This window comes from Malus sylvestris, chromosome 16 (assembly GCF_916048215.2).
Source record: "Malus sylvestris chromosome 16, drMalSylv7.2, whole genome shotgun sequence".
Lineage (NCBI taxonomy): Eukaryota > Viridiplantae > Streptophyta > Magnoliopsida > Rosales > Rosaceae > Malus > Malus sylvestris.
The window spans coordinates 37,264,589-37,408,767 of NC_062275.1; the positions used below are offsets into that span (position 1 = coordinate 37,264,589).

A 144,179-nucleotide genomic window follows, 5' to 3' on the forward strand; every position below is an offset into this window, starting at 1 on the left:
TCTTAGTGTTCAGTGTGCAGGTTCTGTGTCTAATATGGCCCAACGCCTATTTGCTAGAACCCGCTAAGTTGAATCATTGGCTGCTGAAGTGATGAGTCTCAAACAGGAGATTAGAGGGCTCAAGCATGAGAATAAGCAGTTGCACCGGTTCGCCCATGACTATGCTACAAACATGAAGAGGAAGCTTGACCAGATGAAGGAATCTGATGGTAAGGTTTTACTTGATCATCAGCGGTTTGTGGGTTTGTTCCAAAGGCATTTATTGCCTTCGTCCTCTAGGGTTGTACCTGGTAATGAAGCTTCAAATGATGAACCTCCAATGCCTCATCCTTCTGGGGTTTTGTCAAGTACTGAGGCTCCGGATAACCACCCTCCGGTGCTTTCTCTTTCTGGGGCTCTACCGACTGCTGAGACTTCCCCTAAGCAAACTTTGTGAAGGCTCCCTTTTGTTTGTTTATTTTGACTCATGTATATGTACATATTTGTGGCTTATCGAAAATATTAATAAATAAGCTTTGCTTCATTTCAACATATTGTGTTAAATACACCAAAGCCTTCTTCATAAAGTTCTTTGAATTTTTGCTTTTGTTGAAACCTGTATTGTTGAAGCTTTGTGAGTGAAGCATGTAGTTTGAGGTAGTGTTCCCTTAATTTCCCGAGTGAGGAAAACTTCTCGGTTGGAGACTTGAAAAATCCAAGTCACTGAGTGGTTGTGAGACTGCCGAGTATCAAGGTGCAGTAGCATATGGTGGGAGTCCCCCAAGTCTTCAGGCGAAGAGAGTTGCCGAATGAGGTGTCTCGCGTGTTACTAATTTGTCAAAGTAACGAATCCTTGTTTCGATGTCACACATTCGTATATGCTTTATCTAAAAATATTTCCAACTTTTGTGTGTTTGATGCTGCATGCTATTGACTAGACAAGATCAAGTGCAATTAGTAGCTTTTCTCTCTTTTTCATCTTTTCTTTGGTGGAATTGCTTTTCGTTTCCACTAATCAGCCTGAGTGGATGCAAGATAACACCTTTCTCTATAGCTCAGATTGCAAAGTCGTCTTCATGAAAGTTTTTCCTTATCTTGTGAACTACAACATATCCAAATTTGAGATCCATCGGAGTAGTACAACTTCAGAAATTCAAGTATGATGAGTAACTGTTCATCAATGTTCTGTTAATCCGTCAGACTTGTTGTGAGCTTCGAAACTCCATTTTCTCTTGTTCAGATCAACATACTTTCTTCATCGAAGTTGTTCCTTAACTTGTGAACTACAACATATCCAAATTTGAGGTCCCTCGGAGCAGTATAACTCCAGAAATCCAGGTATGATGAGTGACTGTTTATCATTTGTCTGTCAACCCGTCAGATTTGTTGTGAGCTTTGAAACTCTATTTTCTATTGCTCAGATCAGCATGCTTTCTTCATTGAAGTTGTTCCTCAGCTTGTGAACTACAACATATCCAAATTTGAGATCCCGCGGAGCAGTATAACTCCAGAAATCCATGTATGATGAATGACTGGTTATTATTTTTCTGTCAACCCGTCAGATTTGTTGTGAGCTTTGAAACTCCATTTTCACTTGTTCAGATCGGTATGCTTTCTTCATTGAAGTTGTTCCTCATCGACTCTTTCATAACATATCAAAAATTCAGGATGAACTAACGGTTAAATATTTCCAGAGCTTCGAAACATCACAACAGCTTCGAAATCTGCAAGAAGCCGACTATCATGTTTGGAGCTTCAACACTGTAATTTCCGTCCCTCAAACAGAAATGGTTCCTTCTTGAAAGTTGTTCATATGCTCAAGAACTATAGGGTGTCTAAAATTCAGCTCCATTGGAGAAGAGCAGAGGTTGCAGAAATTTGATAGATGAAAGGAGGCGGAAGAGGGAGAGAGAGAAAAAGTCTCTTGGGTTGGATTTCTATTTTGGGGCAGATTCCAATTTTTGTAGCACCTTCATTATTGATGAATTGCTTGTACTTTTGTCCATTATGAAACTTGGGACTTTGGCTTGTTGTTGGATCTATTATAATATGTTTGGGAACATATATAAGTGAATAAATAAGAAGGAAAATTTTGGGCCCTTGTGGGTGTAAAACAAAAAATGTTTATGTTTACCCAAGTGTTTTTGTACAAGTTCAAGGGCATCTTGGGTTTTGTGAACAAAATTTGTTTATTTGGAGCAAGGTTTTGTGTTGAAGCTTTGTAGGTGAAGCTTTGGTGTTGAAGCTTTCTAGGTGAAGCTTTGATGGTGAAGCTTTGTAGATGAAGCTTTGTAGATGAAGCTTTCTAGGTGAAGCTTTGATGGTGAAGCTTTGATGGTGAAAGTATGTAGAGGGAGCTTTCTAGGTGAAGCTTTTTTAGGTGAAGCTTTTTTAGGTGAAGCTTTGTAGGTGAAGCTTTTTTAAGTGAAGCTTTTCGGGTGAAGTTTTTTTTTTGGGTGAAGCTTTGTGGGTGAAGCTTTTTAGGTGAAGCTTTGTGGGTGAAGCTTTGGAGGTGAAGCTTTTCGGGTGAAGCTTTTTGGGTGAAGCTTTTTAGGTGAAGCTTTGTGGGTGAAGCTTTGGAGGTGAAGCTTTGGAGGTGAAGCTTTTCGGGTGAAGCTTTTTGGATGAAGCTGTTTTTTTTTTTTTTTTTTTTTTTTTTTTTGGCGCTTGACACGGTCTTCATTTGCTTGTTTTGTAGTGACTGTGGAAGACAGATTGCTTTCTGATTGAGAAGGGTTCCGGCATCGCTTGCTATGAATGTAAAAGAGTGAGGGCTGAGTTGGCTAAATTACCTCTTTATTGAATTCATTGCCAAATGGCCTTCATTACATAGGATGCCGAACGGCTATAGCTCAACACTTGTACATTGTGAGTCTATTTGTAGTAGTACTTCAAGTGATCAGCGTTCCATGGATGGCCAAGGGTCTTGCCATCGGAGCTTCTAAGTGTGTAAGAGCCAGGGCGACTGATGTCAATGACTTCATACGGTCCATCCCAGTTTGGACTAAGTGTGCCTTCACTCGGGACTCTGTCGCAGAGTAATCTTTTCTTTAAGACCCAGTCTCCTATTTTGAAAGAACGAGGCTTGACCCTAGAGTCATAATAGTTGGAGATGCGCTGCTTGTAGGCGACATTCCTCAAGTGAGCTTGGTTTCTGTGTTCCTCGACTAAATCCAAGTTGAGGGTGAGTTGTTTGTCATTTTCACTTTGAATGTAGTTCTGGACTCGGAATGTTGCTTGCTCGAGCTCAACAGGGACAACCGCCTCTGTGCCAAAGGCAAGTGAGAATGGAGTTTCTCCTGTTGAAGTCCGATATGAAGTGCGATATGACCAAAGAACTTGGGGTACAAATTCTGGCCAACAGCCTTTAGCTTTGTCCACGCTGGTTTTCAAAGTGCGCTTGATTATTTTGTTGATGGCCTCAACTTGTCCATTAGACTGGGGATGAGCTGGAGAGGCAAAGCATAAGTTGATGTTGAACTTAGAGCAGAACAACCTGAACTTCTTGTTGTCGAACTGTCGCCCATTGTCAGTGACTATCGTATTGGGAATGCCGAATCTACAAAGGATGTTCTTCCACACGAAGTCTTCTATCTTTGCCTCAGTAATGGTTGCCAAGGGTTCTACTTCGGCCCACTTTGTGAAGTAGTCCACTGCAACGACTGCGTAACAGACTTTGCCCTTCCCTGCCGGCATTGGGCCGATCAAATCAAGTCCCCACTGGGCGAAGGGCCAAGGGCTGATCATAGGAGTAAGAGGCTCTGGAGGGGAATGAGGAATAGCCGCATATCGTTGACATTTGTCACATGAGCGGGATACTTTGATGGCATCCTGGTGGAGTGTTGGCCAGTAATATCCTTGGCAAAAAGTCTTGTGTGCTAGGGACCGAGATCCAGCATGATCTCCACAGACTCCCTCATGTATTTCCCGAATGACGATTTCCGCCTCGGCAGGCGTAAGACACCTTAAGTATGGCAGGCTAAAACCTCGCTTCTAGAGTTGATCATTGATGATCAGGTAGCGGGTAGACTTGTATCGAATTTGCTTAGCCTGGACTTTATCATTTGGGAGGGTGCCATGAGCAAGGAAATTATAGATCGGGGTGATCCAACTATCCCCCTGTTGTAAGTTGCATACTTCTGCGGCCATGGTGCTTGGTGTTGCCAACAGTTCGACATGAATTTTTCTTCCAATCTTGTCTTCCACAGCCGAGGCGAGGCGAGCCAGGGCGTCTGCATGACTGTTTGCCGCTCGAGGAACTTGGGTGATCTGGTAGTGGAAGTGCTTGAGCAAAAGTTGTGTTTGCGCAAGATATGCTGCCATGGAGCTGTCCTTAGCATCAAAGTTGTTGGTAACCTGGTTGACCACCAATTGGGAGTCACTGAAAATATCAATTTGTTTAACCCCGAGGTGTTTGGCCAAACGTAATCCTGCTAGAAGGGCTTCATACTCGGCCTCATTATTTGATGCCTTGAATTTGAAACGAAGAGCATACTCCATTGCTACTTTGTCGGGTGTAGTCAAGACTAGTCCCGCTCCACAGCCCTGTTGGTTGGATGAGCCATCAACATACAGACTCCATGCTGGGGTTGTTGGTTCTATCTTCTGAGCTTCCGGGGGTAATGAAGCCACTGCTTCAGGTGTAGAAGCAATGTCAACCGGATATGTGAAGTCGGCAATGAAGTCTGCCACTGCTTGGCCCTTCTCAGCTGGCTTTGGTTGGTAGGAGATGTCAAACTCACCCAACGCTATTGCCCATTTGATCATTCGCCCTGAAGTGTCAGGACTTTGGAGTATCTGTCGAAGAGGATAATTGGTAAGCACGATGATGGAGTGCGCTTGGAAGTAAGGGCGGAGTTTTCGAGCAGACATGACCAATGCCAGAGCCAATTTCTCAATGTTAGAGTACCGTGTCTCCGCATCTTGTAAGGCTTTGCTAGCGTAGTAGACAGGTCGCTCAATATTCCCATCCTTTCGAATGAGAACGGAACTTACGGCTGAAGCTGATACCGATAGGTAGATAATGAGAATGTCTCCTACCTCGGGCTTGGAGAGTAGAGGGGCTTTACTCATGTACTCCTTGAGGTTTTTGAATGCCTCGGCACATTCATCAGTCCATGTAATGTACTTCCTACTTCCCTTAAGTGCTTTAAAAAAGGGAGCACATTTGTCTGTGGCCTTAGAAATGAACCTGGTTAAAGCTGCCACCTTGCCAGTAAGGCTCTGGATGTCCTTTGAAGTTACCGGTTCCTTCATGTCGAGGATTGCTTTGATCTTCTCGGGATTAGCTTCAATGCCTCGTTGGCTAATCATGAAACCTAAGAATTTGCCAGAGCCTACGAAGGCACATTTGTTGGGGTTTAACCTCATTCGATACCTCTTCAAAATAGTGAAAGTTTCAGATAGGTTGGTGATGTGTTGGTCAGCATGTTTGCTCTTGACTAACATATCATCAACGTAAACTTCCATGCTCTTCCCAATCTGCTCGGCGAACATTGAGTTGACTAGTCTCTGATAAGTCGCTCCTGCATTCTTTAGGCCGAAAGGCATGACTTTATAGCAGTATAGTCCTCTGTCGGTAGTGAAGGCTGTGTGTTCTTGATCCGAAGGGTTCATGAGGATTTGGTTGTATCCTGAGTAAGCATCCATGAAGCTCAGGAGTTCACACCCGGCCGTAGAGTCTATAAGTCTGTCAATAAGAGGAAGAGGGAAGCTATCTTTCGGACACCCTTTGTTTAGGTCGGTGTAGTCAACACACATTCTCCACAAGACCTTTTGAAGCAAAAGACTTTCTTTGGTCGGATTTTTCTTAACAAGGACCACATTTGCTACCCATGTCGGGTAATTGACTTCGCGGACAAAACCTATGCCTTTGAGTTTTTCAACTTCTGCTTTCATTGCCTCGTATCATTCAGCGTCATAAGATCTTCGCTTCTGTCTCACCGGCTTGATCTTGGGGTCAATACTCAAACGATGACAGATGACATCGGGAGAGATGCCTGGCATGTCCTCGTATGACCAGGCGAAGACTTCAGTGTTCTCTTTCAAAAAAGATATCAATGCTAACCGAATGGGTGGTGACAATGTGGTGCCAATCTTCACCATGCGATCTGGATAATCTCTTGAGATAGGTACCTTCTCCAACTCTTCAGCAGGTTGGGCTTGCTGGGTGAAAGAGTCATCTCGAGGATCATCGGGTTGATTGTTGCTATCAGGAAGATCCAAGTTCGCTTCATCTAGGCTGGTCTTTGTGACTTGGTCATGTACAGACATGGTTTCCTTGGGTCCGGGCAAGTGTTGTTGCTTAACTGAAGTGTTGTAACATGATCGTGCACTAAGCTGATCTCCTCTGATGTAGCCGTTGCCATGGGGGGTTGGAAATTTCATCAACAGCATATGCGTGGATACCATAGCCTTGAGATCATTGATGCCTGTGCGCCCAAAGATGACATTGTATGCCGTTGGGCAGTCAACCACTAGGAAGTTAGTGGTAATGGTAGCCGTGTAAGGGCCTGTACCAATAGTAAAGGGTAAATGTATGCTCCCTAAGGGTTGCACGATATCACTGGAGAAGCTTATCAGAGGAGAAATCGAGCGATCGAGCAAGTGTTCAGCTACACTGAGTGCCCTGAAAGCTTCGGCAAACATGATATTGACCGAAGCCCCTGTGTCTACGAGGATTCGTCGAACATCAAAGTTGGCTATGTGAGCCTCCACGATCAATGGGTCGTTATGAGGGTAGATGATGCCTCTTTCTTCCTCAGGGTAGAAACATATCGGATCCCAGTTAGGCTTTTGATACTTCCCTCCCCTGATGTCTTCCACGTGAAACACTTGGTGACCAGGCCTCAGAATTCGTTCACTGTTTTTCATGGCCCTATTGGAAGATTCAGATATGGGTGTGCCGCCGCTTATGGAATATATGACATTCACCTGGCGTTGGTTACGGTTATCCCTTTAAGGGTGAAGGAGGAATTGATCAATTTTTCCTTCTCATGCCAAAGCTTCAATACGATCACGGAGGATGATACATTTCTCGCTATCATGGCCGTTATGCTCATGGTAGCAACAAAACATGCCCGCGTTATTCGGGGGCGTGTAATCTGGGTGTCTCGGCTTTGGCTTTGGTATCAGGTGAGCTATGCTGGGGTAAATGGCCGCGCATGTGGCATTCAATGGCGTGTATGTCTCATACCTTGGGGTAGGGGGTATCTTGACGCGGGTTTGACCCACTGCATTGACTGCCTGGGGGCGAGCGTTATTGTGGCGATACCCTTGGTTATCGGGATAGTGTCCCTTACTCTTTTTACTGAAATGAGAGTGGTGAGGATGGAAATCCTTCCTCTTGCCTTGAAATTGATATGTCTGTTGATTCGGCGAAGCATTATGCAAGGCATGGGGAGGTGCCACTGCTGTTTGGAAAGTCGAGGTCTTCTCATTTAGGTGAGTCTGGCTTCCACCTCCCACTTGTTGATAAAGGATGGTTGTAGGGGGTTTCTCCTGATATGTCTTTGCCTCGGCGGAGGCATGGTTATAAGCCTGCGCCATCACCTCAGAGTAAGTCTTCCAAGTATTGGCATTGATCATGTATTTAAAGAAACAATCACGTAGGCCTGCCGTGAAGGCTTTGAGGGCAGTCTTGTCGTCTGCCTCGGCACACCGGGAGTATTCATGGCTGAAGCGGCCAGCATACATACGTAATGACTCGTCTGGCTTCTGGCGGATAGTGTACAGGTCATCTGCAGAGTGCAAGCAATCGGTTTGGAAAATGTGTTGGGAAACAAATAGTTTCCTCAATTCCTCAAATGAGTCTACCGTCTTAGGTGTAAGACGACAATACCAATTTAGAGCTCCGCCAGAGAGGGTGGAGGGGAAGAGAAGACATCGCTCTTCGTCGGTGTGCATCCGGTATGCCATGGTGGACTCAAAGAGGTTAAGGTGCTCAATCGGGTCCTCTTTTCCAGTATAAAGTTGCAAGCCAAGCTTTTGCTTTGTCTTTGCTTGAAGGGGGGTGTTGAAGATCCTCCTTGTAAGAGGGCCAGGCCTGGGTTGGTTCCAGTCAGGTATTTCAGCCTGACGTTCAGCCTTCAACTTGTTTACTTCCTCAAGAAGTTGTAGGACAAGGGGGTCCTGAGCGGAGTTATGTGCCACTGGAGCTTTCTTTCGTAAATCTCCATCTCCTCTTGGAATTAGGAAGGTTTGATCAAGGGCATGTGATTTTTCCCTGGACTCGTTGTACTGGCTTCCAGGGTATGTCTGTCGGAACACCTCTGAGTCCCCTGTACCCTCATGTCTCTCTAGGACTTGTTGCCCCTTCCCCAAATTGGTGGCCGGCTCGGGCCGTGGCAGGGGACCGAGTCTCTCAGAAATCCTTGGGTCATTGATCTTTGAGCTTATATGGATGGAATTCTCTCGACGTTGCTTCAGGAAATCCTGACAATCGCGAAAGACGGCTTTCGATCCTTCTGCCCCTTCAGCAAAGAGGTGTCTCCCTCCACTTCTCATGGTTCGGGTCGAAGCAACTGGGTTAAGAGAAGCCTCATGTTGATTATCAAGTCGAGGGGTAATCTGTTCCTTATCAGGGATATCTATGTCGAATGCATGTGACCCTCCATGTTGGAGGGCACCCAGTTGATGGTTGACTTCCACGGGGGCAACAAGCTCGCGTGTCTGAGCTTGCCTAGCTTCGTGGAGTGTCTCGAAGAGCTTCTCATATTGCTCCTGGAGGACCTCATTCCTCATTGCTATCTTGTTGTTCTGAGCTTCCAACTCATCGACTTTAGCTTGAAGAAGAACTCGTTTTCCTTCCTTCTTTCGTTGTTTCGCACTATGTGCAAGGGGGGTGTCATTCTGTGTGCTGTGGCTTCCTTCGTTTCCCATGTTGGAGAGGGATGCCTGATCAAAAGAAAGTGTACGAATGATAGAAACCAGCTTGACACAGCTGAAGAGAGTAGGAATAAGTGTCGTTTCCCACAGACGGCGCCAAATGTTGATGCACAAAATCAGCGAAGACTTTGGTACAACAGAAAGTGTCAGGTTTTGTGACCTTCGCTTGGTTGCTTCGGTCACTAGTGAGGATAAGTACGTAAATGAATAGAGACAGAGAAGCAAACACAGGATGTACGTGGTTCACCCAGATTGGCTACGTCCGCGGAGTAGAGGAGTTCTTATTAGTAGTGAAGGGCTTACACAAGTACAAAGGATCAAGCTCTCAATTTAGTGAGTTCTTGTGAATGATTTTAACACAAATGGCATTAGGCCATATTGTGGGGGAATGACCCCTATTTATAGAAAAACTTGTAGCTTTGTCACATTGACATGTGTCATGTTATGATTGGTTCTTGATGTCGACACGTGCTGCGCTCTGATTGGCTTCTAATCTTGACACGTGTCGAGTAGTGATTGGCCTCCTGGTCGGAGGGGAACTCTTCTGGGTCCTTGACAGTATAGCGTTGGCCGGTGCTCGGTAGTTTCGGGATTGGTCAAGTATGGTACAAACACACTTCATACATTGCATGGTAAGATACATGAGTGATATAGTACCACATAGAGTTCCTATCAAGGTCTAAAATATCGATGATATCGGAAATATCGGTAGTCTAAAAATACGGAAATTTCGATAAAATTATCGGGATAATATCGATATTTTAAACCTTGGGAGTGAGTGATATGAGGCGTGAGAAATAATGGGAGAGGATGAGTGAAGTGTTAATAGGATGAATCTGATGGACTGTGTATATGACATGGGTTAATGTGGAATAGAGAGTGTGAGAGTAATATTGAGTGAACAGGTGGAGAGAGAGATGATGTCACGTGAGAGAGAGTAGTGGCAAATGGTGTCCGGTGGATTTGATGGGTTATAAGAATGGGCGGCAAATGGTGTCCGGTGGATTTGATGGGTTATAAGAATGGGCGGCAAATGGTGTCCGGTGGATTTGATGGGTTATAAGAATGGGCTTCTAATAGAGAATTTTAACAAAAAGTTTTCGATACTGTTTATTTAAACGAAAAATTACATTTTTATACTAAAAAATCAATTATGATACTATTCACTTTATCCTTTATTTTGTCCTTATAGTTAAGGGGTGTGATATCCACACACTCTATTTTACTTCTTACACACTTTTTTAATTTTCGACCGTCAAATCGGATGAATTGAAGAAGACCAACAAACATAAATTATCAAGAGGTGTGTGAGAAGTAAAATGGAGTGTGTGAATAGCACATCCCTATCGTTAAAACTAAAAATTTTCAAACTATTTTCATTAGTTTTTTTTTTTAAATTCAATTAAAACAATATTAAATGGTCCCCTTGTTTCTCAAATAAAACCATTTCAGAACATTGTTCTGTTCGAAGCCTTTTTAAGGCTATTCTAGGTTTCCTATGCAGCACAACCCACAAGACCAATCAGAAAATTGAACCAAAGCAGTGGCGTGCACTGCACAAGTAACATTTTGAATGTAAGTCAGTCCATATAAACTTCATAGTTTTAAGCACAATTATAACTCCGAATTGAATTCTTTCTGCGCCACGTGTTCGTATAAATGAGTGCTATTTGGAAATAGTAAAATAAGAGTGAAAAAAGTTAAAGGAAAATTGAGATCCACGTGGAAGGCCTATGTGGCATCTCATGGGCATTTTAATAATTTCACTACTATTGAGAATAAAATATAATAAATTCGGTCCAAGACGTCACACTGTGTTAACAAATGTGTTGTAAAATAATTCTCAAGCAGGGTGAGAGAGGGACGACAGAGAGATAGTGTCAAAACCCGTCCCGAATTATTTTTATCGGTGGTGTGAAAAGACTAAAGTACCCTTGAACGTTTATGGTGTTGTGTGGTTTAGGTTTTGGTTGTGGACCAATTAAAATTTTTCCTAAGTGTTTGGACCCAATTAGAAAAAAGATTTTTGTTTGTTTTGGTTGGTAGCCCAAACTGGACCACACACACACACACCCAAACTCCCGTTGACCTTTCTCTCTCTCATTCTCTAGGATTTTTTCTGAAAGTTCGTACAGCTATACGAACAAACCTCAACCAGACCATTTCTTAACGGATCGACGTCGAGGAGCCTGTTTTCGTGTTCCTTGTGAGCTTAGGAGTCGAATGGTGGTGGTGGTTGGACGTGAAAACCCCGGAAACTTGAGAACCCAGAATTCCCAATTTGGGTCACACTATTCATGTGATCGTGATCATGGACTTTTCAGTGAGTTCTAAGGTTCTAGGAAGCTTTATGACGTCTTCATAAAGCTTGGGGAAGAAAGTTGGAGTGTTTTGGACATCAGGAAGCTTAGTTTGACGAGTTTCAATTTTGGCCGGATTATCGAGGTTTCTCATGCAAGATTTCGTGGATTTTAAGGCTTGAAATTGGTAAGGTTTTGTTCTACTCATTGTAAGCTTCATTTTGGTACAAATTTCATGAATTTTGGTTGAGAAATGAAGAAGATATGAAGTTTTAAAGTTTTTCTAGAAACCGTCAATAGCAGCGACACCGACGACGATCTCCGGTGAACCAAGGAAGATGAAGGGGAATATTCCGCCAAGTTTGACAGAATATTCTAACTGGATTACTTATGGCATTTCATTGAGATACTTGGGCATGGTATATTTCTATGGATTTTCATCTTGAGCATAATTTTTGTTTTAGCATATGTTGATGCACAAAATCAGTGAGGACTTTGGTACAACTGAAAGTGTTAAGTTTGTGACCTTCGCTAGATTGCTCTGGTCATTAGTGTGGATAAGTATGTAAATGGATAGAGACAGAGAAGCAAACACAAGATGTACGTGGTTCACCCAAATTGGTTACGTCCACGGAGTTGAGGAGTTCTCATTAATTGTGAAAGGTTTACACAAGTACATAGGTTCAAGCTCTCCTTTTGTGAGTACTAGTGAATAATTTAGTACAAATAACATTAGGAAATATTGTGAGAGAATGATCTCTATTTGTAGAAGAGAGTTTCTAGTTTCATTCTGACATTGACGCGTGTCGTGTTGTGATTGGCTTCTAATGTTGACACGTGTCGTGCTATGATTGGCTTCTGATGTCGACACGTGTCGCGCTGTGATTGGCCTCCTGGTTGGAGGGAAACTCTTCTGGGTCCTTGACGGTACAACGTTGACTGGTGCTCAGTAGTTTCGGGATTGAGTGCTCCCCTAAGTTTCCGAATGAGAGAAGCTCATCGGTTGAGGACTTGTAAGATCCAAGCCATTGAGTAATCACGAAACTTCTAACTACCGAAGTGTGTTATCATTTTCACTTGCCTTATCTGTCTCATACGTAGATGTGGCATCTTCTCTGGAAGTACTTTTCCTCCATCCAGGGTTGGTATCTTTAATTGATGAAGATACATAAGGTAATGTATCAATTTCACTTGAAGCTTACTTGTAGTTTCAGGCTTGGTCAAGTGCAATACAAAACCCTATAGTAGGAGTCCCCCAAGTCGCCAAGCTAGGAGATTTGTCGAAAGAGGTAACAGACAAGGTAAGCAATCAAACTTCCAAGCAAGCAACCTGGATCGGAGGTTCAACTTCGGCTTCTGGTTGATTGTTCTCATTCTCCTTGTGTCGTAAACAGCAACAAGGATAATGAGAAGCAAATGGAGAAAATATTATATGACATACTTTTGCTTTTGAAGAAGTAACTTTCCACAAGCTTATTCTTGAACTGGGCTGGAGGGTTTTCTGGTTTCCTCCAAAGTATAAGGCCGACTCAAGAATTTGAGGGTCAAAACAAGTCCATCAAATCAAAAGTGCGTTCGACCTTGATGATATGGGATACTTTTGTTGTTGACGAAGTAATAGATAAATCGGCACTTGTTCTAGGCAAGGGGTTCCAGGCAGTCAGTTCCTGACTGTAAGCTTGATTCCAAGTGCTGACTCATTGCTCTCTTTCTCCCTGTCTTATAAATAAGAACAAGGCCAAAGGAAAAGACAGGGAAAAAGCATGATATGGGATACCCTTGCTTTTAACCCTGATGATATGAGATACTCTTGCTCTGGTGTGGCTTGTTTGCAGAGGTATTATCGGGGGGAAAAGAAGCTGAGTATTTCGAAAGACTCTGCTGAGAGTGCCCTTTCGGATGTGAAGAAAAGTTTAGCATTTTTTTTATTTGCAGATCTACCTGGCTGTGAAGGATGGAGGTTGACATATATAGAAGTCCACCTAACAACAAGTAGTAGTGCTATTCCTTTACCTTCTTGGTCATAGCAATGTAGTAGGAGCTGCAAGCTTCACGTGTTTTAACTTTGTCAGAGCACTTTGAAAAAGTGGTATGTGGTATCTGGAAAGCTAATGTTGTGTGTGAAGATTGCAAACAAGCTTTATCCAAGGAAATCTGGCTCTTGAAGTTTGGAGAACGGTGCCTCTTCGGTTTTCGAACAAGCAATCCTGTCGGGGATCTGGCTCTCGAGATTCAGAGAACGGTGCCTCTTTGATTTTTAAGAAAGCAATCCTGTTGGGAGTTTGACTCTTGAGATTCGGAGAGCAGTGTCTCTTCTATTTTTTAGAAAGTAATCCTGATGGGAGTCTGGCTCTCGAGATTCGAAGGGCGATGCCTTTCGATTTTTGAGCACGTAATCCTGTTGGGAGTCTGGCTCTCAAGATTCGAATGGCGGTGCTTCGTCGATTTTTGAGCAAGCAATCTTGTTGGGAGTGTTTTCTCGAATGTGAGTAAAGGTTGGGTATTTTTGCCAGTCTGCCTTGCCATGGAGCATGGAGGTTGACACACATTGGGACTTTCTAGTTATCAAGCAGTGGTGCTGTTCCTTTACCCCTATGGGTAATAGTAGGGTAGTTGGACCTTCAAAATTTATGTGTTTAAACTTTGTCAGAGATCTTTGGCAAAGTTAACTGTGGTACCCGAGTAGCTGATGTTGCATGTGAAAAGTGGTGCCTCTTCGATTTTTAAACCAACGACCATGTTGCCCTTTCTTTTATAAGGGCACCAATTCTGTGCAAGAAGTACATTCAGAAAGTTATTGCTTGTAGGAATTTTCCCCTTACTTCAGAGATTTATTGCACCTCATTTTTCCTTCATCATTTCTAAGAATGTCTGGCCCATCCGACCATCGTTTTAACTTGAACTTTGGTGAAGAGGCAGCCATGCCTTCTCAAGACAACATATGGCGCCCATCCTTCTTATCCCCTACTGGTCTTCTTACCGTTGGGGACTCTGTGATGAAGAATGATATGAACGCTGCGGTGGTGGCCAAGAATCTTCTCACTCCCAAAGATAACAGACTACTTTCCAAACGGTCTGATGAGTTGGCTATTAAAGATTCTCTAGCTCTCAATGTTCAATGTGCAGGTTCTGTGTCTAATATGGCCCAACGCCTATTTGCTCGAACCCACCAAGTTGAATCATTGGTTGTTGAAGTGATAAGTCTCAAACAGGAGATCAGAGGGCTCAAGCATAAGAATAAACAGTTGCACAGGCTCGCACATGACTATGCTACAAACATGAAGAGGAAGCTCGACCAGCTGCAGGAATCTGATGGTCAGATTTTATTTGATCATCAAAAGTTTGTGAGTTTGTTCCAAAGGCATTTATTGCCTTCGTCTTCTGTGGCTGTACCGCGTAATGAAGCTCTAAATGATCAACCTTCGGTGCCTCCTCCTTCTGTGGTTCTGCCTAGTACTGAGGCTTTGAATAATCACCATCTGGTGCCTCCTCTTTCTAGGGTTTTGCCGACTACTGAGACTTCTCCTGAGGAACCATTGTGAAGGCTCCCTCTTGTTTATTTATTTTGATTTATGTATATGTACATATTTGTAACTTATCGGAGATATCAATAAACAAGCTTTGCTTCATTTCAACGTATTGTGTTAAATACACCAAGGCCTTCTTCACTAAGTTCTTTGATTTTTTTCCTTTTGTTGAAGCTTGTATGTTGAAGCTTTGTGAGTGAAGCATGTAGGTTGAGGTAGTGCTCCCTTAATTTCCTGAGTGAAGAAAACTTCTCGATTGGAGACTTGAAAAAATCCAAGTCACTAAGTGGTCGTGAGACTTCCGAGTATCAAGGTACAGTAGCATATGGTAACAGTTCCCCAAGTCTCCGGTAGAGGGAGTTGACGAAGGAGGTGTCTTGCTAGTAGCCAGTTTCCAAAGTAACAAAACTTCACCATTTTCCTTTCTATGTGGTAGCCCAAAACTCCTCCTTTATATATATTTGTTATGAAAGTTGTTAGGATCAAATAAGATGAGGCCTAGGCAATTTTTTTTTTCGATTTTTTTTAAATTTTTTTTTTTCGAAATTTCAAATTTTTGAATTTTCGAAAATATATATATATATATATATTTAAAGCTTTGTAGGTGAAGATTTAAGGTTGAAGCTTTGTTAGGCACCATGAATTGATTTTGCTCCACACTATCTTGATCAAGATAGTGTGAAGCTTTTGTAGGTGAAGCTTTTGTGTTGAAGCTTTTGTGGGCGAAGCTTTTGTAGGTGAAGCTTTTGTGGGTCAAGCTTTTGTAGGTGAAGCTTTTGTGGGCGAAGCTTTTGTAGGTCAAGCTTTGGTAGGTAGGTCAAGCTTTTGTGGGTTAAGCTTTTGTAGGTGAAGCTTTTGTGGATGAAGCTTTTGTGTTGAAGCTTTTGTGGGTCAAGCTTTTGTGTTGAAGCTTTTATACGTGAAGCTTTGGAGTTGAAGCTTTGTAGGTGAAGCTTTCGAGTTGAAGCTTTTGTCGGGTACCATGAATTGATTTTGCTTCACACTATCATGATTAAGATAATGTGAAGCTTTTGAGAATTTGTAGTTGTCCTCCATTGATGATGCTTTTGTTGGTGATGCTTTTGTGTTGAAGCTTTTGTTGGGTACCATGAATTGATTTTGCATCACACTATCTTGATCAAGATATTGTGAAGCTTTTGAGAATTTGTAGTTGTCCTCCATTGATGAAGCTTTTGTTGGCACCATAAATTAGTTTTGTTTCACACTGTCTTGATCAAGAGTGTGTGAAGCTTTTGAGAGTTGTGGTTGCCCTCCATTGATAAAGCTCTTGTTGGCACCATAAATTGGTTTTGCTTCACACTGTCTTGATCAAGAGTGTGTGAAGCTTTTGAGAGTTGTGGTTGCCCTCCATTGATGAAGCTCTTGTTGGCACCATAAATTGGTTTTAGAATTGTAGTTGCCCTTCATTGATGAAGCTTTTGTTGGCACCATAAATTGGTTTTGCTTCACACTGTCTTGATCAAGAGTGTGTGAAGCTTTTGAGAGTTGTGGTTGAACTCATTTGATGAAGCTCTTATTAGCACCATAAATTGGTTTTGCTTCACACTGTCTTGATCAAGAGTGTGTGAAGCTTTTGAGAATTATGGTTGCCCTCCATTGATGAAGCTCTTGTTGGCACCATAAATTGGTTTTGCTTCACATTGTCTTGATCAAGAGTGTGTGAAACTTTTGAGAATTGTGGTTGAACTCCTTTGATGAAGCTCTTGTTGGCACCATAAATTGGTTTTGCTTCACACTGTCTTGATCAAAAGTGTGTGAAGCTTTTGAGAATTATGGTTGCCTTCCATTGATGAAGCTCTTGTTGGCACCATAAATTGGTTTTGCTTCACACTGTCTTGATCAAGAATGTGTGAAGCTTTTGAGAATTGTGGTTGAACTCCTTTGATGAAGCTCTTGTTGACACTATAAATTGGTTTTGCTTCACACTGTCTTGATCAAGAGTATGTGAAGCTTTTGAGAATTATGGTTGAACTCCTTTGTTGAAACTCTTGCTGGCACCATAAATTGATAAAGCTAATGTGTTTACCTCCTCGCCCTTTTTTTTTTCCGATTTTTTTTTTTTTTTGAGAGGGAGAGGGGGTGCTGCAAGATCCAAGCCATTGAGTAATCACGAAACTTCTAAGTACCAAAGTGTGGTATCATTTTCACTTGCCTTATCTGTCTCATATGTAGATGTGGCATCTTCTCTGGAAGTAGTTTTCTTCCATCCAGGGGTGGTATCTTTAACCGATGAAGATGCACAAGGTAATGTATCAATTTCCCTTGAAGCTTACTTGTAGTTTCGGGCATGCACAAGGTAATGTATCAATTTCACTTGAAGCTTACTTGTAGTTTCGGGCATGCACAAGGTAATGTATCAATTTCACTTGAAACTTACTTGTAGTTTCGGGCTCAGTTAAGTGTGATACAAACCCTATAGTAGAAGTCCCCCAAGTCGCCGAGCTAGGAGGTTTACCGAATGAGGTAATAGACAAGGTAAGCAATTAGACTTCCAAGTAAGCAACCTGGATCGAAGGTTCGACTTCAACTTCCAGTTGATTGTTCTCTTTCTCCTTGTGTCGTAAACAGCAACAAGGATAAGGAGAAGCAAATGGAGAAGAGATGATATGAGATACTTTTGCTTTTGAAGAAGTAACTTTCCACAAGCTTATTCTTAAACTGGGCTGGAGGGCTTTCTGGTTTCCTCCAGAGACAAGGCCGACTCAAGTATTTGAGGGTTAAAACAAGTCCATCAAATCTAGGTACATTCGACCTTGATGATATGGGATACTTCTACTGTTGACAAAGTAGTGGATGTATTGGCACGTGTTCTGTTACGCTTGTCTCCACATGCTTCCTTGTATCCTTCTCACTTGCCCTATCTGTTCCTCAGACAGATGTCGTATCTTCTCTGGAAGCATAAGATGCTGAAGATGAGTACTCGAGAGCAATGCCAGGTAAGTAATCAGGTAAGGGGTTCCAGGCAGTCAGTTCTTGACTGGAAGCTTGATTCCAAGTGCTGACTAATTGCTCTCTTTCTCCTTGTCTTGCAAGTAAGAACAAGGCCAAAGGAAAAGACAGGGAAAAAGCATGATATGGGATACTCTTGCTTTTAACCCTAATGATATGAGATACTCTTGCTCTGGTGTGGCTTGTTTGCAGAGATATTATCGGGAGGAAAAGAAGCTAATTATTTCGAAAGACTCCGCTGAGAGTGCCCTCTCGAATGTGAAGAAAAGTTGAGCATTTTTTTTATTTGCAGGTCTGTTTGGCTGTGGAGGACGGAGGTCGATACATATAGGAGTCTCCCTAATAACAAGTAGTAGTGTTATTCCTTTACCCTTCTTGGTCATAGCAATGTAGTGGGAGCTGTAAGCTTCACGTGCTTTAACTTTGTCAGAGCACTTTGAAAAAGTGGTCTATGGTATCTAGAAAGCTGATGTTGAGTGTAAAAATTGTAGACAAGCTTTATCCAAGGCAATCTTGCTCTCAAAGTTCGGAGAGTGATGCCTCTTCGGTTTTCGAACAAGCAATCCTGTCGGGGATCTGGCTTTCGAAATTCAGAGAACGGTGCCTCTTCAATTTTGATAAAGTAATCATGTTGGGAGTCTGACTCATGAGATTCGGAGAGCAGTATCTCTTCGATTTTTTAGAAAGTAATCCTATTGGGAGTCTGGCTCTCGAGATTCGGAGGGTGGTGCCTCTTCGATTTTTGAGCACGTAATCCTGTTGAGAGTCTAGCTCTTGAGATTCGGAGAGCGGTGCCTTTTCGATTTTTGAGAAAGCAATCATGTTGGGAGTCTGACTCTTGAGATTCGGAGAGCAGTGTTTCTTTGATTTTTTGAAAAAGTAATCATGTTGGGAGTCTGGCTCTCGAGATTCGAAGAGCGGTGCCTCTTTGATTTTTGAGAAGGAAATCCTGTTAGGAGTCTGACTCTTGAGATTCGAAGAGCAGTGTCTCTTCGATTTTTTAGAAAGTAATCATGTTGGGAGTCTGGCTCTCGAGATTCAGAGGGCAATGCCTCTTCGATTTTTGAGCACGTAATCATGTTGGGAGTCTGGCTCTCTAGGTTTGGAAAGCCATGCCTCTCCGATTTTTGAGCAAGCAATCTTGTTGGGAGTGTTTTCTCGAATGTGAGTAAAGGTTGGGCATTTTTGCCAGTTTGCCTTGCCATAGAGCACGGAGGTTGACACACATTGGGACTTTCTAGTTATCAAGCAGTGGTGCTGTTCTTTTACCCTGTGGGTAATAGAATGGCAGCTGGACCTTCAAAATTTATGTGTCTAAACTTTGTCAGAGATCTTAGGCAAAGTTATATGTGGTACCCGAGGAGCTGATGTTGCGTATGAAGAGTGGTGCCTCTTCGAAATCCGAAGAGTTGTGCCTCTTCAATTTTTGAACCAACGGCCTTGTTACCCTTTCTTTTATAAGGGCACCAATTGTGTGCAAAAAGTACCTTCAGAAAGTTATTGCTTGTAAGAATTTTCCCCTTATTTTTGTACTTAAGAGATTTATTGCACCTCATTTCTCCTTCATCATTTCTGAGAATGTCTGGCCCATCCGATCGTCGTTTTGACTTGAACTTTGGTGAAGAGGCAACCATGCCTTCTCAAGACAACATATGGCGCCCATCCTTCTTATCCCTTACTGGTTCTCTTACCGTTGGGGACTCTGTGATGAAGAATGATATGACCGCTGCGGTGGTGGCCAAGAACCTTCTCACTCCTAAAGATAACAGACTACTTTCCAAATGGTATAATGAGTTGGCTATTAAGGATTCTCTAGCTCTTAGTGTTCAGTGTGTAGGTTCTGTGTCTAATATGGCCCAACGCCTATTTGCTCGAACCTGCCAAGTTGAATCATTGGTGGCTGAAGTGATAAGTCTCAAACATGAGATCAGAAGGCTCAAGCATGAGAATAAACAGTTGCACAGGCTCGCACATGACTATGCTACAACCATGAAGAGGAAGCTCGACCAGCTGCAGGAATCTGATGGTCAGATTTTACTTGATCATCAAAGGTTTGTGGGTTTGTTCCAAAGGCATTTATTGTCTTCGTCTTCTGGGGCTGTATTGTGTAATGAAGCTCCAAATGATCAACCTTCAGTGCCTCTTCCTTCTGGGATTCTGCCTAGTACTAAGGCTCCGAATAATCACCCTCTAATGCCTCCTCTTTCTGGGGCTCTGCCGACTGCTGAGACTTCTCCTTAGCAACCTTTGTGAAGGCTCCCTCTTGTTTGTTTATTTTGATTCATGTATATGTACATATTTGTAACTTATCGGAGATATCAATAAACAAGCTTTGCTTCATTTTAACGTATTGTGTTAAATACACCAAGGCCTTCTTCACTAAGTTCTTTGAATTTTTTCTTTTGTTAAAGCTTGTATGTTGAAGCTTTGAGAGTGAAGCATGTATGTTGAGGTTGTGCTCCCTTAATTTCTCGAGTGAGGAAAACTTCTCGGTTGGAGACTTGAAAAATCCAAGTCACTGAGTGGTCGTGAGACTTCTGAGTATCAAGGTGCAGTAGCATATAATAAGAGCCCCCCAAGTCTCTGGTCGAGGGAGTTGACGAATAAGGCATTTCCTTTCTAAGTGGTAGCCCAAAACTCCTCCTTCATATATATCTGTTATGTAAGTTGTTAGGCCCAAAGAAGATGAGGCCTAGGCAATTTTTTTTTGAATTTTCGAACCTTTTTTTTTTTAATTTTCAAAACTTCGAATTTTCAAATTTTCAAATTTCCGAAAATATATATATATATATATATATATATATATATATTTTAAGCTTTGGTGTTGAAGCTTTGTAGGTGAAGCTTTGAGGTTGAAGCTTTGTTGGGCACCAAGAATTGATTTTGCTTCACACTATCTTGATCAAGATAGTGTGAAGCTTTTGTAGGTGAAGCTTTTGTAGGTGAAATTTTTGTGGTGAAGCTTTTGTTGGTGAAGTTTTTGTGGGTCAAGCTTTTGTAGGTGAAGCTTTTGTGGGTCAAACTTTTGTAGGTGGAGCTTTTGTGGAAGTTTTTGTTGGTGAAGCTTTTGTGGGTGAAGCTTTTGTGGGTGAAGCTTTTGTGGTGGGGGAAGCTTTTATGGGTGAAGCTTTTGTTGGTGAAGCTTTTGTTGGTGAAGCTTTTATGGGTGAAGCTTTTGTGTTGAAGCTTTTGTAGGTGAAGCTTTTGTTTTGAAGCTTTTGTTTTGAAGCTTTTGTGGGTGAAACTTTTGTGTTGAAGCTTTGGAGTTGAAGCTTTGGTAGGTAAAGCTTTGGAGTTGAAGCTTTGTAGGTGAAACTTTGGAGTTGAAGCTTTTGTTGGGTACCATGAATTGATTTTGCTTCACACTATCTTGATCAAGATAGTATGAAGCTTTTGAGAATTTGTAGTTGTCCTCGATTGATGAAACTTTTGTTGGTGAGGCTTTTGTAGTAAAGCTTTGTTGGGTACCACAAATTGATTTTGCTTCACACTATCTTGATCAAGATAGTGTGAAGCTTTTGAGAATTTATAGTTGTCCTCCATTGATGAAGCCTTGTTTAATTTCCTTTTTTTTTTCTTTTTTTTTTTTGGGAAACTAGAAATTTGAAAATGTGGAAGAGACAACATATACAAATTTTGCTTCCATACTGTTGAGCAAGAGATTATGATGCAAGCCACACCGTGTAGCAGTCGAAGGTTTGGATAAACCATATAAATTGAATTTGCTTCGAACAGTCTTGAATTTGTTTCAAAGGTTTGAGAAATGTAGTTGCCCTTAGTTTATGAAGCTTTCGTTGGCACCATAAATTGGTTTTACTTCACACTATCTTGATCAAGAGTGTGTGAAGCTTTTGAGAATTGTGGTTGCCCTCCATTGATGAAGCTCTGGTTAACACCATAAATTGGTTTTGCTTCACACTGTCTTGATCAAGAGTGTGTGAAGCTTTTGAGAATTGTGGTTGAACTCCTTTGATGAAGCTTTTGTTGGCACCATAAATTGGTTTTGCTTCACACTGTCTTGATCAAGAGTGTGTGAAGCTTTTGAGAATTGTGGTTGCCCTCCATTGATGAAGCTCTTGTTGGCACCATAAATTGGTTTTGCTTCACACTGTCTTGATCAAGAGTGTGTGAAGCTTTTGAGAATTGTGGTTACCCTCCATTGATGAAGCTCTTGTTGGCACCATAAATTGGCTTTGCTTCACAAAGTTTTGATCAAGAGTGTGTGAAGCTTTCTACGAGTTGTAGTGTTTGCATTGTTACAGAGGAGAAATGTCTTAAGCAGATTCAAGAGGGCTGAATAGCTTAATCTTCGTATGCCATGCACTGAAGTTGTTGTGGGCTTGCAATAAGACTTTGTTGGTGACTATAACTTTTATTGGGCATAAGTGCTCCCCTAGTTGAGTTGTCAAGCTTGAGGGTTTTTTATTATTTGTGAATGCTAAGAGTTCACATGTAAAAGTTGTACCACTCATCTTCTGGTAGGTGGAATGAATGGTGAGTTGCTTTCATCACTTGGTTGGTGGTACGAATGTGAGTTCCTTCATCACCTTTCATCACATTTCATCACCTGGTTGGTGGCACGAGGATGAGTTCCTTCTTCACCTAGTTGGTGGCATGAATGGCAAGTTGCCAAATGATATTAGAGTACGGGTTGTACATTTCATCACCTGGTTGGTGGCATGAAGGAGAGTACGGGTTGTACATTTCATCACCTGGTTGGTGGCATGAAGATTTCTTCACCTAGTTGGTGGCATGAGTGGCAAGTTTCCAAATGATATTAGAGTACTGGTTGTACATTTCATCACCTAGTTGGTGGCATGAAGGAGAGTACGGGTTGTACATTTCATCACCTAGTTTGTGGCATGAAGATGAGTTCCTTCTTCACCTGGTTGGTGGCATGAATGGCAAGTTGCTAAATGATATTAGAGTACAGGTTGTACATTTCATCACCTGGTTGGTGGCATGAAGGAAAGTACAGGTTGTACATTTTATCACCTAGTTGGTGGCACGAAGATGAGTTACTTCTTCACCTGGTTGGTGGCATGAGTGACAAGTTAGCAAATGATATTAGAGTACGGGTTGTACATTTCATCACCTGGTTGGTGGCATGAAGGAAAGTACAGGTTGTACATTTCATCACCTGGTTGGTGAGAATAAAGGCAAGGTGTTGAGGCACATTGTAGCAAGTGTCGAAGACACAAAGTATGTTGAACCATTTCAAAGCACAGTTGGCTTATGTATGGATGTGTTGGAATGTATGATGTTTATGTATGAATGTGTTGGAATGTATAATGATTATGTTGATTGATATGAGTGATGCTTATGAATGTTTTGTTATGCATGAAGGGATCCATGCTTTTGATATGTGAACCATGTTGGTTGTAACACTTAGTATCACATACTTTGTGTCAAAGTACGCATGTTGAAGCTCTGTAGTTCTAGTATAAAGGTAGGTTAATGTAGACCAAGTGTTCCAGTGCTAGGAATGCAAAAGACTCAGAAGAAGTTGTCTGAATTCCCTCTTCTTTAATATTTACCGAATAGCTTGTGTGACAAAAGATCTCAAGCGGTTAAGAGTCAAAACATTTGTAATGTGTATGCTATCTTATAATAGCATTTCCTTCAGTACCTAGTCCTCCACTTTGAAAGAGTGAGGCTTGGCCCCATAGTCATAATAGTCGACGGTACATTCACCCTTGGTTGGCTTGATACGAACTTTTATCCCTCTTGTTGTAATGGGCTTGCTGAGAGTAAAAATCATTCCTTTTACCAAGAGACAGATACGTTTGGTGACTTAACGAGTAGCTAAATGAGGCAGAAGATGATGCAATGGGTGTCTGAATGGCCAATATCTCCTCACTTGGTAGAACTTGACTTCCACTTCCCATTTGTTGATAGGGGTTAACCATATGGGGGTTCCCTTGGTATGTCCTTGTTTCGGCGAATGCGTGGTTGTAAACCTATGCCATCACCTCAGAGTAAGTTTTCCAAGTGTTGGCATTGATCATGTACTTGAAAAAACAATGACGTAGGCCTGCCGTGAAGGCCTTAAGGGCGGTCTTGTCATCTGCCTCAGTGCAACGAGAATACTCATGGCTGAAGCGTCCGGCATACTCTCGTAGTGACTCGTCGGGCTTCTGGCAAATAGTGTACAAGTCATCTGCAGAATGCAAGTGATCGGTCTAGAAGATGTGTTGAGAGAGAAACAGTTTCCTCAATTCCTCAAATGAGTTTACTGTCTCAGGTAGAAGACGGCAATATCAGTTTAGAGCTCCGCCAGAGAGGGTGGAGGGGAAGAGAAGACATTGCTCTTCGTCGTTGTGCATCTGATATGCCATGGTGGACTCAAAGAGGTTAAAGTGTTCAATTGGGTCCTCCCTTCTAATATAGAGTTGTAAACTAAGCTTTTGTTTTGTCTTCGCTTGAAGAGGGTTATCGATGATTCTTCTTGTGAGAGGGCCAGGCCTGGGTTGGTTCCAGTCAGGTATCTCGGCCTGACGTTCAGCCTTCAACTTGTTTACTTCCTTAATGAGTTGTAGGAGAAGAGGGTCATGAGTGAAGTCATGTACTACTGGAATTTTCTTTCGTAAGTCTCCATCACCTCTTGGAAGTAGGAAAGTTTGAGCAAGGGTGTGTGGTTTTTTTTGGACTCGCCGTACTGACTTTTAGGGCGAGTCTGTCGGAATACCTCAAAGTCCCCCGTACCTTTATGTTCCTCTGGGACATATCGTTCCTTCCCTAGATTGGCAGCTGGCCTGGATCATGGGAGGGGACTGAGTCTTTCAGAAACCCTTGGGTCATTGATCTTCGAGCATATGTGGAGGGGATTCTCTCGACGTTGCTTTAAGAAGTCTCGGCAGTCACGATAAACGACTTTCGATCCTTCCAAGATTTCTACAATAAGATGTCTTCCTCCACTTCTTCTACTTCGGGTGGAAGCATCTGGGTTAAGAGAAGTCTCATGTTAATAAATGTTTTGATGATTAGCTCGCTTCTCATCAGGGATACCTATATCGAAGGAATGTGACCTTCCGTGTTGGAGGGCACCCAGATGATGGTTAACGTCCACAGGGGCAACGAGCTCGCGTGTTTGAGTATGCCTAGTTTCGTGGAACGTCTCAAAGAGCTTCTCATACTGCTCCTGGATGACCTCATTTTTCATTGCTATCTTGTTGTTCTGAGCTTCTAGCTCATCGACTTTAGCTTGAAGAGCAACCCTCTTTCCTTCCTTCTTTCGTTGCTTCGCATTAGGTGCAAAAGGGGTGTCATTCTATGTGTTGTGGCTTCTTTCGCTCCCTATGTTGGAGAGGGATGCCTGGTCAAAAGAGAGTGTACGAATGGTGGAAACCAGCTTGGCAAAGCTGAAGAGAGTGGGAATAAGTGTCGTTCCCACAGAAGATGCCAAATGTTGATGCACAAAATCAGCGAAGACTTTGGTATAACAGAAAGTGTTAAGTTTGTGACCTTCGCTAGATTGCTCCGGTCTTTAGTGTGGATAAATATGTAAATGGATAGGGAAGCAAACACAAGATGTACGTCGTTCACCCAGATTGGCTACGTCCACGGAGTAGAGAAGTTCTCATTAATTGTGAAGGGTTTACACAAGTACATAGGTTCAAGCTCTACTTTAGTGAGTACTAGTGAATGATTTAGTACAAATAACGTTAGGAAATATTGTGAGAGAATGATCTCTATTTATAGAAGAGAGTTTCTAGTTTCATTCTGACATGTGTCGTGTTGTGATTGGCTTCTAATGTTGACATATGTCGCGCTATGATTGGCTTCTGATGTCGACATGTGTAGCGCTGTGATAGGCCTCCTGGTTGGAGGGAAACTCTTATGGGTTCTTGACGATATAACGTTGATCGGTGCTCAGTAGTTTCGGGATTGGTCAAGTATGGTACAAACAAATTTAAAGCAGAACATCATGAACTTATTGTTGTCGAACTGTCACCCGTTGTCAGTGACTATTGCATTGGGAATGCCGAATTTGCAAAGGATGTTCTTCCATACGAAGTCTTTTATTTTTGCCTCAGTAATGGTTGTCAAGGGTTTTACTTCGGCCCACTTTATGAAGTAGTCGACTGCGACGATTGCATAGCGGACCTTGCCCTTCCCTGCAGGCATTGGGTCGATCAAATCAAGTCCTCATTGGGCGAAGGGCTAATGGCTGATCATAGGAGTGAGCGGCTAGGGAGGGGAGTGAGGAATAGTTGCGTAGCGTTGACACTTATCACATGAGCGGGATATTCTGATGGCATCTTGGTGAAGTGTTGGCCAATAATATCCTTGACGAAAAGCCTTGTGTGCTAGGGATCGAGATCTAGCATGATCTCCGCAAACTCCTTGATGTATTTCCCGAATAACAGTTTTCGCCTCTGCGGGCATAAGGCATCTTAGGTATGGTAGGTTAAACCCCGTTTGTAGAGTTGGTCATTAATGATCAAGTAACGAGTAACCTTTGAGGTTCTTAAATGCCTCAGCACATTCATCAGTCCATGTAATATACTTCTTACTTCCCTTAAGTGCTTTAAAAAAAAGAAGCACATTTGTCTGTGGCCTTAGAGATGAACCTAGTTAAGGCTGCCACCTTGCCAGTAAGGCTCTAGATGTCTTTTGAAGTTACCGGTTCCTTCATGTCGATAATTGCTTTGATCTTCTCGGGATTAGCCTCAATGTCTCGTTGGCTTATCATGAAGCCTAAGAATTTGCCAGAGCCTACGCCAAAGGCACATTTGTTGAGGTTCAACCTTATTCGATACCTCTTCAGAATGGTGAAAGTTTCAGATAGGTTGATGATATGTTAGTCAGCATGTTTGTTCTTGACTAGCATATCATCAACGTAAACTTCCATGCTCTTCCCAATCTGTTCGGCGAACATTGAATTGACCAGTCTCTGATAAGTTGCTCCTGCATTCTTTAGGCGAAGGGCATAACTTTATAGCAATATAGTCCCTTGTCAGTAGTGAAGGCTGTGCGTTCTTGGTTTGGAGGGTTCATGAAGATTTGGTTGTATCCTGAGTAAGCATCTATGAAGCTCAAAAGTTCACACTCTGCTGTAGAATCTATAAGTCTGTCTATGAGAGGAAGAGGAAAGCTATCATTCGGGCATCCTTTGTTTAGGTCAGTGTAATCGACACACATTCTCGAGAAGACCTTTTAGAGCAAGAGACATTCCTTAGTCGGATTCTTCTTAACTAGGACAACATTTGCTACCCACGTTGGATAATTGACTTCGTGGACGAAGCTTATGCCTTTGAGTTTTTCAACTTCTGCCTTCATTGCCTCGTACCATTCAGCGTCATAAAATCTTCGCTTTTGTCTCACTGGCTTGGTCTTGGGATCAATACTTAAGTGATGACAAATGATATCGGGAGAGATGTCTGGCATGTCCTCGTATGACCAGGCGAAGACCTCAGTGTTCTCTTTCAAAAAAGAGATCAATGTTAACTGAATGAGTGGTGACAAGGTGGTGTCAATCTTCACCATGCGATCCAGATAATCTTTTGAGATAGAGACCTTTTCCAACTCTTCAGTGGGTTGTGCGTGCTAGGTGAAAGAGTCATCTCGAGGATCGTCGGGTTGACTGTTGCCACAGTGAAGATCCAAGTTGGCTTCATCTGGGCTGGTCTTTATGACTTGGTCATGTATAGAAAGGGTTTCCTTGGGCACATGCAGGTGTTGTTGCTTGGCCGAAGTGTTGTAACATGATCGTGCACTAAGTTGATTTCCTCTGATGTAACCATTGCCATAGGGGGTTGGAAATTTCATCAATAACATATATGTGGATACCATGGCCTTGAGATCATTGATGCATGTGCGTCCAAATATGACATTGTATATCGTTGGGCAATCAACCACCAGGAAGTTAGTGGTAATGGTAGTTGTGTAAGAGCCTGCACCAATGGTGAAAGTTAAGTGTATGCTCCTCAAAGGTTGCACGATATCACCATAGAAGCTTATCAGAAGGGAAATCGAGCGATCGAGCAAGTGTTCAGCTACATTAAATGCCTTGAAAGCTTCAGAAAACATGATATTGACCGAAGCCCCCATGTTTACCAGGATTCGTCATACTTCAAAGTTGGCTATGTGAGCTTCCACGATCAGTGGGTCGTTGTGAGGGTAGATGCTACCTCTTTCTTCCTCAAGGTAGAAACATATTGGATCCCAGTTCGGCTTTTGATACTTACCTCCCTTGATGTCTTCCATGTGAAACACTTGGTGGCCAGACCTTAAAGCTCGTTCACTATTTTTCATGGCCCTGTTGGAAGATTTAGATACAGGTGTACCACCGCTTATGGAATATATCACATTCACCTGGCGTTGGTTACGGTTACCCTTTAGAGGGTGAATGAGGAATTGATCAATTTTTCCTTCAGTGCCAAAGCTTTAATATGATCACGAAGGGTGATACACTTCTCGCCGCCATGGCCATTATGCTCGTGGTAGCAGTAAAACGTGCCCGTGTTCTTCGTGGGCTTGTAATCCGGGTGGCTTCGGTATCAGGTGTGCTAAGCTAGGGTAAATGGCCACGCATGTGGCATTCAAAAGTGTGTATACCTTATACCTCGAGGTAGGGGCCATCCTGACACGTGTTTGACCCACTATGTTGATTGCCTGGGGTCGGGGATTATCATGGCGATACCCTTGGTTATCGCGGTAGTGTCCCTTACTCATTTTACTAAAATGAGACTGGTGAGGATAGAAATCTTTCCTTTTGCTCTGAGATTGATATGTCTGTTGACTTGGCAAAGTATTACGTAAGGTAGAGTAAGGCACCACTGCCATTTGGAAGGTCGAGGTCTTCTCATTTGGTTGGATCTGGGTTCCACTCCCTACTTGCTGATAAGGGGTGGTTGTGGGGGGTTTCCCTTGATATGTCTTTGCCTCGGCGAAGGCATGGTTGTAAGCCTCTGCCATCACATTAGAGTAAGTCTTCTAAGTGTTGGCACTGATTATGTACTTGAAGAAACAATCACGTAGGCCTGCCGTGAAGGCCTTGAGGGCGGTCTTGTCATCTGCCTCAACGCAGCGAGAATACTCTTAGCTGAAACGACCAGCATACTCTCGTAGTGACTCGGCCGGCTTCTGGCGAATAGTGTACAAGTCATCTGCAGAATGCAAGCGATCGGTCTGGAAGATATGTTGAAAGACAAACAGGTTCTTCAGTTCCTTAAATAAGCCTACTGTCTTAGGTGGAAGACGGCAATACCAGTTTAGAGCTCCACCAGAGAGGGTGGAGGGGAAGAGAAGACATCGCTCTTCGTCGGTGTGCATCCGATATGCCATGGTGGACTCAAAGAGGTTAAGATGTTCAATTGGGTCCTCCCTTCCAGTATAGAGTTGTAAACCAAGCTTTTGTTTTGTTTTGGCTTGAAGGGGGTGTCGAGGATCCTCATTGTGAGAGGGTCAGGCCTGGGTTGGTTCCAGTCAGGTATCTCAGCCTGACGTTCGGCCTTCAACTTGTTTACTTCCTCAAGGAGTTGTAGGACAATGGGGTCCTAAGTAGAGTCATGTACCACTGGGATTTTCTTTTGTAAGTCTTCATCGCCTCTTGGAAGTAGGAAAGTTTGAGCAAAGGCGTGTGATTTTTCCTGGGACTCGCCGTACTGACTTCTAGGGCGATTCTGTCGGCATACCTCAGAGTCATCTGTACCTTTATGTTCCTCTGGGACCTGTCATTCCTTCCCTAGATTGGCAGCTGACTTAGGTCGTGAGAGGGGACCGAGTTTTTCAGAAACCCTTGGATCATTGATCTTCGAGCATATGTGGAGGGGATTCTCTCGACGTTACTTTAGGAAGTCTCAGCATTCATGATAAATAGTTTTCGATCCTTCCAACCCTTATGCAAGAAGGTGTTTTCCTCCACTTCTCCTGCTTCAGGTCAAAATAGTTAGGTTGAGAGAAGTCTCATGTTGATCAATGTTTTGATGATTAGCTCGCTCTTCATCAGGGATACCCATATCGAAAAAAGGTGACCCTCCGTGTTGGGAGGCACCCAGATACTGGTTGATGTCCACAGGGGCAATGAGCTCGCGTGTTTGAGTACGCCTAGTTTCATGGAGCGTCTCAAAGAGCTTCTCATACTGCTCCTAGAGGACCTCATCCTTCATTGCTATCTTGTTGTTCTGAGCTTTTAGCTCATCAATTTTAGTTTGCAGAGCAACCCTCTTTCCTTCCTTCTTTTGTTGCTTTGCACTAGGTGCAAGATAGGTGTCATTCTATGTGTTATGGCTTCCTTCGCTCCCCATGTTGGAGAGGGATGCCTAGTCAAAAGAGAGTGTACAAATAGTGGAAACCAGCTTGACAAAGCTAAAGAGAGTGGGAATAAGTGTCGTTCCCACAGATGGCGCCAAATGTTGATGCACAAAATCAGTGAGGACTTTGGTACAACAGAAAGTGTTAAGTTTGTGACCTTCACTAGATTGCTCTAGTCACTAGTGTGGATAAGTATGTAAATGGATAGAGACAGGGAAGCAAACACAAGATGTACGTGGTTCACCCAGATTGGCTACGTCGACGGAGTAGATGAGTTCTCATTAATTGTGAAAGGTTTACACAAATACATAGGTTCAAGCTCTCCTTTTGTGAGTACTAGTGAATGATTTAGTACAAATGACATTAGGAAATATTGTGAGAGAATGATCTTTATTTATAGAAGAGAATTTCTAGTTTCATTTTGACATTGACACGTGTCATGTTGTGATTGGCTTCTGATGTTGACACGTGTCGCGCTATGATTGGCTTCTGATGTCGACACATGTCGCGCTGTGATTGGCCTCCTGGTTAGAGGGAAACTCTTCTGGGTCCTTGACGGTATAACGTTAACCGGTACTCAGTAGTTTCGGGACTGGTCAAGTGTGGTACAAACAACATATATTATTTTTTGGGAAATTATACAGGTTTTACGGCGAAGGGTTAGAACTTTTGAGAAATGAAATGATTTTGAAAAGCTTTGTTTTTGCCCATTCACACTTTTTGTTTTACGCCCTTCCATGTTTTAGGTAGAAGTGCTTTGGTGGCTCACGATGATTTCGACGGTGGTTCTGACAGAACATCATAAATGTAGGATCACCTTTGGGTGTTGTATAATTAATACTTGTCCAGTCGGATTGTACTTAGGCTACTTATGCTCTAATTGTGTATTTCACACTTAATCTCGCACTAACACCTTATCTTAGCTAGTACTTTTAGTAGTTTGGTTTTTATTCACTCGTATTTCTTCATATCATTATTGCTTCCACACTGTGCACATGGTTACGTCACTCTCACGTGACGGCCAGCATGCCTCGATTTTGGTTGGGGTGTGTCAGATAAAATGGCTCATGTGTTTGTGAAATTGCGTTTTCATCCCCTAATGTTGTGCCTTTATTTGTACTAATCATGATGGGCTTTACTTGTCTTACAAGTAATACAAGTTGTAAAGGATTTGATCTCCCAAATCCGATGGAATTCCGATTTCTAGTTTACACAATCACATTTCTAAATGAACACTAACTATAAAAAAAATTCATAATAAATTGTTGCATTTTTTATTTATTTATGAATATTGATTCACGTTGATATGAGGGTATATTTTAGCTAAATGTTAGAGAATTTTTCTTTGGTTAATTGGGGCTTGAAAACTTTGATTTTTAACTATAAGGACAAAATAAAGGGTAAAGTGAATGGTATCATAATTAACTTTTTAGTGTAAAAATGTGGTTTTTCGTTGAAGTGAACAGTACCGTGAGCTTTTCGTTAAAGTTCCCTTAATTGTTAGGGATTGTTTTTTAGTTGATAAATCAAATACACATCAAGCTATAATGCTATGTTTCAAATTTTGAAAATTAGTCATGGAAACTTTTAGTTTGCAATTTTGATTTTACCATTAATTTGAATGAAAGTACTATCGTTTAATTTTTAGTGTTATTTTTTGTCTAATAATTTTTTTAACACTTTTACAAACTGATCTCTTGGGGAAAATTTGGATCCGCCATTGGTATCCACTCCATTAATCTATCATGTTTGTCAACGACCTTATCTTTCATACTTTAGCCACGAAAAATATTCACCAACCATACTCGATAGGCGTCAAAATTGGCTTGAGTTGTTCTCGATGGGATCTCAAGTAATGGGGAGTGAGACTTAGGTAAAGTTTTGTTTTTTCAATATTTAGGTGTTCTAAGGGGGTTGGGAAGCCTCAGCCCTGGTTTGATGCTGAGGTGATTTTAAAAAAGTGGGTATCAAAAAAAGTAAACCCCAAACTAACTTTATTTCAAAGTTTAGGATGAAAAAAAAGCCAAAAACCTGAAGCTGCAAAAAACAGCTTCAAAAAACTAGCTTATTTGAAAAACATGGGTGAACAGTAAATTCATTAATGAATTTTTCAATTTGCTAACATTGCCCTCCTGCCTTCCTCCCACTTTCACTCTCGCAAGTCCCTCCGCTCCAGGCGATCTCATGGGTTCTCATCTACCACACCAACTCCTACAAGTCCCTTCGCTCCTCCATCGACAAAGCTGCCAAGAAGCTCGAGACCATGAAGCCTGACTCTTCCTCCGCCGCCAAAATTACCAAAAAGTCCAAGACTAAGAAGATCAACCGCATTGAGAACAACCTCAAGGAATCCAGCTGCGATTTGTCGCTCTTCAAGTTCAAGTCTTGCGCCATCGTCGCCCTTGTCCTCTTCGTCGTCTTCGGACTGCTCAACTTGCTGTTTGAGGACTACCACTCAAAAAACACACTAGAGTTGAGTCACGAAACCAAACGGCTAGCCAGCACTTAGAATTTGCCCTAAAACAAATTTGGTTATGAAGAAACCAAATGCCCATATAAAAGTATGTGCCACTATAATCCAAAGTTTTCGAGTAGAACCAAAAAAATTTCTAAGAAATGTTTCTGAAAAAACATGTAACATTGATTATGCCACTAGAGAAGGATGACGAAAAAGCTCCAACAACCAAGACCAATAGTCCAAAAGCATTCTAAATTTTTTTTAGGGAGATACTCAAGAGCTGAATTACAAAATGCGCAACGAGAAACCTTATGTTGAAGCACCATGTTAGTTAGGAGACTACCGTGGAAGACTTTTCCAAACCAAATGATTTTCCACCAAAGCACTTGGCTATCAATGTTAAGCAAGTGAGAATAAGTATTTTTAGCTATAAGAATACAAAAAAAAAAAAAGATCTAGACCAACATAAAGAGTCAAAAGATGCCAGCACCAGAAGAGGAGTAGTTGTAATTAAAGCAAAACTTCAAGAAAAATAGTAGTAGTGAAATGCTACAACAATTCCAAATGAGAACTGCATAAAATCTCTTATTGAGGCTTTGACAGTATGAGCAAGAGCATCAAGGATGTTGAGATAGGAAATCCAAGCAGCCTGCCCAACCAATTATCAAACCAAAAAGAAACTTGAGAACCATCACCCACAATCCAAGTCGAATGTGAAGAGATAATAGGGAGCACCTTTTTAAAACCTAGCCACACCGAGCATTTTTTTTAAGTGGAAGGAGGAACCAAACCTCTATGCAAGAAGCGAGATCCACCATATCCCAAGAATGCTTTGGGTGAAAACGTGCCAAGAAATTAGAGGAGTACCACGATAGACTAGATCACCTAGAAACCAAATTATTTTGGTTACGTCTGGTTCAATTTTAGTTTATTTACTCTTTTTTGTTGTTGTTAACCTAGAAATTGAAGAAAAGAATGAAGAAAAAAAATATAGTGAATAAGGCTTTCAGTATATTTGGACCTTTAAGTGTGCTTACAACCTTGGAATTGAAGTTTGGCTAAAGATTGACTTGGAGTTGGGCTTGAAAATGAGTACTAACAAAGGCTCGTCACACTAAATGAAGTCCGACGGATGAATTCTAAAACGACATGTGCTTGGTTTCATGCAAACTCTTCTATTAGTTCTATGTTTTTTCTTGAAGTAGGTTGCGGTTGAATTCAGCTCAGTTCAATTCTGAACCACCAAAATTGAATCCAAATCAATAATATTCTTTTTCGTTTTCAATCGGTTCAAATTTTTATAGGTTTTCGAGCCCACCCCCTACGCTGAGTAGCCAACTGATTTTTTTTTCTTTTTTGAGTGTCTAGAAAAGAAAAAAAAAACAATAATAACTTTTAGTGTTGGAATTGCGTACGCTGTGCTGCATAGCGGTGAACAGCAGTTCCGAATCACCCTCTCTCTGAGTCTCTCTCTGTCGCGTAAGGAGCTTGGCATGGAAACGGAAGACATAATAGCAGAAGAGCTGCAAAACGTAGAGGCTGAAATCCAAGGCGTCCAAGGTAACCAACCCCTCTCTATCTCTCTCTCCGCTTTCTGTTTTCCTTTTCCCTTTTTTTTTTTCAAAAATTTTATTTCATCATTTGATACTTTCTATGCTTCAGTTTTTGAAACCTAATTTACTATAGGATTATTATGATAAACCAGAAAAGAAAATGGTTTATGAGGAATTAAAGTATTAATCTTTACGAATTTTGAGTACTAGTTTAAGAAATTGGCTTTATTTGGAGCTGGGTAAATTTGTTAAGTCTATATTATAATGCAATTGCAAGTGTAACCAATATTTTCTGGAGAGTAATCACGAATTCACTATAAGAGGAATTAAGTGCCAATTGTCTGGTTGTTCAAGTCATGGAGCCTCTCTGGAGACAGGGGTATCGCTGCATACGTATTAGGTGTTATTGTTCCCATAAATCTCATGTCCGAAGCCTCGTGCGCTAGGCTGCCCTGTAATGTATGATGTTTTTGGTCTGTGTTAGGTTCACCTCTTTTTTTTTTTTTTTGTCAAATGATAGATTTTGTTAGATTAGATGTTTAGTAAGCCACCGACGGGGTTTGAACCCACACCCTCATGCAAGGGATCAACACCTTTCCACCATTGTGGTAAAAGGCCACTTGCATAAAATCATCAGATTACAAGAATGGGGATTCAAATTTGGGTTCAGAAGACCTCATTTTTCAATTTTGCTAATATTGTTTTTCTTCCTGTTGTTTCTGATTTGATTCATTGGATCATTTGTATTTTAGCCTTCTCACTCATTTGAGGATTTAAAATATATGTTTTGGTTGATCAATGCGGATAATATTTTCTGATAGACAATTCGTATTAAAATATAGAAAAGATAGTAAATGTATGTTATCTGATATGATCCGTCTTGAATAAGTTACAGAAGTTTGTCCACGTTTTTCTTATATATTAAGAACACAGTGACTTATGCATATGTCTCGTTTTTCAGACCAAATTAAGATATTGCTTGACCAACAAGAGAGGTTATATGAAAGGCAATCTGAACTGCAAGCTTTACTTGAAGCATCTAAAGATTCAGCATATCCTGTTAATGGTGCTTCAAATGCTGAGGAAAACTGGTCTGGGATATTTGAGTGGGATTCTCGAGCTAATGATGTTAGGTTCAATATATTTGGCATATCCACATATCGTGCAAATCAGCGAGAGGTAACTTCTGCTTCTGGATTGTTCTTTTTCAAATTTCCTGCTCCTTTGTTTGCTATCATATTGTCAGCTCTCCACTAAGAAAGAGAATATAAGGGATCTTATTGCACTCTCCCTTTGGGTACTTCTTATTTGTAAACAGATGTTGAATAAATTCATGGTTTGAGTCAGGTAAAAATTCATATAAATTCATATCTAAGTTTACTTAATGGAGGAGTTCCTTTGCAAGTTGTCAATAAGCATGAGCTCTGTCTACAAGAAAGATGTTTTAAGTAAATCATGTTTCAGCTTTAATGAAAGCAATTGAACATAAGTTAGTGATAAGAAATTGAACACAAGTAAACAAGATTTTTGCAAATATTTTGAACACCATATCTGCGTGCAACTATCGACATAAATATGTAGTATAAACTGAAGATGCCAATTTCCATTTGAATAGGTAGCAACAGTTTCAGATGGTTCAGTAGTCTTTCAAAAGTAACCCAGTTTACCTCTCTCTGTGACTTATATTTCCACAACTGTAGACCGCACAGAATAACTGGATCCATCTAGATTAACTGTGACCTGCATCAGCACATTGTTGCTTTTCACTGTCTCAGTTGAGGGTGTGGAGATTGGCTGGCCAAAGGAGAGAAAAAAAAATAGCTTAGTAATCAGTCGTATAAAAATTGGAAGAGCAGCGGAAAAAATCATGACAGTACAAGCATTTTTCTTTTCATTTCACGTTTAAAGACAAAAACCCCATTATTTGCTCATTCTTCTTCATAGAATCATATGGAAAGTTAGAAATTCTGGGGCAGCGGTGGCAGTAAACAGCTGAGGGTGTTGTATTCTTCTCGGGACGAGATTGATGTGTTCTGGAAAATGGATAGATTTTGCTCACTGGGAAGATCACAGGGAAATTGGCTAACAAAACCTAGTTTGCCGACAGCTAGGGTTTGGGCAGGGGCCAACTGCTAGGTAAGAAGCACAAAGTCCTAGTTTTCTCTAGGCTTTGGTATATGTAGAGAATATTTGAGATTAATCTTTGTATGTACTTCTCGGTGAAAATGAGGGAGTCAATAGCTACACAAAGAATACAAAGAGGAAGTATTACAGTTACTAGTAATTATAATTAATGACCTTATCAGTACTTCTGTAATTCAAAAAGTCAACTCCTACGCTCGCATAAATAGTTGTTTGCGAGTCTTTATAGCTGATTCATTGAACTGTGGTTTCATATGTCATTTTATTGTATATATAATACAAGTATTAGTTTTGATCATTCAAACTGAAAACTAATTCTTCCAATCAGATAAACCACGTGGGCCTTGGCCTGAGTAGTGTCTGGATATGGTAGCTGGAATTGTGAATGTTTTATCTTTCTCCTGTACCAGTTGTGTTTCTCTTGGTGGTATCGTTAATTGCACTCCAGTAGTTCTAGCGTTATATTAGTGCCAGTTCGCCCTTTAGTTGTTAAAGTTCAAACTGTTTTTTAGATGCTTATCCCCATCTCTTTCTTTAGATTTGCTGATAGTGGCTAATTCGTGCCAGATTATCAATGCTGTGATGAGTGGAAGAGATGTTTTAGTGATTATGGCTGCGGGTGGTGGCAAGAGCCTCTGTTACCAGCTTCCAGCAATCCTTCGTGATGGAGTTGCTCTTGTTGTCAGTCCTTTGCTTTCATTGATTCAGGACCAGGTTGTAATAAATTCTATCCATCACTTTACAAAAACTGTGTCCTGAAGATTTTAATCAGGTTATTCAACAAACTACCATTGCTTCAGGTGATGGGTTTGTCAGCTTTAGGCATTCCAGCTCATATGTTGACATCAACTACTAATAAGGAGGAGGAGAAGTCAATATACAAGACCCTCGAAAAGGGGGAGGGAGATTTGAAAATATTGTACGTGACGCCAGAAAAGATATCAAAGAGTAAGAGGTTTATGTCAAAACTTGAAAAGTGCCATCACGCTGGTCGTCTATCTCTCATTTCTATTGACGTAAGTATGTTGCCTTGAATGATTCATTATACCTTGAAGCAAAAATAGGCATATTGGTATTTTGGCTTTATCATCCCTTCAGCAATCAATACTTTTTGATTCTTTAGTTAGTAAGTTGAATATCTCTGTAGTGTCTAATATCATGGTGTATTTTTTTTCAGGAGGCACATTGCTGCAGCCAGTGGGGTCATGATTTTCGACCTGACTACAAAAGTCTTGGTATCCTCAAGACTCAGTTTCCCAATGTTCCTGTGATTGCTCTGACTGTAAGTTTTTTTTTCTGTCTTTAATTCTTATATCCTCTTTAGAGGCACTATCACAATTCCATAGCTTCTTCCACTCCCATCTCGAATAAACAAAAAGTCCCCAATTTAAATTCTGGGTATTCAATAGAAGTTAAAGTACCTTGTTAATTTTATTTCTCTTGATTGGCGAGAGCTTTGATTTCATTGTGCATTGTATCAGTTTCCTTATTAATAAAATTTAGGGAATTGTTATTGGCACTCCAACAATCTCATTTTGCACTCCAAACTTTCTATAATTGGAAAGAAAATTACATTTGTAAGGAGTGTAGAATGAGATTTTTGGAGTGCTAATAACAGTTCCCAAAATGTATGGTAATAATTTGCTGAATACTGGTCACAATTTTCTCTTCCATGCTGGTGGTAGAGAAGCAAAGGAAAGCATGACAGAGGGGCTGTTATTTTTTGTTTTGTATCGGCAAAATGATGCTATTGAGTGCTTACAAATTTGATAATAAATTCCTTAAATATTGGGGCATTTCAATCAACTCATATGAAACTAATAGAACGGGAAAAAGCAGTTTGGGGTTTGCGGTTTCACCTTCATTCGTAGATAATATAGAGGAATGAAAAGAATGGAGTAACCATGTGCTTGCTTCTAATTGCATTTTTTTGTTGAACTGATGGATTTGTGATATATACTGCAGGCCACTGCTACCCAGAAAGTGCAAAGTGATCTGATGGAGATGCTTCACATTCCTAGATGTGTAAAATTTGTCAGCACAGTCAACAGGCCAAATCTATTTTATATGGTTTGTTTGTTTTTTCATGGTTTCTGGCTTTGAATTTGAAGAGAGGTAGCCATAATTCTTTATGCTTTAGGTACGAGAGAAGTCTTCAGTTGGCAAGGTGGTGGTTGATGAAATTGCAGAATTTATTCATCACTCTTATTCAGATCATGAATCTGGCATAGTGTATTGCTTTTCTCGAAAGGAATGTGAACAGGTCTGTGTTGTTCGTTTATTTTCATTGTTGGTTGCTTTTGGTTGACTGTCACATAATTTGTAAAAAGTGATAACAGATATGGACAAAATAAATCCTGAAATGATGGAAGTGTAAGCAGTTTTAAAGCACAATGCCTGAATTTGGTTAGATAAACTTTTGATAAGTTAACAAGTTTCCAAAATTTTTTTGGAGTCAAAACAGAATTGCTTAAGGATTGCAGTTTTGAGCATATTTCCTAAATATAGAAATCTTTCCCTATAGATAACTTTCACTTAGAACACACTTTGTATACTGTTTTGTAAACATAAGTTTTATAGGATTCTGTTGTTGAGTCTCTCTCTCTCTCTCTCTCTCTCTCTCTCTCTCTCTCTCTGTCTTGTTGGCTACAGTGAGTCTGATATGACCCATGACCACAACTATTTAATTTATCTAAACTGGATTATTATATATATTTTTTCCATGAATTTGCTTACTTAGCGTAAATTCACACATGATCAGGGCTTTAGCATAATTGTCATGCATAGATAGGAGTTTTAGGTTGTAGCAATGCATCATACATAATTGCTTGTCCAAAATAGCATTATACATAATTCCTTACGTTTAGAATTCTAGGTTGCAAAGGAGCTGCGTGAGAAAGGAATATCAGCTCATCATTATCATGCAGACATGGATGCAAATGCTCGTGAAAATGTTCATAAGCGGTAAATTTATTGACTCATTATAGATATTTTGCAGAGATTATTTTTCCAGTATGATTTGTGGCTGAGGGTTGTTTTTACTTTGACTCTCCTCTGGAACTTGCTCTTTTGATGTATCCGGCAATAAATTAAACTTAGCAAATTAGAGAATAACCAGAAACACATAAGATTTATACCGGTTTGGTAGAACTTGTGCCTATGTCCAGTTGTGATTTCTCTAGATAGAGAAACCATGACTTCTTTGATAAATAATAGAGCGTACAGTACTTTTGCAAACCCTAGAACTAATCCCTTTCCTCCCTTGGCTATCTCTCTGTTTTCTCTCACTTTCCTTTTAGCCTTTCCCGCGCCTCTATTTATAAATATAGGGTGCGGTTTACATCCTATTTTCTGATTAGGTTTCCTATTCTATATGGGACAGAAAAAGTACACTTTCTTTCCTATCCAGTTTGGCTTCTAGGATTCCTAATCTAATTTTACAAGAAAACTTAATTCTTTTCTAATCCTTGTAGGACAAGAATCTGTTCACCTTTTGGTTTCCTAATACAACCCTAAACAAGATAGGAGGTTAACAAAAGACGGACCAAAAAGCTAATAATCTCCACCTTGGTGAGTCGAACCAAGTCTTGACTGTTGCACTCCAGATTATCTTCGAACCTTCTTGAAGCAGCTTTGGAAATCTTCAAGAACCTTCACCTTGGCAAACTTCTTATTGCCTCATTGGACCTCAAGTGAGGAGGTGCTCCACCTTGATCAATCAATGAGATTGATTAAGTTCAAGCAATGCTTGAATTTCTTCCAAGTCCACTGCAGAGTCAGCATCAATGTACCCTAACACCCTTGCATTTGTGTTCCACTTCTTCTCAAACATAATCCCTTGTCACCAAGAACCTCTCAAGTAATGCAGAATCAACTTTACTGCATCCCATTGTTGCTTTCCTAGATTTGCCATGTACTTGGAAATGACGCTGATTGCTTGAGTTAAGTCGGGTCACACCATTGCAAACCTTGGACAGCCCCCAACATTAGCATAGGGAACCTTCTCCATCTCTGATTTCTCTTTTTCTGACTTGGGACATTGTTGGCCACTCAAGGAGTCGAAACTGCCTTTGCTTCTAGCATGTTGAACTTCTCAAGAACCTTTTGGATATATTTGGCTTGTGATATCTAGATCCTACCATCGGTCCTATCTCTCTGAATTTCCATGCCAAGGATGTTTTATGTACCACCTAGATCCTTTATGTCAAACTCCTTGCTTAACATCTTTTTCAAGTCTTGAATTCTAGACTTGAAGTGCAAGTTCAGTGCAAATGGAGGCCCAAATGAGTTAGGGGTGAGGATCGGAGATCAAGAAGTACCAAAGAGCGACCGCTTTCGTTACCTAAGATCTATCTTGCAAAAGAATGGAGAATTAGATGGAGACCTCAACCATAGAATACATGCTGGATGGATGAAGTGGAAGAGTGCATCCGGCGTGTTGTGTGAACATAGGATGCTTCGTTGGATGTGTGGGCACACGAGAAAGGATAAGATTAGGAATGAGGATATCCGAGTTAAAGTAGGAGTAGCCAAAATTGAGGGAAAGATGAGAGAAAATCGGTTACGGTGGTTTGGACATGTGCAAAGAAGGCTTACTGACGCTTCGGTTAGAAGATGCAACTACGGGACAGAGGTCCAAGGCCGAAGGGGTAGAAGAAGACCTAGGAAAACTTTGGAAGAGACTCTTAAGAAAAGACTTAGAGTACTTGGATCTAAAGGAGGACATGACACAGAACCGAGCGCAATGGCGTTCTAGGATTCTGTTTGGGCCCAATATACTGGTTTGGGCCGAGTTTAGAATTGGTCTCGGCCTGGAGGGGGTTGCTCAGGGAGCTGGTCGTGTCCTATCAGGATGGGGTAGTTGAATCCTGACACAATAAGGAGTCTCGGTAGGATGAGGATGCTGAAATTTGGGAATGAATTTGGCCTGATAAGTGGTTGAGTTCAAAGTCTTAATAGGAGTAGGATTGACCGAGATAAGATTGGATCGGGGTAAGGAGTCCTAATCTAAGTATAGGTTTGATTCGATAAATAGAGGGAGGGGTGCATCATTCAAGGCCCCTCCAATTCAACACACAAACTGCCCTACGCAAACTCTCGCTCTACGCGAAACCTCTCAACAACCTTGAGATTTTTATTTTCTTTTATGCCGACACACCTTCAGTTTGGATAAACAGCATTGTGAAGGCAACCGGTGATACCTTCAGTTTGGATAAACATCACTATCGTCGTAGAACTAGTCGATCGCGGAACATCTTCAGTTTGAATAAACAGCACTGCGTCGAGGCCGACTGGTTATCTATCCAAGTCTCGGTTGAGAAAGACTTTCGGGTCTTTGTTGGCAGAAGTCATCTCATTAGCCTTTTTGGCGAGGTGAGGTGCTACAATTTACTAGGGCTTGGCACATTGAACGCCGAGTTGTTTTATGATTGGGTCACAAGCTTTAGAGTTCGGTATTCTGACGGCTGAACCACATTTACCATCAAGACATATCTGTTTTGAGTATCTGTGCCCCTATACTCTGGTCGATTCGGCGTGCTTATACCCTTACAAATATAATCACTGTGACCGAATTCGGCGCCGACGATTTGTGAACTTTGTAGAACTAGCAGCCTTGTCTTCAGGCTCTAGAACCCGAAGGCCGAGAATGTTCCTTCCTTGGCCGCAATCGCAAGATCGAGAAGTCAACAGGGCACCCAATGCAACATCAACATATTTTACTCCTCGGCCGAGCTCGGCCGACGAGTTGGCACGCCCTGCATCAACCGAAGGACGTAGTTAGCTCACTAGTTACTCAGCCTGCGCACCAAGTAGGCTTGGTAGTTTTTAGGGTCAACAGATTCATATAGCCGACCCCACTTAGTGGGAAAAGGCTTTGTTGTTGTTGTTGTTGTTGTTGTTGTTGGTTCCTAATCTAATTGTATAAGAAAACTTAATTCTTTCCTAATCCTTGTAGGACAAGAATCTGTGCACCTTTGGCTTTCCAAAATACAATCCTAAACAAAATAGGACTTTAACAAAAGACAAACCAAAAACCTAACAAGGGTATCATGGAATTACATGACTGTTGCTAAGTATGCTGGTCTGTTCTTTTTTTTTTTTAAGGGACAAAATCTTTCTGGATTGTTTTGCTGAGTGCTGACTAAAGTTTACCATGGATTAACCTCTTATTTGTCACATTCCTTGAAATTCTGGATATCTTTTCCCAAAGTACCATATCCAAAAGTCAAAGTTGCCCAAAATTCAGACGATACACAGAATGAAGAATTGGACATGCATATCGTATTTACTACCCAAGCTTATGACCATTTTGATTGTTAATTACCATTCCTAGCTCATGTGTTAGGAGGTGGAGGACAGGGATTAGTAGTGAGTTTATCTAATTTTTAAGAGATAATTGATGGCAAACCGAGAGGTAGGTTTAGAGCCTTGAGAGGGCTAAGACAGAGGCATTTTGCTCTCCACAATTCGTTTTACATTAATTGTTGATCTTTAGATGCTTGAAAACTTGGTTTAGGTTGTCAACCCTTATGGGTTACCTTCAGGATGGAAGATTAATAGATAGTTTTTTTTTAACTGAATGCCCAGCTCATATTATTCAAGCCCGCTTCTTAAAACTCAATTGTTACCCTTTATTATCTATTTTTAGCAACTAGTATTATCTTTATGGATGTTGAGGTAACTCTGTATACGTATCGCCTATTCTGAGCTCACACATGATCACGTGTTAATGCATATTCCTTTGTTTAGTCACTTTCTCCTCTTTCGTATGTTTGATAGCACAGGTGGAGCAATGGAAGGCTACAAGTCATCGTAGGCACTGTATGTTTGTTTTCAGTTCCCTTTTTCACCGTAAGGAACTTTATTGTTTTCCTATTTATCTTCCTTACACCTTAGCTTGCATATGCATTCCAGGTGGCATTTGGCATGGGAATCAACAAACCAGATGGTTAGTCCTTCAACATTATTTGTTTTGATTTTGTGTTGTATGGGTTCTCCAATCGAAATTTATCTTCTTTGCATTGACAGTATGTGGGGACTTAATAGATTATGGTGGTTTTCTGGTCATCATATTTGGACTTGACTCCTAATGGGAGTCATGGATGAATCATGAAGTTCTGAAAACTATTATGCATACAGGTCAAGATATTCCTAATTTCCCAGCACATACGCGCACATGGGTGCGGTCACACACTATCGGTACTGTACATAAGGTCTGAATCTGCAAAAATATTCACTAAACTAAGAGAACCTTAATAGATAATTGAATGGTGATTTGATTCTTTTAACATGGTGAGTCCCAAAAGGGAAAGGAGCTTTAGCTCGAATCTGCAACTTGATTTATAATTTACTCCTTTTACATCATAATGACCATGTTTTTATTTCTTCGATCAATAGTACTATCAAAACTGAGACCTAAGGGGCCCGAGCTGGTTACTTGGGGCCTTTGTTTCTCACTGAATTGAGCATTATGACCAGCACACATAGCCCAACTCTTGGGCACTTGGTCTTAAATTTGCAATGTTCATGTATTTTCCCCAATAAAAGCATATTATCATTAATGTGTAGAAATAACCTAATTGCTCGGAATCTTTACAGAGCTAATACAACTAGAGGTTCAGAAAATAAAGAAAGGTGCAGTTTGATTCGGGCAATCCCAGAATCTTGTATTGCATTATTTGTGAGAAGCCTAAGTTGTGAAAAGGCTCGGTGCTGGCAGTTTTATTTTGTTTTGTTTGAATGGAGAGAAATAGGGGAAACATTTAGGGTGTGAAGGGGGAGAATGTGGATTACTTGTGGGTTAGAGTTTGTTTCTGGACATCCTTTTGGCTTCAGATAGTATGGACTGATTGTTTATGCTATTTTATTTCCTGATTGGGGACTGTTCTATGTTTGTCAGTTCTTTCGTTTTTTTTTTCTTGCTTTTATCTTTTCTTGTTCTTTAATTGCATGTAGTTCAGGGAACACCATGTCTCTTGTGTTGTAATTTCGTTTTGTTTTCAATGGAAATCTTAGCACCTTATAAATATAATGATATTAAGGGGGGGAATAATTTTTCATAATAATTAATAACATAAGAATTTAAATTGGTAAGTATGAGTAACATGTTATGGGGAAAAGTTTCATATATGGGTGGATCAGGGACAAGTTCAGTCTAATGTTCAAAGTCTTGGGATCACAGACAACAAAACTTGTGCAGTCAATGCTTTCTTTCTTCACTTATCTTCTATTTCCTTATGTTGTCTTGTTTTTCCATGCCATTTGAAGTTTGCATACAAATACAAATTTAATCTTATTTTACTGTTCCGTCAAAGAAGTCTTTTTCTTTTCCTGTTATATCTAATACTGGTAACTGCTTGTAGTCCGGTTTGTCATCCATCACAGCCTAAGTAAATCAATGGAAACATACTACCAGGTTTTTCACCTTCCCAGCTGCTAACTTACATATCCTTTAATTTTATCCCTTCTGTAACCTTCGTAAGTCCAGGAAAGCGGCCGAGCTGGACGAGATGGACTCCCTTCTCAATGCCTACTTTATTTTAGACCCGGTGATGTTCCTAGACAGGTATTATTTTCTGCTATTGCACTGGTTCATTTATAATTTCCTAAACAATGTGATCTTTAGATATTATTTTCTCTGAGCAGAGTTCAATGGTCTTCTATGAAAATTCTGGATTGCAGAACCTTTATGACATAGTACGATATTGTCAGGTAGTATCCGTTTTCATTTTAGTCATCCTACCAGTTACATCGTTTCGTAATATTTGTAGCCTTGCGCCACATGCATTTGATTTTTTGTAATAAAAGTAGTAAATCTAACATTAGTCTTATCAATTTCTCTTTAAAATTGCAGTCAAAAAGACAATGCCGCCATAGTTCGTTTTTCCGCCATTTTGCTGAGCCATTACAGGACTGCAATGGTAATAGTGTTATTGGTTGTTCCTCTGTATGCTCAAGAGCACATGCATACGCACACACGGGGACACACGTCATTTGTTTGGTTTTACTAATTCTTATAACTAATGTATGCTATCTCAGGGATGTGTGACAACTGTGCATTTTCCAATGAGGTTAAAGAACTGGATGTGTCACGTATGTTTCTTTGTGTTCTCTTCAATGGAAAAGAGTACAATTCTTTATAATTGTCTATTAGTTCGTTCATAATGTTGGCATGCTTTACAGGACATGCAAAGGTTATTATTTCTTTGCTGCAAGATGTACAAGAAAATGATCAAAGATTGACTGTGCTGCAATTAGTTGATAAAATCAAAATAAAGCACAAGGAACTAGGTATGTTTATTGCTCCATTATATAATTCTTTTTGTATTAGATGATTGATTCCGGTGTAGTAGATCTAGGAATAAGTTCAGGGATTATTCTCTTTCTCATATAGTGTGGGATATGTTAGCAGCCGTAAAATGATTTTGATTCAGTTTTAGTTATTTGTAAATAGATCTATTTGAGAGGTCTTAGCTAGTTTTGTTGGATGGTGGATTTCTTATCCACTATTTTGTAATTCATGTTATTGTTTTAATAAATTGTTATCATTTCTTCTATAAAAAAAAAAAAAAATTGATTCCGGTGTAATAAATGTACCATTTTAGCTATCAAGGAAATGTTTGTACCACCAGAAAATAATGGTAAACTAATTCAGTTTTGTAATTTCAATCTGAGTTACATACTAGCACAATGCATTGATCAGCTTTCCCTATAATAGTGATATCTACTGAGGAGTGAAAAAGAAATAGAGGGTTTTTAGTTTACTTAGGAAAAATGAAGTTTGTGTAGGTCGAAGGCTGTGCCTTTATTATGTTATTATATGAATGCTAGAACTGTCTCTGTCATATTATATTTTGGTCTATTCACGATTTCTGCTTGTCTAAGATCTAGTGATGGGAACAAGGGGTTGTTTTCTGTATTGTGTAGGCCTTGTAGGGTCAAAGGCGTGAGAGGCATGAAACTTTTGGAAAGAACTGGAGGGGCATATTGTATTTTCCTTTTTGTAGTTCCAAGTGGTGTCAATGGCGGAGCCATATAGTTAGTTCACACGGCGCACTACTCAATTGCACATTATTTAGTAGTTACTGTATAATTGACGAGTTAATCAGTTTTCTATCGCACAAAGTAATATTATTGAAAACATATAATGAACCAACAATCATATAGCCTTTCACTTATACATTAATAAATTATGGAACAAAAAGAAAAAAAAAATTAAGAGAGATTTGACTTAAAACACAAATTCTGACATGTTATCATTTAATGAATGGAAACTTATCATTGGTGTATGAATTACTCAGGTTCTGAGCTGAACAGAGAGGAAATAGAGCAGCTTGTCATACAGCTTATATTAGATCGATTTTTGGTAAGAAGTTGAACTCTTGGACCTTGAAAAAGTCATCGTTCTTAATTTTTTGATTTTTTTCTGATCTGGTTTTTGACAATCACAGAAAACTCTTTAAGAATTCTAATTTTTAATGTTCTGGCATGTGCAAGTATTCGGTCTTAAACCTTGATGTTCCTGCAATGTTTTAAATAATATTTGTTAGTGTGATATACATTTTTGGCCATTCCTGAACCCCTAAGGTTCCTTTGGCCCATTTGGTTTGCGGGATTTGCTCTTTGGGCAGGAAATACCTATGCTCATTCCTGGGGGATGGGAATAGAAGTTTTTGAGTGTTCCAAAATGTGGAAATGAGAATGACATCAAGGAAAATTTCGTTGTTTTTCATTCTGACTATGCAGTTATCAGAACCAATTTTTTTTTAGCCCTTGAATCATACCCCAGCATTGTGTATAAAAAAGTTGTATTCTAAATTTTCAACCAAGATAATTTAGTCAGAAAAGATGCATTGTTTGCATTTCTCTAGTCATGGGAAAAACACCCCAAAGGGTATGAGATTCCCCTTTCATGTGCTTGGAATACCATGTGGCGGTTATCTGTTTCCATCAATGGTCTTCCTAAACATGAGAATGGGATCTCGTTCTCATCTATCTCATCGGCGAATCAAACAGACCGTTAAGCCTTTTGGGGTCTGCTTATTTGCCAAAAATTATGGGAAGGCTCCGGTTTCGAGGGTCCTAAAATCTCCAATCTCTATCTGCATTTGTTTGCTTGTCCATGCATAGGGTGGGGCTGCAGGTGAGGATTGTAAGTTTGATATACATTGATGTGGGCTCTCAGCTTAAGCTTTGGGCCTTATAATTCTGTTACAGTTCCATTTTCTTTTAGTTTCTGAATTATTTCGTTAAAGCATATTGTTGTTGTTATTAATTTTTTTTTTTTTTTTTGCAAGACAAAAAGTTTGTCTCCCAAGGTTTTTATTTTTCATTCTCTATAAATGATGCCCTGTTAAATCTTCTGTAAGCATGTTATTATTTTTTTTGAATCTTTATAACTCTCATATGGTTGTTTCAAGTACGTGATATAGAATCACACTGTTCTTGATGCAGAAAGAAGAATTTCAGCATACAGCTTATGCTACAAATGCATATGTAACAATAGGACCCTTGGCAAAGCAAGTATTGCAAGGTCAGAAATTATTCTTTCTCAAAAGATGCCACGTAAAAGAAGTTGTGTTGTCGAAATCTAATAAGAGATTTGTATTCCAGTCTCTTTATATTAACATATTTTATACAGGAAAAGTTTATGGTATTATCTGAAATGCTATGTTTTGAAAGTTACAGTTTGAGGCATTTTATTTTAAGAACGACATGTCTTGTAGCATAATGTTGAAAACCACGCCCACTAGACCTTGTTCTCTAATGTAACCAACGACAATAGACTAGACTAGCAAATATAGAAAACCTTAGAAACACACAAAAATTATACTGGTTCGGCAGAACTTTTGCCTACGTCATGTTGTGATTTCTCTAGAACATTTATATAGGGACACACCGCACTAGAATTCAGTGATCCAAACAGTCAAATTTACAGCTTATTCTCAAAGACTACATCTGCTAGGATCACCCAAATCAAAAGGTGCTTGTGCCTTTAAGATATTGCCAATGAGACAGTCATGAGTCCTTTTGGGCTCTCCTATTCCAAAGTAATACTGCAGCGTTTTAAGTTTTAATTTACTTACCAGTTCTGTTATAGAAGTTTGCAGAAGCTTTACCCATACCCTAGAGGATATCTTTGAAGGTGGAATGCTAACCGTGAGAATTGCGAAACTTGAGCCATTTTCCATCCCATTTGGAGTGAGTTTCTAGTTTTTCTGTTCTCAAGTCTAACCCTTATGTGAATTGCAGAACGTCAGATAGTTTTACATTTTGAGGTATTCTAAGAAACGGAGTCGCATATTATCACAAGTTTCCTTGAATGCTATTCTTGATATGTCTATATTCATTAATAATAGCAAAATAAAACATGTCGGTTACAGTATGAAAGTGATTAACTGTGGAAGTAAAGATCCGCTTTTACACTAACTTTGGATATATGTCTATATTGGTCAATCTGGCCAAATTGCACGCCCCTGTAATTTGGTGTAAAATATTTACACCTGTGGGTGCTACTGCACGTGATACATGTTTATTAAAGAAAATATCGTTGATGGTCCAATTTACCTAGAGCCTACTTTATACCTGTTTTATGTCGGTTGTTTAGGTTCCTGTACTGAAAATTTGGTCTAAGAGCATCTCCAATGGAGTAGGCAAACCCATTTGATTGCTTAATCCATTGGAGTGTCACACTTTTTCCATGAGGCAATTGAGTAGCCATCATGCCACATCAGCCTTTATGGTACAATTTTGCCTACTTTAATTGTCTATACCATTGGAGATGCTCTAATAAGATGCATATTTTCCTTTTTGAGCACCGTACCTGCAAATAGAAAGAAAGAGAATTGTGATGTAACTCGACTCAATTTCAGTGTCATGATCACCTACATTTCACCTTTCACTGTCCATAAACTACTGAAACTCATATTAACCGCTTGGAAAGAAGGTTTTATGTTACTCTTGACTCCGTTTTCACTTCTTTTCTGGTTAGCTCTAATTGACACCAATTCATTTCACATTTAGGTAAGAGAAGCATAAAGCTTGAAATGACTAGCGGGCAAAAGAAAGTAGCTGGTATGAGATCAGTTAAACACTGTCGTGCTTCCTCTACTCTGGAATTGAAGCTTGACGAGCTGAGGAAGGAACTATCTTCAGTTCATGGAGGAATATTTCCACATTCTGTTCTGTCTACTCAGCAAATCAGCTTGATAAGTGCCCAGAAGCCAAATTCGATGGAACTGGTTAGTTTTGTGAACACTATTCCAATTAAGATACATACAAAAAGTTTCAGCCTCATTACGTTAACATTTCAGCTTGTTAGTGGGGGGGTTGTGTAGGGGGAGATCTCTTGCAACAATTTAAGTAGTTCGAGATCTTCTGTTTGATGAAAACTTGTAGTGCGATGTATTATATGCTATTAATCTATGCTGTTGCTATGCAAACAAGGCGTAGGTGTCCTGAATTTATGCATGAAGCATATTTAATTTCTTTGCAGTTGGAGAATATAATTGGAAAAGTGAAGACGGAGAAATACGGAAATAGAATCCTTGAACAAGTGACAAAGTATGCTGATTCGGCGCAGCCTGATGAGGTTAAAGAAGAAGAAGAAGAAGAAAATGAAAACAGAGCCTCAAAAAGGCTAAAGAGCAAAAAGCAACTTATCCTTGTTGAGAGTAGTGATGATGAATCATGATAGGATCAGTTCTAACTCTCTTTTGTTTGACTTCCCACAACATAGACACTATCTGGGTAAGGAGCTCGTTTGAGTGCATAATATGCTGGAGATGGAAACACGGATGGAAAAATATGTTTCTTATCAGTTTTCTTTGTAAAAGGGATAAAAAGCCAAACCAATTATAGCTCTGTCTTCGAAATCAGAAAAATTACGTAATGAGCTGTGAGTTTTTACAATTTATATGCGAGTATTTTCGTCATTTTGCTTTTGTGCATGGTGTGTATGGAGTGTGCAATGTGCATGGCCGGTTTGTCCTATTTTGGTCTAAACATTAAGAAAATGGCCTATTTATGTCAATTTCCCAAATATTTGTGTTATGAATAACATATCTAGGAATATGATTGTGTGAACTTAATGTAAACTGGATTTGAAGATCAAATTCTTATAGGCTTGTATTACTTGTTGGCAAGTAAAGTTCATCATGATTAGTATAAATAAAAGCGCAAGGCCCAGATGGTGAAACTACATTATCACAAATCACTTGTGCCCTTCTCTCTCGGCCGTTTCTCTCTCACCCTACTTGTGAATTATTTTACAATATGATATTAGAACGAACGTGACATTGCGAGAAGAAGAGGATCCTGAATAATCAAAACCTGAAGAAACGTTCTCGAAATTGCTCATCATCCAAGTGTTCTTTTTTGTTCTTTTTTTTTTTTTGGAAATTACGTCTTGTTATAATTATTTATTGTTGTGATTCAATGTGTCGATTACTTGTTGAGATATAATATCGAAAAGCATAAAATAGTGGGTTTTCAAAACCCTAATCGCGCAGAAACCACGGCTTTGAGCCGCGCCACCGAGCCGCGAAGCCACCATCGTCCAAAACCCTAAGCCCAAGTGAGCGGCATGTCGTTTTCAACATGTATCCTTCCTTCAAACTTGGTGGCCGCCGCCATCTCCAAGTCGAGGGACCACGAGGCTGCAAGTTGATCGCCGCGTTGGTCAGTCTGCAGTCATCTTCGAGCACCATAAGACCATTCCAAAAACTAGGAATGTTAATCCAAGTTTTTTTGTTAAAAATATAAGTTCTTTATTTTTGCAAAATATTTTTCGTTAGTATTAAGGAAATTTTTATAAAGCATTTGAAAGCTGGTTTTACTATTTACTGATCAATAAATGTATATTTAGTATATACTAGCATTTGAGCCCACGATGTCGCAGATTGCAAGACTATGTTATACATATGACATAAAAGCTACCTCTCAACCCATGCCAAAATGTTCCCAATCAAGATCAATCACAATTGTCACAGAGCAATGCTCCGATCAAAGCTTCTAAAAAGGAACATAGCTAATAAGATGTAATAACTATCAAACTCATATAAATATAAACACATATTCCATTACATTTCTAGTAAACTAAAACTCATAAAACTCTTTTTGACATTGCATTGTAAATCCCCTTCCAGAACAGAAAAGATAACCATATTTCCAAAATAATATTTTACACACAAATAGATAATCAGGTAAACATATTGTCCATTGGTTTACCATATGTTTTCCAAAAAAATATTCACAATTTTCATGCAATAAATTGGCAAGTGGTGCTGAATACTAAATTACGAATACAATTATATGTACTGGGCAAATGTGCCATGAAGCTCAGAAACACAAAATACACATAGCCAAAAACTCAGTAAAAAACAAGGAATCGTTAACCCATTAAGGAAAAACAACAAAGAAAGCCTTTGGGTTAACATCGTTGAATGGTCTCATTTGCCTTGAAATGGGGGTACCGCCCGAGCTTGAATTTTCATGCCCTGAAAAATTCAGAAAAAGGACCTGTTTCGTGTTGGAAATGTGTCCTACAACCAATCATATGATGATACAAGGAACTGAGGAAGAGGTGTGGAGATGCAGAAATTTAAAATATTTTAATAATATTATTATTATTTTATTTTATTAAAAAGTTAGAAAATAAAAGTCAAATTATTATTTTATAATAAAAATTAATAATATTTTAATAAAATTGACTAGGCTATTTAGTTTTAGGGATGGAGACGCATTTGACCTATTACTGTTCATTGGGGTCTATCACTGTTCACTGAGTGGATTAAATGGGCTGGGTGCTGGTGCATTTTTTTAGGGGGTGGAACTGCTCTAAGAGGAGCAACGGACCCTCAAGATTCAGACTTGATGGCTTACGTGACAATTTGACGTTTTGTAAAAGATAACGAATGTGCTTCATTCTTTCCACACGAGTTTGAATATCTCTCTGCAATTTAGATTAGTGTACCGTAGAATATCGCTTATATATATATATATATATATATATATATATATATATCTATATAAAAGCAATGGGACGCATATAGTGCAAAAAACTTTATATTCAGGAGACCAACAAATTGTTAATGCGTAAAATAATGCAATGCGATCCAATACCAAGAGTAAGTAATTAAGCGCATGTGTGGTGTAGTGTGGAGGGGGGGTGTTGGGGGGTAGGAGGAGGGGGAGCAATAATTACGGGCTGTATTTGGGATCACTTGATCGACTTTCAACTTCAATGGCTGGCCAACTAACCCAAGGATTAGTCTAGTGAAAAGTGAGCAAATGTTTAAAACCCTCAATCCAAGTTTGAATTTCTACGGAGGCATTCAACCGGCTTTGGTTTGGCGTACAGTTTGACCTGATTGTCCAAAGTACACTATTGCCTCATGCATTACCGCGACTACATGAGAATGAAAATTAGTCTGCCATCAATGTATAGTGGAATGCAACCTATATATATATATATATATATATATATCATAAACATGTTACAAGTAGGAATGGGTAAGGGTTATGGCAGACGGGTACCAATAACCTTTTATGTTCATATCCGTTGGAGAAGGAGCTTAGTTCTTGATTAGTTTTTTGTAACTTACAAGTATTCAAATTGCTATCACATTTTGAGGTCGCAGATTAGTGGGAAGGAGCTTAGTTCTTGATTAGTTTTTTGTTAGTCACTATCATCGCTTAAGAGTACACTGTGCTAAATGTAATATCTTAGTCTTCACAAAAATTTCTAACGGTGGTGATTTTTGCGTGTCTTCTTTTAACTTCTCAAACTTCTTTATTTTTAACCGTCGGGTTGAATAAAACACACAAAAACCAATACGGTTAAACAGAGCTGTGTGAGGCTAAAAAGAACATTTCCTTGTGTCACGGGCCATGTGTCAAGAACAAAGAAATGCCCAAGACATCATATATCTAAGCCCATGAAGCCATGTCTTCATGGAAGCTTCTGGAACGTCCCGGAGAAATCAAGAACATGGCGGAGCATTCAAGATAATCTAGGGAATTCCGGAACATTCCACACAAGTGTACCTATTTAAAGCCTCACCTAGAACAATCTAGATTAGGCAAGTTGTATCTAGAACTATGCTAGATATTTCTGGATGTAAGTAGGGGATTCTAGAACCCTCCATTGAGGAGGTGACTTAGGCCTATAAATAGGAGGCAAGGCCATTTGGCCAAACCATCCAAGAATTGTAAGCAATTGTAAAGTTCTCTTAACTTTCTATACAAAGCTTCCTTTCTCCCATCTTCTGAGTGATTTTAGCATTCTCCAAGCTATCTTAGCTTTCTTTGTGATTCGATCCGGGGAAGCGAGGCTTCGAAGGCTTACTTAGCTTGTTCATCGAGGTATTCAAGTATAAGTGCCGCACGGGCGGAAGGCTTAAAGAGTCATCCCGTGACAGCTGGTATCAGAGCCAAGCTCGTGAATCACTTGAAGGAAAGTAGGATATGGCAAGTGGAGAGACGGTGTCCGGAGTCTCCGAGCTAAGGGAGCGTGCTGCCGAGGTCCAAGACGTTGCCAAGAGCAAGCCAAAGTTAAAGGACTTGCAAGCATCGATGGAGACCATGGAAGAGCGACTCGAGAAGGTGGAACGAACCATACTCGAGTTCGATACTCGACTTGATGAGGACGTTGTCGACAAGGAGGAAATCCAAACCATGGTGGACAATGGTAAGGATGAGCTGCGTGGCTTGGTGGAAGGGCTACGAGATGAGCTCCTTGGCGCCCTCAACACCATGGCAGACAAGATGCGGAGGGAAGTCCAGGTTCACCTTGACAACATAGAGGCAAGGTTTGTGGCGCTTCAAGAAGAAATAAAGGACACAAGGGAACTCAAGGGAAATGTGGCGTTTTGTAAAGAAGCAGTCGTGAAGCAATTCGTGCAAGGGTCGAGGGAAATCAAGGCGTTGGACTCCAAGGTAATCGACTCCTTTAAACCCAAATCCTATAATGGGAAGAGGGAAGCAAAGGAGCTCGACACATTCGTGTGGAACGTGGAGCGATACTTCAAGTACCTGAAGCTTGAAGATGACGAGTCCAAAATCTCAACGGCAACCATGTTCTTAGCTGACAATGCCCTTATGTGGTGGCGTCGCCGAAGCATGGAGATTGAGCAAGGTACGTTCTCTCTCACCACTTGGGATGAATTTAAGAAAGATCTTATGTTGCACTTCTATCCCCAAAATGCCAAGTACGAAGCCAAGGAGAAACTAAGGTGGCTCAAGCAAACGGGGAGCGTCAAAGACTATGTCAACGCCTTCGTGAGCTTGTTATTCGAGGTGCCCAACATGTTAGAGGAGGACAAGCTCATGTACTTCATGAGTGGACTACAAAATTGGGCAAAACTCGAACTACAAATGAGACACGTGCAAACATTGTCTGATGCCATTGCCGCTGCTGAATCCTTGATTGAGTTTAAATCAAGCCACCAAGGTGATTCCAAGTCCACGGGGAAGAGGGGTAACCATGAGAGAAGTGGGGGAGAACATAAGCCGAAGGATAAGGCCGAGACAAGCAAACCGAAGGAGAAGAAAGCCGATAAGCATGACAAAGGCAAGGGTAAGTCTTGGCAACCCAACTGTTACCTATGCGACGGCCCTCACATGATGCGAGATTGCCCACAAAAGAAAGCCCTTAAGGCCATGGCTTTCAAGGAGGACAAGGCCGAGGAGAGTAACGATGCAAGCATGGGATGCATCCGTCTACTGAATGCCATCCAGACAACCCTCCCACAACCCAAGGCTCAGGTTGGAGGAGGATCATTGTTCGTCGACGTCAAGACTGGTGACAAGACGACGCGTGTGTTGGTGGACACGGGAGCAACACACAACTTCATGACGTCGGAGGAAGCCACAAGGCTTGGCCTCCGAGTCACAAAGGAGCCTGGTAGCGTGAAGACGGTAAATTCCGCTGCCACCCCCATTGTTGGAGTTGCGCGCAATGTACAAGTAGGCATTGGCGCATGGAAGGGAAATATCGACTTCACCGTAGTCAAGATGGACGACTATGGCGTAGTCATTGGGTTAGAGTTCATGGACAAGGTACGAGCCTTTCCCATTCCCTTCTACAATATCTTCTGTATCCTAGCCGACGGAAGACAACCTTGCCTGGTGCCATTGGAAAGGCAAACCAAGAAGTGTACCCAGCACTTGTCGGCAATTCAATTTGCCAAGTCTTGGAAGAAAGGCGAGGCCACATTTCTTGCAACCCTAATGTTGAATGAAGGGGAGGAGAAGCACGGGCCTTTGCCGAAACAAGTGGAAGACGTCATTGTGGAGTTTGCGGACGTGATGCCTAAGGAACTTCCAAAGAAGTTGCCACCAAGGAGAGAGGTCGACCATGCGATTGAGTTGGAGCCTGGTGCTAAGCCTCCCTCCAAATCACCTTATAGGATGTCGCCACCCGAGTTGGAGGAATTGAGGAAGCAACTCAACGAGCTACTTGATGCTGGCTACATCCAACCCTCCAAGTCCCCATATGGTGCACCCGTCTTGTTCCAACGCAAGAAGGATGGTAGCTTAAGGTTGTGCATCGACTATAGAGCATTGAACAAGATTACCATCAAGAACAAGTACCCACTTCCGTTAATCGCCGACTTATTTGATCAACTTGGTGAAGCAAGGTACTTCACAAAGTTAGATCTTCGATCGGGATACTACCAAGTGAGGATAGCCCCTGGAGATGAATCGAAGACAGCGATGGTGACCAGATATGGATCGTTCGAGTATAAAGTCATGCCATTTAGTCTGACCAATGCCCCCGCAACATTCTGCACATTGATGAACAAGGTATTCCATCCTTATCTTGACAAGTTTGTCGTGGTTTACATTGATGATATCGTTGTCTATAGCAAGACATTGGAGGAGCACGTCGAGCACTTGTGCATAGTGTTCAAGACCCTTCGGGAGCATGAACTCTATGTCAAGAAAGAGAAATGCTCATTTGCCGCAAAAGAAGTAGAATTTCTTGGCCACAAGATAAAGGAGGGAAAACTTATGATGGAAAAGGGCAAGATCAAGGCCATTCAAGAGTGGGAACCGCCGACCAAGGTACCGACACTACGATCCTTTCTGGGGCTAGCCAACTACTACCGGAGATTCATTAAAGGGTACTCAGCCATAGCGGCACCCTTGACAGACCTTCTTAAGAAGAACAAGGCATGGGAATGGACGGACCGGTGTCAAGAGGCCTTTGAGAGGTTGAAGAAGGCCCTAATGGAGGAACCTGTACTAAGGTTGCCCGACCTTAACAAGCCATTCGAGTTACACACTGATGCTTCCGACTTTGCCATAGGAGGAGTGTTGATGCAAGAGGGACATCCGATAGACTATGAAAGTCGCAAGCTAAACAATGCCGAGAAGAGGTACACGACCCATGAAAAGGAGATGACCGCCATCATCCATTGCCTTAGAGTTTGGAGGCATTACTTGCTTGGAACCCCATTCATCATCAAGACGGACAACGTTGCCACTAGCTACTTTCAAACCCAACAAAAGCTCACACCTAAGCAAGCAAGGTGGCAAGAGTTCTTAGCGGAGTTTGATTACAAGCTAGAGTACAAGCAAGGAAAGGAGAACGTGGTGGCCGATGCTCTAAGTAGACGAGTAGAGTTAATGGCTACGGTACTCAAGCCGCAAAGCCATCTCTTGGGCCGTGTCCGAGAAGGTTTATCACATGACGTCCAAGCCAAGAACATTGTGGAGTTTGTCAAGGATGGGAAGACAAGAAGGTTTTGGCTTGAGGACGGCTTGCTATACACCAAGGGCAAGCGGATCTACGTCCCAAAGTGGGGAAGCTTAAGGAAAGAAATCCTGAAGGAGTGCCATGACTCAATGTGGGCAGGACATCCTGGCACTCACCGCACGTTGGCTTTGGTGAGCGATGCTTATTATTGGCCACAAATGCGGGATGATGTAGATTCATACGTGAAGACTTGTCTTGTGTGCCAACAAGACAAAGTGGAACAAAGGCAACATGGAGGACTGTTGGAACCACTTCCCACCCCATCAAGACCATGGGAGTGTCTAACCATGGATTTCATCACACATTTGCCCAAGTCTGATGGATGTGGATCTATCTTCGTCGTGGTCGATAGATTCACCAAGTATGCCACTTTCATACCCGCACCTGTGGAGTGCACAGCCGAAGTAGCTGCACGCTTATTTCTAAAGCACGTGGTGAAGTATCGGGGTGTTCCGAGGAGCATAGTCAGTGATCGAGATGCTCGATTCACGGGCAGATTTTGGAAGGAGCTCTTCAAGCTACTTGGCTCAAGGTTAGACTTCTCCACAGCTTTTCATCCCCAAACCGATGGACAAACGGAGCGGGTTAATGCATTGTTGGAGACTTATTTGCGGCACTATGTTAGTGCCAATCAACGAGATTGGGCTAAGTTACTTGATATTGCCCAATTCTCTTATAACTTGCAACGTTCGGAGTCGACGGGGAAAAGTCCGTTCGAGTTGGCTACAGGGCAACAACCCTTGACCCCGAACACGGTCGTGACTGGCTACACGGGGAATAGTCCAGCCTCTTTCAAAACCGCTAAGGAGTGGCAATTAGCCCACGAACTTGCTCGAGCTCACTTGGAGAAGGCTTCAAAGAAGATGAAGAAATGGGCGGATCGTAAGCGAAGGAATGTGGAGTTCCAAACTGGCGACCAAGTCTTTGTGAAGCTCAATGCGTCTCAACACAAGAGTACTCGTGGCTTGCACAAAAGCTTGTTGCGGAAATATGAGGGACCATTCCCTATCATCAAGAAGGTTGGCAAAGCCGCTTATGTTGTGGAACTCCCACCCCGTCTCAAGTTTCACCCGGTGTTCCATGTGAGCAACTTGAAGCCTTATCATGCAGACAATGAGGAACCAAGCCGAGGTGAGTCTCATCGAGCACCCCCTTTGATGACAGAGGCATTTGACAAAGAAGTAGAGAGCATTGAAGCTAAGCGTGTCGTGGTGCGACCAAGACAACCAAAGCATGTGGAGTACTTTGTCAAATGGAAGGGGCTACCATACTCCGAAGCAACATGGGAGAAGGAGACGTCCTTATGGCAATATAAGGACTTGATTCAGACATTCGAGAGGCAGGAGTCGACGAGGACATCGACGGTTTAAGTGGGGGAGGATGTCACGGGCCATGTGTCAAGAACAAAGAAATGCCCAAGACATCATATATCTAAGCCCATGAAGCCATGTCTTCATGGAAGCTTCTGGAACGTCCCGGAGAAATCAAGAACATGGCGGAGCATTCAAGATAATCTAGGGAATTCCGGAACATTCCACACAAGTGTACCTATTTAAAGCCTCACCTAGAACAATCTAGATTAGGCAAGTTGTATCTAGAACTATGCTAGATATTTCTGGATGTAAGTAGGGGATTCTAGAACCCTCCATTGAGGAGGTGACTTAAGCCTATAAATAGGAGGCAAGGCCATTTGGCCAAACCATCCAAGAATTGTAAGCAATTGTAAAGTTCTCTTAACTTTCAATACAAAGCTTCCTTTCTCCCATCTTCTGAGTGATTTTAGCATTCTCCAAGCTATCTTAGCTTTCTTTGTGATTCGATCCGGGGAAGCGAGGCTTCGAAGGCTTACTTAGCTTGTTCATCGAGGTATTCAAGTCTAAGTGCCGCACGGGCGGAAGGCTTAAAGAGTCATCCCGTGACACTTGGACAATGTCAAACGACCATATAATTCATCAAAGTTTCAAAGAAAGGAGGAGGGTGCATGTAGGCCATAATCATTATTATCATATAACATTATTGTAAGGGTATCCATCATACCACACTCGAACATCTCGGATACATGACATCAGGAACCAAACATACAGACACGGTGACACAACAGCCAAGTCCACACAATCAATAGCTTTCAGAGCTACAAGAGTTCCCTTGACGAGCATAATGCGCCCATGATAACGTTCGAAACGACACAAAGACTTTTATAAGTACACCAGAACATCCTTCATGCAAGACAGGAGCAACCAAACACACCCAAGATGGTGACACAGGCGCATCTTGCATCTTATTTATCTCTGTGCTATATATTTATATAAACAAGACCAATCAACAAACCAACTGTCACGAAACTGCAGCAGTACTTAGCCTTCAGAGCTGCAAGAGCTCTCCCCCGATGATGCACTTTCTAGCTGAAGACGCTTCATCTCCTCGTAAGCCCACTCAAGCCCAGGGCAGTAATGGAGTGGAGGGTTAAACCGACAATCATACATGTCATCTGGCAAGAACGCTCCATTCTCTACCAGAAATTTCACTGCTTCCCTCCTCCTCTCTTTGGCTGCACTGTGAAGCGGAGTCCCTGTTTCAACAAATAAAGGAAGCAGAATGCGTCAGATAATACCTTAACTATTACAATTTCTTCATATTCTCAACTAAAACATATAAAACTTGAAAATAGCTACTCAAGAGGGAAAAAAAAAAGGAAGGGTGACGCTACTTACAGCCACAAGCACCCTTAGTTCTGGCATCAATGTTAGCTCCACGCTCAAGTAATTCATCCATAACATCTAAATGACCACCCTCAGCAGCTAGGTGGAGAGGGGTAACCCCTTTCGATTTGCGACCCCAAGCAGCAGCATTCACATCCATTCCCTCGTCAAGAAGCCGCCTCACCTGCCGGAGGAAAAGAATAGACAGAAAATTTTTAAATAATTAAATGACTCATTTTTAAAAGTAACAAATTAGTGGGGCAAAGCAGGTGAAAAAAAAAGATCAAGAAAACACAAAGCTTGTATTTCATATTAATTTGAAAAGGGTAATGCTAGGGAGACTAAATGTGTCGACTAACTTTTTGTAAACTAAATGACATGGAAGTTGATGATTGAATTATTACTTTGAGTGTTGATTACCATGCTTATTTCTTATTGGTGACACATCATTTAGTTTGCAAATTTAGTCTACCTAGCATTACCCATTTGAAAAATAGATTGTACTTTTGACCAGGGTGCTAATTTTCATTTCCTTGTAGCCACTTAAGTTACTATTAAGTCATTTTCATGGTCAGGAAAGTCCCCAAAAGAGACCGGTACTTTCTCTCCTAATTTACCATAGTTAGAAGGTGTTCAGAAAAGCAGCCAAATACGACAAAACAAGTGGGCTTTCATCAGGAACACAATTCATTTTACTCGTTATATAAGTAAAAACCACAAGAAGAATTAAAAAAGCCGTGGGAAATGAAAGGTTGAAGAAAGAGGGGATCAAAGTCCATACGGACTAGAGAGTTCCATTCAATACACAAGTCTCTAACAAGTTATTTATCAATTTCACGATTTAGAGTAGCAATCTGAAAGTCAATTTACAGTTATTAATTGTGTATTCTGGAAGCCAATTTTGAGTAAGAATCTGCAACTCTTAAGTCACTTTAGAGTCGCAATAGCGTATAAGTTTGGTTAATTAAGGGAGGAATTTGTTTAAGTTAATTATTAATCCTAAAGCCAAATTATGCAATTTCTACTCAAAAGTCAAATCCAGAAAACCTCATTTGAAATACTCTAAAGGACCCTTCACAAATAAATTACAACTACTTGTCTGAAAAAAGAACACGTTTGTGGTCCACCTACCGTAGCGCGCGCACAAATATATCTATAGTTGTAACACATAAATAATGCAGATCGTGTCCATGACCAATTAGACCTTGCAAAGCGTATAGAAAACCTTGATGTTGCAAATTTTCTGATATCTATTTTATCATCCAGACAAATCATAATCTGACACTAGACTTTTTCTCTCTATCAATTAGAATAGAAAAGAATTATCCAATACAATCTCAACAAGGGGCTTTATCATCGCTTCATATTGTATATTAGTTGTGCAAATCCTATGTAGCCGGCTCCGTTCAATGACATAATGAACTAGATTCGCAGGGCTAACAACAGTTATGAGCTTAAACAAGATATTACAACATCCAAATCTTAACAAATCACTCAACGCTTTTCCAACTTTACAACCAAACATTTAGCAACATTCTCAACACCGACAACATAGATGATATAATGGCACCAAGAATTTACCTGTTTCAGGTCGCCCTTTCGACAACCAATATGAAGCAGAGTCCATCCTCTATCATCCATGTCCACACTGGACCTAAACGACCGCCTTCGCGACAAGCTCCGCCTGAGCGTGCCCATTACCTCCGTCTCTCGGGGAAAGGTCTCAATTTCTTCCACAACCCAAAAACGCACGATTTGATACCAACAAAGAAAACACAAGCCCTCTTTTACGCAACTACAACAACAACAAATCTCACCCCCAGAAATTCAACACCCAGAACCCAAGATTTACATAATTTGTAGGAAAAACCACAGGGAAAAAAAAAAAGAGGACCGGAAGAACAATATTGAAAAGGAAGGGCGTGAGAGAGAAAGAGAGAGACTTAGCGAGAATGATTGGCCATGCAGTAGTTTGGAGCCAAAGGATTCAAGCCGGGACCGAGGACGCGAAGATTCTCAATCTCAAAGATGACGACGGCGGAGACGACGGAAGGGGATGAGATTATATTCATAGTTGATGCAAAACGACGACAATTTGTGCTGGTTTTTGCGGGAAGAACAAGGATGCCTATATGGTGTGGGATTCCCAATCGGTTTTTGTGGCCAGAGGAGAAGGAATTGGGGTTGGATTGGGAGAGGGCTTGGCGGTGGAGGAGAAACCCGAAGAAAACCAAACCCTAGAAGGAAACAGGATCGGCTTCCCCTTTTTGGTTGTTGTTGTTGTAGCCTTGTAGGGTGTCGGTCGGCACACGTACGGAAGGTCAGCGTAGACTCGTGCGAAACCACTTTCCTTGATTTTTCTCGCTTATTCTCTTTTCCAATTATTTATTTATTTTCTAAACTCCACTTGCTCACCTCCCCACACGCTCTCTCTCTCTCCCCCCCCCCCTCGTCTCACTGTCTCACCCAGACACTCGCCTCTCTCTCTTTCCCCTCTCTCCTGGCTAGGCATCACCCAAATCTCAGAGACCTGGGAGAGCCAGACAGAGTGGTGCGGTGTCGTTTTGGCTTCTGGTGCTCACGTCTCTCCGTCGCTGCTCAATCCGCATTGCATTCGTCTCAGATCGATCAAAAACCAGAGCAGCTTCTTTATCTTTCAACATTTATCGGTAAATCTGACTTCAATTTCACTTCAAGATTTTACCTTTTTTTAACCATCTAAGCTTAACCGTGTTCCCTTGTAATTGCTGGTGAATTGGAGGGTAATTGAATCGGTTTTAACTCTTAGGACCAGCAGTGGACTTGGATTTTCAAAAGTTTCTAATTTGAAAAATTGAAGAGTTGAAGTGAAGCTTAAGATGTTGTGTTTGTGGATGTTCCTTCTTTGTTTTAGGATAATTTCGATGCATTATTCGATTTACTAATTGCATTTATTGATTGACATTGCTTGATTAACCCTGATTGCTATGAGCTTGTTGTAGTAAATTACATATTGGATAAATATGCATTGTAACCTATCGTGCTCAATTTCGTTGGGGTTTGACGGTTTAATACCCATTTGCCCGGGTCAATATGCAAAGACTTACTGTGTGCTTTACTATTGGTATTGGTTTTGTCTTTCCTTGGATCTTTTTAAATTTTGTTGTATATTGTTTTCTTGCAATATGTGCTTTACTAGTTCGTGAATGCACTTTTACTTTATTACTTACTGTGTGTGTCGCAATTTAATTGTACATGATGCCTGTATAGTTCCTTTTCATTTTGCACCCCATTTATGGGAATTCTATTGGTTAAGATTTAAGTGTAGACCTTACAGAAATATATAATTACTGTTTTGGTGCTTTTGTTGCGAAACCAAACAAGGTTTCCTAACATGTAATATCCTATAGGTATCCGGTGAACATATGAAAATCTGTATATAGAGACTTTCATTTGCTAAGTCTAACAGATAATATTGTGTGATGTATTGGAATGGATGATCAAGCAGCTATTCATTTTTGGTCACGTTCAAACTGCTATTAAAATTAGTCATGCTCATTTTCAGGTTTCCTTTTTGTTTCATTTCCAGCTGCTGGATGTCAATGTCAAATAGAAGGAAGCACTGTAAACCTTGGCTTGACAGATGAATTATTGTTGCTGTATTATGCTTGACCAGTGCCACTATGGGCATCTTTTTGGTGAAATGGAGAGGGCTCTGGCTTCTTTACGTTCTATTGCTTTATATAACAAGGAACGAAATTAGAGCTATCAGTCCTGATGGTAATTTGACATATTTTAGTTTTTCAGTTGTCCTTTTCTTTTTTTTTATTTTAAATTTTGAGTTATCTTGACGCATGCCAAATTATAATGGATGAGAAATTATTGACTTACTCATTATCATTAAAACAAAACCTTGGGAATACTGGATGTCATTTTTTATTTTATTTTTTCTAATTTGCTGCTGTACTTTGTATTAGTCTGTGTGAAGTTTGGTAGAAGCACTAATTTGGTAATCATATAGGGCTTGTTTGGATGTGCTTTTAAAATGTCTGAAAGTGCTTTTGGGTAAATTGATTTTGAGTTCCAAAAGCACTTTAAGTGCTTTTTGGAAGAAGCACCAGATATGTGCTTCTTACAGGAAGCACTTAAAGTGCTTTTCCAGGATCCACTTAGATTTTTACTAAGAATTGGTGTCAAAAACATTTTCACCAAAAGCGGTTTCAGTCATTTTAAAAGCACATCCAAACGAACCCATAAAAATCTTTTCTGGAGATCCATTTTCCTAGAGAGATGGATAAGATATTCTGACACAGTGACATCTTTTACCATTGGGAATGGTAAAAAAAATTCAGTGATGCCATGTATGTGTCCATAGTAGTGTTTACATCTACTTAATTTGAAAAATTGGTTGTGCTAGTGTATCTAGAAATTTAAAAAGATTGGTTAGTTTGTAATCATAGAATAGAGTGGCCAAGTATATTTTTTGAGCAGGATATTGCATTATGGCTTCTTTCTTTTGTTTTTTTAACAAATAGAGTTATTACATTATAGATATTGGTCAATCAAAGGATACGACATGCCATAATCTGATATAAATATTCATCTATTTGTAGGTGAGGCACTTCTAAGCTTCAGGACAGCAGTTGTTAGTTCAGATGGTATCCTTCTTCGATGGAGACCAGAAGATCCTGATCCATGTAATTGGAAAGGAGTGAAATGTGATGACAAAACAAAGAGAGTAATCTACTTGTGAGTGTTAATGCCTACAATTATGTTTTGTTAATCACTTTCTGTGCTTATCGAACAAACACTTGTTTCATGGGATTTATGTTTATGGTTTTGGTTTTTGTTTTTCGCTTGTGGTTGATATCTTGTATTTGTTTTTTACGAGCTCTATTTGGTAATAAGTTCTTGTTTCCTACTAAAAGAACAAAAGATTATGTATTTCTCATCTCCACATTGGAGGTGGGCACCTCTTTCGACATTGTTCTTTCATAAGACATAGTCTTGGTTTTGAGGATGTTTGGTATTTTCAGGCTTGCCCTTGAGATTAGTATCTTTTGTTGGGATGTAATGCTCTGTTCTTGGGGGGTAACAAGAAAGCTGTGGCTCTCTGGAGGTGTATGATTTTGGCTCTTACATGGAGTCATGGACTATATGGTTGAAATGAAATAAGTAATGTTATTTTTTTCTATTATAATGCAAATTGCGGAGGCTGAGAACTAAAAGTACCCCCACAACAGAAATAATATAAAATGAAAAGTAGTATAACTTAACTGTCTAATTGGGGTCATTTTGATCGAATGGATGTCCTACCTGTACAGTGGCATTGAGGCATATACATTACTTAGCCCATTCGAAATTAGATGATTGAGACCTAATTTATTGTTCTCATTTGATCTGGGGAGGGCGTATCATGCTTAAACCTTCTGTCCTTTTAAATAAAGATATTGTGTCCACTTTTCAATAAATTTTCATCCTTTTTAAAATTAAAAAAAGGTTACAATTCATGAGTGTCGTAAATTTTGTGTGTTACAGTTATGAGTTTGATTCTCATGGCGTATCTTGCAGGAGTCTTGCTGGTCACAAATTAAGTGGATATATACCTCCAGACCTTGGGAAGCTAGATCAGCTGACGATTTTGTATGTGATGTTAAGAGATATAATAGCGGTTATGGTAATTGATGTATCTTTGTTATATCAAATTTTCTTCTCTGACTGATTATGTCTATGATGTATCATGTTGTAGAGCTCTTCATAACAACAACTTTTATGGGACTATTCCTTCAGACCTGGGGAATTGCACACAGTTGGAGAGAATGTAAGTCCACCTGTGCGAATTGTTATCTTACAATAATTGTTCTCATGTTCACTACTGCATGATGTTTGTATATGTTTCTAACCAGTTGTGGTCGGAGATTGTTTGATAACGTGATTTGGCAAAAAAATTGGTTGAATAACAGTTATTTGCCTATAGTTGAATGAAAAACTTTACTTTAGAAGGCTTTTTGTGAGAATCTAATATCTCCTGTCGTGACAACCAGTGCAGGAATAATTATTGCATCTAATCTCTCCTTAATAAATTTCTAGACAAATTCAATAAATTTTGGTCTTATCATGCTCAGTAGAATTGAGAGTTATACTGATTGAAGGCGTATTATCCATATGAAATTTCACAGGAACAGCTTGTTTAAAATTCAATTCCTTTAACAATATGTGTAACCAATAATAATTCACAAGTCCCATGACTCATAACCTGAAATTTCTGCTTTCACACATGATATCGCAACAATTGATTGTTTCTTAGTTTCTGGCTGACAATGTTCACAATGAAGGTGTAGTAGCTTAGAATAGACCTTCTATCACCAACAGAAACAACCTCCTAGGTGCCCGTGCATACTTCCTTTAAGTGTCCGTTCTTCGAAAATAAAAATCCCTATCCAGGAGCATAGTTCAAATATCACATGTAAAACTACCTCCAGATGGGGAGAATGGGGAGAATGGGGTGCATGCATAAACTGGCGGACTACACTCACAACATAAGCAATGTCAGAATATGTGTCCAAAAGGTAGATAAGTTTTACATTAAGCTTTTAATACCTTTCATCAACATGATTGGTTCATTTTAAGTATCAACTGGTTTACCTAACATCCCTCTATCTTGAAGAAGGTGCATTTTGTTTGGGAATATGCATTTTCCTGGGCAACTTCTTCTATACAAAGTAGTTATTTAATTTCTCCCAACCCTTTGATCTTTCTCATATTCATTGGCTAAGTGAGTTTTTCAACATCTCCTAAACATCATTCCCAGCAATAATAATAATCACAAAATACAATAGGAGCTGATTTATTACCTTGAAAATGGAAAATAAGTACAGTGTGACTAGTACAGCTTAGTTTATAACCAATTTTCACACACTTGGCATAGTTATTTGAAACTCGTCAAACCAAGCACTAGAAAATTGTTTCAATTAATACCATATTATAGAATATGGATATAGTGTAGGAAAATGGTATATTTATCCTAATTTTTACTCACAAATAATAAGATAGAGCGGCAAAGAGTGCTCCTAGTTGATCCTCTGTGTGTGTTGCTGCTCTGCACAGTTTCAGATGTGACCGCGTGCATGTCCTTTTCTTTTCTTTTTTATACTTTATTTATGAAAAGAAAAAAATCATTTTTTTCGTTCACATGCACTCCGAGAACATCAATATAAACTTCCTCCACCAGGGATCACATTCCTCACACAAACTAAAAAAGATACCGATCTTGGATGGTTGTTGAAGAGGATAAGACATAGATGAAATTCATCTTGGCAGGTGGGGCAAAAGTCTCTGATAATTGGTACCATAAGTCTTCCTATAAAAAAAACATTTGTAGCTTTATGAATAAATCCTTTGGCTACTAGTTGTGCATTCTTTCATTCTATGGTACCATTTGCATTATGTTTGACCTTGAATGCGCATTCTACCAAACAATCCTCTTACCTTTTTTCTATCATCCCAGTACCATGTTTTTTCAATAGCCGTCATGCTTTCTACGCAATGTTCTAAAAATTGCTAGGCGGTAGTCGGGTGGCGGGTAGGGTCCTAGTGCCTTGTGGACTGGGCAGGGCCTAGGCATTTTTAGCGTTTTTCTTTTCCCTTCATAGTATCTTTCATTTAACTTGTGCTTGAGTATATTTTGACTAGTTGTAGCTTTCACAATTTGGTTGACATTTGCAATAAAAAAAGTCCCAAATAATATCTGCATTTTCTTTTGAATTGGGCAATCCAGTTATGGAATTTTCAGTTATAGGATGTAGAATTTTCATAATTTGTTTACATTTCAATAGAAAAGTCTCCAGTAGGTATATCTGCGTTCCATTTTGAACTGTATAATACTGTTTGTATCATGCTGAAGTTGAGTTTTTTGGTTGCTGCAGATACTTGCAGGGTAATTACTTAAGTGGGTTAATTCCAAGTGAATTGGGAAAGCTGTCAGCCCTCAAATTTTTGTGAGTTGTTTTTAACATGCTGATCAATGTTCAATAAAAAAACGTTTTTCAATTTATTTTTTACTTCATTCACCTATTTTCTATGTGGGTTAAGAATAATTTGAACAAGTTAGATTTGTAGATATGCTTACTACGTTTGTAGCTACGCAGTTTATTTTCAATCAGGATATGCATTCATTGTTGAACGTTTAAGTAATTATCTCATCATCACCAAATGTAAAAATGCCACTGTAGTTTGTAGATACCATACGACTAACGTATTTATGCCTAAAATAATCTACGCATAAAATTTCGAGTTTCATATTATACCTTGTAGTTAGTGAAGTAGGATTTAAAGATACTGTTTGACACTTCTGACGCTTATTCGTTCCCAGTTCAGCATTATGTCATATTGCTTTCAGTTGAAGCTTTGTTGTTGTTGTCGAGGATATCTCTGTTATGATTTTATCACTATTCTATGATTTTATACTACAGAGATATTTCAAGTAACTCTCTCAGTGGAAATATTCCTGTGTCACTAGGGAAGTTGGATAAGCTTGTTGCGCTGTGAGTTACCTAATTCCTTGTCTGTCTTGTTAAAACTTGAATATTGGTGTTTTATTGAACATAAAATCATGTAATTTATTGCTTAATGGAATCTTGACTTCCTGTAGCAATGTGTCAAACAATTTTCTGGTTGGACCAATACCATCTGATGGAATGCTTACCAACTTACCTGAAAGCTCGTAAGTACTAATCATCTGGTAAAGTGTTGTGTGTTTTTTTGTTATAGGGGGGGTGGGGGGGGGGGGGGGGGGGAACTGCTACTTTATTTCAAACTCTTTAATGTTTTGTCTTCCAGTAAGATGATATATTTTGTAAGGTATGCGTGAAATGTGGGAAGGGATTATTCTCATGTCATTGCCTCTCTACATTCTAGTTGGTGGGACTTAGCTTAAGATCTCTATTGTGCCCTAGTTACTAACTGACCTGTTATACCCATATTAAACTATGACAATGTAGTCCCCAATGATTTTCATACCCTTTAGAGCCATTGACACCTTTCCTTGCAGCTTTGATGGAAATCGTGGTTTGTGTGGGAAACAAATCAATCTGGTATGCAAAGATGTCCCTGGGGAATCACCAAATTCCCAATCTCCAAGCTCAGGTAAACCTCCTTGGATGTGAAATAGATGGGTGCAATGTTTGTGATTATCTAGAGACTCTTTAGAACGTGAAAGCCTTCAAATTATTTTGTTTTCACTATGACTTCTCAAGTTCTCAAGTTGGTGAAGTCCTTGGAGAATTTTAAAATTTCCCTATGGAGAATCTCAAGTGCTGACAACATTATGGTACTCATACTTAGTATTGAAACTTTTGTAGAGCAAAATCAAGGTGGAAAGAAGAAATACTCTGGTAGGCTACTTATCAGTGCATCAGCAACTGTGGGTGCACTTCTTTTGGTGGCTCTCATGTGTTTCTGGGGTTGCTTTCTTTATAAAAAGTTCGGTAAACATGACAGTAAAGGTCTTGCAATGGATGTTACTGGAGGTACTGGTTACTTTCTGGGTTATATTTGATTTACGTCCACAAATCTTGAGTTCTAGTTTTTGAGATCTGACCAACAGTCTTGTTGCTCCAGGTGCATCAATTGTAATGTTTCATGGAGATTTGCCATATTCTTCTAAAGACATAATTAAGAAATTAGAGACTTTGAATGATGAACACATAATTGGTGTTGGTGGCTTTGGAACAGTGTACAAGCTTGCAATGGATGATGGCAAAGTATTTGCATTAAAAAGAATTGTAAAGATGAATGAGGGGTTTGATCGTTTTTTCGAGAGGGAGCTAGAAATTCTTGGAAGTATAAAACACCGGTACCTAGTGAATTTGAGGGGCTATTGCAATTCTCCCACATCAAAGTTGCTAATCTATGATTTCTTATCTGGTGGAAGCCTTGATGAAGCACTTCACGGTTAGATGCTCTTCTCTTGTGTTTATTTTCATTGCTTTAACATGTTACATGTGCATCTGGTTTAGATGAATGATAAAGTTATTTTCTATACATGAAGTTAGAGGGGTAATGAGTGTAGGACCCGGAAAGAGAAGGTTACAGAGAGTAAATTAAAAAAAGAAACCGTATAAGGAAACTTACTGTCTGCAAGAAATTCAATACTTAAAACTGTCCAACAAAAGGACAGTGGTGCCTTTGAGTTTATACGAATCCAAATAAAAATACTTGAATAAATTTAACCATAAATGTGTCAAATAACCTAAACTCACCATGCGATGTTGCACATAAGTGTTTAGATGCACATCATGATCTCCATCAGAGGAACATGTGGCATTGATCAGGCTCAGTATTTGGTATACATATGTACGTTTCTTGATAAAAGTTTTTAAAATATTTTACTACACATTATACGTATTTGTTACATGGAAATAAACCATTGGAACAATAATATTTCATAAACCATTGAACAGAAAGATCTGAGCAGCTTGATTGGGATGCACGATTGAATATTATTTTGGGAGCTGCAAAAGGCCTGGCTTACTTGCATCATGATTGCTCACCTAGGATCATACATCGAGACATAAAGTCAAGTAACATTTTACTTGATGGAAGTCTTGAGGCACGCGTATCAGACTTTGGACTTGCCAAACTGTTGGAGGACGAAGAATCTCACATTACAACAATTGTTGCGGGAACATTTGGTTATCTGGCTCCCGGTAAGAAAATGTTATTGTAGTTTCTGGTTTGTTATGCTGAGCTCTCAACTCTCTGAGCGTGGATATTGTTCTATAAATTACGGGAATGATTCTGTACACCCCTGTTTAGTTCTTTCCATTGATTCCCCTTTGAAATAAGCAGGGGTGTGTAGGGGGACAAAAAAGGTGTGGAAATCACTTCCTATTATAATGACTACATCCATGATAGATGGAAATAAATTATTATGATTTTCACCTATAGCAGATTTTCACGCTCTTCCATAACAGTTTCTTTGCATAATTAAATTTGGAGTAGTAAGTGATACAGAAGTGTACTAAACTAAACAACCAAACGGAGCAGCATAGCAGGCTAAAATAGCCTGAACAGTGGCAGAATAACAAACAATACAATAGAACCCCCAAGTAAAAACTAAACACGATTGAATGCATTTGCATGCACTTACAACTGCTCCAGTTATAGGTGTCTGGTAATGTAGATGCTTACAAATCAGCTTCCTGATGAAATGTGTTTTTGTTACACAAGGGGAGGAAAACTTTGTGTAGTCAATGTGCAGGCAGTTATTTCTGAAGTAGTACGATACAGTTTTTGTTATATTTATATACAACCTGAGTGATATGACCTCATTGGCAGAGTATATGCAAAGTGGCAGAGCAACTGAAAAGACTGATGTTTATAGTTTTGGGGTCCTGGTGCTTGAAGTATTAAGTGGAAAACGACCCACAGATGCATCATTTATTGAGAAGGGCCTCAACATTGTTGGCTGGGTATGTCTCTCTACGTGTGGTTTTTGTCAAAAATAATATTGCTTTTTGACATGAAGCTAAATCAGCAAGTGTAAATCATGTTCTCTAAAGTTGACTGCAGAATGGCCATGTTTGTTTTAGCGTTTATAAAATTTAGTTGGGAATAGTGGAAGCATAGTGAATTGTGAACTGCATATCCATGTCAACTGTTGGAAATCAATTGCACGTGTTGAATATAATAGGTGAAAGAATGATAAAGAAAATATTTTGGTTTTGATTGATTGTTCCAGTCAAGTAAATATTATGTAAAGTTCCTTAATGATATCATTTTTGGAATGGGTATCGTTTCTTCAAGTTAGTTCTAATTTATCTGCAATTCCCTCTGCAGTTAAATTTTCTGGTCACAGAAAATAGGCAAAGAGAAATTGTTGATCCACAGTGTGAGGGGGTGCAAGCTGAAAGCCTTGACGCCCTGCTCTCTGTCGCCATTCAATGCGTTTCTTCAACTTCAGAAGATCGACCCTCTATGCACAGGGTGCTCCAGCTGCTTGAATCTGAGGTCATGACACCATGCCCTAGTGACTTCTACGATTCCAGCTCTGAGTAAAAAGGCTTTGTGCAGATGGCAAGTCTGAATTTGTGTTTACATCGCTGTTGTATCAGATATGTAATGCAAACAGTGGAAGGGAATCAGAATCTGCAAAGGTACATTAGCCAATTCATTCGTTCATTCTTTCTTCAGGAAGACTACATTTAGAAGCTGGCATGCACATCTGTTGTCCACATTGCCTTTGTTCAGACATCGTATTCATCATCAACGAGATTCTGGATGCAATTTGCTCCTTGTGTTCTCATTTTGTGCAGTTGCGTTCAAACTCTTGTAATTCCTCTTGCCCGTTCACCAAAATTAAGTGTATATGATATTTATACAAACAGATCACTCTGCAAGTGATTCTTGTTGATGCCATTTTTGTAAAATATGATTACATGACAATAAACAGTAGGATGTGGGAGCACCTGCGCCCGCTGTTTTTCTTTCGTTTGTAATATTATGTTCCCCCTTTCATAATTTTATTTCTTAATCTGCCTTGATCTTGATTTAAATGTTTTGCCCTAATACGATTTGCAATGCCTATTCTGTTTGCGCTGGATTGCCAATCGACGGGTCAATTTCGTGTTTGCTGTAAATAAATATTCTAGAGATGGGGTTCCGACAAACATGGAATGCTTCCCACTGCCTATACCGCAGGAGAGATTTCTCATGCGTCCAATTATAGTTTGAGTAGCGTAACCGGCCAATCAATTCTTGTCACGTATCTATAGGAAACGTTGAAAAACTATTAACATGCAAACAAGTGCATCAAACGTTTATAAACCAAAATAATATATCGAATAGAGATGTATTTGAGTAAGAAGGGTGGGCTTAGCCTCACAATAGGCTAGCACTAATGTGGTTTGGTTTAAATTCACCTCTGGCAAGAATCGAATCTAAGACCTTTGAAGAGGAATACCACTAGACCGTAGTACTAAGTGATAGACCTTATGAATTTAAACCTGTTTAATGACAGCCAAAAGGAAAAAAGAACACACAACTAAATGAAAAAGAAAAAAAAGAACAATGGAAAAAACCTTAATGTGTTGTAGTCATATTTAGAATAGGAATGTGATTCTGTAAATCCTAATGTATATAGAGATATCTTTTATATTCCCTTTAGTAGTCTTTCCTATTAGAGTTGTAATCCTAAAAGGGTAAGAATTTTACCTATCCTACTACTATAAATAAAGGCACAATGGGGATGATACAACACACACCTCACAATTAAATCTCTCTAGTCTCTCTCTCATTACCGCCGGCCTCCCTCTCTCTATTTCCTTAGAATAGCTCAGTTAAATAGGCCTACAACACATTATTAGCACGCTCTTGCCAGAAGCTAAGAAACTAACGGATCGTAGGAGGCTATCTTCTACAAAATTCAAAGGCTCTTATTTGCTTTCTGCCAATTAGGTACGCTTAAAACAAAGGAAGATATTTGAAACATCCATGAAGCATGAAAGCATTCCCCATGATGCATGAACCCCTCTATGGTTTATATTTTCCTTCCATATATATATTGTAAATGTTTCATATATTTGTCAATATATATATGTTTCATGCATTACACAATTATATTGCTATGTGGAATTTGTGAGTCAAAGCATATAAATAAATTAGAAGCAATTAGGGTTTTTCAAACCTTAGGGATGTCGAAAAAAAAAAAAATTGGGAACTGTGTGGCACATTTGCTACATCAAACCACCGCCGCTGGCCTGAAGCTCAGTTGCATGCAACATGTCATGGCACGATGTTATTTGACACCTTGGACCTCACGGCAGCAGCCCTTTGGGCTTTGTTGTGCTGTCCCGGACCCTAGGCCTTGCGCCTAATTAGCTTTATACGGCCTAAAGTTTCTTAGCCTAACCAAAAAAGCCTACAGCCTTTTTGGCCTGTTGCCTCGAGTCCTTAGGCCTAACTCCAGCATCCCAAAGTTGCTGGGCTTCCTTTTTTACCCATGATTCAGCTCTCCCGCAACAACCCGTAGCTCATTGGGTTTCGCCACAATCTCGGCCTACTCGTTAGCAGCCTTATGTTGCTGGGCTTGATTTGCCTCGGACCCAAAAACCCTAAACCCAGCTTCGACTAGGCTTCCTCGGACAAACCTAATGGCCAGCTTTTGTTGGCCTCGCACCTGTTTTGACCCAATGCCAGCAGCTGTTACTGCTGGGCTCCCCAAACCCGCTCGGCCCGAGGCCTCCAACCCTCACCGAAGCTCAATTAGTCTGCAGCCGAACCTGCAGGGCTCTTCTCCCACATTATTTTTCTTCCACGATCGACCCCATTTGGTCCCGATCTATTGAATTAATTAAAAGTGACATGTAGTCCATTAACCTATACTTTGAACCGTTGACATCCTTTTGTAGTCCCGAAGCTCTCACACTTGAGTTTCTGAAGTAACTCAAATCCACTACACTTAAATCAACATATTGCATTCTGTGTTCTTCCAGGAACCTCTCCTTTATGAACTAATCGTTCATAAAATAAATTGAACATGTAGTTTCATATTTAGTGTCTTTGAAACCCGACACATGTCTATAGAACTTGAATGTTCTACGATATATGTCTATGGATTACCACATGACTAACCACGTTTTTGTTGTACCCTTCGTTTTAGGGACATGTCAAACTTGAACAAGCTTGATTTCACCACTTTGGAAGTATCTGAAAGAAACTACCTGAAATGGGTTCCAGATGTGAAGCTCCATCTTACTGCAAAGGGTATTAGAGCCACCATCGAGGCACTTATCGACGACAAACCTGTCGATGAAGCTCAGAAAGCTACTTCAATGATCTTCATTCGAAGACACATCCATGATGCACTGCAGACCGAGTATCTCGCTGAGAAGGACGCATACACCCTTTGGCTTGCTCTGGCTGACCGTTTTGATCACCAGAAAGACATCTACTTGCCTGAAGCAAGACACAACTGGCAGCATCTTCGCTTTCAAGACTTTAAGTCCGTGAATGAATGCAACTCTGAAGTTTGTAGAATCCGATAACTACTGAAGTTCTGTAAAGTGGAACTCACTGAATCAGATCTCCTGGAGAAGACTTATTCGCCCTTCCATGCCACCAATATTATCCTGCAACAACAATATAGGGCACATAAGTTCACCAAATTTTCAAATTTGATCTCTATTTTACTTCTTGTTGAAAAGCAGAACCAGCTTTTGATGACAACCAATTGGCTCGAACGCCGCGCCTGAAGTGCACGCAACCAATTATAGCAGCCACAAACGACGTAAGAACCGTCGTGGCAGTGGCAATGGGCGGCAAGCCCCACAACGGGCTCAAGGTCAACAGAATCAAGGCCCACCCAAGGGAGGAAATATGACCCAGCAGCACCAACCACTTGCCCCTAAGGCCCCAAACTTCAAGAACAAGGGAAAAGCTACTGTTCAACCGGTTTCCATTGAAATGGACATGTGCAACTGCTGTGGATCAAATGATCATTGGTCACACGTATGCAAAGCTAACCCCGAGGCTATTGCCAAGTATCATTCCCGTTGTGAGTCTAACTTTGCACATGTGGATCATTCGGAACATGCTACTACATTCATGGAGATATCAGATTTTCAAGAGGCATCAGCTCCTATGGACGAATGAATTTTAGACATATTTTAAGGTATTTTACCCCTAGTGGCCGAACCCACTATGAGTGGCCGAACCCCCCCTATTTTCTAGGTTTATGGTTTAATTTTGAACAATTTTTCTAAGTCTTTGGAATAATTTGTTTGGTTTTGGTTTGTTTTGAATTATGGATATTATTTCTTGAATTGCTTAATTGAATGAATGGAATTATATTTATGCATGTGACTAATTCAATCAATTTATTTCTAGGTATGTCTAGTGGGGAAGTTAGTTGTCTGGCTGATAATGTTACCACGCATACCATATTGCTTGAGCAACACTATTTTACTAACTTTATACCTAAGAAAGCACATTTGACAACTCTCTCAAGCCTATCCAACCTGATTGAAGGATACAGAAAGGCCCGTATCATGTTGTCCAATGGTACAGTCTTAACCATTAAAGAGGCCCTCTATTCTCCACGTTCCAGAAGAACGTTGCCGAGTGTTAGAGATATTCGAGATAATCAATATCATATTGAAACCACTGAAGATAATGGTTCTGAATTTCTTTGTATCACTTCCATTTGTGGCATGAGTTGGAACGTCTTTCGAGTAGGTTGTACATCACAACCATTCGCAGCATAGAAGCCCACTATATGGTTGGCCATGTGCCTGAGTTCTAGAGCACTTTGTTGCTTTAGCATGATCGTATGGGACATCCTAGATGTGACATGATGTGCCGTATCCTCAAAACATCACATTGGCATCATTTACCTCCCTATGTTAGATTTCCGCAATGCAAAGCGTGTTCTTTAAGGAGGTTGAATACTCAACCCTCGATTACAAAGATTATTCACAACCCCCTAAGTTTTTTCAGAGGATTCAAGGGGATATTTGTGGACCTATCTAACCAACATGCGGACCATTTAGATACTTTATGGTGTTGGTTGATGGATTGACACGATGGTCGCATGTTTTCCTATTGTCCACACGCAATGCTACATTTACGAAACTCCTAGTACAAATTATTAAGCTAAGAGTTCACCACCTTGATTATCCGATCAAGTCGGTTCGACTGGATAACGTTGGAGAGTTTACGTCACAGACTTTTGACGATTATTACATGTCAGTAGGGATTGATGTGGAACATCCTATATCCCATGTTCACACCCAAAATGGCCTAGCAGAAGCTTTCATAAAGCGCCTTCAATTGATAGCTCGAACTTTGGTTATGAGAACCAAATTGCCGGTATCTACCTCGGGCTATGCAATATTACACGCAGTTATCCTGGTCTGCCTGAGGCCCATTGCTACCCAACCTCATTCACCGTTACAATTGGTTACTCAATATGAGCCTGACGTTTCGCATTTACTTGTGTTTGGGTTTGCAGTTTATGTGCCAATAGCGTCACCACTACGTACCAAAATGGGTCCTTAGAGAAAAATGAGAATCTATGTCGGTTATGATTTGCCATCAATTGTTCGCTATTTAGAACCCTTGATAGGAGATCTCTTTACCGCACGTTTTGCGGATTGTTCCTTTGATGAGATAGTCTTCCCGTCATTAAGGGGAGATAAGAATGCTAACATTACTGGAGAACGTTGCGAATTGTTGTGGTATGCTCTAATTATGTCTCATTTAGATCCCTGCATTGCCCAGTCTGAAACTGAGGTGCGACAAATTATAGATCTTCATGCATTGCTCAGAGAACGCCTTATGCTTTTACTGATCTAGCTAAGGTGACAAGATCACATATACTCACTGCAAACGCACCTGCAAGGATAGATGTACCATGTGTATGTCATAATCCTTCCTGGAAGGCCGGACCATCCCTGAATGTGTGGAGGTCGCACATTCCACGCGGTCCGGTACATTGGCTGCTAGCCAATCATCTGCTCCGACCCTGAAGTGTGGCAAACCTCTTGGTTCAAAGGACTCACAACCCTGGAAGAGGAAATCGACACCAACTAGTGACCCTAGTTTAAATCCGACCATCGCTCACTCATCTGTTCCAACGCATGAGGTTCTTCTAGATTACGGTGATGTCTTGGTCGAGACAAACCGACATGCCGAGAATCGTGAGATTTCGGTCCACTACGCAGTATTAGATGAGGTTTGGAATCGGAATGAGATGATCGTCGATTATGCATTTGTGTACACAGTAGCTACTGAAATTATGCTTAACGATGACATTGAACCACGTTCCATTGATGAATGTCGATGTAAAACGAATTGGTCAAACTGGAAACAAGCAATCTAGGTTGAACTTGATTCACTCGCGAAACGTAAAGTGTTTGAACCTATTGTTCCTACACCACCATATGTGAAGCCCGTTGGCTACAAGTGGGTTTTCGTGAGGAAGCGTAATGAGAAGAATGAAATACTGCAATACAAAGCACGCCTCGTAGTGCAAGGCTTCTCTCAGCGCCTTGGGATTGATTACGAGGATACGTATTCGCCCATAATGGATGTTATAATGTTTCGTTACCTAATCAGTTTGGTAGTTTCTGAAAAAATGAATATGCAGCTTATAGACGTGGTAACCGCGTATCTCTATAGGGATCTAGATACAGAAATACACATGAAAGTTCTAGAAGGACTTCCATTAACTGGTTCAAATAGTTCTAGACTATGGAACGCTCTCTCGATTAGATTGAGGATATCACTCTACGGATTGAAACAATCCGGGCGGATGTGGTATAACCGTCTGAGTGAATATTTGACAAGTCAGGGTTATGTGAACAACGAATTATGTCTATGCGTGTTCATAAGAAGTCACATTCTGGATTTGCAATCTTTGCAGTTTATGTTGACAACATGAACCTCATCGGAACTCCCATAGAGCTTGAGGAAATTGCCACACACTTGAAATCGGAATTTGAAATGAAAGATCTTGGGAAAACTTGATATTGCCTCAGCCTAGAGATCGAGCATTGTTCGGATGGAATCCTAGTACATCAATTGAACTACACCCAAAAGGTGTTGTGACGTTTTAATGAGAATAAAGTGAAGCCTTCGAGTACACCTATGGTCGTTCGGACTCTAGATGCTAAACGAGATCCATTATGTCCAAAGGAGGATGAGGAAGAGATTTTGGAAGAAGTTCCATACCTAAGTGCAATTGGGGCTTTATTGTACTTATCTCAATCCACTAGACCCGACATCTCCTTTGCTGTTGTTGACCCTAAAAACTACCAAGCCTACGTGGCGCTAGGGGTGGGTTCAAAAAACCGAAAACCGAAAAAAACTGAAAACCGAACCGAATTCTTTTGGTTCGGTTCGGTTTTAGTGATCTAGAAACCGAACCAAACCGAACCAAACCGAACCGAATTAATTAAATTAATTTTTTTATTTAATTATTTGTTTTGGGTATTATTTTCTAAATCCAATTTGTAAGTTAAAATGTGCTAAACCCAATGTGTTGCCAAACTTTAAGCTCAAAATATTAAAAAAAGGCCTATTAAAACTCTAAACCCTAACCTATTATTTCTCCCCCATATAAGGTTCCGGAACCAAACCTCCTCCTAAAGTACCTACATCCATCTCCATAGCACTATCTACTTTTGCCCCAACTTTCTTTTCCAAATCTACTCTCATATAACATGTAACATAATCCATAAACATTTATTTCGGGTAGATTACTTAGGTAATTTGTGATGGAAAAGAATCCAACACACACTAAATAAATCCACCCACGCATTACTTTTACTAATCAAGTTGTCAACATGCAGTTACAAGCAAACAACCCTGATCTTTGAACAACATCATACAATTTAACTTTTCTAAGTCATTTGTACGATTTTTGTGTTGTGAGGTTGTTAGTTTGGACTTTGGAAGACTTGATTGATGATTTTAGTTCAACTTTAAATGTTTATTTTCATTGTCTTTGATTCTAGTTAGAATGCTTATGTTATGATTGTGTTGGATATGTTAAAGTTTAAAATTTCAATGTTTTTCATTTTTTGAAAAAAAAAAAAAAAAAAAAAACCGAAACCGAACCGGAAAAAACCGAACCAAAAAAAACCGAACCGAAAAAAACCGAAAAAAATGAACCGAACCGAACCGAATCGAAATTTCGGTTTGGTTTCGATTTTGGCAAAAAACCGAACCAATTTGAACCGAACCCACCCCTACGTGGTGCGCAGGCCGAATAATTAATAAGTTAACTACGTTCTTCGGTTGTGTGCGGGGCGTGCCAACTCAACGGCCGAGCTCGACTGGGGAGTAAATTTGTTGATGTTGCGTTGGGCGCGCTGCTGACTTTTAAATCTGGCAACTGCGGCCGAGGAAGGAACACGTCTCGACCTTCAGGTTCTAGAGCTTAAAGACAAGCCTGTAAACACGAATATTCCTGAAACGAAAGAGACAAGAACATGTGTACAAAGTAATATTTGTATTAATGATTTAGGGGTTACAATCTCTTCTACAAATTTAGCCTTTGATTTGATCTTCGTAATGTTTAGATTTGTGGATTGTGCTGTTGATCCAAGGGCCTTCGAGGCTTGATCTTAGGATGAACAGGTGATGAACGATGAACGCTTTCTTCAAGGGGGGGCCATTGGGGCTTGATCTTGAATGAGGATTTGACGAAGAACGAAGAACGAAGAGAGCTTTCTTGACCCTTTGGGATTTGCTTGGGAGCTTTGGAATTTCAAAGCTTCAAGATTTTGGTGTGATGTGAATTGGTTATGAATTGGTTCCTGAAAATGAATGCCTTGGCTTCCTATTTATAGAATTCCAAAACTTGATTTTTGGATTTAAATAATCAGATGAAATAAATCATTTCTGCCAGCTGTTGACACGTGTCATATTTGATGACTTTTCCGATGATTTTCGATTTTTCATTGAGTCACATGCTACGTGTAAAATTTATGTGACAGATGAACGTTGGGATTGTAATTATTGATCAACATTTATTTCACCGAAATTTCGATGTCTACAAAGGCTGTTAGTTCTGCGAAGTTCAATATCAAATTCGGCTCTCAGGGTGCCGAATGTAGTAACCTGGTAACACCTCACTTCGCCTAGAAGGCTGATGAGATGACCTCTGCCAATAAGGATTTGAAAATCCTTCTCGACCAAGACTTGGATAGATAACTAGTCGGCCTCGTTGCAGTGTTGTTTATCCAAAATGAAGGTGCTTCGCGGTAGGCTGATTCTACGGCAACAGTGCTGTTTATCCAAACTGAAGATGTTCGCCGGTTGCCTTCACAGTACTGTTTATCAAACTGAAGATGTGTTCGTGAAAAAGGAAAATAAAAATATCAAGGTTGTTGAGAGGTTTCGCGTAGAGCGAGAGTTTGTGCAAGGCAGTTTGTGTGTTGAATTGGAGGGGGCCTCAATGTAGCATGCGACTCTGTATTTATAGTGGTTGTCTTTTGCTTGACACGGCCTGATAACTTTGTAGAGTCCAACTGCAACTCTAACTTGTGGAACTGAAATTGATCTGTGTCAAATGCCAAGGCATATCCTTCAGATTTCGTGACTTTTCAAACAAAATAAAGCCTATCTAGGCTTTATCACATCACATTAGAAACCTAGCCCATCTAGGCTTCTTATCTCATCAAAAACCTCCATCAATGACCTTTAAACTCATCTGACAACATCCATCACCATGTAAAAAGGCCTAGCCTACCTAGGCTTCTTATCTCATCATTATCCAAGATCATCAAATCCTAGGCTATGCCACGTGATAAGAGTCCTAGGGGGAGCTGCTCTAATCCACATGGTACACTGCTAACAAATCCAAATTAAATTGGACTGTTCTGCTTGCTTCTAAGTACAAGACAATCAAGATAATTTATTAAAAGATAATTACTATGATTGAAAATCATACTATTATCTCTTAACAATAACAAAATTATTTAACTTTCTTATCCGATTGTCAAGAACCATGCTTACTCAATGGTCTCGATTACTCGGGCCGATGATGTAAAATAGGGTCCAAACAACTGTTAATCTTTTGGCTAGATACAACAATACGCCCACACGTAGGCACTGAAACGGTGTTAAAGACATTTTTTGCTACCTCAAGGGTACGACGGATTAGGGCTTGTTCTATACCTGTAAATCTTCTAGTGTTGCCGCTCCCTTTGGTTCTCGAATTGATTCTCGCCTTGTTGGTTACGCAGATGTTGGATATCTGTCTGACCCACATAGGACACGTTCTTAAATGGGCTATGTCTTTACTGTTGGAGACACCGTTATATCTTGGAGGTTTACCAAGCAACCGCTAGTTGCGACTTCTTCGAACCATGCTGAGATTCTTGCCCTACATGAAGCATCGCGTGAGTGTTTTTGGTTGAGAGCAGTCATGGAACATATTCGAAGCACTAGTGGTCTTACTTTCATCGTTGACCTTCCTACGACTATCTTTGAAGACAATGCAGCATGTATCAAGCAGTTAAAGAATGGATACATCAAGGGAGAAAACATCAAACACATAACGCCAAAGTTCTTTTATTCTCACCAGCAACAACAGCATGAGAACATTGAAGTCAATCAAATTCGTTCCCAGGACAACCTGGCCAATCTCTTCACCAAGTTACTGCCGAAGTCTACTTTTCAGAAGCTTGTCCAAGGAATCGGCATGCGTAAATTATCTAAGTTGAATCGCTTGTAGTACTCTTATTTTGAAGTTATGTCTTACTCAGGGGGAGTATCCTGAAGCATACTCACTTGATCTTAATGTACTCTTTTTCCTAGGATTAGGAGCATTTTTTCCATTGGGTTTTTGCTACCTAAAGAGGTTTTGATGAGGCACCCATCCTGGGATGATCATACTTCGTTGAGTTCACTACTTTCGTCCTGTTTGACCTTTGTTTTAGACATTATGCATACTTCTCACTTTTCTCCTTAGTCTATGGGTTTTCCCCATGCCTTGGGTTTTACTATAGAAAGGTTTTGTGAGTTTTACTACCAATGCATACTTTCTTTATATTTGAGACTCGCATTCGCCCGTTGTGCCGCCGACTTCATCAACTATTCTACCTTATCTGCTGAAGATCTGATGCGATGTTTTGTATAAGTATTTACACACTCAAGGGAGAGTGTTGCAGCCATATTTAGAATAGGAATGTGATTGTGTAAATCCTAGTGTATCTAGGGATATCTTTTATAATCCCTTTAGTAGTCTAATTCCTATTAGAGTTGTAATCCTAAAAGGGTAAGGATTTTACCTATCATACTACTATAAATAAAGGCACAATGGGGGTGATACAACACACACCTTACAATTAAATCTCTTTATTCTCTCTCTCACTACCGCCGGCCTCCCTCTCTCTATTCCCTTAGAATAGCTCAGTTAAATAGGCATACAACATAATGCATTTATTTTAATAATTAAAAGGGGCTGCAACAACAGATATGCTAAACAACAATACCATTTGTTCAAGGGACCTTGGGTTTAAAGAACATCTCACTTGGTCACCATCGAGAAAAAAATAAGCATCCCACTAGGTGACCGGAGCAACCGAGCGAAGGTCACAAACTCGACACTTTATATTATTTCAAAGTCTCACTGATTTTGTACATCAACACACTCAAATGCATCACCAGTCCACTTCTTCTTGTGAGGTCCTACGATACACGAAAAGAAGGATGTCATACGATTGAAAATAAATTAGGTGATCAAAATATGGAATAGGCAACAGAAAGTTTGGATAATGAAGAAAGGCATGTATTGAGACGTAGATGGAAGGAATAACTTGTCTAATGATCATATTAGAACTGCATCGAATAAGAATTTGATGTGGAAGAAGAGAGACTAATCAAATGTGGATTCACTCATACTACACCAGGAGATATAAAAAAAAAATCAATCATGCAGGATTGTCTTTGAAAAGATAAAACAGGCAGCATCTAAACAAAATTGAAGGAAACACTTCCAACCAGCTACTACGCCTTCGAGATCACGAAGAACTGATAATCAGTCATGCAGGATTGCTAAAAAGCTTACGCGACGAAGCTTTCGCCGGCTTAAATAGATTTTTTTTTTTTTTCAATAAAATAAAACTTTGCCCAATGAAATAGTTTGGTTGGACATGTCAGGTTTGCTGAACAAAGTTGGTCAATGCACTTTTGCTCGACGAAAGTGTCGTAGGGAAATCAGTCTGGCAAAGTGTTTTTGCTCAACAATTTGTTATTTTCGTTGGGCAAAATTTCCCGCACTGAAATTTGCCCAACGGATTTGTCGGTCAAACAAACACAAGGCGAAGAAATCTCATTTTGGCCGACTAGACCGATACGAAATTGAAGAATGTATCAGTTAAAACAAAATTGACAATGAAAAGATTATGTTGGACTTTTGAGTTCGCGTTTGAAAGATTAGATTTGGCTTTTCATTTTTTTTTCATTTTTATCATTGATACCTGAAAAAAAAAGTTAACTGAATCTTGTATTTATTACTGATCAGTTAAATTGGAATTCAATAAAATCTTAATTAAGTTGATAATTATATGCTTTTGCAGCAGTTCTAAGCATAAAAAAGAAAGTTCACCAGAACATATTTTATTATTATTCAGATGATGAGAAACTTAAAAGAACTAAACTAATTTGTTAATCAATGCTTGGTGCAATCAGCCGGCTTAAACGACACAGTTCTGTCCTCAAGATCATAACCCACCAGGAAGTTGATTTGAGCCAAGTTCCCAAATATTGCAACGTCACTGGACGGTATCATTGTCAGGCAAACCAAATCTTCCTCCATTCTAGCAAATGTGTTTACTGCCTGCATCTTCACATCCGCACCCTTGAAGTGCGCAGTTATAACGGGAACACCAATGTCATCGCCTTCGCTTCGAAAACAAAGGCTCAGAATCCCCCTCGGATCACTAACCCTCTCTGCGTTAATGGCAACCTCCAACGCCGATACCAAATCGTCATAAAATCCAGGTGGAAGGAATGTCAAAGTAGTACCTGAGTCGATGATAATGTTACCCTCATTGCCAGCAACAGCAACAGCAGGACTATCTTCGCAGTTCGGTGATTTGGTTTTGTAGGCCAACCTCTTCTCTCCAACGCTAATGGCCTCGAGTGTGAGGTAATAGAAAGTGTCGGGCTCTTTCGCAACTAGAGGAGTTGAAACAGCACCAGCACCCGAGACAATGCCGGCACTGCCAAAACTTATCTTGCTCGCCAAGTTATTGTTCGGATTCTCACTATTTGATGCCAGAGGCACCAAACAGTAGGAAAATTTACCACCACCGGTAGATTTAGTCAGTTGAGAAGCGAGGGAAAGAGGGCCGCCTCCGAGGCCAATCAAGCCAGAACCGGACTCGTCAAATGTACCACCATTTTGATGCCCACAACCGAAGAGAATTTTCGGAAGCGAAACTGGACGACCGGTAGTTGATCCAATGGTGAAGGTCTCAACAGCTAGAGTCCCTCTAGTGAAAGAGCGGTCGCCGTAACGATAGCTATAGTCACATGTTTCGTGTTCGTAGTCTTGGGTGCCGCAGGCGGCTTCTTCGAGATAAGTACATGAATTGGACTGACAGGGGATGGAGCGGTAGGTCGACGATTTCTTGGGATCGAAGAGAGGAGGTTTTTGGTTGAAGCATTGCTTGCATGGCTTGCATTGAGTCCAAATGAGATCGCTGCCAGTGTCGGCTATTCCGAGGACTTCAACTGGTGGGGTCCCAATTGATACGTTCATTAGGTATTCTCCATTACTTGATATTATTCTGGACTGGATATCTGCTGATGACGACAACGACGAAGATGAGGTGATTATTGGCTTGACGAAGCGATTGGCACGTGTGACAGAACGACAAAAGGCATCGTGCAAGCGATCGTAATGAGACACGGATGAATTGTACCAGGGAGAGAGGGGAGAGTCGCGGTGTATGAGATCAGCAGTGAAACCGTGGCTATTGGCTTGGGTGAGCAAAATGAAAAATGCAAGTAGGGCAAGTGGAAAATGATTCATATTGCTAGCAGAAGTAGGTAATGCCACCCTATCGGTTTGGTTTCGATTGGAGATGGAATGACGAAAGCGTTGGTGTTGCAACAAGTATTTATAGACGTTGTTGAACAAAATTCAATTACGACATTATGATTGGAAGATCAACATGCACAGCGGTTTTAGAGATGTAAAAAGACTGCAGGTCGATGAACAGGTTGTGAAAAATTAATAATCCAATTATATATTATTGAATAATTAATGTTATTACTGGATTATACCGCATTAGATAGATGACGACACATTTTCTTGATGATTTGATCGGAATGAAACAAAATGAGTTAATGGGTAAATCATATGATTACTTATTACAGAACTGATGGGCTCAACTCTTATGTATTCTGTCTATTCAGATCTCATTGTTTCTGCTTTTCTGACAATCGATGAGATTTAATATTCAAACCATTGTGTCGTGTAAATTTATTTACAAAGTTAACGCAAAGTTTATTGTCCCAATATTTTTTTTTTAAATTAGAGTAAAATGGTGGAAATTCTCTTTGAACTTATACTTGCCTCTCATTTGCAAGTGGCGCATGGCCTTGGTAGCTAGAGTTTTTTTTCTCTTCAACCTATAGTTTCATCGGTTCATACCATCCTTTCCCTTGTGTATAAATTAGTGTAAAATATCACCTAAAGTAGGTTGACGTCTAGTGGAACATCTTTCACAATCATTGGAGAGATAGCTCACTAATAGATCGAGGGACAAGTAATCCGACTCCTTTACATTCAAATCATGAATGTATGGAATCCAAATTATACAAAGAGACGGAGGTTCATTAACTTCATTTACAATTGAAGCACGCAACAAGGGCATGGACCCCCATAGCAACAAGAGCCCAAAACGGAAAAACACAAAACAAACCCCAGCGGCCAGTTTCCTCTGCCGCCGCCGGAGCACCAACCATCCACCACGAACCAGCTTCCCTGCAGACGCCGGAGATCCAACAAGGCAACGCCCCAGAAACGAAAAATCATTTCCCTGTGTGCATGTGCAATGGGATATCTGGCTCACTATAAAATCATGCCACAAATCACAAGCAGAGTGAATCCCATAAATTATTTGGAATTATAGGACTCCTACCATTCCGACAAATTGATGAAACAAAACATTATAACTTATACACCATATATCTTTCTATATATACGAAATTAAGATTGAACTTACTCATACAAAGGAAACATACTAACTTATTTTCTACGAAAATCCGAAATCCGAGAAATTACGTCGCTCTAATCATCACCAAGTTCATCTTCAATGGCAGCTGCACTCATCCTTGCCGACGCCTGCTTAGCCCACTTGACAATTTTCTCAGCCTCTCTGCAAATCTTCTCCTCCTCCTTCATCGCCTTCTTCAGCTTCCTCGCCTGCTCTTTCTTCGAAAAACTGCCCAAATCAGATAAAAGCCCATCATCGTCGCTGAAATTCAGACCAGCCCCGAAGTCAATTGCCCCTTTTTCTTTACTCTTTGTGTGAGAAGCCCTCTTTGTCTTCGGGGAACACCACAAGCAACCCGATTTCCTCGGGGGCGAAGGGGAGTCCGTCAACGAATTAGAAGAATCCGGCGGAGAATCAAACGACCGAGATTTCGGTTTGGGCGTAGAACGCTGCTTCTTATCTGGGTTCTGTTTGGATGGCGAGAAAATTGCACTTTCCGGAGAAGAATTGGAGGAATTTGAAGGGGATGAGACTGAACCACTTTTCAATTTCGCCTTTGAACCCCTTCTCCCACCTGGGTTGTATTTCGATTTCGCTACTGAAAATTCTGAGGGATCAGATTTGAGATTTGACCCCAATTTCTCATCTGGGTTCTGTTTGGAAGGCGAGAAAATGGCAGCATCAGAAACAGGGTCTGTCTTACCTTCAACCGAATTGCGCCGAGCTGAACCGGTGGTTAACAGTGGCGGGCGGGAGGCGGAGCTCTCTGGGAAGGATTTGAGTTTGCGGAAGCGGGATTCAAGTTCAGTGGGGAGGAGAGAGTCGGTGAAGCCGGAGCAGTTGATGGCGGAAACTTGCTCGAGAACGCAGAGGTCTTGGGCTTGGGAGATGAGGTCGTCCACAGCTGATTCGTCGGTATCGGAGAGGTAGAAGGAGAAATCCGCCATTTTTCAGATTGAGGCCGAGCTTTCTTGCTTACTGTCAGTCTGTCCCTGCCATAGACGGCTGAGAAAGCGAGGTCTAACGGCTATAAGTCGCGTTTTCCGCATTTGCTGGTTCAACTTTCAACGTGCGGGTCCCACTCCAGATTCAGCTCTAGCCAGAGCACAAGATGAGCTTGTCTCATAATTAGGCCTGGCAAACGGGTCGTGTCTGTTGTATTCATGTCATTTTTGTGTAACACTTATTATCTTAACGGGTAAAGTGACCCGACCCATTATGACCCGTTAAGAAAAATATTTTTTTTTCTTAAATTTGCACATACCACACATTGCCACATAAACATTACTTCAAAACATTAAAACAAATTTGTCATTTAAGTACTACATCTACACTAAAAAATAAGTGTCTAATAAAAAAATAATACATACACTACTAATCTATTACAAATATTAAATGTGCATGGATATGCAAAATGAAAAAAATTTTGTTTTCAAGGTTGTGAAGTCTTTCTCAAAAGTTTAAACCTCAATTTACAAAATCCTCGATTTACGTCGATCATCATGAAATTGTATTGGATCTTTGGCTTGATCTCAACCGATCCAATGGTCATCAATTTTTTAAATTAAATTTAATATATATATTTATATATATATATATAATTATATTATATAATTATTATAGTTTTTAGGGGTATAAAATTGTTAAATTAATATATATAAGTATTATAGTTTATTCATACTTTTATTAAGTATAACATAAGATTTTGTGATATCCACTAGTGTAAATATTTTAAATTGAAGATCGAATTCATTCTTTGTATTCATATAGGGTCAAGGACTGTAGCTGTAAAAAAATCATCAAAATCGGAGTTAAAATAACCGTTAAATCGTGATTTTTCGTTTTATAACCGTCAAAAAGTTTTGTCCCATTACTTAATCTTTGAATGTTTGTTTTTTGCAATTTTTGGCGTATGCGATCTCGAAGTATATACAAACATGTTTGACGGTTGGATCGTTGAAACTAGCTTCGTAGAATGCGTGTATCTCATCAAAACAATAGATTCACTAACACCTAAAAGTTTATTCATACTTTCATTAAGTATAACATAAGATTTTTTTGTATCCACTAGTGTAAATATTTTAAATTGAAGATCAAATTCATTCATATAGGGTCAAGGAGTGTAGCTGTAAAAAAATCATCAAAATCGGAGTTAAAATGACCGTTAAATCGTGCTTTTTCTTTTTATAACCGTCGAAAAGTTTTGTCCTGTTACTTTATCTCTGAATGTTCGTTTTTTGCAATTTTTGGCGTATGCGATCTCGAAGTATATACAAACATGTTTGACAGTTGGATCATTGAAACTAGTTTCGTAGAATGAGTATCCCATCAAAACAATAGATTCACTAATACTTAAGAGTTTATTCATACTTTCATTAAGTATAACATAAGATTTTGTGGTATCCACTAGTGTAAATATTTTAAATTGAAGATTGAATTCATTCATTATATTCATTTAGGGTCAAGGAGTGTAGCTGTAAAAAATCATCAAAATCGGAGTTAAAATAACCGTTAAATCGTGATTTTTCGTTTATAACCGTCGAAAAGTTTTGTCCCGTTACTTTATCTTTGAATGTTTGTTTTTTGCAATTTTTGGCGTATGCGATCTCGAAGTACATACAAACATGTTTGACGGTTGGATCATTGAAACTAGTTTCATAGAATGAGTATCTCATCAAAACAATAGATTAACTAATACTTAAGAGTTTATTCATACTTTCATTAAGTATAACATAAGATTTTGTGGTATCCACTAGTGTAAATATTTTAAATTGAAGATCAAATTCATTAATTGTATTCATATAGGGTCAAGGAGTGTAGCTGTAAAAAATCATCAAAATCGGAGTTAAAATAACCGTTAAATCGTGATTTTTCGTTTATAACCGTCGAAAAGTTTTGTCCCGTTACTTTATCTCTGAATGTTTGTTTTTTGCAATTTTTGGCGTATGCGATCTCGAAGTATATACAAACATTTTTGACGGTTGAATCATTGAAACTAATTTCGTAGAATGAGTATCCCATCAAAACAATAGATTCACTAATACTTAAGAGTTTATTCATACTTTCATTAAGTATACATAAGATTTTGTGGTATCCACTAGTGTAAATATTTTAAATTAAAGATCGAATTCATTCATTGTATTCATGTAGGATTAAGGAGTGTAGCTATAAAAAATAATCAAAATTGGAGTTAAAATAACCTTTAAATCGTGATTTTTCGTTTTATAACCATCGAAAATTTTGTTCGGTTACTTGATATCTGAATGTTTGTTTTTTGCGATTTTTTGCTAATACAATCTCGAAGCATATACAAACAAGTTCCATATCCCATCAAGTTCAATGGTATATATATATATATATATATATATTAAGTAGATTTAAATCTATTTATTTTGTACGTATAATTGACCGGTACACGGAGTAGTACATCACGTGTCATTATAAAAATAGTGGGATATGTCATATGTGTGATAAAAAGTTAATAACATAAAAAAAAAAAAAATTCTCACCACTTTTATTAATTTTCATTTTTCCCTCTCTTTTTTGTTTCCTTTTCAGCTTTTCTTATAATTTTCATTTTTCCCTTCCTTCTTTTTCTTCAAAGGGCAGCAGCCTACCCATCCTTCCCTCTCTTTTTTTGTTTCATTTTCAGTTTTTCTTATAATTTTCATTTTCCCTCCATTTTTCTTCAAAGGGTGCGGTAGGAATGGAATGGAATTATGGAATCAATGGATGCATATTAATTAATAATTATTATAGTTTTTATAAATTTTAATGTAAAATTTAATATATATATATATATATAATTATTATAGTTAATATTTTGGGGGTATAATTATTATAGTTAATTAATATATATATATATATATATATTTTTATTATAGTTTTTAGGAGTATAAAATTGTTAAATTAATATATATATAATTATTATAGTATTTTTTTAGGGTTATAAAATTATAAAATTAATATTCTGCTTATCGTGTATCGTGTTACCCACGTGTATATCCGAATCAACCCGTTATGTTAATAGGTGCTTATTGGGTTACCCGATAACGACCCGATTCGTTATCGTGTCGACCCAAACACCTGTTAATTTCGTGTCGTGTCGGGTTATCGGGCCGTGTCAGGAATTGCCAGGTCTACTCATAATATGCTAGAGTGATTCAAATTCACGATAATCGAATTTAAGATATTTTTTAATTAAATAGTTAAAACTTATATATATTGTGTCATATTAACACCTCACAAAATGTTGAATGTACCCCATACTAAAATTTAATATTAAATGACTTATTTACGCCATTATGCAATGACAATTTTGACCTTATTAGGTTTAAAAAAAATAAAAATTTCTAAATACACCCCAAATCACTTTTAGCATATTATTTATCTTCTCAACTATCAAAATCCTCCCATCCTCCATTGTTGAACAAAACCCTAACCAATGAAACTACGAACATGTTGATTGAGAAAAATTGTTTTGATGAATGAAACACGAAATCGATGTTTCAGAAGCTTCACATGAGGTAAGACTTCATATTTTTCATTGTTTTAGTGATTTCGATGACATCGATAATTATTTAATCTTGCGTTTGCTGCATTATTTAAACTTCTATATTCGTATTCATCTTTTAGGGTACAAACTTAGAGAAATAGCATTGGACTTGCTTTGTTGGACTATGTTGAGTTGGAAAAGTAAATTATGACCTAATGTATGTGTTTTTTCGTTCCTTTTTGGGTCTCAGGTTCGCACCGAAGAGGAGCTAACGGAAGCGATTGCAACAGCAACGGGGGAGAAGAAAGACTGCTTGTGCTTTGTTGAAGTGACTGTTCACAAGGATGACACAAGCAAAGAGCTGCTTGAATGGGGATCCAGGGTCTCTTCTGCCAATAGCCACCTGCCAAATCCTCAATAAAAAAGCCATGCTTTAGAATGATCTAAAAAAATCCAAATTAGAATAAGATCTTAGTACTTTAGTAGATTGAATTATTTTATGGATTTTCTCATTTACTTGGATGTGGAGTGTATGTACAAAATATAAGATGCATATTGAGAATGTGGGGTGTGGGGGTATTATGGAAAAGTATGTGGGGGTGTATTCAGATAATTTTTAAGTGAAAAAAGCAAATGTGGGGTGTATTAAGTATGTGAGGTTTATTCAACAATTTGTGAGGTGTTAATATAATAAGCCTTTTTTTTTAACAACTTAAGAGACTATAGAAAGTATTTAATTAGAATTTTAAGAGATTTTAATTATTTTTATAAATTTAGAGTTGTTCAATTAGAATTTTAAGTGATAATTTAAAAATCTAGATGTATTCAATCAGAATTTTAAAAGAAGTTTATAACATTTTAAGTGCATTCAATTAAAAATTGATTTTGAAAAAAAAAACAAATTAGAAGTTGATTTTAAAGGAGTTTTTAAAAAGTTGGAGAATTCAAGGGAATTAGAGACATTTCATAGTATATTTTAAACATTCTCAAATCTCATATCTCTCATGAGAATTTGAGGGAATTCATTCAAATTTGACATAAAATATATAGAAATCAATTAAACTCTATCAAAATCAATGAATTTATAAATCTATTAAAATCTCTCAAAATCTCAATTGAATACACCATGTTAAAAAACACTATCCCCCTACAATTACAAACACATAAAAAATACAATACAAATTTTCAATCATAGAGGATCCTTAGTCCTAAATGCTAAATCCTAGTCATGAGGACTAAATATTTCGAGCCTGAGAGATTTCACACCTTGAAGTTTTCTTTGACCTTTCATGGAAATATCTTTTGTATTTACACTATCTTTCTATTTAAGAATATTTTGAATGTCTAAGGCCTGTTCATTAATGTTTTACAAAATAATTTTTAGTTTTGCAGATACAAAAACAGGTGAACAATGCATTTAGCAAATCGTTTTGTGAAAACAAAATAAAAAAATGAAAATGCAAAAAGCAATATTTGGCCTAAGTTATGCAGAACATCAAATTGATGTTTTCTTTGTTTTTTAAGAATAATTTTCAAAATAATGAAAAATAAAAGATACATTATAAAACAAAGTTAAAATTTTATAGTTAAATTAAATTAAATTACATATGCGATGCTCACCGTCACTACCACTACCACCACAACATTCTCCACTTCACTGTTGGATCCATTAAGGAGCAAAAAAAAGGGGGGGGGAGTCATCTGACCCTCCAAACTTAGGTGAATCTCCATGGATGACTTGGGTGTTGCCTCCTTGAAGGTTGGAGTTGTTGACTTGGGTGTTCCCTCCATGAAGGTTAGAGTTGTTGACTTGGGTGTTCCCTCCTTGGAGGTTGGAGTTGTTGTCCTTCATACATGCTTTCCAATAGCTTGATAAAATACATCAAAGAGGCATTGCCATTCTTATTAATTTATTTTTATTTTTTTTAAATATCAACTTGCGAGCAATGCCTTTGTTCCATTGATAATGAAGCTGTAATGTGGCGTTTTCAAAATAAGAAAACATGTTGAGGACAGTTGTAACTTGTATTGTTATTTATTTGATAAATCATGAATGATGGAACTATGGTTTAACTTTTAAAGTTATTATATGTCTAAGATATGTTGTGAACTTTTTACATGTGACCCTCCGACTAACTTTTCCTGGATCCACCACTGCTCTACCCCATCACGCACACCGCTATAGCCTATTGGAAATATGCCTTAAAGCAAATAATGAGATGATACTTTACAACATTTCGCATATTAAACTATTTCAGTTTAATCTAAGAGAAAAGATTATTGTTTAGAGTCATCTCATTAAATGTTATAGCCTAAATAACAACTGCAAGTAATATGTGATTACGAGAATGTAATCTAAAGAAGTTAGATTCATGAGACTTTTCTCTCTCATACACATATCCTATACGTCCTGATCGAAGGATTTCTAATTAGGCATTCATCACAATCCGGATTCATTAGTACATACTATGTCTTCTCCCTAGAGAGTGACTGGTCTCGAGTCATTTGTGTCAAACACCAAGGCAAGTATGTAGGTGCTCAATAGAGAGTGAGTCCACTGGGCGTGATCAACTAGGAGTTCTTATACTCATGTCATATAAGAACTCACTAGTTGGGATAATACAAAGTAGTCCTTTAACCTACGACACTACATTTGACTTATGGCTAGGTCCTTAATCTTTGACTATTAAAGACACTCTGATGTGTGAGAGTGTCCGCGACATCGTTGTAGTTAAGCAATCTAATCATGGAGGAATGTGAATGTACAACAAGGGATCTCTAACCTTCAAATTGTTGAGGTAATAAAATACTCTCTGTGTCACGCGTTGATCCTGAGATACGTCCAAGATCGACACGTGATGTCACAACATACCTGTTCATCTATCTTGCCTCTATTTCAAAACATGACCAAAACAATCCAAACTGTTCAACATCGTAGTAATTTTTTTTCTTTTATTTCATGGTTGCATCTAACCTCTATGTTAGACTGCCTTCGTACCCAAAATGGGATCAAGCCATTCGTAATTCACATTTCTTTTAAGCTCTAAAAGTTCTCAAGCATTAACTAGAAAGAACATAGAGTTCTAGAACCACTCAATGGAACTCAACGAGCATGCCTCACTAGATTTCAGATTTCACAACAAAACCATATGAGAACTAGGATTGTCATTTCTCCATTCACCTATGTCACAATGGTTTCCAACACATATCCACAATCACAACAATTAATCCATTCAATGACTTAAAGACGCACAACATTAACATTTGAATACGTTAATCTAACAAGGGTTGAGTGATACACAAACTCATCACAACCCTTCAAAAGATGCTACAACTTCTACTAATCAATATAACGTTTTTGTTATATCCATCATCTCTATTAGTTTGATTTAGTTGTCATAAACTATCTTAGGTATGGACACTTTTAGTTTGAAAATGTTACCAAAGTTATTGTTAGGTAGATGAATAGATGACTAACTTGTTGAAGAGACTAAGGGCTGGTTTGGTATTGCTGTGCTTTGAAAAAAAACTGCTTTTGCTGTGCTGTGAGAATAAGCAGCTGAGTGTTTGGTAAACTTTTTTTGTAAAAGTGCTTTTGAAAAAAAAGTAGTATTATAGTGTTTGGTAAACTTTTATGTAAAACAGATGTGAAAAAAAAACTAGTTTTTCAAAGCTAGGTCTTGCAGCTTTGTGTTTTTGGCTTTTTTTCACCCAAAACTGTGAAAAAAAGTTGAAGCTGAATGTTTACCAAACACAAAAAAGCTGCCAGCTTTTTTTTATATCCACTTTTTTCATAATCACCTCAGTACCAAGCCAGGCCTAACACCAAGGGTGGACTTTACATGGCAATGGATAAACTTAACTTAGAATTATGTAGGTAATGCATGCGTACGCATAGGAAAGTAGTCTGAATCAATAAAGAAAGAAAAATAGGGAAGTGATAATTTATTCAGTTGGATGGCCATAAAATTGGATGGACCCTTACATAGCATAATCTAAACATCAGCTAGCGTTTTTGTATGAGAAATGATAAACATACATCTTTTTTAGCTTCTCACGCACTCTTATTTAATTTTGTCTATTGTTTTCATTCGATTTATCTTATCTATGTCCCTACATATGGCTAAAGATAAATAAAAAAAAAATGTGTGAGAAACTAAAAAAACGAGTGTGAAATCACTACCTTTCTATATTTGCATGCAGCTGAAAAACGCGCAGTTGCTGTGGACTTGTTCAAGTACACTGCAAACATAGGAACTTGAAATAAAACAACCTACTACGAGTGACATTAGGCTTACGTTTTATGGAGCAGGAAGATGGACGGCTATCTACATCACACAACACCATCATGTAAAATCGTCACACAAAAGAAACTCTAAAGTCTTGTATGATACATAGGCCTGGCAAACAGGTCGTGTCTGTCGTGTTCGTGTTGTTTTCGTGTAACACCTGTTATCTTAACGGGTCGTGTCGTATTACACCTGTTAACTTAAATGGTCCTTAACAGATCGGGTCACTTTATCTAACGGGTAAAGTGACCCGACCCGTTATGACCCGTTAAGAAAAATATATTTTTTTCTTAAATTTACACATACCACACTTTGCCACATAAATATTACTTCAAAACATTAAAACACATAATTTAATATATGTATATATAATTATATTATATAATTATTTTAGTTTTTAGGGGTATAAAATTGTTAAATTAATATATATATATATATATATATATATATATATAATTATTATAGTTTATTCATACTTTCATTAAGTATAACATAAGATTTTGTGGTATCCACTAATGTAGTTTTTTAAATTGAAGATCAAATTCATTCATTGTATTCATATAGGGTCAAGGAGTGTAGCTGTAAAAAATCATCAAAATCAGAGTTAAAATAACCGTTAAATCGTGATTTTTCGTTTTATAACCGTCGAAAAATTTTGTCCCGTTACTTGATCTTTGAATGTTTGTTTTTTGCAATTTTTAGTGTATGTGATCTCGAAGTATATACAAACATGTTTGACGGTTGGATTGTTGAAACTAGTTTCGTAGAATGCGTATCCCATCAAACAATAGATTCATTAACACTTAATAGTTTATTCATACTTTCATTAAGTATAACGTAAGATCTTGTGATATCCACCAGTGTAAATATTTTAAATTGAAGATTGAATTCATTCATTGTATTCATATAGGGTCGAGGAGTGTAGCTGTAAAAAAATCATCAAAATCGGAGTTAGAATAACCGCTAAATCGTGATTTTTCTTTTTATAACCGTCGAAAAGTTTTGTCCCGTTACTTGATCTCTATGTGTTTGTTTTTTGCAATTTTTGGTGTATGCGATCTCGAAGTATATACAAACATGTTTGACGGTTGGATCGTTGAAACTAGTTTCGTAGAATGCGTATCCCATCAAAACAATAGATTCACTAACACTTAAGAGTTTATTCATACTTTCATTAAGTATAACATAAGATTTTGAAGTATCCACTAGTGTAAATATTTTAAATTGAAGATCGAATTCATTCATTGTATTCATATAGGGTCAAGGAGTGTAGCTGTAAAAAATCATCAAAATCAGAGTTAAAATAACCGTTAAATCGTGAATTTTCGTTTTATAACTGTCGCAAAGTTTTGTTCGGTTACTTGATCTCTGAATGTTTGTTTTTTGCGATTTTTTAATGATGCGATCTCGAAGCATGTACAAACAAGTTTGACAGTTGGATCGTTGAAATTAGTTTCGTAGAATACGTATCCCATCAAAACAATAGATTTACTAACACTTAAGAGTTTATTCATACTTTAATTAAGTATAACATAAGATTTTGTGGTATCCACTAGTTTAAATATTTTAAATTGAAGATCGAATTGATTCATTGTATTCATATAAGGTTAAGGAGTGTAGCTGTAAAAAATTATAAAAATTGGAGTTAAAATAACCGTTAAATCATGATTTTTCGTTTTATAACCGTTGAAAAGTTTTGTTCGATTACTTGATCTTTGAATGTTTGTTTTTTGCGATTTTTTAGTGATGCGATCTCGAAGCATATACAAACAAGTTTGACGGTTGGATTGTTGAAATTAGTTTCGTATAATTCGTATCCCATCAAGTTCAATGGTATATATATATATATTTATTAAGTAGATTTAAATCTATTTATTTTGTACGTATAAGTATTATAGTTTTTAGGGGTATAAAATTTAATTTAAAATTATATATATATATATATATATAATTATTATAGTTAATATTTTGGGGGTATAATTATTATAGTTAATATTTTGGGGGGTATAATTATTATAGTATATAATTATTATAATTATTATAGTTAATTTAATATATATATATATATATATATATATATATATATATATATGTCACAGCCTGTCCTTGATTTTAAGAGTTTTTAAAGTTTAATAAAGGATTTTACAAAAATGCCCTTTTAGGCACGCACATTATTCGAGGTTAATCATTGTGTCGTGCCATCTAAGATTTGTTTTCTTGACATATCCTCGTAGTACTCGTCGCTACGGACGCGTGGGCACAGATGGTTCGCTATTTGGAGTTATAACGAAAAAGATTTTAACATTTAAAGTTTGTGACATTTTAGTAATTCAATTATTTGTGGTATAATTTCAGTTTTAAGAAGGGGAATTAAAGGTTGGGCGCTGCCCAGTTAGAGAGGGGAGAGAGGTGGACTGCCCTATCAGAAATAAAAGAAAGAAGAAGGGGGATTGGCTGCCCAACCAAGGAAGGAGGAGATGGATCAATCAGAACAGTGAGAGAAGGGAATGACCAATCAGAATCAGGGAAAGGAGGAAAGAAGGGAGAAGGAAAATGAGGGGATCGGCCGGACCCATTTCGACCCGCGACCCGTAGGGTTTTCTACAAATTGCCGTCGAAATTCCACCATTTTTCCGGCGAATTGCTTCAAGAAATCACTTGGAAACTTCTCTATGACCTCCCCTCTATCTATTTCATCTCAAATTTGGAGAGATTTGGCTTTGAAAATGGAGAAAACCGCAAGGAGGGGTGCGGCGGCTTTTGCTTCGAATCACCCAATCCCGAAGCAATTTATTCCAATTGCCACCACCCATAGCTTCTTCTTGAGGCCTAGAACAAAGCCCAAGCATTAGTTGGAGCATCGGAGTTGATTTGAGGACGAATTGGAACTCACCCAATTCTAGGGTTCCGCACGGATTTGGGTGAAATTGGAGCTCTTCCAGGCCAAATTGGCCTTGGCCTCAGGTATAAAGTTTACTCTACTCATTGAGATCTTAAATTCTGTATTTTTTTAGAATTTTTGGAAATAGTTGGATTTTCCGGCGAGCCGGGGCGGCCCGTGCGGCGGCGCGTGGCCAATGGCCCGCCAATGTCATTCTTAGCATGTGTTTAAGGTTCTAGGTTCAGTTTTGATAATTGATGGACATAAATTGAGTAATTGAACCTAAGTTCGTTTCGAGTCGTGGTTAGGTGAAAATGTGAATTGACGATCCGACCGTTGGATCATCACCAAACTTTGATACGTTGTGATACGTAATATTTGAGGATTATGGGAACTTACGGATCAGGAATCCGATTTACGTATCTTTCGGAATTGGAGTTGTAAGTTCATAAAATAGAATATTAACCGTCACTTGGTTTTGGAAATTGACGGAGATCCGACCGTTGGATGGTAATGAAATTTTAGGATGTTGTCCTAGAGGTATATTGTGTACCTCTGGAAGTTATGGATTTGAAATATGAGTTGCAGATCTTCCGGATCGAATTGCGTAGTGACGTGTTTTATATAAGTTATATTCTATCGATACGATTTCTGAGGTTGGATTTGATTATTATTCTAGGCGCCGATCGTCATGACGCCTTGATGTGTTGTGCTAGGGAGTTGTTGGGCGAACTCCAGGTGAGTGGGCAGTATTTTCTGTATTTACCTATATACTATCGATTTTCCCAGAAATTGAGTTAAAATGAAAGTATGTTTTAAAATGCCATGCATGCATATTGTGAATTTTATGAATTGATAATTGATGCATATATATATGTGTGAATTGGTGCTGTGGACGCACAGGTGAGTATCAGGTGAGTTTATGTTATTCATGTGCATTGATGATGTATATTATGTTGATAGCTCATAACCTGCAATCATGGTGTTAGTGCTTATATTATTCACCTCGCACCACACGCTCACCTTGGATCCAAGTAGGTGCATGTCATACAGACCATGAGAGGGTTCCGACATGTCGTACAGACCATGAGAGGGTTCCGACATACTAGTCGAACAGACCACCGAGGTGGTTCCGACTAGTAGGTGACTTTAGATTATGTGCACAGATGATTGATGAGAGAAGCACTAGAGCGTATTATTACACCATTCATGTCGTACAGACTACTTCAGGTAGTTCCGACTTATATGCAGTGTAGTGCCGTACAGGTCACCGAGGTGACTCCGGTTGGATTGGATATTGAGCTATAGAATTAACCGTACAGGACCAACTGCAGGGTCTCCGGTTGATTCATTATTTCACCTGTTATTTTGATGCATCATTCATTTTGTTTTTTAACAGTTATAACATGGCATACTTTCTGGTTTTAAGAAAAATTGATGATTTGAGATATAAGAAAAGTTATATGCTATTATGCTATTTTCTGGGAAAGTATACAGGTTTTACAGCGAGGGGTTAGAAATGTTTTAAATGAAATGTTTTCGAAAAACTTTGTTTTACTGACCCACTCAATTTTGTTTTGCGCCCCTCCAGGTTCTAGATAGCAGAGCTTTGGTGGCCACGAGGAATCCAACGGTGTTCTGACAGAATTCACAAAAGTAGGACTCACCCTCGGGTGTTTCATCTTAGTAATTGTATTTTTTTTAAAGCTTCCGAGCTGTGTAAATGGTTACGTCACTCTCACGTGACGGCCAGCATGCCCTCCTTCGGGACGGGGTGTGTCAATAAATAAATATATATATATATAATTATATAATTATAGTATTTTTAGGGTTATAAAATTATTAAATTAATATTCTGCTTATCGTGTATCGTGTTACCCAAGTGTATACCCGAACCAACCCGTTATCTTGACAGGTGCTTATCAGGTTACTCGATAACGACCCGATTCGTTATCGTGTTGACCCAAATACCTGTTAATTTTGTGTCGTGTCATGTCGAGTTATCGGGTGTATCAGGAATTACCAGGCCTAATGATACAATACTGGTTTGCGTATTATTCTCTGATTTAATCATAAATCTGGCTTGGGTTATATGATTTAATTGTCACACAAAAGAAACTCTAATAAGATCGTGCTATCTATTTACTGTTAACAAATTGGTTTAGGTATCTCAGATTGAATCATAGTACTAGCAAGTGCGCGTAACTTTTGGCGTGTAAGGCTTAGTTAGGCTACATGTGCATGTCACCTACTGTAATTGATTTATTGTCTTCATCAATCTGAATACTCATAAATAAGAGCAGTTGGATAAATCTCACTTCACGATGGTACTCGCACATAAAATTAAGGAGGCACCACACACACACTATAAAAAAAGAAAAGGAAAACTAATAAAAATAGTTTGAAAACTTTTAGTTTTAACGATGAAGACAAAATAAAGGGTAAAATGAATAGTACAAGAATTGACTTTTTAGTGTAAAAATGTGGTTTTTCGTTAAAGTGAACAGTACCAGAAGCTTTTAGTTAAAGTTCCCTAAAAAAAAAAAGGAAAACTAATGAAAAAGGCTTGAAAACTTTGAGTTTTAACGATAAAGACAAAATAAAGGGTAAATTGAATAGTACAAGAATTAACTTTTTAGTGTAAAAATGTGGTTTTTCGTTAAAGTAAACAGTACCAGTAGTTTTTCGTTAAAGTTCCAAAAAAAAGAAACCCTTTCCAGACAAAATTTATTCGTCGGGCAAGATAGGATTTTGTCACCTATCCTTTTGCCGAATGGAGCGCAAATCCCTTTGCTACGAACTTTCCCTTGGCAAACTCTGTTTGCCCGAAGAGACTATTTCATTGAGCAAAGTGCATTGACCAAGTTTGCCCCACAAATAAATCATGCCCGGGGCCATTATTTTATAGATTTTCATAAGAAAAAAAAATTGAAATATTTTACCCAACAAAAGTATCCGTTGGGCAAACCTTTAAATGTTTTTTAAATTCGTAATTTGAATCATATTAATCTAAAAAAATCACAATATTAAAGAAATTTATTTAATTATATTAAAAATAAAATATTCTTACAAAATGTATATAAAAAATCCTAAAGTAACAACGACAATTGGGGTGGTTGGTGAGATGGCAACTAAAAGTTGCTTGGAGGTTCATGAAGGAAATTTTGTGAAAAACATGTTTATTTAAGCAACATCTATAGCATGCAATTAACAATTAAAAGGCGGAATCATGCTTGTATGCACTTAAAACAAAACATTAACCATGAAATTCAAACCCTAGTAGATTGGTGAACCTTGACTCAACTAAAAACAACATTTGTTAGTTGAGAAATTATACCTTTGTAGATTCCTCTTTGCATAAGCAAAGACTAATCACCCAAAGAGAGGGCCTTCATTCCTTGCATCTTAGATCTATGGATTTGGATGGATGAAATGGTTCTCCAAGTTCCCAAAAATTGAGAACCTCTAAATCTCTTCACCAAGGTTAGATTGGAGAAGAAATGAGTGACCTTGGAGTAGTAGGATTGCTAGCTAAACCCTCCAAGGAGGCCGGCCACTTTAGAGAGAAATGAGAGCTTATGTTCTCATCCTTTCCCCAAAAGAAAACCCTAAATGAATTTTAGCTATAAAGTCATATTTATACCTTTATTCATTGGAGTGGCAAACTTGTAATTAAGTCCAAAACCCACTCCTTTAACAAAATGGCCGGCCATAGGGTTTCATTGGGCTTTTAAGGCCTTTGTGAATTATTTGTCATTAAGTTGTCATACAACTTAAGTCAATGGGCTTGACGTTCGAAGCCCATTGGGCATTAAGGTCCAAAACTATCCCGAGGTCTTTAACGAACTTATTCGTTTGATTAATTAATATATTAATTAATCCTTGCCATAAATAATTAAACCATTTAATTATTCTTACTCATCTCCATTGTTTCTTCAATTTCCACCTTACACGGTGTACGATCCATTAGGTTCCTTTTAGCGAGGCAGTGGGCGATTAAAACCATTTCAAATCGATTGTGAATTGAAACTTACTTTCAATTCTCCCTTTAGTGATTATACACGTTTAGGGCTTCCACAAACCATGAGTGACACCTAGCAGCATATCATGGTTACCCAAGCTAATAAGAAGAGGTGGAGAACCTATTCAGTTTAGGATTACAAATGCAATACGGTCTTTCTCTAATACAATACTCTTGACCACATTGTTTGGTTTGATAGTTTATTCATGTGTACTATCCAATGTGATTCGTGTGCTTATATGATTACCTTGAATGTGATTTGGAACGACTTCCTAAATCTCATTCATACTCTGGCCAAAGATTCTTAATCATATCATAGAGTATTCTCCCCCAAATGGTTTGAAGGTTAGAGATCCCTTGTTGCGCATTCACTTGCCTCCATGGCTAAGTGGCTTAACCCCAACGATGCCGTGGACACCCTCCTGATGGAGTGACTTTGACATAATCAAAGATTAAGGACTTAACCACAAGACAACTATGATGCCTCAGGTCAAAGGACTACTTTGCATTATCCCAACCATGAGTTCTCATGTGACATGACTATGAGAACTCCTCGTTGATCGTGTTCAGTGGACTCATTCATTATTGAGTACCTACATGCTTGTCTTGATGTCACACACCAATGACTCGAGACTAGTCACTCTCATTAAGAGAAGACATAGCATGTACTGATCTTAACGGACTGTCAATGCCCAATTGGCAATCCTATGATCAGGAACGTTTAGGATGTGTCTACGAAAGAATGGTCTCATGAATCTAACTTCTTTAGATCGCATTCTCCCAATCACATATTCCTTGGACTTATCGTTTAAGCGTATAACATTTATATGAGACGGCTCAAACAATAATCTTTGCCCTTGATATTAAACTAGATTAGTTTAACATGTGAAATGTCCGTAAAGTATCATCATATGATTGGTTTTAGGGCACATTTCCAACAGTTCAGGGAGGCAAATGTCAAAGACTGGCATACCTTAGGCCATCCCAGCAATGTACCTTAGAAGGCTCTTCTCTCCCTGGCAACTAACTGCTTTTCTCAATGACAGGCTTTTTTCCGAGCTTCTTATTCTTGTTGTTAGGTCCGCTAGCTCGATCTCCATGTGTTGCAGCCTGAAAGACACGCATCTTGAAGGTTGAGAGCTTGATGAAGAAGATCCCTTGAGGTCCCAACCCGCTTCTAGGCTGCAAAGTTCTTTGTCTTTTTGTCACCCAACCCTGTCCATCAACAACTATAGAGACACCTTTCGATCAAGTGCCAGCTTTTCCATTTACATGTTTGGTTGCTGATAAGAGAGGTTGGCGAGGTACTCGTCCTTCTTATGAAACATAGAAGCTTCAAAAAAGAGCAATGAAGATTATCAATAATAATTTTGAGAATTTCAAGTGTAATGAAATTTGAAATTAAAATTTTGAACAAAATACTTACAAAAATGTCGTCAGCCACTTGGTTGCCCAAAATTGGCATGTGTATCCCCCTAAACCTCGACTTCTTGGAAAAACTAACCATTTTCACGCATTTCCTCGACCCCAAAAGTGAGGGGCTGGGAACCATAATGATGAAGGTATGGTTTGGCTTTTCAGTTAGCCTTATTTGTCATGGATTTCAGCCGTAAACTTAAAAGTTTAATTAAATTAATAAAAACTTTAATCTAAAAAACAAAAAATTGGAATTAAATTAGAAAAAAAAAACTTACTAGAAATTCTAGGCTTTGAAAATGTCTGCACAAACCACTCCCACTGGGTAATCCTCAGTACAAACTCCGGTGATGGATCGGTATGAGCTTTAGTAGGAGATGCACAAGTCCTGTAGTACATGTGCAACTCGTACTTCCATTGCTTCTATTGCTCAACGCACACCCAGTTTTTATGTACTCGTTCGTACCTAGTTGCTACATGTCGATCTCGAAGTTTGTCTGAATCAAATAACAAAAATACATGCGTATAAGTACACTAAATAATTAAAAGGGACACCAATATATCTCTCATCATCTCCTCTCGCACATAGGGGGATAACTGCTTCCATAATAGGGTGAGCATGAGGCACTTAGTACGGATGATTGCTTCTGTGTCGTGAGTCAATAGGCAGTTGATTTTGAGGCTCCATTGCTGATGAAGTGGGTAGGTGTTTGGGCCCAAAATATCGGTTTGTGCCAAGTTTAGAGTTGTTCTCGGCCCAGAGACAGTACTTAGGAGTCGCTGGGGATCATCCGGTTTATGGGCCACATAGCCAAGGCTGGCCATGTCCTATTAGGAATCCATGGGTAGTTGAATCCTGATACGGGAAGGAGTTTCGACAAGATAAGGATGTTGGAGTTTGGGATTGAATCCGGCCTGATAAAGGGGCTGAGTTCAAAGTCCTAATAGGAGTAGGACTGGCCGAGATAAGGTTAGATCGGGGGAAAGAGTTCTAATCTGAATATGGTTGTGATTCGATTGATAGTAGGTTGACTACTATAAATAGAGGGAGAAGGACATCATTAAACTCCCCTCCAATTCAACACACAAACTGCCCTGCGCAAACCCTCGCTTTCGCGAAACCTCTCAACAACCTTGAGATTTTTATTTTCCTTTTCCGCTGACACATCTTCAGTTTGGATAAACATCACTGTGAAGGCAACCAGCGAACATCTTCAGTTTGGATAAATAGCACTGTTGCCGTAAAATCAGTTGACCGCGGAGTACCTTTAATTTGGATAAACAACACTACGTCGAGGCCGACTGGTTATCTATCCAAGTCTCGGTCAAGAAGGATTTTCGAATCCTTATTGGCAGAGGTCATCTTATTAGCCTTCTCGGCGAAGTGAGGTGTTACGAATTACTGGGCTCGGCACATTGAACGCCGAGTTGTTTATGATTGGTTATTCACAAGTAGGTTTTAGAGTTCGGCATTCTGACGGCCGAACCACTTTCACAATCAAGATGTACATTTGTTTTGAGTACTTGTGCCCATATAGTCTGGTGTCGATTCGATGTGCTTATACTTTAACGAATATAATCACTGTGACCGAATCCGGCACCGACGATTTATGAACTTCGCAGAACTAGCAGCCTTGTCTTCAGGCTCTAGAACCCGAAGGCTGAGACGTGTTCCTTCCTCGGTCGCAGTCGCAAGATCAAGAAGTCAGAAGCGCACCCAATGCAACATCAACATGTTTTACTCCTCGGTCGAGCTCGACCGACGAGTTGGCACTCCCGCATATAATCGAATGACGTAGTTAGCTCACTAGTTACTCGGCCTGTGCGCCAAGTGGGCTTGGTAGTTTTTAGGGTCCACATTTTGGCACGCCCAGTGGGACAAATTACTAAAACTACGAAGTTCATGACCATCGAGACACAATCAGTAAAAAAGAAAACAACCATGGGAAAATTAACGGCCGATCTGCCAGTTTAGAGTCCTGGATAAAAACTGTCACATGACCAAAATCCTCTCGTTGCTGAGGCTGCAAGTGTGACACATCGAGAAAAGGAAGTTTATCTCGGTACCTAACCTCGAAACACAGAGGTACCCAATCGAACCGCAGGCATTTTCATTGAAGGAATAGTGGAGGACTACAACGAAGACGGTGGTGAAGGCTCTGACCCTTCAACTAGGTCGTTTCTTCGAAGGCGACTTGATGAGCAATCTCGACAAGTTGAGCAGACAATTGTTCAAAAAATAAACAATTTGCTCGAGGTAATACGAAGTAATGGTGAGACCCACACCAAATTGCTCGAATTATTAGTTAGCAAAGTCTTCGAAGGAGGACCTGTTGATCAGGCTCAGCAGCTTCCACTTAAAAGTAATTTGCTATAGGCCGAAGTAGTGTCTACTTGGCCCAAAACGATTGACTTAGAAAAAAAGGGAGGATCAAGTAGTAGGTCAGATGGATCCGACCAGAGAATGGAAACAACATCCATCGATATGATCGAAGTTCAACGGATGATCGATTTGGCCATGAAAAAGGGGCCGAAGTTCATGAAATTCATCCATCCATATCAAGCTTATGTGGAAAAGTTCGAATATCCTAAAGGTTTCAAGATTCCAGATTTCAGCATTTTTGCTGGAGAATCGTCCTTATCCTCGTTAGAACATGTGGCCCGTTTCACTGCGCAATGCAGAGATGTCAATAGTGATTTCCATAAACTACGGTTGTTCAACTTTTCGTTGACAAGCTCATCATTCGCATGGTATATCAACCTCCCACCTAATTCTATCCAAAGCTGGGAGGAATTGGTCAAGAAGTTTCACGAATAGTTCTATTGGCCGGGGATGGAAATGTCAGTTTCTTCATTGGCTAGGATGGCTCAAGCATCTGATGAGTCACTAATGGACTATCTTACAAGGTTTAAATCGGCCAAGAATTGGTGCTGAGTACCTCTTCCTGAAGTCGAATTTGTTAGGCTTGCTCTGAATGGGCTCAACGTGAAGTATAAAAAGAAATTCCTGGGGGTAAACTTCCGGGATATGTATGAATTAGCCAAACATGTCGAGCAATATGATTATTTGCTCCGAGAAGAAAAGATCTCGAAATCCCCATCCCGAGGAAGGATTTACAAAAATCCCATGGTCAGCTATGCATCGGTCGAAGGTGAAGATTCCCAATGCGTCAGTGTGGACGCGACCGAGATAGTAATAGATAAACCATTTGTGTGCAAGGCATTGACTCATATTAATTCCAAAGATGCCAAAACCCACTCAACCACTCAAGAGACAACGAAAACATCGAAAGTTTATACTTTTGATATGACAAAGGCCAAGGTAATTTTCGACCAATTGTTGTTAGCCAAGATTATCAAACTTCGGTCAGGACATAACATTCTCAAGGCCGAAGAGCTTATAAGGAAGATGTATTGCAAGTATGATAACTCGACTAAGCATACCATGAACAATTGTGTCGTATTCCGTGATGATATTCAAAGCTGGATTGACAAGGGCAAGTTAAAGTTTCTCTAAAAACGAATGACAGTTGACGCTGATCCATTCCCTTCGGCAACAGTTGGCATGGTAGACTCCCATTTGCCCAAGAGCAAAGGGAAAGGGAAGGACAAGTTTGCCCCAGTACAACACGTCCCAAAGAAAAACTCCCAGCCACGACTAAAGATTGACCTATTTTCCAATGAACCACCCACTGAGTTATCGGGACAGGCTGTAGTCGAATCTATGTCAGATTCCGGTGCAGAAGAAATTGACGGGCTGATGGTTTTGTGCAGCAATTGTAGGGCACACGTCGTATTAACCGAACCCAAGGAGAGATCAACACCACGACAACCATCCAAGTCCGCGATGACACCCCCGAAGGAACTTGGCGAAGGCCAAAGCCAGAAAGTGTTCGATAGGCTCGGTGAATCAAAAAACCTTCAAACCATCTGAGCCACGCAACCAACGTTGGTACAGTTACAATTCCCCCACCAGTATGTATATTGCACTATCCAAATCTCAAAAATGTCGACGACAACGGATAGATTGCATGTCTCGACGACAGGCAGCACATGCTATTCCAACTACTAAATGGCAGCTGAAAGAGGCAACATGAAGCGACGATGACTGACGTACCCCGACCATCATGGTCGAATTACTTCAAGAGAAAAAGGCAGTTGATCGCGACTTCGAAACCACCATTGAAGAGTCCGAGAAACGTATCAAACTCCTTATTTGGCCTGGAGAGATGAAAGCTCGTTTCAAGCATTTCAGAAAAGAAGCTGAAAGTAAGCTTCCCTCATTGCCCCCACAAGTTCCATTAATAAAGGTCCAGTGAAACCTACACCCTCCATTCCTCGGCGAATCCTTGGAGTACATGCGCGAATTTCATAAGGAACATTATGCCAATGACTTGTACGACCTGCCTAAGACATGTCAAGAAGCCCTCGACCTGGCACTAACTTGCCCTGATGCTGAATAGATTATCCACAAAACCACTGATCCAGTAATGAAAGCCAGTTTCCAGCACATACCAGAAGCTAGGGTCCTTGGCTTCGAGGTTGATTCGTACACGGACATTGATATGGCCGAGCTCCCTTTTTCTCTTGAAGACCTTCAATATTTACGACACCACTTCGAAGTCTTTTCTGCTGTACCTCTCTTTGGTCTTACGACTGATGAAAAAGATCGAGTGGCACGTTTGGACGCCTACCTAGATACAAGGGACGCCCGAATCGCCTATGAGGAACGAGCTCGTAAAACACTGCAGGGGCGAAATCAGACACTAGAAACGAATGAGCTCGAAGACAACAGTCACAAGGAAGCAAGGTCGGGTTACCTGGCATAAGAGCAAGAACGTGTTGAGACACACGATAATCAAGCCAAAGATATTCTAACAAACGATGCTGTAGTCCTTGATAACCCGAAAGACGACGACCAGGATTTAATGGGCCCTTCAGTCCTTGAGAACATGGAAATCAACATGGTCCATGTTCTACCTGCTAAATTCCAGCCAACTGCACACCAACCAAATTTCTTGGATGGTGATGTGGTGACTGAGGAAGCAACACAAGTTGATTTCGTCACCACCACCGAAGATGAGCAAGCAAACAACGACGACAAACTTAAAACAACCCTGGCCATATTGTTTCCTCGCCCATCCTCGGCTAATCTTCAACATTTAAAGTTGTTGTATGTCACGACCCACATTGAAGGTTACCCAATCTCCAAAATTTTCGTTGATTGCGGGGCGACAGTCAATATCATGCTTGTATCTGTCTTGAAAGCATTACGACGATCCAACGATGAACTCATCCCATCAGGGATAACCATAAGCAGCTTCGTCGGTGATAAGTCCCAAACCAAAGGAGTGCTCCCTTTAAAGGTAAACATTGCAGGTCGCAATCACATGATCGTATTTTTCATCGTCAACTCTAAGACCGAATATAATGCTTTGCTCGGTCAAGATTGGATTCATCAAACGAATTGCATTCCCTCTTCCTTATACCAAGTTCTCATTTTTTGGGACGGCAAATCAGTTGTGGTCCACCCAGCCGATAATCAGCCATTCGAAACCAACATGATTCAGGCTCGCTATTATGACAATCACGTTGGCTACATTACCTTGCAAGGTTTTAATGAAGATGGACGGCCGACTCGGATCCCAGTCCAGAAAGCCATCAAAGTAGGTGCCGAGACTGTACACCAGGATTAGGCAAGACTCGGCTTGGCCGATTTAATTACCTACACTGATGACTGACGCCACAAGAGAGCGATGCCGGGCCGCGGTTTCATCCACGATGGAACAACTGTTGGCTCATTGGTATGCTATTTCTAAGCATCCACGTTCGGGCATCAACCTAATCGAATTTTTGGTCGAGGAAGATAACGACCCAGTAATATCGTTAGATAAAGCTCAGGCCGCACCGGCTGAACTCGAGGACAGTTGACCCCAAGTTAAGGACCCCTTAGAAGAAATAAATGTTGGAACGACCGACGACCCTCGACCGTTATTTGTTAGTGCATTGTTACCCCATTTTATGAAAATCGAACTCTGTAAATTACTTAACGAGTTTAAAGATTGTTTTGCTTGGAGTTATCATGAGATGCCGGGCCTTGATCGGACCCTTGTTGAACATGAATTACGCATCAAAGCTGGTTGTAAGCCTTTCCGTCAGCCCCCTCGCTGATTCTCGAACGAAGTACAACTCGGCATAAAAGATGAACTAGTTCGACTTTTAAAAGTCAGGTTTATTTAGACCGCTCGATATGTCGAGTGGCTGGCCAATATCGTCCCAGTGCTAAAGAAAAATGGCGCCCTACGCATCTGTATCGATTTTAGTAATCTGAACTTGGCAACACCCAAATATGAATACCCGATGCCGATATCTGATTTGTTAATTGACGTCGCAGCACACCATGAGATCTTATCCTTTATGGATGGGCATGCTGGTTATAACCATATTTTCATCGCCGAAGCTGATGTCCATAAAATCGCTTTTCGTTGCCCCGGGGCACTCGGCATATATAAATGGGTTGTCATGCCGTTCGGCCTTAAAAACACCAATGCCACATACCAACGAGCTATGAACACTATTTTCCATGATTTAATTGGTACCATTGTCGAAGTCTATATCGACGATGTGGTAATCAAATCAGCACACTGGCAGACACATTTGGATGACCTCCGTCAGGCTTTCTTGTGCATGTGTCGACATAATCTTAAGATGAATCCCGTCAAATGTGCTTTCAGCGTATCAGCCGACAATTTTGTAGGCTTTCTCATACATTATCGTGGGATTGAGGTGGACGACAACAAGGCTCGCGTAATCATTAATGCTCCACCCTGATGACTAAGAAACAATTACAATCGTTGCTCGGCAAGATCAACTTTCTCCGTTGATTTATTGTTAATTCGGTCGGGAAAATGAAAGCCTTCTCCACCCTTTTGAAGCTTAAGGACTCCGACAGCTTCGAATGGCATGCAAAGCACTAAGCGGCATTTACACAGGTCAAGGTCTCTTTAACAATTCCACCCGTCCTCGTCCCACCACGACGGGGTCGACCTCTTAAGCTATATATCTCGGCGGTCGAAGAATCCATTGGATGCCTTCTTGCACAAGACAATGACGTTGGGCGAGAACATGCCATTTTTACCTTAGTCGACATCTTCACCCACTAGAGATTAATTACTCCGCTGTCGAGAAGCTTTGTCTCGCCCTATTCTTTGCTGCATCAAAACTCAGACATTACATGCTCCCGTCAGTCACTTAGGTCATCACCCAGACCGATGTCATTCGTTACATGCTCACTCGGCCGATCGTAAAGGGCTGAATCGGTAAGTGGATGATGGCATTTTCTGAGTTCAGCTTGCAATATGTGCCTCAGAAAGCTGTCAAAGGTTAAGCTCTGGCCAATTTTTTGGCCCAACACCGTTCCCCTTATGAGTTTGGGGGCAATGATGTTGACATCAGCATGGTAGAAACACTTGATAATTACTAGACGATGTACTTTGATGGTTCCAGTACTTCAGTCTCGGTTGGCGTTGGGATCGCTATTCAATCCCCTACTCATAATCATTGGTATTTTTCTCTCAAGCTTGACTTCGATTGTACGAATAATTAGGCCAAATACGAAGCCCTTGTCATCGGCCTCGGTGTGCTACACGATTTACTGGTAACTCCTGTCCTTGTTCTTGGTGACTCTGAACTTGTCATTAATCAACTCAACAGAACTTTTCGTTGCATGAGTTGTACTCTGGTGCCTTACCACATGGTTGCTGGCTATTTGGCCGAATCTTTCGACAACGTTACTTTCAAACACATTTCACGAGTTCATAACACTGACACCGACAAATTAGCTCAAATAGCCTCCGGAGCATAACTCATGAGGGGCAAATTAGGCCGAGAAATACCTGTGTCACGACAAGCACATTCGGCCTTGATTAATCAGCAAGTTCTCCAATGTGCTTGCGTGATCCGTACACGGGTCATGTCCTTGCCTTTGTTGTTAGAACGGAAGGACACTATTGAGGTTTGTGCTGTCGAGGCATTACCAGACGATTGGAGAATGACGATTATGCAATATATTGATAACCCCAATGAAAAATAAGACCGACGAACAATGATTCATGCCACAAACTACGTATTATACCAGAATGAGTTGTATCGAAAATGTGAGGATGAGTTACTGTTGTTGTACCTTGGCCCATAAGAAGCTGTTCAAGTAATGGCAGAAGTACATGAAGGAATTTGCGGAGCCCACCAATCTGGATGAAAAATGCGTTGGTTATTTCGGCGACACGACTATTTCTGGCCAAGTATTCTGAAGGATTGTATTCAGTGCGCACAAGGTTGTGTACAATGTCAAATCCATGGGCCTATACAGAAAGTACCGGCCGAATCATTACATTCGGTCACCAAACCATGGCAGTTCCAAAGATGGGCCATGGATGTTATCGGTAAAATCACACCATCTTCTGGTGCAGCCAAACATGCGTGGATACTCGTTGCAATGGACTACTTCACCAAATGGGTCGAAGCTAGGTCATATGCCGAGCTAACGTCTAAAGAAGTTTGTAATTTTGTTGAAGAAAACATTATGACTAGATTTGGCGTGCCAGAAACAATCATAATAGATAATGGTACGATCTTTACATCCGACATGTTTAAGGAATATTTGGCAAATCTAAAGATTCGACTTGAGCAATCTACGTTGTATTATCCACAGGCGAATGGACAGGCCGAAGCAAGTAATAAGGTCCTAATCAGTATTCTTGAAAAAATGATAAAAGAAAGGCTGGGTATGTGGCATTTAAAGATAAACGAAGTGTTATGGGCTTATCGAATTTCTCTACGGACAGCCATTAGAACGACTCCATATGCGTTGACTTATGGACACGACGCAATGTTGCCAGTCGAGCTAAGTATAAACTCATTGCGAATAATTGAACAAAGTAGTTTGTTCAGCGTCGAATACAGTCGGGCCATGAGACAAGAGTTAGAAGATTTAGAAGAAGCTCGACTTGATGCTTATAACTTATTAGTTGCAAAAAAGAAGATCGTCGAGCGAGCTTATAATCAGCGAGTCAGACAAAAAACGTTTGGCGAATGAGAGTTGGTTTGGCAAACCGTACTACCCGTAGGAATTAAAGACCCCAGGTTCGGCAAGTGGTCGCTGAATTGGGAATGACCATTCGTTATTCATAAGGTTCTCGGTAAGGGAGCATACCATCTTAGGTATCGAACTGGTGGAGTTCATAAGTTGCCAATCAACGAGAGGTTTTAAAAAAAATACTATCCAGTCACGTGGGAGATGCAGGAATAAAAGTTCATTTCATTGAGCTCGTAAAAAGGTGTACAAATGGAGTTGGGCGATCAATTACAATCAAATAATTCTAGGGTGATGAAGGTATGAGAGATTCAAGAACGGCCTTCAACTTTAACCACCGCACCTCGCACCTCACCCATCGTGACCTCAGCTTGCTGATTCCTCTTGTCCATCTTCAGCTACTCAACCCGCTTCACACTAGCCGCGTAGTCGGCTAAGCAGGATTTGCCGCTCGACTCAAAATCTTTTGTAAACTCGGAAGCAATTGTTGACCTTCGATTTTGGAGTTCGGCAATTTGACGATCAAGGTCGGCCAATGTCTTTTTTTTTGCCTTTAAAACTTTGACCTGTGGACAAAGAGCGTGTCGAATGGCTGTTGCAGCTTTCAAATTGTCTTTAGCCCGAAGATCTTTCTCGAAAATACTAAAATATTCTCGGGCTCGTTCCAAGGTAGAAGACAATTGAGTAATAGCCTCAGTGCTTAATTGACCATCAGCTGCGAGGTCGTTCAAATATGCACCCACTGAATCAAGGCCCTGGCGTTCGAGAACTTGTGAAGCTGAAAGAGACAAGAGTTCCTGCAACCTAACAAGAACAGTCGATTCGGATGTTGATACGGAATGCCAGGTTGTAGCTGCGGAAGGGCCAGCCACTCCCGAAGTACTCGATAGGAGAGCATCGAACTCGACTTCCCATGAAGGCTGCACACGAAAAGAATTTAGGAGAAAGGAAAATCATAAAAGAATGTAGCAGAGAGAATTTGTTTTAGACTTGCCGATAGTAGACTTTGGCCATGTCTCCTGGTTCATTGCTTGAACCTAGAGAGCTTAATGGCCGAGCCCAGTGTTTTAGACTGCTTCTTAATTCACGTGGCCGATGAAGGTTATCTACGTCCGACGGCCACTGAGGTGGCCAGGAAATATAGATAACACCCTTTGGCGCATAGAATTTTTGGTGAAATGAATAACTAGGCACTTGACATTTAATATTTTTCTCGGTTCAGACTTGTTATAACAAAATTGACAAGAGAGTGTAATCGGGCCTTACAAAAGCTGAGGTCGCTTCTTGAGGGGAGATACCAAGGTCTTGGTACTGCGAGTGAATTGGAGATTCTGACGTCGCTTCAGGTTCAATGATAGGCCTTTTTCCACGATCGGCTGCAGGAGGATCAACCTGGTCGGTCACCTCAACCACAGGGGGAAGATCAATGGAAGGAGTTTCGGTTGGTCGAGAGTGACTCGCCGGCAGAATCTCGTCACTCTCGTCATCTTGAAACAAAAAAGCTGTGAATACTTTTGAATTTAATGAGTGAAGGGAGTTGTCAGCGTAATCATACCCTCTTCTAAGATGATCGCTGATTATTTTGGATTCTTAGGAAGATTCTTCCCAATCGAAGGGGTTGCCTCCCCCAGTACGAGTGTTACGGTTGGCCCTTGAGCTACAGGCTTTTCGATCAGCGGTACAGCAACTGGTTCGACCATGACCTCGGGGACCTTTGGGGTCGAGTCAGCTTGGGTTGTCGGGCTGGTTGAAGATGGTCATTTCTCCGCTGAGGCTTGGACAACAGGAGCATGAGGAGAGACACTAGGAGCGGTCGCTCTGGTGGTATGGCTGGAGATAACGTGAATTTCCCGTGCTCCTTTCTTCGCCAATTTCTTGACGTGTTTTGTGGGGCGAGGGGCTTCACCAGCCTTTTCGGTGTCCTAGCAAGGCCGTTTGCTTGGTGTGTTTTGCGCGGTGGTTTTAGACTTCTTAGATGAAGGGACTAATTTTTTCTTGGCTGTTCAATACTCAACTGCCTGAGAAAGCGAAATCTAATTAGTAAAATCGATTAAGTGTTTGAAGAATAAAACTAGAGATAGTCATATACACTGGGGCGTCTCTTTGGATTGAGGGGTATAAGTTTTTTTGGGTCGGTCACTAAAAATCTTGTTGACTATGTTTTCGACCGAAGCGCTAAAAAGTCATGGGTATATTCTTCCCACCAATCACCGAAGGTGTCGATGCCGAGAGATTCAGGAACAGTTGGTCGAAGGTGAAATTTCTTGTACCATTCCTGAAACTCCTTCTCGATGTCTCTGCACTCCCTTTCTGAGGAACCAGAGAGGCGTCCTCGGCTTAGAATGGAGCGGGAAGAAAGTAGAGGCACTGGGCAACCTTGGAGGTAGCCAAGCTGTCGGGCAGCAAAGTGGGGGTGGTAAACTTCTCAAGTTGTACGGCGAGCATCGCAACCGAGGGGAAGGTCGCGAGTTAACACGAACGACCCCCAGTTTTGACGAAAACCAACATCTTCGCTTTCATTCCAGGTTGATCTGGGAAGTCTGATGGAGTGAGGGTATTCCTGACGACGACATATCAAAAATTCATTGTCTGAAATGATGTCTAGGCCAAAGAAGTGTTTGAAGACTTCTCCAGCTCGGTGAAGAGGCACTGGTCGATGAGCCAACTGAAGGTCGAGTGCTGCAGTAGATTGGAGGTTGGGGATTTCTGGCTGAAGTGTGGAGAAATAAACCTGCAGCCAGAGTTGGAATACCCAGATAGGTCCATTTTGGTACGGGTCAATCTTGTTGACGGTCATTTTAGCCAGGCAGCGCAGAAGGTTGGTAAGGATAGCCGGATTGAGCACCAGAGAGTGACCACTAGCCAAGGCTTCCGCCGGCATATTTTTGACCAAACACTTATTCGACTTGGTACAACAGATAAACTTGTTATACCAATAAAATAAGAAGGCCTCGTGTTCGCCCCTCCGCAAACTCGCTTCTCCTCGGCCAGCAAAATAGAAGATGAGGGTATTGTTGTTGAATTTTTTTTATGTAACTTCTGAACTTCCTCTTTTGAAGGTTCTTGACCTTCTTGACTCAACGTCTCGATGACCCTTTCGTCGAATAGTACCTTGAGGTCAAGGTTTGATGGGCATCGAATAAGGGCGGCGTTTATTGGAATGCCAGAAGGAGAAGTCCTGAGGATAGCTGAGATGTCGAGGATGGTGGGGGTGATAGGGTTGAATGAAAGGACCATGGTGTTGGTGGCCGAGCACCAGAGGCTTAGAGCTGCCATAAGGAGTTCTTTATCCATGGTAATCTCCATGGTCGAAAGCTTAATGGCATCATGGATGCCGAGACGTGTTCCTTCCTCGGCCGCAGTTTGGAGCACCTTCAGTTTGGATAAACAGCACTGCGTCGAGGTCGACTGGTTATTTATCCAAGTCTTGGTCGAGAAGGATTTTCAAATCCTTATTGGCATAGGTCATCTCATTAGCCTTCTCGGCGAAGTGAGGTGTTACGAATTACTGGGCTCGGCACATTGAATGCCGAGTTGTTTATGATTAGTTATTCACCAGTAGGTTTTAGAGTTCGGCATTCTGACGGTTGAACCACTTTCATAATCAAAACGTACATTTGTTTTGAGTACTTATGCCCATATAGTCTGGTGTCGATTCGGCGTGCTTATACTTTAACAAATATAATCACTGTGATCGAATCCGGCGTCGACGATTTGTGAATTTTGCAGAACTAGCAGCCTTGTCTTCAGGCTCTAGAACCTGAAGGCCGAGACGTGTTCTTTCCTCGGCCGCAATCGCAAGATCAAGAAGTCAGGAGCGTACCAACGCAACATCAACATATTTTACTCCTCGGCCAAGCTCGGCTGACGAGTTGACACGCCCGCACATAACCGAATGACATAGTTAGCTCACTAGTTACTCGGCCTCCGCGCCACATAGGCTTGGTAGTTTTTAGGGTCAACAGTAGGAAACAACCACGATCCGGTTTTGCAATAAGCAAGTGATCTAGTTGGAGGCCAAGCCTCTATAGATCCCTTGTATTTTGTCATTCTTCCAGGTTGAGAATTCTCCGTCGCCCTCCGTGCGCATAGTCGTTGACGTCTTTGGCTATGAACACGCAGGGAAAATCAGGGCACTTGGCCTGATGAAGCCAAAGTCGTGCGCCCAACAGTCGACTAGGCACTAGTGGCCACCTGGTTGCCACTGTGTATATCTGTTTTCCTACAAATTTCCTTGGGTTTTTTTTTTTTTTAATTTTAGAAATTTCCTATTTTCCTAATAATTTCACAAATTTCCCCGTTTCTTACAATTTTCACAATTTTCACAATATTCCTATAATTTTCACAAAAAACCTACACCCGAGCCTTTTCCCCACCTGCAACCCACCCTTTCCCCACACCCCAGCCCGTACCTACCACCATACCGTCCCCTAAACTCGACTTTATTTCCCCACCCCACATCCCACCCCTTCCTCGTACCCACCTCAATCCACCCCACCAATCACAAATTACAATCACATATATTCATAAAATTTCAACAATTAATGAAAAATAAATTCAAAAAAGAGTAAGAGAGATAAAATTCCTTTGTGAGAGAGATGAGAGAGAGAGAGTTAAGAGGGAGATTGTAGAGAGAGTTGAGAGAGAGATTGCAGAGAGAGATGAGAGAGCAAAGAGAGAGTATTGAGGAAACAGAGTTTAGGAGAAGACGTCGTGAGGAGGAAGAAGAAGGCTATCTATGTTATAAAATATTAGATATTTGCCCAACGGACTGGTTCGTCGGCCAAATGTTTTAAATTATGACACGTGTTAAATCCTAAAATCTCAGAGCATATATAACTACATTGATGGTTGGCTTGTTAAAATTACTTTTGCAGACTATGAAAATCATTGAAGGAATTGGATATGTGAAAATGTCCCTCACTTTTGCCCGACGAACTATATGCCCTAAACCTTAAACCCTAAATCATAAAATATACATTTGCCCAACGAAAGTTGGAAGGTTCTTCGCACAAAGGTGACATAATATGCACCAATTTTTTCCTTTGGCTTGAATTCTTTGGCTGTTGAAAATTTTGATCGCCTAAAGTCTTTGAAAAAAAAAACTAAAACATTGATCACTTTTGTCCGACCAAATGATTTATTGTTGGGCAAAGTTTAGTTGCCCGACGAAATTGGGTTCGTCGAGCAAATGTTAATTTCTAGTAGTGGTATGAAAGAAGTAGTAGACTATGAACTAGTTGGGCAATAAACTTTGAGTTAGATACTCTTACTAGATCTAAAATGCTCGAACGGTTCGAGTTTGACTCGTGTAGTTGGCTTGTTTTTACTTGTTCAAGCTTGGTACGAAATGAGCTGAGCTTGAACATATAGCCTATCTTAAGCTATGATATATCTTCAGCTCATAATACTCGATCGTGAGTAGCTCGTATGTGTTGGACATGCAATCATATCTGTTCGTGGCAGGAATTTCCGTCGGGGATGTTTCCTGGCCGACGAGCACACAGCTCCCCGAGAGGTCGGCGCCGGTTGATGCTTTCTGTCGGGCTTTTGCTTTACTGGCGGGCTTGTCGGGCAAAGCCTGTCGGGCAGGGCTTATCGGGCAAGGCTTGTCGGGCAAGGCTAATCGTCTTACGACTTCCTATCTTTGTGGTTTATCAGGGGGTTTGAAAGCTTAGAAAAGGGGTTGGGAGATGAGTTTATAGAAAGAAATCGATACTACAGCAAGAGTTGAACAGGGTAGCAGAGCTATTACAAAGGGTTATCCCGAAAGGGATGAAGGCTAGGGCTGACTACAGCTTCGTTTTGAAGGCAAATCTGGCTTTGAGCAGAGTTTGTGCTTGTATTTGTTGGTTTGTTTGAGTGTCCTTAATCCTTGATTTCTCTTTCTTCTTTTGTAGACAACTCGGCTTGGCTTCCTGTAGTAGTAACCTTGCCCGAATGTAGTTTAAAGGATGGTGACTCATCAGCTATTTACTTGTACTGCCACTGTAAAGTCCTTTTGGGTTGATTAGCTGGCTGGTCTATACCACTTGGCCCTTGGGTAGGTGAGCAAGTGGTGCAAATGATCTGCACCTAGTCGGGAAAGGCCTTTTCTGCTTTCTGGGCTTGGGCTGTGCTTCGGGCTTTTCTCCTCTTTTTGGGCCAACTCCTTTCTGAGCCCAAAGTTTAAGTTTTAACCCAAACAATATCAAAGTATATTTAGCTTATTATATAGAGTTTAGTTTGCATGTATTCAATATTACTACCAACTTTTTATAATTTTTATTTTTTTTATATTAATTCTCAATAAATCGAGCCAAACAAAAGCTCAAGTTTAGTTTACAAATGAGTCGAGCTCAAGCTTGAAAATATCATTCGAGTTGAGCTTGAGCATGCATTTACGAGCTTTTTTAAGCTTGAGCTGCACTTGAGCAAGAACAATTTCAACTGAGCCGAGCTTGAGCATCTTGTACTCGACTTGGCTCAATTATATAATATGTACCTTATCATAAATTGCTCATGCCAATAGAGTAGTTCCACCAAATTTTTATCAACCTTATAAGCAAAGTGGGTCTCACATATATAAGTGGGGTTGATGAGCTTGTTACAAAATTTGGTCATGTTGTGTGCGTCCATAAAGAAAAAAAAGATTAAGATTTACTCAATTGCAGAATTTCTTAACCTTCTGCATGAAGACGTTGCGTTAAAGACAAATCACAACAAAAATTTTAACAGATTGCAAACGAAATACACTTCCCCCATTTAGCAGAGTGGTTAGAGCAGTTGAAGTAAGGACGTACACAACTTTCCCTCTTTAATTTGCTCAGTTTTAGAATAAGAAACCATGGTTCATGTGGTATTCTTTGCAACAAATGCATATCTCTTTCCACTAGCTTTTCTCTTCTCCTCCAATAATGATGAGGCGGCAGCAGCAGCAGCAGCACTCAAAGCCTTGGATACCATTGACAGCAAACTGCTGTTCATCTGAAAACCAAACAATCTTTGGCAACTTCAGCAGGTGCAGGCCATCAAGGTCTGATTTCTCCAAGGACGTTGCTTAACTGCCATCCTTCCGGCGGTTGTCTTTCTCCGATCTCAGCCGCTCTTCGTCCATGCGTATCAACGAGGATCTTGCAGAGTCTTTCGGGTCGGATTTGTATGATTTTCAACTGAGTGAGCTGCGTGCTGTGACTCAGAATTTTTCGGTCAATTTTTTACTTGGAGAAGGCGGGTTTGGAACTGTTCATAAGGGTTACATTGATGAGAATCTGAGGCAGGGTTTGAAAGCTCAGGCCGTTGCCATTAAGCTCCTCGACATTGAAGGCCTACAAGGACACCGCGAATGGCTAGTAAGGATTTTCTTATTTTACTTATAGGTTAGGAAATGATAAACATTCACTCGTTTTAGTCTCTCACACATCTTATTTAATTATGTATGTTGTTTTCGTTTAATATATTTAATTCGATAACTAAAAATAAAGAGAGGTTGAAAAATGAAAAAAATATGTGTAAAAATCACCTCCAAAATACGAAGGAAGATGGTATTACTAGGTATTATAAAGCACTAAGTAGAAAAAGTCGAGGTTAATTTAATGTATAAAGATGGGGTTAATTCGATTAATAACGATAATGGTTATCATTTTTAATAGTACAAATAATTTTTTTTCGAACAAGGCCAGATCTTTGTGAATCCGGATCCTCTTCGGATTCTCTTTGTGAGGATCCTATAGATCCGTGAATCGTATCCGTTCATCGTATATCGTGCGATCATAAATTATTTTAAATATTTTTATTTAAAATTAAATACAAACAATACTTGACAAAATGTCAAAAATTGATCGTACGATATACGATGAACGAACACGCTTCACTGATCTACAAGATCCTCACCAAAAGATCCGAAGAGGAACCTGTTGAGATCTTTGTACATAAAGAGTTTGAGTAAACTGTCGATTTACCCCCTGAACTTTCACTTAGCTTTCGATTTCCCCCCTGAACTTTTCTATTGGAAAATTAAGGACTCAAACTATTTTTTTTTTAGCCGATTTGCCCCCTACCATTAGTTTTTCATATATTCCATCCATCTTTCTATTAAGTGAGACCATATGCACAACATGTGAGGGTAGTTAAGTCATTTCACTCTTAAAAATGATTAAAAAACTGAAAATAAAAAAAAAACAAAACTTTCCCTCTATTTTTTCCCGCTAATTCTTATCCTCAATTTTATTTTTCCCTCTCATTCATATGCATGAGAAATGACATATGGTGTTATTGTCTTCATAAGTAGCTAAGTTAGTCTTTTTCTTGAAGCATGTACTACCATTTTTATTTTCTCTAACAAATTAATAATTTGACAAATGCTCATGGTGTTATTGTGTCCAAAGCAGTGCATTAATATAAGAAACATGTTCATAATACTCATAAAAAATGCTCAAGATAATTACATACTTTTCATAATGTCATAATAAAATTGACCCTCACATATTGTGCACATGGTCTCACTTAATAGAAATATGGATGGAATATATGAAAAACTAACGGTAGGGGGCAAATCGGCTAAAAAAATTAGTTTGACTCCTTAATTTTTGAATAGAAAAGTCCAGAGAGGAAATCGAAAGTTAATTGAAAGTTCAGGGAACAAATCGACAGTTTACTCTAAAGAGTTTTGACTAAAGCGTCATGCATAAATAAATAAATAATTGTATGTGGACGAATCTTCAAAATTCACAGCTCGGGTCAAATGATTTGATTTGAAAAAAGAAAGAGGACTTTTCCAGTTACGTTAGATAGGGTTAGTTTTGACAAATTTATTCATAACTCGTTAATTTGTTGCAGGCAGAAGTGATATTTCTGGGGCAGCTCAGGCACCATAATTTGGTGAAATTAATTGGCTACTGTTGCAAGAACGAGGAAAGACTCCTTGTTTACGAGTTTATGCCTCGAGGCAGCTTAGAGAATCACTTATTCAAAAGTGCGTTTGCATAATATTATCTCCATTCTCCAACCACATTATCATAATTATTTCTACTTACAGTTAGTTTTAGAATTATCAATCTGCATATGCATGCATGCGGTAATTATTATATCTGCTATATAACTGCAGGGCTTTCAATATCATTGCCTTGGGCCACAAGATTAAAGATTGCAATAGGAGCAGCCGAAGGCCTTGCTTTCTTGCATGGGGCTGAGACACCTGTCATATACCGGGATTTCAAAAGTTCAAATGTTTTGCTAGATTCTGTAAGTGTCATATAGCACTAATTATAAAACATTCTGCAAAATAAGTGACAGGGAGTGCAATATGATTTTTTATATTTTTTTTTATACAGCTCCTAAAGTAAAATGACAAAAATCAAACCTACTTTTAATTCAAGGAAATTTAAGCATTATATAAGCTGCATTTTACTCTGTATTTGGTAGGATTTCACAGCAAAGCTGTCAGATTTTGGACTAGCATAGATGGGACCCGAAGGATCAGAAACATATGCAGCCCCTGAATATGTCTCAACAGGTATAACTTGAAAATGTTATGTATATACTTCCCAACTTTTCTTCTTCTAGTATATATGGTCTGTTTGGGGTTATATTTTTAGTGCATTGAGGTGTACATATCAGGAGCCTTAGAAATCGGGAAAGATATTGTTACTAATTAATTTTACGAATTAATGAAACTGGTTGATGATTTAATCAAATGCATTGACATTGGAAGAAGTTCAATTTTCAGGGCAATTGACAATAAAATGTGACATCTACAGCTTTGGAGTGGTGCTGCTAGAATTGCTAACAGGAAAAAGAGCAGTGGATAAATCAAGACCAAAGAGCGAGCAAAATCTGATTGAATGGGCAAAACCTTACATGTATAGTAGTCGGAGGTTGCGCTGTATTATGGACCCGAGACTTGCCGGCCAGTATTCTGTTAAGGGAGCAAAGGAGATTGCCCATCTGGCATTACAATGCATAAGCATGAACCGGGTTCATTGAACCCCAAAGACAGGCCTAGAATGCCTTCCATTATCGAGACTCTTGAAAGCCTTCGAGACTTGAAGGACATTGCCGTCGCTTATGGGCATTGGCCGGCATCACCAAAATTTGCTAGAAATGGTGTTTTTGCTAAAGCTAGAATGGATGGTCATAGAGTTGGGAATATCAGGAAATCGTCTCCAACGGCAACTGCAAATCATAAATAATCTTGGGCAATTTCGATGACTCAGGGCTATATATCAAGTGTACCATAGGAAGTGTGGAATATTGCAAGTTAAAAAGACAAATTTCAAATCCGAGGAATATGTATAGTTGCCTATATAAATATATAAATTGAATCGGGATGATTTATAGGGTTGCACTTTATCCATATATTTATGAGAGCTTTAATGAAAAGGGCTTAGACCAAAAAATATTTAACCAAAAACCATCCTAAAATGTTATTTAACTAAAAGAGCTCAAAGTTTAATTAAAAAACCATCCAAAACTATTGTCTACCTTGTTCGTGCCCTTATCCTCCTCTTCCTCGTCATCGTCCTCATCCTCATCCTCTTATCTGCACCACGAATAATTTATAGTGTTAGTATTTTATTCCAATCAGATCCAATAAGGACCTACGGTCCTGGTGATGTATGTACATGTCAGGAGTCTATAAATAGGAAAAAAAAAGAACCAAAACATAAAACTGTTTCTGGAGAACCCAAAACATAACACTGTTTATGGAAAAAAAAAAAAAGATACAGTGTTTTTTTTTTCTGTGCACAAACAAACACTGTATCTGGAAAGAAAGGAACCAAAATCCAGAAACAGTGACTTAAATCCAGAAACAGTCTATGTTTTAACCTTTGATTGTTTATTTTCTTTCATGCATCGGTTGATTATATTTAAGAAACAGGATGTTTATTTTGCTTTGAATCCAAATACAATGAATTTCACTATTTCTTTTTTAGCTTACATTTAAGAAACAGTGTCTATTTCTTTTGGATCCAGAAATAGTGACTTAGATTCCAGAAATAGTATTACTTAAAATCAATAAACAGTTTATTTTTACAGTTCCGAAACAGTGACCCGTTGTTATTATTGAATAACATGCAGATCTCAAATTTATTTTCTGGAGAAACAAACGATGAACTCCACTAATGAAGAAAAATTGAAAAACAGTACCTCGAATACTTTATGAATAATAACGACGATCACGTTTCAACGAAATAATACAAAATATAAATTAAGTAGCATGAGGATCTATATTTTTGTTTCAAAGAAAAAGAAGGTCTGCAATTCAACGATGAACTCCATTAATGACGAAAATCTGGAACTCAACCTAAAAAAGATAGGGGTAAAATCGAAAAATCATAATTTATTATAGTTAGGTCATTTTTAGTTGGATTACTTTAATATGGGCCTTGTACTAATCATTACACAAAACTTATAACATGGTTTTTGATTAAAAATAAAAACTTTCCAAGTAATTTTCATTAGTTTTCCTTATATTTATATGTGTGTGCGCGAAAATTCTTGGGTGCACCGGAGTATCTGGTGCTCTGGTTTTAAAGGTTAAATTTTAATTTTAATTTTTAAACAAACGTTTAGTGGCTACAACTTTAGAGTAGTGGGAACTTCGGAGCACTCAAGAAAGTCTAGTTTGTGTGTGACTGTGGAGTTTTTGAAATTTGAACTATCACCTTAATGAAAAAAGATAAGAAAAAAGATAAGAAAAAAGCTAAGAAAAAAGCTAGTCAACTGATCTAAATGGGATTCACATCATATATGTGGATAAACATATTAAGTCCAAAGGTGGATGAGGAATTTTTTCTGATTAGGTGATCTAGACTCTCATGGTACTCTTCCAATTTCTTGACATGTTTGTTCATTTGTTGTCGTCCAAAGCATCTTGGTGGCTTAGGGTTAAAGGATTTGACCATTCTAAATCACTCATTGCTTTTGAAGCGTTGCTAAAATATGGTGGATTCTTCCTCTCTATTTGGCTATCTTCACGCGTACTCGCTTCTTGCATGGAGGTTTGGTTTCTCTTTCCACTTACAAAAAATCTTCAGTGTGGTTGGGTTTTAAAAAGGTTCTCCCTATTATCTCCTCACATTTGACATGGATTGTAGGTGATGTTTCTCAAGTTTCTTTTTGGTCTGATAATTGGTTGGGCAAGCCTTTGTTTTCCTACCTTTACATCCTTGATACTCTTGCTTATATGGTCGGAGCCTTATTAAGAGTCTTGATATGCGGTTCTCATTGGGAATTGGCAGCTGGATTTCTTCACTATTTTTCTTGAAGTTGTTGCTTAATTACAACTATTCCTCTTTTGTTGCAAACATCTTCAGTCTCTTTATGTTGGTCTGGTTCTCTGTCTGGTATCCTTACAACTAATTAAGTTTATTTTCACTTGCTTAACTTTGATATCCAAGTGCCTTGGGGGAAACCATTTGGTCTCATTGAATTCAACCAAGGATAAGCCTAACTATTTGCAAAGTTGTACAAGGTCGCCTCCTCACTGATACAGTTTTTCAACATATGGGAGTTTCGATGGTTTCTTGTTGCTCATTTTGTAATTCAGTTGTTGAGTCTCTTTCACACATTCTATGGAATACTCTTGGACTGTGAGTCCTTGGTCTTGGTTGTTGAAGCATTTTCCCTGTTCTTCTCTAGTGGTTCAATTAGTAGTGTTACAGGTTTTTTGTGAAACTTTTCTTACAACCTTTACTAAAAAACTTTGGATTTTAGTGGCTTGTACTTTTATATGGAGCATTTGGTTTATTCGCAATCAAATTCGGTTTGAGGGCAAGTCTGTTTCTCTAGATTATGCAAAATGCTGGCTAGCAGCTCAGTTTCATGACTCGGCTCTTGTGTGTTTTTAATGGTAGCTCATCTTCTTCAATGTTGCTTATTTTCTCAACATGGCTCCATCCTTTATTCAAGTCATCTGAAGATTGCCAATGACTTGGTGGCTCAAGGTTGATATTGATGAGTCTTGTGCCAACGAACATGCTGTATTAGTGGGAATTTTTTGCTTATTGGAAGGTGGGGCACTTGGTGTTTTTGCATCAAACACAAAATTGGTAAGTTCAGTTACTTTAGAAATTCTTGCTTGCATTGAGGTTGTACGTATAACTTGGGTTAAACATTGGAAACATTATGGGTTGAAACAGACTCCATGTTGGTTATTCATGTTGGAGATGTGCCCCAAGGTCAATCTTGGGAAGAAACATTTTAGGATAATGTTTGAATGTATAGGTAAAGTCTAATAAAACAAAAGGCCAAAGTCACTCATTAGAATTATCTTAATAAACAATATACGTCCAAATAGTGAATCTAGTACAATGGATTGATGAAAAAAGTAATCTAAATATGTTAGACTATAGAGACCTTCTTCACATAACCATGATGTCCAAAAAGTTCTTGGTCATAGGATTGTTAGAGGAATGTGACAATCTAGATAAACCAGTATAGACTATGTTTGCTTCAATGAGAATGATGGATAGTCTCAATCCATTCATGTAGGGACACTAAGACAAGTATGTAGGTGCTCGTTAAGGGAATGAGTCCATTGAACATAATCAAACGAGAGTACTTGCATTGAGGTTTAGTCACATGTTTAGTAAGTAACTCTACTGGTTGAAATAATGTAAGTAGTCATTTGACATGAGACATCATAGTTGTCTTGGGATACGTTGTTGATAATTTGACAATGAGATGTGACCACATCTTATCTTGGCTGTGTTCTATGCACTGTTGAGGTCAGTGATTTATTCTCAGAGGCATGTGAATGTTCAATAAGGAATCTCTAATCCTCAGTATAAGAGAATGAATACTCTAAGACATGATTTGGGAATCTTCGGCCGAAGTATCTATAAGATAGTTTAATCACATTAGGGTTTGACATAAAGTAACTATACCCAGGTATTGTGATTGAGAGTATTGAATTAGAGAAGGATTGAATTATTTTGTAATTCTAACTGAATAGGTTCTCCAACCAAACTCTACATTGGCTTGGGTAGCCATGATATCTGGTTAAATGTCACTAATGGCTTGTGGGTCATTCTTGATGGTTAAATAACCAATAATCAAAGTAGAAAGAAAATTAAAAATAGGTTTTAATTCACTAAATGATTGAATATGTACTAATCAATTAGATTGATATCAATCACCTCACTGCCTTGCTAATTAGAATATAAATCAATTGTACACCAATACACTCGTCTAATGAGATAACTAAAGGATGATAGAATTAATTAATTAGTATTAATTAAGTGTTATGATTAATTAGAAAGTCTAAATAAATCATAGAAATGATGAAACATCACTTTTTGGCTTAAAAGGTAGTTCGGGTTCTTTCAGTTCCATTGGGCCCAAACTCATTTGGCTTTTATGTTAAGCATTGGGCTTTTATTTCAAGCACAAGATTACTTAAATTTATAAAAGGCCAAAGCCAAACCCACACTAAGGTGTCACATCCCGATCCGGGCCCCCACCACATCCCGGGCTCAACTCTACCGTAGCACGATATTATCCGCTTTGAGCCCCAACCATGCCCTCACGGTTTTGTTTCTAGTAACTCACACGAGCAGAACTTCCCAGTGGGTCACCCATCCTGGAATGCTCTGGCCCCTTTCTTGCTTAACTTCGGAGTTCCTACGGAACCCGAAGCCAGTGAGCTCCCAAAATGCCTCGTGCTAGGTAGAGATGGGAATATACATACAAGACTCATCACCCCCTCTCCGTTGGTTGATGTGGGATGTTACACTAAGGAGGCCGACTGTCCATATGAAATTGCTAAGCTTCGTGGATGCATACTCCGGTTACAACTAGATCAAGATGTACGAACTAGACATGGATAAGACAGCTTTTTGTCATCGACTGAGTTACGTACTGTTAAAAAGTTATGCCTTTCAGACTTAAAAATACAGGGGCAACCTATCATAGGCTGAATGTTCAAATCTTCAAAGAAAATATTGGGAAAACAATGGAAGTGTAGATCAATGACATGGTAGTCAAGAGAGAAGAAAAGACAGACAACCTCACTCACCTCTAAGAATCTTTCGAACTACTCTGAAAATACAATATGAAGCTCAGCCCAAAAATGTGCACTTTTAAAGTTGCGTAAAAGAAGTTATTATATTATTTGATCACCTAGCTCAGAGTTGAAGCCAATCCGGACTAGATCGGAGCCATCATAGAAATGAAGTCGCCGTGAACCGTGAAATACATTCAAAGTCTAACCAAAAGAGCAACCGCTCTTAGTCAATTCCTCTTATGATCTCTGAAAAATGCAAGTCATTTTTCACAACAATCAAGAAAAGCAAGGGTCTACTGTTGATCGACGAGTGTGAAGATGCTTTTACAAAGCTAAAGGAGTACCTATTGAATCCGACATTCTTGTATGTGCAGCTAGTGCATCTCTGGTATGAGAAGACTAGAAGGAGCGAAAACCAGTATACTATGTGTCTAAATCTCTTCTCAGAGTAGAAACTAAATATCTGAAGGTGGAGAGACTTACTCTTACTTTGGTGACAGCAACCAGAAAACTCCAGTCATACTTCCAATCATTCCAAATCGTTTTCAAAATAGAATACTCATTCCGATCCATTTTACATGGTCTAGATTCATCTTCTAGAATCACTAAGTGGGCCATCGAATTGGGGCAATATGAAATCATCTACCGGCCCAAGATTTCGATTAAAGCCTAAGAATTTGCAGACTTTGTGGCTGAATTTACTACAACTAATCAAGATGTCTCATCCTTCATAGATCCGCAAAACACTTGACAATCCTCATCTCTGGAAACTCTACGTGGATGGATCATGAAATGTGAATGGAATAGGGGCATGAATAGTCTTGATGACGCCATATGAATCTATACTTGAGCAAGCCTTGAAACTCTTATTTTAAGCAATCAACAACGAGGCAGAGTATGAAGCACTGATAGTTGGACTTCGGGTAGCAGCAAAACTTTAGGTGAAAGAATTGGCAATCCATTGTGACTCAACTCTAATTATTAACCAGGTCAAGGGAGACTACGCCACCCATAACCCGACTATAAGATTCTATATTGTCAAGGCCAAGACAATACTTGAGGAATTTGAGAAGTATGAAATTCAACAGATTTTTTAGAATGAGAACAGCTACGCTGATGTACTCGTGAACATCGAATCTACTGTAGACTACTCCTTCCAACAGATAATTCCCTTTGAGTACCTTACCAAGCATCCACGAATTAGAACTGGAGATAGTTGCTACTAGCGATACAAGAGAGAACTGGATGGACGAGATCATCGACTATATCCAAGACGGGAAACTTCCTGAAAATCGCCGCTTGTGCAAGAAACTGGTCTAAAAGTCTTAAAGATACATCGTTGTTCGTAGAAGATTTTATTGATGTTTGTACCCTGGACCTCAAAAGATGTGTGTAACTCAAGAAATGGGCATACAAATTCCGATTGACATCCATTATGGATATACAAAAATCGCCTTGGCGGGAGATCCCTGGTGCAAAAAGTGTTGACAGCTTAATACTACTGGCCCACCATGAGGCAGGATTCTTTGCATTGCGCGCAAACCTGCAACAAGTGTCAGAGATACACGCCAATCAATCATTAGCATGCGAAAGAAATTAACACCTTGACTAAGGCATGGCTCATCGAGGAATAAAGCATCAATTTTGCTAGTCCACTCAAGAAGGCCAAAGGTAACCATGATAGTAACAATGAACTAATCCTCCAAATGGATGAAGAAAAGCCTTTGTCTCGAATTACTAGCACATCAATCTAGTCCTTTGTCTGGAAAAATATCATCTGCTGATTTGGAATTCTGCACACCGTACTTACTGACAATGGTCTGCAATTCACTAGCTTCGAAGTCATGGATTGGTATAAAGAACTCAAAATCTGCCATTTTACCTCCACTCCACGATATCCCCAAGGCAATGGTCAAGCAGAGGCTTAAACAAAACAGTCATTCAGTGCTTAAAAAAGAGGTTCGAGAAAAACAGAAAATGGCCAGAAGAATGGTCTGGAGTTCTATGAGCGTATCGTACCACTGTTCAAAAAGAAGTTGGAGAAACTTCGTTGTTCATGGCTCCTATATTCTTGGAGTTCGTACAATCTAGGGATTGGTGTGTGCCACAAGTAATCACACTCTTAAAAGGATGCAATATCTACTCCTAAATTTCCTCTTGGTTTTCCCGTTTAACACGGATTCTATATCCGAAAAGGACTCTCTCACAACTGTTATAAATATATCCTTCTAAGGTTCATCCTTGGTAACACAATTATCGCATACTCTATTCTTTTGTCTACTGCTTGAGTCTCATAAATTGTTTACTAACTTGACCATCGTAGAGCCTTTGGTTGACACCCCACAAGTGCCGAGGTTACTTTACGATTGTTTGTTATTTTATAGGTAATCGAGTTTGCGCATCTCCTCCCCACATGGAGGTGTGCCAATTTGGTTCCAACAATAACAATAGAGATGTGATATCCACACACCCCTTTTTACTTCTCTCACACCTTTTTAATTTTCGGCCGTCGGATCGGATGAATTGAAAAAGATCAAAGGACATAAATTAACAAGGGTGTGGGAGAAGTAAAAAGGGGTGTGTGGATAACACACCCCTAACAATAAAGGCTACCTACATTTTTCAACCTCAAGGTTTTATGTGGTTTTCAAAATGGTCCATGAGGTTTCAATTATTTCACATTGCACCCTAAGGTTTTGTGATTATATCAATTTACTCCATTTGTCGATTGAACGTTTAAATCTACATTAAATTGATGAGATTTTAGTCATTTCGGTACTAATATAGGTTGCATGTCAACTCAATTACGAGTTCCACGCTCATCATATCATCAATTTAATTAAAATTCAAATAATTCGTTAGAATACAAAATACATTGTTTAAAACTTTATGGTGTCACGTGAAAAAAATTAAAACTTCATGGCTCAATTTAAAACTCACCTCAAATCTAAATGGTGTAGAATGTAATAATAAACCAAAAAAGCGTATTAATTTAAAAACCTTTCCAACAAAAATGATCATGCTGAGTACTAGTTAAAGTGTTCCACTATAACATTATCAGTATTCATCTATTATTGGATTTAGATATTAGACTATTAAATTAGCAATTTTCTATTAAATGTGGGACGAGACAAAGTTATCAGTATTCATATATATTAGAAGCTTGCTTAGTTATTTTTAATTTATTCTTGATTTTTCTTTTCTTGTAAATAAAAGAAAGCTTTTTAGTTAAAATGGTCTCTGAGATTTGCATAACACATCACTTTGATCATTGAGATTGAAAATCAATAGAAATGGTCCCTGAGATTGTCCACCATCCATTATTTTGGCCATTCCGTTAAAAATTCTGTTAAGTGTCCTGGAAATCTTACCCAGTTTCTAGCGAGTTTTCCAGTTTTTCCGTTAAAAGCACATCACTTTGTTTTTGAATCACTTGATTTCGTTGAGTATTGAAGAAGTTATGAACGTTTAAATTTTACCCAGTTTCCAGTGAGTTTTCCAGTTTTCCCGCTGACCAATCACCTTTCAGGCTATTTTCCGGCCATCTCCGGCAACCATTGGGTTTCCAAATAGGTATAATCTTGTTCTACACTTTCCTATCTTCATTTTGATATATTATGGGTCGAATTTGGTTAAGAAACGATTAAGTTACGAAGCTTTGAAAATTGCCCAAACTTCAGGCCAAGAGTTCCGGGACACTTAGCGGAGTTTTTAACGGAATAACCAAAATAATGGATGGTGGACAATCTCAGGAACCATTTATATTGATTTTCAATCTCAAGAACTAAAGTGACGTGCTATGCAAATCTCATGATCATTTTGGATAAAAAACCATAAAAGAAAGACTATAATATAATGATAATGATACATCCAAAACTACATAACATCATAACTCATGTTCTAATTACAAAAAGGAAAGCTCTCTGACCCAACAACCACACGGAAACAAGGGAAGCCAACGGTAATAAGGACACGGCTAACACACAGGTGCGTTAATTTGACCAGAACAAATAAAAGTTGGACTCATATGATAAGACATCTAGAAGTTAGGCTCATGTCAATTTCTCAAAGTTGTCACAGCTTTTTACTGTTTGTCAAGCTTCTAGTAATAGCTACATAAACAACAGCACCGCTTGTTGTATGGATGTTGCTTCTTTTTCTTGTAGTAAATATAAACAAGAAAATAAATTTAAAAGGACAAGTGGCAGATCGTCATGGTACATGGGATCTTTCTCTCTAAATCACTGAGTTTTAAATTCAAGCCTTCTCCTCTACTTAGTAAAAAGAAAGGCCAAATGACGATTTGGGAATGTCAGTAATAGCTCCATGTATATAAAAACAATTAAGAAGCTGATCAAATCTTTAATATATCATGTAAAAACAATACAAAGTTCCTATGAAAATTTAATTTGTAATAAGAATATAGGTAAAAAAAAAAAAAAAAAAGAAATCTACAGTCTAATTAATCAAGGGTAAGCACAAAATGTTTCATTTTTTATACAAAGAAACAACCTCTCATATGCTAATGCCATCTTTCTTGCCGTAAACATGGAATTAGCATATTCCCGGCAAGCTTTTCCCCTTTGAGCTGCCCTCTTTGGCCCTTCACTCACAGCCAACTCCAAAGCCTCCAACAAAGATTCGACGTTCGGAGAAAACATGAAGCCAAACTCATCATCCACAACAATAGTACCCTTTATGCTCGGAAACCTCGACGCCATCACCGGCTTCCCACTCATCATTGCCTCCATCAGAGTAAGATCGAGACCCTGCGGTCTAAGCGTTGGATTCACAAAAATGTCGATGCCGTTATAAAATGCATGTAATTTAGATGGATTCATAGATCCAAGAACTAGCACTTGAGGCCCCAAATCCTTGTACCTTCCCTCCCATGGTCCCGAACCGGCTACGATCAAATACACGTTAGGGTTCTTATCTATAAGCTTTGAGAATGCTTCGTATAGTATAGGATGGCCTTTGTCTTTCACTAATCTTCCGGCCACTCCCAATACCAAACTAGCATTTTTCGGTATGCCAATTGCGGACCTAAACTCTTGGCCTAGGTTATCATCCACACCAAAGTCCGCTTCGTCAACACCGTTGACAATCACATGCACTCTTTTGTCTGGTATTTGGTAGACATCCCTTAGCATCTCCCCACAACTATCACTTATAGCAACATGATGGGCATAGTTATGAAAGAATCTTATCTCGTTCAACACTTTTGGGACAACCCCTTGGATGCTTTGGTTGAAAGATGGGGAGATAGGCTCGTTAGGCTTGCGTGTTAAATCTTGGAAGATGTCCGAGTGTAAGCTTTCGAGGGCGATCCCATGCCATGACACTGCGAGGTTCGGTAGCTTTCGCGCTAGCCAATGAGGGAGCGCCACGCTTTCGGAGTGAACCACGTCGAATTGTTCACGTTGGTTTTCTTCCAAAAACTGCTCCCATGCCTTGTTGTAACGCCATCGCCCTGGCTCGCCCTCGTGGAAGTGAATGTAGGGCGATGATGGGCTCGGACTTCCTTGTTGGTTGTCGAGTTTGATCAGCTCCTTGGGCAGGACTGGGGATGTGAACACATGGACTTGATGGCCGAGGAGGGAGAGTGTCGTGTGGAGAGTGTGGGCGTGGCGTTCCATGCCCCCCGGGACGGTGCCAATAGGCCATTTTCTTGAGAAGACGGCGATTCTGAGGGCGGTTGGTCGAGAACGGTCTTGAACTAAGGGAAGGTGGTTCCAGGCGAACTGAGCGGCAAGGAGATTGCCGGACCAGCTAGGGCTGGGATGGGTGGAAAAGGAGGTGGTACATAGAGAGGTGGTGGTGGTGGTGCGGAGGAGAAAAAGGGCGGGGATGGTGAAGAGGACGATGAAGAAGAGGGTGGTGCAAAGATTTGATTGGGAAGAGGAAACCATGAGTTTCTTGGGTTTGTGGTTGGAGGCCATTTGGTTGGCGAATTGAAAAGGAAAGGGTGTGGAGTTATGATGTATGGCTGTATTGTTTAGAAATTTTATAAAATTGTATGGCTGGCTATGTGGGAAAGTGGGGAGGTGCCCACGCACTGAAGCAAGTGAGTCTCGTTTGGAATTTCTTTGAGTGCGTTACTCACGCCCCTTTTCTGAAAAAAGGAATTTTCATGTGCCACATGCATGAATATTGTGACTTGTTTAAGGGTTGATTGATGTATTTTCAATGATTTGTTATGGCCCTTGACGACTCGTGCGTTGTCATATAGTCATTAAAAATATATTTAAACACACGGAAAATTCTATATCATTCACGTTAGAAGCCTCACTTATGGTTAAATTGATGAGATTTGGTGCTATGTGGGGTGTATTTGATTGACGAAGTAGGAACTTATTAAATTAGGCCCAATAAAAACGGTATATATTTCTAGTTTAGAACAATTTATCTGAAACTGGTTCACTGTAATTACAGCATTCTGGTCTAATAATATGTAAAGAAAAACTTAAATATGATATTGTATTATTTAACTGAAATGAAATATTGTAGTGAACATGTTCCTCGTAAGTCCTTAAGATATTAGAGTCCATAACTCCATATGTGTTAGTTTCGTTATGTTTGACTTGGAAGACTTTAAGTAGACGCAACTGCATGTGGATTTTGACTTAGAGGAACCGTCACATAACACTAAGCCAGGTTTTTGGGCGATTTGTGAGGCATGTATTTGATTCGAATACTTATACACATTGGACTTTCTTTTCCATTTTGTTAATTAATCATGTTAGTCAAGCATGCATGTAATTCGCAAGGCTCTTATGCAATTGTTTGTTCACAACTAGTAAGTGAAAGACCTTAAATTTGATTCTAGTTAAAGATGAATTTAAACTATATTATTGCTACCTCATTGTGAGGCTTAGCCCACTCCCCCACCCTCTTAATGTAGATGATATCATTTGTTCAAAGAAATCTCTTATGCACTAAGCCAAATCCGCAGCCTATGTGCGCTGCAACATGGACGAACACTAGTCACACGATAAAAAATAAACAGCCTCGACTCAAATGAGTTGCATGCATTTGCTGCAGAGAATTCTTCACATTTTATACAGATCATTCTCATTTTGTGACGGATCATCCCAATCCGACCCAAAAATACCCGAAAAAAAAAAAAAAACCAAGCTGAACATCGCGTTATACATCTGCTTTACTAATCCATTGCACCTTGTTTATCTTCGTCCCTAGAAATATCATCTCTCCCTGAAAATATAAACCCTAAACGCTAAAAACTGGTCTTGAGCCGACAGCCCTGAGATATGTGCCCCATTCTCTGCTCAAGTTGCGGTCCAAAAGTGGATATTGCGTCATTCTCTGCTCAAGTTGAGATCCAAAAATCTTTTGCCATCTCTCCGCTCTTGTTGGGGTCCATAAATCTGAAGTTTTCAGTTGAGTTATTACTGTTTTAGCTTATTCAAGTAGTAGAATTGTCTATTTACATTTTTTTTTTAAACAAAGGATTTACAGTATTTGAAGAATCTAAAGTTAGTGATTATTATGAAATGGCTTTTTAGCCAAAATGAACTTTGAGATTGACATAAATCTTCATTTTGGTCTCTCAAATTTAAAATCAATAGAACTAATCCCTGAGTTTGTCCATCGTCAATTTTTTTATCATCCCATGAAAAATCTCCCTAAAAAAAGATAAAATGACCAAAATACCCTCAAATTTTGTTAAATCATTTTGGCCCAATGCTTATTGAATTGAGAGAACTTTTGTCATTTTGGTCCTTAATTAATAGAGATTTTTTTAGGAATGACCAAAATGATTGATGGTGGACAAACTTAAGAACCACTTCTATCGATTTTAAATCTTAAGGACAGAAATTAAGAGTTATACCAATCTCAGAGACTATTTTAACTAAAAAATCTTATAAAATTTATACTCATGATTATGAAAATAGAGCTTTTATTGGTGGGATAGTGTTTCAAAATTTATCGAGCAAGATTTTGCTCTGACTGCTAGGCTGCAATATGGCAGAGTGCTGAACGTAGGACATAAGAGTGCCAAATAATGGCGATTTGAAACTAAAGTACTTTATGCGAATGTCATGGTATCCAAAAAACAATAAATGCATGATAAAGATGATTTGCCGAAATTAGATCTTTTGTCCATGCTACATTTTGTCACTTTTGGGTTGATCCAAGTAAAGGGAACGGACCTTTACTTGCATATGGCCGATAATTTGATAATGTTCAATGAACATTCATGAGGAACTTTGTCGTTTGAGAACACCCGCAATGCCCTTTTATTTGCTTCCAAGAGCACGAATGATGATGATGATGGTGACAACAATTATGTTGCGGAGTCTATTTATAATGATGGTAGTGTTCAAGACGAGGGTATAGACAAGGCTAAGGCCAAGGGCAATATAAAAGTCAACAAATCGAAAAATAAGAGAAAGAGCAAGGGCAAAAGTCCAAGTCTGATAGGATGCTATGTATGATGACAAATCAGCACGGTTGTATTGGTGAGTTGGTAGTGCTGATTAGGATAAACAAAAATTAGTTGGGATTGTTGGTTGTTATGGGGTTGTTAGAGAATGACTTAGTGGGAAAGCTACCCAGTCACTATATAAGGAAAGATTGTAAGAAGAAAGGGGTTGTTGAAAATGTTATTACAGTAATAAGAAATACATCCTTCACTGTACATTAAGTAGAAGCAGAGCGTGGGGGGGGGTTGTATCATTGGTATTAGCACCAGTGCCTTCGATCCTTCTCAATCCTTCTCCTGTATGACTCGCATGGGTTCCAAAAGAACAATAAAGTCGCGCGTTTCCAAGCTTGAATCTTTGTTTGAAGATTTTCGGAAGGAATTCAACGAATCGCGTCCAGAATCCCGAGCAACAACTGAATTGATTATGCAGCAACTGCAATCCTTATCAACAAAAGAGAGTGGGGCGTTTGGGGAATGAAGGAATTCAACGAATCGCGTCCAGAATCCCGAGCAACAACTGAATTGATTATGCAGCAACTGCAATCCTTATCAACAAAAGAGAGTGGGGCGTTTGGGGAATCCTCTGAAGCAACTCATTCCGATCCCAATTTTCCACTGGGTATGAACCCTAATTTCACATCCAATCTCAATTGCACGGATACAAATTAGCAATTTTTTCCTCAAAATCCGCCGTTCATTAAGATGGATTTTCCTCGTTTTGGTGATGGTGATGAACCCTTATCTTAGATCTATAAGACCGAACATTATTTCGATTTCTTCAGTATCGACGATTCCAAGAAAGTCAAGATGGCTTCTTTTCATTTGGAGGGAGAACCTCTTTAATGGTTTCAATGGGCGAATTGGGTAGTCAATTACCCCAAATGGGAGGATTTCACAGCAGCTTTATGTCAAGAGTTCGAACCATCAAAATTTGAAGATTCAACAAAGAGCTTGGTCAAATTGAGACAATTTGGGACATTGCAGGACTACATTATGGAATTTAGGCATTTGGCAAATCGCACATTGGATATCAATCTTTCCTTGCTGAAATCTTGCTTCATTGGCGATCTCAAAGCAGAATTGCGTCATGATGTCAAAATCTTGAAGCCCAGAAATGTTCTTGAAGCCACTGCCTATGCACAACAGATTGATGCCAAGCTAGCAGATTTGAAGGTTAACCCTTTTACTCATTCTTCTGGTAATTCTTCCTTTCGTGCACCTTTACAGAATGTGGGTAATGTGCCCGTAGGAGATAGCAAGATTAAAACCGAGGCTGTTAGGAGATTAACCCTTGAGGAAGTTAAATATTGTAGAAAAAATGGGTTGCGTTTTCATTATAAGGAAAAATATTCCAAATGGCATTCTTGTGAGAAGAAACATTTATTACTCGTTGATATTCAAACTGTGTATGACACTGATAGTTCTGAGGATGAGAACTTAGAAGCTGAAATAACATATTGTGCTCTTTTCGATACTCCTGCACCTAAATCCATCAAGACTATGAAAGTGTTGGGTTGCATAAAAAATTGTCCTGTAGTAATCCTCATTGATTTTGGTAGCTCTCACAACTTCATTGACTCGTCCTTGGTGAAAAAAATTAAAGGTCATCTGGACACATCTCACTCTTTTAGTTTTAAGGTTGCTGATGGTGGGAAAGTGAACACAATTGGATCATTAGGAGCAGTTTCTCTTAAAATTAAAGATTATGTTACTGACTTGTATGCTATAGCGATTAGTGGTTGTGACATTGTTTTGGGTGTTCAATGGTTACGAATGCTTGGACAAGTTGTTTGGGATTTTGACAAAATGTATATGAAGTTCAAGAAGGGTAACTCCACATATTGTCTCTCTAGCCCTGAAACTCCTAATGAGCACATTCAAGATATCTCTGTTTTTCAAATGGAGAAACTTTTGCAACACGAGTCTTCTATCAGAGCTCTTCAAACTGAAGATATTGTGTAGCATCAACACTCACTGATCAACAGTCTCAGGAATTGCACTAGCTATTGTAGGAATTTGAGTTGGTTTTCTTACCTTCAACCACTTTACCTCCTCATAGGTTCCATGATCATCGAATACCATTATTAGAAGGTAATAAGCCACCAAGTATGAGGCCTTACAGGTATGGGCCTTTACAGAAGATATAAATAGAGAAATGTGTGCAGGAATTGTTAGACGCTGGGTTTATCCAAGTGAGCAATAGTCCATATTCGTCCCCAGTTATCTTATGTTGGAAGTATGCCCACAAAGCCACTCATTTGATGTAATAGCTTTTTGGAATACTTAATGTATTAAACTTTTATATGTTTAATGAAGGGCAAAGCTTATTGTTAATCACTATTTATTGTATCATGTGTTTAAGCAATAAGGGAATCCAAGGGATGTATTTGATCTAAGAGACAAGTGATCTAAGTGAGTTAGATTATCGAGACCATTCTCTTATGTTCATTCCTAAAACGTTCCTAGCCATAGGATTGCCAATTGGGCATTGACAATCCGCTAAGGTTAGTATGTGTTATGTTGACTCAAGCGTGAGTATGACTAGTCTCAAGTCATTTGGTGTTGGACACTAAGACAAACACATAGGTGCTCGAAAGAGTAATCGAGCACACTGAACTACGATCAAAAGAGAGTTCGAACATACATGTCATGTATGAACTCTAAAGTTGCAATATGCAAAGTAGTCCTTTGACCTGAGGCATCATAGATGTCTAATGGTTAGGTCCTTGATCTTTGATCATGTTAAACGGCATTCCATCGGAGTGTCCACGGCATTGTTGGGGTCAAGCTATCTAGTCATGTAGACATATGAATGCACAACAAGGGATCTCTAACCTTCCATGGTGGAAGGAGAATACTCTAAGATATGATTCTAAAGTCTTTGGCCAAAGCAAATGAATATGACTTAGGAAGTTTGTTCCAAATCATATTCAAGGGAATCATATAGGAAAGTATCACATTGGATAGTAGACATGAAACAAACTATCACTTAAACAATGTGATTAAGAGTATTGTATTAGAGAATGACCGTATTGCATTGTAGTTGTAACTGGATAGGTTCTCCAACCAATTCTACTTAGCTTGGGTAACCATGATATTCTGCTAGGCGTCACTCATGGTTTGTGGAAGCCCTAATGGTTAGCAAACACTAATCAATAAAGGGAGAATTGAAATGTGGTTTCAATTCACAATCGATCGTTAAGAGTAACAATCGCCCACTGCCTCGTTAATTGGAACCTAATGGATCGTACACCGAGTAAGGATGTATGTGAAGAAATCAAATGAAATGGATAAGCAATTAAATGGTTTAATTGAAGAATGGTCAAGATTAATTAATTAGTTAATTAATTTTACGAAAGGTTCGTGTTGGGCTTATATGTTGGTTTTGGGTTTCGGGGCCCAAAAGCGTTTTGGTCCAAAAGGCCCATTATGTTTAAGTTGTATGACAACTAAATCAAAATGGGCAAATAGCTCAATAACATCAAAGAGGCCGGCCATTAGGGTGGATGGGCAAACTTGGATTAATTACAAGTTTGCCACTCACTTGTAATGAAGTATAAATTCAACTTTATAGCTTTATTTTCTTTAAGGGTTTTCTAGTTGAAATTGGGTGAAACATTTTCTCTCCATTTTCTTCCAAGAGGCCGGCCACTAAGGGAAGGGACATCTAGCAATCTCTTCTTCCCTAAGTCATCCATATCATCTTCACAAGATACATCCTTGGTGAAGAGACTTAGAGACATCAAACTTTTGGTGTTTTGGAGAACATATCCTCATTTCCTTAAATCTTCAAAGGAGCACTAAAGGGAGGAAAACACAAGGAAGATTCAAGGAGCTTGGAGGTGACTTGAAGGCCCTCCACTTGGGTGAATCCCTTGTGTAAACAAGGATGAGCTTCAAGGGTAAAGAAACTCTAAATCTTTACTTCTCTTTAATGTTGTTAAAGAGTTTATTGGTTCACCATATACTAGGCTTTGAAAGTCATGGGTTTTATGAATTGTTTTTTAATGCATGTCTACTTTAAAGTGTTAATAGCTTGCCTTTGTATTCAAATGTTCATACTTGTTCTTGGCTAGGACAAAATTTTTCCTTCATCTTAGTCAAGAAGAAGGAGGGAACATGACAAATGTGTATGGACTATAGGAGGCTTAACTTGATTACAATAAAAGATAAGTTTCCTATTCCTTTAATTGATGAGTTACTTGATGAATTGTTTGGGGCTCGGTTCTTTTTCCAAATTAGACCTGCAACTTGGTTATCACCAAATCAGAATGCATTTAAATGACATCGAGAAAACGACTTTCCGAACACACGATGGGCATTATGAGTTTCTGGTTATGCCTTTTGGCTTAACCAATGCTCCAACAACATTTCAGTGTCTCATGAATGAGATTCTCAGGCCCTATCTTCGAAGGCTTATTCTGGTTTTCTTTGATGATATTCTTGTTTATAGCAGTTCTTGGGAATCTCACTTGACTCATCTTCGAGTGGTTTTTCAGTTGTTAAAAGAACACACCTTGTTTGTGAAGAAATCCAAGTGTGCTTTTGGACAATCTATAGTGGAATATCTTGGTCACATTCTCTCTAAGGATGGGGTTGCAGCTGATCCATGTAAACTGGAAGCCATTGCAAATTGGCCCGTACCTACATCAGTAAAGGCACTTCAAGGATTTTCAGGATTGACAAGGTATTATAGGAAGTTTATTCTTGGTTTTGGAAAGATCATCAGTCCCCTAACAGTTTTAACTAAGAAAGATAATTTCCATTGGACTCTAGAGGCAACCACTGCATTTAATCAGTTGAAGACAGCTATACTTTCTCCACATGTGTTGGCACTTCCTGATTTTACACAACCATTTATTATTGAGAGTGATGCATCTGGATTTGGGATTGGCACTGTGTTACAATAGCATAGGAGACCTATTGCCTTTACCAGTAAAGCTCTTAGTCTACGAAATCAGTCACTATCTGCATATGAGAAAGATGATGGCCATTATTCATGCAGTGAAGAAATGGCAATCTTACTTGATGGGGAGACACTTTATAATTAGAACTGATCATCATAGGCTTAAATTTTTCTTGCAAAATTGAGCTCACACTTCATTTCAACAAAAATGGGTTTCAAAGTTATTAGGTTTCGATTATAAGATTCAGTATAAACAAGGTTGTGATAATCAAGTGGCTAATGCTCTTTCAAGATTACCTATTGATATTAAAGCTCAGAATTGTAATATGGAATTGGTTGCTATTTCCTACCCTTATCTCAGTTGGATGGATGACTTGAGGAAGGATCTTGAGCAAGATACTTGGATTGTGACAAAAATCCAAGAAGTATTACAGATTATTGATTCAACTGTGCTCAGTAACTTGAAATACAAGGTAGACAATGGGTTTTTGAGATACAAAGGTAGAATAATATTAAGTTCTACTAGTTCTTAGAGACACAAGATCATTGCAGAACATCATTATAGTGCTATTGCTGGCCATGCGAGGTTCCTTAAAACCTATAAAAGACTATCTCAGTCCTTTTATTGGGTAGGCATGAAAAAGGACACCAAGGAGTTGGTAGCCAATTGTACAACTTGTCAGCAACAAAAAATGAGATATTGGCTCCTGCATGATTACTCCAATCATTGCCTATCCATTCTTGGGTATGGACAGACATTTCTATGGATTTCATCATTGGGTTACCACCTTGCAAAGGTAAATCGTTGATTTGGGTAGTTGTAGATAGACTATCAAAATATGCTCACTTCCTTGCTCTTTCCCATCCTTATACTGCGACCTCGATGGCCAATTTGTTTGTTGAGCACATCTTTAAACTTCATGGCATGCCTACTTCGATAATATCAGATCGAGACCTAATCTTGATAAGAAAATTTTGGAAGGAGTTCTTTGCCCTGTAAGGATCATCTATGTGTTTTAGCTCAGGTTACCATCCTCAGACAGATGGTCAAACCGAGGTGGTTAGCAGGTGTTTGGAAACATATTTGAGGTGCTTTTGTAGCCTACAACCCAAGAAGTGGTCTACTTGGTTATCTTGGGCAGAGTACAGTTATAACACTATTTTCCACACAGCAACTAAGTTTTGTCCTTATGAAGTGGTTTATGGACAACCACCACCTGAGATTCCAATATATGAGGCAGGTACTACAAAGCTTGATATGATTGATAGATGATTGCAAGAGCAAAACAAGATCTTATCTCTATTAAAGGAAAACTTACTAGCTGCTTAAAATCGGATGACTGTTCAGGCTAATAAGCACAAAGCTGAGAAGGTCTTTCAAATAGGTGATTTAGTGTATTTGAGGTTGGTTTCGTATCAGCATTTATCTTTGGCTTAACATCATTTTCACAAGCTCCAACCTAGATTTTATGGGCCTTTTGAGGTGTTGGCTAAGATAAGACTGGTTGCTTATAGACTCAAATTGCCAGAGAATTAGAAATTACACCCAGTTTTTCATGTTTTTTTTATCTCAAGAAGCATCTAGGACCTAACATTCAGCCTACAGTCTAGTTACCAACCATCACGGATGCAGGAATACTACGAGACATTCCAGCATCAATTTTAGAGAGAAGGTTAATAAAAAAAGGAGCTACTGCAGCAATTGAAGTCTTGGTCTAGTGGCAGAATCATGCTCCAGAAGAGGCAACTTGGGAGAACTACTCTGAATTGAAGTCTAGATTTCCTATGGTGTCCTAATTATGATGTGTCGATTCTCTGTTGCTTTGTAATCCTTTTGTGTTTTTTAAGTTTTGTGTTCCAAGCCTTATTTTGAGAGGGGTATTGATATGATGATGTGTATGATGACAAATCAGCACAGTTGTATTGGTGAGTTGGTAGTGCTGATTAGGATAAACAGAAATTAGTTAGGATTGTTGGTTGTTATAGGGTTGTTAGAGAGTGACTTAGTGGGAAAGCTACCCAGTCACTATATAAGGAAAGACTGTAAGAAGAAAAGGGTTGTTGAAAATGTTATTACAGTAAGAAGAAATGCATCCTTCACTGTACATTGAGTAGAAGCAAAGCGTGGGGTTGTATCAAAGTCAATGTCGAGGAGAAGGGAAAGGCAGAGGCAAAGGAGAAGGGTGGAAGGAAAAAGCAAAGATATGGTTGGAGTTTATGAGGGTTTAGCGATAGATTCCAGCAAATGCAGTGTGAGGAACTCATAATCCTTGTGAATAATATCACCATTTAAGAGATTATCAGTTCTTCGTAAGCTTGTGACTAGGTGGCACGACCTAAAATGATCATAATTGTTAAATGTTGTAATAAACATACAAGTCATTCTCACATGGCATTACCACAAACATGATACATATGTAGGAATAATTTGACCTAAACATTACAAAAAATATGGCCAGCGTGCACAAAAAGTTATTTGTGCCCTATTAGGTCAAAGGGCACCAACATATGTGTCCATAGAGCAATGGTAAAGCGTGCCCTTTGATTAGAGGGCAGCGCGCTACTACATATGGAACGACATTCTCGTCTGAAGATCATACACTAGACCACATCTCCATTGCCTAGCGCCTCCCGATGACCTGAAGGTTCTAAGCTCAATCCACGAAGGCATTTGTGGAAATCACTCCGAAGGCCGATCCTTAGCTCAGAAGGCTTTTAACGCAGGCTACTACTGGCCTACCATGCACCAAGATGCTAAGGAGTTAGTATAAAAGTGCGACCGCTGCCAACGCTACAAGCTGGTACCAGCACTGTCTGCCAACGAACTTCACCTGCAGATGAGTCATTGACTATTCATGTAGTGAGCAATTGACTTGGTAGGGCCAATGTCGCCCGCTACTGGGGGTAGAGACATGATGATTATGGCAATCAATTACTTCACTAAATGGGTAGAGGCAAAGCCCATGACAACCACGACTCAGACGGACATAGAGCGGTGCATACGGAGGAACATCATTTGCCGATTTGGCATCCTTTACTCCATCATCACTTACAACAGCCTGTAATTCATGGGCAAAGATTTGGTGAAGTTCTTCCAAAAGTATGGCATCAAGCAACACATGTCCACGCCAAGATATCCTCAAGGCAATGGGAAGGTCGAAGCATCCAACAAGACGATCCTTGATTGCCTCAAGAAATCCCTCTCCGACAAAAAGGGAAAATGGTCAGACGAACTCCCCGGATGTTTATGGGCATATCGCACCACTAAAAGACGAGCAACCAGTAAGACTCCCTTCTCTTTGGCATTTGGTTTGAAAGCAGTCATTCCTCCCAACATTATTGTGCCAAGTATCAGCACTCTATTGCCAAGCATTAAGCAGAACAGTAAGGAGATGGCC

General features: G+C 39.5%; 6 protein-coding genes, 2 long non-coding RNA genes and 2 pseudogenes across 15 annotated transcripts; 5 read left to right on the forward strand and 5 right to left on the reverse strand.

Moving 5' to 3' along the window:
• Positions 1-908: 908 nt before the first annotated feature.
• On the forward strand, positions 909-2,078 carry LOC126608327 (uncharacterized). Its single transcript, XR_007617817.1, has 3 exons — positions 909-1,317; positions 1,401-1,498; positions 1,674-2,078. It is a non-coding gene; the product is annotated as an uncharacterized LOC126608327 (long non-coding RNA).
• A 31,500-nt stretch (positions 2,079-33,578) lies between these two features.
• Positions 33,579-50,007, forward strand: LOC126606188 (ATP-dependent DNA helicase Q-like 2). Of its 6 annotated transcripts, none has more exons than XM_050273546.1 (20): positions 33,579-33,938; positions 34,893-35,110; positions 36,641-36,787; positions 36,874-37,089; positions 37,251-37,355; positions 38,039-38,143; positions 38,214-38,336; positions 38,941-39,037; positions 42,854-42,895; positions 42,989-43,021; positions 44,440-44,489; positions 44,562-44,639; positions 44,720-44,785; positions 44,928-44,994; positions 45,113-45,166; positions 45,257-45,364; positions 46,375-46,439; positions 47,528-47,606; positions 48,174-48,274; positions 49,097-49,260. In XM_050273546.1, exons 1-20 carry the CDS (start codon positions 33,872-33,874, stop codon positions 49,109-49,111), a joined length of 1,836 nt encoding a protein of 611 aa, XP_050129503.1. In that variant the 5' UTR covers positions 33,579-33,871; the 3' UTR covers positions 49,112-49,260. The 6 variants fall into 6 exon arrangements, 5 of the variants coding, with proteins under 5 accessions (XP_050129503.1, XP_050129504.1, XP_050129500.1 ...); XM_050273547.1 differs by having other exon boundaries at positions 48,177-48,274; XR_007617150.1 differs by having other exon boundaries at positions 33,581-33,938; positions 48,184-48,274; positions 49,097-49,234.
• Positions 50,008-58,818: 8,811 nt separating this feature from the next.
• LOC126606194 (phytochrome-interacting ankyrin-repeat protein 2-like) lies at positions 58,819-61,839 on the reverse strand. Its single transcript, XM_050273552.1, has 3 exons — positions 61,115-61,839; positions 59,546-59,717; positions 58,819-59,403 (listed from the first exon to the last, which is right to left on the reverse strand). Exons 1-3 carry the CDS (start codon positions 61,229-61,231, stop codon positions 59,189-59,191), a joined length of 504 nt encoding a protein of 167 aa, XP_050129509.1. The 5' UTR covers positions 61,232-61,839; the 3' UTR covers positions 58,819-59,188.
• A 117-nt stretch (positions 61,840-61,956) lies between these two features.
• Positions 61,957-72,031, forward strand: LOC126606190 (LRR receptor-like serine/threonine-protein kinase FEI 2). Of its 2 annotated transcripts, none has more exons than XM_050273548.1 (14): positions 61,957-62,202; positions 63,078-63,292; positions 64,126-64,261; positions 65,084-65,155; positions 65,262-65,333; positions 67,438-67,509; positions 67,984-68,055; positions 68,163-68,234; positions 68,562-68,656; positions 68,872-69,039; positions 69,131-69,463; positions 69,973-70,218; positions 70,850-70,983; positions 71,351-72,031. In XM_050273548.1, exons 2-14 carry the CDS (start codon positions 63,196-63,198, stop codon positions 71,567-71,569), a joined length of 1,788 nt encoding a protein of 595 aa, XP_050129505.1. In that variant the 5' UTR covers positions 61,957-62,202; positions 63,078-63,195; the 3' UTR covers positions 71,570-72,031. The 2 variants fall into 2 exon arrangements, with proteins under 2 accessions (XP_050129505.1, XP_050129506.1); XM_050273549.1 differs by having other exon boundaries at positions 63,102-63,292.
• An 11,659-nt stretch (positions 72,032-83,690) lies between these two features.
• Positions 83,691-86,066, reverse strand: LOC126609346 (aspartic proteinase CDR1-like). Its single transcript, XM_050277279.1, has 2 exons — positions 85,954-86,066; positions 83,691-85,086 (listed from the first exon to the last, which is right to left on the reverse strand). Exons 1-2 carry the CDS (start codon positions 86,064-86,066, stop codon positions 83,691-83,693), a joined length of 1,509 nt encoding a protein of 502 aa, XP_050133236.1.
• Positions 85,752-87,262, reverse strand: LOC126606192 (uncharacterized). 2 transcript variants are annotated; one of them, XM_050273551.1, is made up of 2 exons: positions 86,280-87,262; positions 85,752-86,070 (listed from the first exon to the last, which is right to left on the reverse strand). In XM_050273551.1, the coding sequence occupies exon 1, from the start codon at positions 87,192-87,194 to the stop codon at positions 86,322-86,324; it is 873 nt and encodes a 290-aa protein (XP_050129508.1). In that variant the 5' UTR covers positions 87,195-87,262; the 3' UTR covers positions 85,752-86,070; positions 86,280-86,321. The 2 variants fall into 2 exon arrangements, with proteins under 2 accessions (XP_050129508.1, XP_050129507.1); XM_050273550.1 differs by having other exon boundaries at positions 85,752-86,102.
• Positions 87,263-97,934: 10,672 nt separating this feature from the next.
• LOC126606195 (uncharacterized) lies at positions 97,935-99,620 on the forward strand. Its single transcript, XR_007617152.1, has 3 exons — positions 97,935-97,995; positions 98,592-98,650; positions 99,504-99,620. It is a non-coding gene; the product is annotated as an uncharacterized LOC126606195 (long non-coding RNA).
• A 14,047-nt stretch (positions 99,621-113,667) lies between these two features.
• Positions 113,668-115,321, reverse strand: LOC126609347 (uncharacterized; annotated as a pseudogene).
• Positions 115,322-119,286: 3,965 nt separating this feature from the next.
• Positions 119,287-122,879, forward strand: LOC126606191 (probable serine/threonine-protein kinase PBL15; annotated as a pseudogene).
• Positions 122,880-131,747: 8,868 nt separating this feature from the next.
• On the reverse strand, positions 131,748-133,576 carry LOC126606687 (uncharacterized). The gene has a single exon (XM_050274057.1). It carries the CDS (start codon positions 133,366-133,368, stop codon positions 131,893-131,895), a length of 1,476 nt encoding a protein of 491 aa, XP_050130014.1. The 5' UTR covers positions 133,369-133,576; the 3' UTR covers positions 131,748-131,892.
• Between the last annotated feature and the right edge of the window lie 10,603 nt (positions 133,577-144,179).

Coding starts and splice junctions, on each gene's coding strand:
- LOC126606687 (XM_050274057.1), bottom strand. CDS start 133,368: ATGGCCTCCAACCACAAACCCAAGAAACTCATGGTTTCCTCTTCCCAA.
- LOC126606190 (XM_050273548.1), top strand. CDS start 63,196: ATGGGCATCTTTTTGGTGAAATGGAGAGGGCTCTGGCTTCTTTACGTT. Junction 63,293..64,125: donor TAGAGCTATCAGTCCTGATG/GTAATTTGACAT, acceptor ATCTATTTGTAG/GTGAGGCACTTCTAAGCTTC. Junction 70,984..71,350: donor GCCTCAACATTGTTGGCTGG/GTATGTCTCTCT, acceptor TTCCCTCTGCAG/TTAAATTTTCTGGTCACAGA.
- LOC126606194 (XM_050273552.1), bottom strand. CDS start 61,231: ATGGGCACGCTCAGGCGGAGCTTGTCGCGAAGGCGGTCGTTTAGGTCC. Junction 59,718..61,114: donor GAAAGGGCGACCTGAAACAG/GTAAATTCTTGG, acceptor TTCCTCCGGCAG/GTGAGGCGGCTTCTTGACGA. Junction 59,404..59,545: donor AACTAAGGGTGCTTGTGGCT/GTAAGTAGCGTC, acceptor TTGTTGAAACAG/GGACTCCGCTTCACAGTGCA.
- LOC126606188 (XM_050273543.1), top strand. CDS start 33,872: ATGGAAACGGAAGACATAATAGCAGAAGAGCTGCAAAACGTAGAGGCT. Junction 39,038..42,853: donor CGTGAAAATGTTCATAAGCG/GTAAATTTATTG, acceptor TATGTTTGATAG/CACAGGTGGAGCAATGGAAG. Junction 49,315..49,568: donor AGCCAAATTCGATGGAACTG/GTTAGTTTTGTG, acceptor ATTTCTTTGCAG/TTGGAGAATATAATTGGAAA.
- LOC126609346 (XM_050277279.1), bottom strand. CDS start 86,066: ATGATTTTTCGTTTCTGGGGCGTTGCCTTGTTGGATCTCCGGCGTCTG. Junction 85,087..85,953: donor AGAGGAAACTGGCCGCTGGG/GTTTGTTTTGTG, acceptor CCAAACCGATAG/GGTGGCATTACCTACTTCTG.
- LOC126606192 (XM_050273551.1), bottom strand. CDS start 87,194: ATGGCGGATTTCTCCTTCTACCTCTCCGATACCGACGAATCAGCTGTG.